The sequence below is a fragment of the Acinonyx jubatus genome, chromosome A1 (genome assembly GCF_027475565.1).
Source record: "Acinonyx jubatus isolate Ajub_Pintada_27869175 chromosome A1, VMU_Ajub_asm_v1.0, whole genome shotgun sequence".
NCBI classification, from domain to species: domain Eukaryota; kingdom Metazoa; phylum Chordata; class Mammalia; order Carnivora; family Felidae; genus Acinonyx; species Acinonyx jubatus.
The window spans coordinates 173119390-173250433 of record NC_069380.1 but is presented as its reverse complement, the minus strand read 5'-3'; the positions used below and the strand labels follow the sequence as shown (position 1 = coordinate 173250433).

The 131044-nt window shown below is 47.9% G+C and overlaps 1 protein-coding gene across 1 annotated transcript; it reads left to right on the top strand.

Annotated features, from left to right (window-relative positions):
* Positions 1-13399: 13399 nt before the first annotated feature.
* NSG2 (neuronal vesicle trafficking associated 2) lies at positions 13400-68335 on the top strand. The gene is made up of 5 exons (XM_027034752.2): positions 13400-13555; positions 14458-14608; positions 30777-30860; positions 66533-66643; positions 67562-68335. Exons 2-5 carry the CDS (start codon positions 14480-14482, stop codon positions 67751-67753), a joined length of 516 nt encoding a protein of 171 aa, XP_026890553.1. The 5' UTR covers positions 13400-13555; positions 14458-14479; the 3' UTR covers positions 67754-68335.
* Positions 68336-131044: the final 62709 nt, after the last annotated feature.

Genomic DNA, 131044 nt, shown 5'->3' with positions numbered 1-131044 from the left:
TTTTGGGGGAGTCAAAAGTTATACGTAGATTTTGGACTGCTTGGGGGATCAGTGCCCCAATCCCTGCATTGTCCGAGGGTCAGCTGTATGTATAATTACACACACATGGAATATTATTCAGTCTTAAAAAGAAGGAAATCCTGTCATTTATAGAAACATGATTAAACCTGGAGGACATTAGGCTAAATGATTAAACCAGGCACAGAAAGCCGAATACTGCATAATCTCATTTATATATGAAATCTAAAGGAGTTGAACTCATAGAAGCCATGAGTAGAATGGTAGTTGCCAGGGGCTGGGAGTGGGGGCAATGGAGAGGTGCTGGTTAAAAGGTATGAAATCTGAGAGATGATACAGTTTGCTGTTATGCAAAATGAATATGTTCTGGAAATCTAATGCATAGCATGGTGACTTTGGTAATAATACTGTACTGTATATTTGAAATTTGCTAAGAGAGTAGATCTTAAATGTCCTCACCACACATACAGAAGAGTGGTAACTATATGATGTGATGGATATGTTAGTCAGTTTGATTGTGGTGATCATGTCACAATGTATACACATATTAACACATTGTGCACCTTAAATATTTACAATACTTATTAGTTACATCTCACTAAAGTTGGAAGAAAAAATAGTAAAAGATATTTACAGTCTATAAATCCTCTCTGGTGTGTCAGAGAGGAATAAAAGGAATTTTCCACGAAGTGTTCCATAATGCCCAGTAAACTTACACTCAACTATTTGATTTCACCATGTTTGCTGACTTACCTTACTAAAAAAAAAAAAAAAAAAAAAAAAATGCTGTTGTTTAGAAAAGTTTGTTTCCTAGAACTCAGTAGAGTTTTCTCTAACAGAAAATTACTCATTTCCCTCCATTGGTTTAGAAATAACATTTATTTTATTTTTATTTTATAATGTTTATTTTTGAGAGAGAGTGCAAGTAGGGGAGGGGCAGAGAGAGAGAGGGGGACAGAGGGTCCGAAGCAGGCTCCACACTGACAGCACAGAGCCTGACGCGGGGCTCAAATTCACAAACCAGGAGATCATGACCTGAGCCGAAGTCCACCGCTTAACTGACTGAGCCACCCAGGTGCCCCTAAATCACATGTTTTGAGAGAGAAGAGCAAAGAAGTGTTGCGATAAGAATGAAAATCCACCAAAATTTCATCCAGAAAAATATCCATAAACATTTTTATATCTTTCAGTCTTTTTTACTGAAATATATTTGACACATAACATTGTGTAAATTTAAGGTGTACAACATGTTAATTTGATACATTTACCTATGGTAATATGATTGCCACTATGGCAATAATTACCACCTCTGTCACATTTCATAATTATTCTTTCTTAATGTTTATTTATTTTTGAAAGGGAGACAGAGACAGAGCATGAGTGGGGGAGGGGCAGAGAGCGACGGAGACAGAGAATCTGAAGCAGGCTCCAGGTTCTGAGCTGTCAGCACAGAGCCCAACACGGGGCTTGAACCCACAAACTGTGAGATCATGACCTGAGCCAAAGTCGGATACTTAACTGACTGAGCCACCCTGGCACCCCATATTCTTTCTTTTTAGTAGTTGGTATTCAGCCTTTATATTTTCACAGAGTCAAAATCATAATGTCTCTATAATTTTGAGTACTCTTTTTATTCAACATTATAAACATTTCCCATGTTACTTAATATTCTATGACATCATTTTAATGACTGCATAACAATATTTCATCATATGATGTGGACCATCTACCTCCTGGTTATTGATATTTAGGTTGGAAGAACTCAATCCCTACTCTCATTAAGCCATATTTACACAAATAATCATAAAAAGTTTTAAGAACAGTAGGTATTTCAACATAAAAAACAGTCTTATGGGAGCCAAGAGGAGTCAAATATGGTCTGAGGTCTCAGGGGAGACTTCTCTGATGAAGTCATATTTAAGTGACTCTGAAGAATTTTAAGAAATTATTACAGGAATGGGAAAGAGCACTCCCTGAAGAGGAAGCCATAGAAGATACATCGCGTGGAAAGTCTCTGGATTGGGAAGGAGTGTGTTTGGGGAGTCAGGGAAGCTGGAGCATAGCTGTAAGGGGAAGAGTGGCAGGGATGAAACTTGTGGAATAGAGGACAAACCATAAAGAGCCTTTCAGGTCAAGTTTGAGATGTTGGACTTTATCTTTAAGGAGGAGGAGGAGAGGGAGGAGTGGGGGGGGAGGAGCAGGAGATGAAGAAGAAAAGCCTCTGAAGCGTTCTAAGTAAGGAAATAAAATTACTAGACTTTCATTTTACAGAAATGACTTGGACTACAGTATAACGAATAGATTGGTGGGGAGGAAAATACAGTTGCCAGAAGACTTGTTAGATGGGGAGACAGGATGGATTCAGGAGTCATGGAAATAGAAGGGTGGACCGGTGTGAGATGTATTTTGGAGGGAGGATGATCAGGAGCCGGTGACTGGATGTAGGAATGAGGAATAAGATGTCAAGAAATCCTCGGTTTTTTGGTCGGATAATGGATGAATGATGGTGCAATTCACCACGAGGCAACACGGGAGGAACACGTTTGAGGGGAGAGATCAGGAGTTTCGTTTTGGACGTGTTGTGGTTCAAGTGCCTGTGAACCATTGAAATGGAAATGTCAAGGAAAAGAGTTGTATGTATGCGTCTGGAGTCCAGAAGAAATCTCTCTGCTTGAGACAAACATTAGGAGTTATTGGTTTATGAAGGATATTTGAAGTCACAGGTTGTGACTGTCGAATGAGGGAGCGCGAGCACAGCCTAGGACAGAGCCTGTGGTGGATGCCATGCTGCGCAGTTAGATCCCCCTTCAGGACTGAGAGTCTTTTGCCCCTCAGGTGTTGGCTGACAGCCTTAGCTTCTAGCCCTCTCCAAGAACTGCCCTTGGCTGAAGAAAGCCACATTGCCCAAGGTCTTGCCCTCTCGGAGAAAGGTGCCCATCTGCATCTGAACTCAGGACAACTGAGAAAGGCCATCATGGGTACTTGTGAGATTGTCTGAGGGCTTTGTTGAGATTGTATCACAGTTCAGGTTCTCCCCCTGGTCCTGCTTCCTTCCCCCTTCCCTTCTTCATTGTGAGAACATTCTCTAAAATGTTTCATGCATTCAGAGCTCTCAGAATTGGATTTTGGGGGAGCCTCTTCTACAACCAAAACTTTCCACTCAACTGTGACTCATTTTACAACATAGACTGAGAAAACTTTTGTTGGAAGGCACAGGTGAATGGATCATTTAACAGGAAAAATTTCCTTGGAATGCATTTTAAAGACGTATACTTCTAGACAAAATTTGAAACTTTTAAAAGGTTGTATTCTTATCAACTTATCTCTAGGTGGATCCCCAGACTTAATTGGAAGGGTTCTTCATAAGTCATCCTGCTTGAGTTAAGCTGATGTCAATTTCCACCCCCAAGACTTGCCTCCTTTATTTAGAAATCCTTCTTCTGCGTCTATTTCTAGCCAATCCGAGAGGAAATGTGGACTGGCCTTTCTGTCATTTGCCTTTCTGCCTCTCTATTGTCCATTTTTCCTTTAAATCAAAAGTAGGCAATGCCCTCTTCCCTTTTTTAAGAAGAAAGAGAATCTCATGCTTTTCATAGCTTTCTGACTGCTGTTGTTTGAAATTTAAATATAGAGCTCCTAGCAATAGTATGAGCATAGCTTCCTTTTATGCTGGCCTCTGGGAGATTCTTAGAACAGATTTCTAAAAAGCTTATATTCCTACCACACCATTAAATTTTGAATAACATTCTTAAACTGACAACTTAACAAGATTTATAATGAGACATTTAAATTGCTTTTATCATCTCTTTCATTGGAGATATATCTTATACATGGAAACAAAACAAAACATTAAATGCTAAGATGTAATGAAAACCTATCACAGAAGCTCACAGATCCTTTGAAACTTATGTATGTAACATAATTATTTTCAGATACAGTCTCATTGAGCCCTTTGGGAAAAGACTCACACTGTATTCACTTTTCTCCCACTCTGAATCTTGACAAGCGTGTCTCAGGAAATGGAAATACAATGGGAAAATGTGCATCAGGGAAAGTAAAGACTTGGGTTTAATATCTGATAAGTGTGGGAGAAATGAGAGGCAGGAAAAGGAGGGAAAAAAAGTGTATGCTAATCATCTCACTTTACATGGGAGGAGATCAAAGGATTTTGTTCTATTCTTGAAGCTGGGAGATGAATGTTGATTCAAATGTTTTTGGTATATTAAAAAATAACCGAAGACATAATTTTAAAACATTATGTGTGCCTTTCAAATTAGTAAAGAAAAAATTGTACGTAGAAAACCATGAAAGAAATAGCAAGGAACCATGAAGATTATGACAAGTATAAGACAATACATGTCTTCATAAGAGTTCATTTTAAGGAGTTAAGTTCCCATATTAAAAAGACGACTTATAATGACCTAGGCAAGAAATAAAGTCCAAGTTCAATCCAAAAACTGGGAAGAACAAATACAAACCATAGAAAGAGGAGTTTGTGTTTGTAGTTTAGATAGAGAGGAATTAAAATCACAAAGCACTAAAAAGGAATAATAGGTCATTTTACATCCATAAAAGCAAAATTTACAAGAAGATGTGACATCATGAAGCTGTATGTCAGATAACATAACTTTACTGCAAGGAGAAATACCACGACAGTGATCAAAATAGCATCACCTATCTCTAATTTCCTGATAGATCAAGCAAGTGAGAAATCAGTTGGGGTACAGAAGATTTAAATGTTTTATGTAACAGATTTGACTTAATAGTTATATATAAAAAAATCTGTATTTGTACAGAAAATGATTTATTTTCTTATGCTCAGAAAATTTTAACAGAAATAGTTCATATGTTAGGCCACAAAGAAAACTTCATACATTCTGCAAATCAGAAAATTTACAGAAAACACTGTTGGACTACAAACCATAAAACTGGAAATGGATCTCAAAATATACAAATTAGCAACAATGAAAAGTAAGCATTTGAAATGGAGCACCTGGGTGGCTCAGTCAGTTGAGCATCTGACTTTTGATTTTGGCTCAGGTCATGATCCCAGGGTTGTGGGATAGAGCCCCAAGTTACACTCTGTGTGAACACGGAGCCTGCTTAAGATTCTCTTTCTCTCTCTCCCTCAAAAATAAAAAAAGAAACGTAAGCATTTATAAATAAAAATAAAGCTATTTACTGAGTGACTCTTGCGTCAGAGAAACAAATCTTTAGTTATGAAATAGTTGAAGAATGATAATGAAAGAACAGCAATAACCAGAGGTAAATTAAAATAATAACATTAATTTCTCATTTTCAAACAGGAAGAAAGCAAACCAATAAACTAGATATTTGTTCCAGGAAGTTCAAAAGAGAAAAATAAAATATACTTAAGGAAATCAAGAAGAAGAAAACATTTAAGAAGTATAAATTAGAAAACTAAAAATAAAACTGATTAATATAGGAGCTAGGTCTAAAACAATGTGTATCTAATTATTGAATAAGTTGAGTAAATACTTACAAGTGTTGTTCTAAGCATCTTACAGATATTAACTCCTTATAGTGACCCTACACAGTAAGTATTAGTAGTGTCCTGTATTTATGATAAGGAAACTGAGGCACAAAGAGGTTAAGAAACTTACCCGAGACCAGAAGTCTAGCAAGTGGCAAGGCTGGGTTTTGACCCCAGACAGTCTGGCTCTAAAGACTGTATCTTTAATTTCCATAACATGCACACAATTATTAAGGAAAATGATTGAAAACTCATAGAAACAATGGATAACAACTTAAAAATTTATAAGTGAAAAAATGCCTGTGACATGCTAAACACATGGGTGATTTAAAAATATTCTTTGTAGGTCATTTATGGTGCAAGCCACCTACAATTGTCAGATAATATTTAAAGAATAATTATTTCTGTTTCATCCAGGAATGCCAATACATTGTCTTAAGAGTATACTATTAGTTAAGGGTGATGTTGATAAAGTTTAAACTTTTCAGCATGCTACTGTGGTATTTATTTATTTATTTATTTAAAGCATTTATTCACCTTTGAGAGACAGAGACAGACAGAGCGCAAGCAAGGGAGGGGCAAAGAGAGAGGGAGACAGAGAATTTGAAGCAGGCTCCAGGTTCCGAGCTGTCAGCACAGAGCTCGACGCGAGGCTCGAACCCGCAAACTGTAAGATCATGACTTGAGCCAAAGTCGGACGCTTAACCGACTGAGCCACCCAGGCACCCCACTGTGGTATTTAGATATCTGTTATTTTGAGTGATCAACCCTCCTTCCCACTTTTTGGAAACACCCCCTTCCTTTTTTTCCAAGAAGCGCTTTTGTCCACTTCAACCATGTGGTTTGAATGGAAGTTGTGATCTTTTTCAAATTTTGTTTCCCTTGTCAAAAGTGGTCACTGGACTCAACTAGGGCCCATCAGAGCCCTTCTCTGGGAATTTTGAACTTAGGACCTGAGAGGGTAAGTCCCAAATTCTTGTTTGGCATGATGGAGAAGCTTGGCAATACTTCTAAACTGAGAACAACTAAAGTTTTGGCTAAAATAGAAACAGCTATTTGAAACAATGAGATACAGCTTTGGATTGGCTGAAATCCAAAACACTAACAACGCTAAATGCTAGTAAGGTGTGGAGCAGCAGGAACTGTCATTCACTGCTATTGGGGCGGCAAAATAATACAAATACTTTGGAAGAGTGTGGCAGTCTTTTACACAACTAAACATACGCTTACCATATGATCTAGCATTCCCTTTTCTTGGTATTTACCCAAATGAGTTGAAAACTTACGTTTACATAAAAACCTGCACACAAATGTTCATTGTAGCCTTATTCATAGTTGCTAAAACTTGGAAGTGATCAAGATGTCTTTCCCTGCGTGAATGGATAAATAAATTGTGGTATATCCAAACAATGGAATACTATTCAGTGGTAAAAACTAATGAGCTATTAAGCCATGAAAGGACATAGAGGACCCTCAAATGCATATTGCTAAGTGAAAGGAGCCAATCTGAAAAGGCGAACGTACTGTATGATTCCAACTATATGGCATTCTGAAAAAGGCAAATTTATAGTCAGTCCTTGCAAGGGGTTTGGGGGGAAGGAGGGAGAGGCGAAAAGGTAGAGTACAAGGGATTTTTAGGGCAGTGAAACTCTTCTGTATGATGCTGTAATGATGAATGTATTATATACATGTAATGGTAGATACATTATACATTTGGCAAAACTCACAGAGTGTACAATACAAAGTAAATCCTAATTTAAACAATGGATTTTAGTTAATAATAATAATGTATCAATATCGGCTCATCCAATTTGAACCAATTTATCAATTGTGATAAACGTTGCACGCTAATGTCAGATGTCAGTAACAGGAGAAACTGGATGTGTGTTTGCACAGGGTGGGTGGTGGCAGGAGAGGGTGTATGTGGGAACTCTGCATACTTCCTGCTCAATTTTTCTGTAAACCTGAACCTACTTTAAAAAAAATAAAGTTTGTTGGAGCACCTGGGTGGCTCATCTGGTTGAGTGTCCAACTTTGGCTCAGGTCGTGATCTCACAGTTTGTGAGTTCAAGCCCCACATCAGGCTCACTGCTGTTAGCCTGTCAGCACAGAGCCCTCTTAGGATCCTCTGTCCCCCTCTCTCTGCATCTCCCCTGCTCACACGGTGGCCCCAATTAAATAAATATTAGAAAAAAAAACTTTGTTAATTAAAACTGAAACAAACAAAACAGCTGTTTGAAGGAGAAGAACCAGTGAAGCAAGGACCTAGGGAGCTAAGGTTCTGAAAAGAAATTAATAGTGGACTGGGGCAAATGCTCAATTCTCACTGCTTTTCCCCTTCACACTGCCAGTGCTTAATGATATGCCTAGAAACTTAGCAGAAAGACGTGGCCAAGAACTTTCATCAGTCTCTTGGGGCTAGAGAGCCAAACTTTGGAATTCATGGCTACCAAGCTATCCAGGACTGGAAGGGACAAGACCCTAGAGAAAAGGGAACTGCTGGAAAGTGAGCCCAAACTTCTCTACCATAGTTTCCCTCAAGGTGTTTTCTGATTTCAACGTCGTCCTTGAAGCTGATAACCCAAATAGGGAATGGATATGAAGAGACTTAAATTGAACCTTTGATGTTTCATGGTGCCACAGAGAAACAACAATTGGAGTTCCGTGTCTGCCATGGAGGAGGAGTTTTGACGAACACCCTGGGTTATCGTTTGAGACCCCCAAGGGACTGTTCAAACCAAAAGTAGATCAGATTTTACAAGAACTGAAACCTGGCCTCTAACTCAATCCCTAATTGGATCCAAATGAATTTGCCCCTATTTAACTACCTGTCAGAATAAAATTAAATGGTCTTTTTAGGAAAATAATAGAATCTAGAGCCTCCATATATTTTTCATACACAGTGTGAAATAATCAATAAAAAATTAATAGGCATGTCAGGGTCAACCAAGGGATAATAAAAAGGTAATAGACCCAGGTCCATATGTGATCTGGATACTAGAATGATCAAACATGGACTTTGAAATATTTGTGAATAGCGCAATTAAGAAAACAGGTGATAAAATGCAAAATGTCAAAGACCTGACATCTACAAAAGGAACTATAAAGACTATCTTTAAATAACTAAAATTAAAACTCAATAGACAATTTGCCAGGAAATTGGGCAAGTTAAACAAAAATCCTATGAGCCAATTAGAAAAGTGGAAGATAGTTCAAACAGAAAATATCTAGATTAAAGCATGAAGAGGAAAAAGAAAAACACATGGACAATAGAGAAAACACATGGACACGTTCCCTGAAGAGATGTTGGGAAAAGGTCTGACATACATGTAATTGGCATCCCAGAAAATAAGAAGAAGGAAAACAGGGCCAATACGTATCTGAAGAGGTAAGTAAAAGGAAATCAATAGAGAAAATCAACAAAACCAAAAGCTGCTTCTTGAAAAGATTAATAAAATTAATAAGCTTCTGACCAGGCTACCTGAAAAGAAAATGAAGGACACAAATTACTAATATCAGAAATAAAAAAGGAGACATCATTACAATTCCATATACCCTAAAAGTATAATAAGACATACTATGAACAGCTCTATGCCCGCAAATTTAATCATGTAGATAAAATGGACCAATTCCTTGAAAGACACACTCTACCAAAATTCACACGAGAAGAAATAGTCTAAGTGATCTATATCTCTTAAAGACATAGAATCAATAATAACCTTTTTTTTTTTAATTTAAATTCAAGTTAGTTAACATATACTGTAGTATTGATTTCAGGAGCAGAATTCAGTGATTCATCACTTACATATTACACCCAGGGCTCATCCCAACAAGTGCCTTCCTTAATGCCCATTGCCCATGTAGCCCATCCCTTTCAAAACAGAAAGCACCAGGCCCAGATGGATTCAATGGTGGTTTCTACCAAACAGTAAAGGAAGAAATTATACCAATTAACTGCAATCTTTTCCAGAAGATAGGAACAGAGAGAATACTTCCTAACTTATTCTGCGAGTCCAACATTGCCCTAATACCAAAATCAGACAAACAGTTTCCAAAAGAAGAAAACTACAGATGAATATCTTTCATGAACATAGATGTAAAAATCCTCAACAAATTATTAGCAGATTGAATCCAATAATGTATAAAAATAATTATACACACAACCAATTATACACACAACCTTTTATCCCAGGTATGCAAAACTGGTTCAACATTTGGAAATCAACAGGCTAAAGAGGAAAAATTGCATGTTCATTTCAATAGATGCAGAAAAAGCATTTGACAAAATCCATCATTCATTTATGATAAAAACTTTTAGAGGGGAGGGAACTTCTTAACTTCATAAAGAACATCATCACAAAAACCTACAGGTAATATCATACCTAATGTTAGAAAACTGCCCACTAAGACCAAGAACAAGGCAAGGATGTCTTATTACTGTGTTTTCAACATCATACTATAAGTCCTATAAAATGCAATAAGGCATGAAAGGCAATAAAAGGTATACAGATTGGGAAGGAAGAAATAAAACTGTATTTATTTATAGATGACTTGATAGTCTCCGTAGAAAACCTGAGAGAATCAGCAACAAAACTCCTAGATCTAATAAGCAGTTATAGCAAAGTTGCAGGATACAAGGTTAGTATACAAAACTCAATTGTTTTCCTATACACCACCAATTAACAAGTAGAATTTGAAATTAAAAACACAATACCAGGGTGCCTGGGTGGCTCAGTTGATTTAGCATCCACCTCTTGGTTTTGGCTCAGGTCATGATCTCACGGTTCATGAGATCGAGCCCCTCATCAGGCTCTGTGCTGACAGCATGAAGCCTAGTCGAGATTCTCTGTCTCTGCCCCTTCCCCACTTGTGCTCTCTCTCTCCCTTTCTTTCTCTCTCTCTCTCAAAATAAACATTTTTAAAGAAACCCACAATATCATTTAGAGTATCACCAAAAAAGGAAATGCTTGGGTATAAACTAACAAAATATATGGAATGTATGAGAAAAATAAATATATAATGAATGAAATCAAAGGAGATCTAAATAAATGGAGAGATATTCCATGTTTATGGATACAAAGACTCAATATTATAAATGTCTCAGTTTTTCCCAAGATGCCAGATTTTCTATTCATCTATAGATTCAATGCAATCTCAATCAAAATCCTAGCAAGTTATTTTCTGGATATCAATGAACTAACTCTTAAGTTTGTGTGGAGAGGCAAAAGATCCAGAATAGCCAATACAATATTGAAAAAGAAGAACAAAGTTGGAAGACTGACACTATATGACTTCAAGACTTACTATAAATCTACAGTAATCTAAACAGTGTTTTACTGGAGAAAGAATAGGCAAATAGACCAATAAAACAAAATAGAGAGCCCAGAAGTAAGCCTAAATAAATATAGTCAACTGATCTTTGATAATGGTGCTGGAACAACTGGATGTCCATATGCAAAATAATTAATCTAGATGAAGACCTTACACACTTCCCAAAGATGAACTCAAAATGGATCACAGACGTAAAACGCAAAACTATAAAATCTCTGGAAGTTAGCATAGGAGAAAATCTAGATGACCTTGGGTTTGGTGGTAATGTCTTAAATACAACACCAAAGGCATGAACCATGGAAGAAATAATTGATAAGATGGACATCAGCAAAACTAAAAAATTCTGCTTTGCAGAAGATACTGTCAAGAGAATGAAAAGATAGGCCACAGACTGGGAGAAAATATTTGCAAAAGACATATTTGATAAGGAACTGTTATCCAATATATACAGGAATTCTCAAAACTCAACAGTAAGAAAACAACAATAAGAAATATAAACAATAAGAATAACAATAGAGTAAGAATGACAATAGAATAAGAATAACAACAGTAAGAAATAAGAAAAGAAAACTCAACAATTAGAAAGCAAAGAAAAAAAACTGAACAATAGGAAAACTCTCATTCATTCCTCCCGGGAATGCACAATGGTACAGACACTTTGGAAGTTAGTTTGGCAGTTGCTTACCAAACTAAACGTACTCTTATCATATGATCCAGGAATTGCACTTGTTGGTTTTTACCTAAAGGAGTTGAAAACTTATGCCCACACAGAAGCGTGTAGAGCAGCCACATTCATAATTGCTAAAATGCGGAGGCAACCATGATGTCCTTTAGTAGGTGAATGGATAAACTGTGGTACACCCAGACAGTGGAATCTTACGCAGTGCCAAAAAAAAAGAAAAAAAAAAAAAAGAAGAAAAAAAAGATGATCTATCTAGCCATGAAAAGACATGGAAGACACATAAATGCATTTCATGATGTGAAAGGACCAATCTAAGTGGTCAACTTATTGATTCCAAGTATATGACATTCTGGAAAGGCAAAATCACGGAGACAGTAAAAAGATCAGTGGTTGCCAAGCATTAGGGGAGAGGGAGGGATAAATAGGTGTAGCACAGAGAATTTTTAGGGCAGTGAAACTATTCTGTATGATAGTTTGATGGCAGATACATGTCATTACACATTTGTCCAAATCCATAGAATATACAACACCAAGATTAAACTCTAAACTGTCAACTCTGGATGACAATGCTAAGTTTGGATTTAAGACTATTATTTCATTATTTGTTTCTTGTTTTCTTTGTTTTTGTTGTTGTTGTTCCTCTTTTTTTCTTTCCTGCCTTTTTTGGGGTTAGTTGAATTTTTTAGTATTCCATTTAAATTTCCTTATTGCAGTTTTGACCTTATCTTTGTATATTTTTGGTAACGCTGGGGATTAAAATAGACATAGTTAACTTCACTGTTTAGTGGGGATCAATACTTTACCACTTAGAGTATAGAAACGTTACCACCATAGTGGTCCCTTTATCCTCCCCTCTTTATGTTGCATTTATCCTATATATTACATCTGTACATATGGAAAACCTCATAAAGATGTCATATTTTTGTTTTCAACTGTCAAACATATTTTTCAGAACTCAATAGGAGAATAATAGTCTATAGACTATTACAGTAATAGTCTATAGTCTATAGACTAATAGAGTTATATTAAAGGGTTTCCTTGAGCACAATCTTGTCTTATTCACAACCACTCTGCAAGGGAGGAATTATTATTCCCACATCCAAGATAAAGAAATGGAGGCGGGGAGTGAATCCAAATGTCCAAGATCCTCACAGTCAGAACTTTAGAGACCTTGAAGTCTAGGACTTTGCCTTCCCTGATTCCAGACACCAACCTGGAAAGTATATGTGTGGACTGCATACAAACATCTGTGGCCATGGATCAGGGCTCAACTTTCAGTTCCTGGTACTATACCAGCTATGCGACCTTAGCTGACCTGTGTGTTTATAGTGGCATTGTGAGTATAGTAGCTTCTCCCATGCAGTGCTCACCATGTTACCTGCTCTGAGCTCCCTTCCTGTTGTTATCACATTCACACCTCATACTAACCCCATCATGTTTTGCAAATGAGGGAAATAGTCTGAAAGAGACTGGAAAAGTGCCCACTGCATGGGAAATACCCAATAAATATTAGTTCCCCTTCACTCCTTACCCCAGGTCAGAGCATAGTGTAGGTCCTGTACCATTTGGGTTTTCAGAATATTGCTCTGGAAGATTTTAAAAGGTGGTCCCTCCTCCTAATGAATATGTCTCCTTTCGTTTTTCTAAAGACTCAAGGATTGCTTGTTATATGGTTATTATTATTATTACTACTATTATTATAGCCAGAATCCCTCCCACTTCTTGAAACCATTTTGTCCCATGCCCTGGTTGTGGCCATGCATGAGAAACAGCAGGTGGTGCCAGATGACAGATGGTGTGGGAGCCCGTTCCCCGGTGGGAGGGGGCGCGAGTGAGGGAGCAGGCAGGCAGCTGCCAGGAGCTCTTCCCCTCTCGCTCGCGCCTCGCTCTCAGAAACTCCCAATCCAGACACAGGCAAGGCGCTGTCCTTTCAGCACCACGAGCTCGGGCTGAGGAGGGAGGACTCCTGGCCGTCCTCCTCCTCTTCAAATTGGCTTGAATCTCCTCTGACCCCCCAAGAGTGCATCACAGTAAGTAGGCATTTGTTTTTGCTATAACCACTGCTCAATATCCTCCGACCCTTTACCATCCCTTTCACCTCCACAACAACCCTATTTTGTCTAATAATGTTCCATCATCAGGATTGACAAGAGAAATTCAGTTGTCTGGGCTTCTAGGGTTGGGGTGGGAGTACCGTTTGACTTCCAAAGGAGCTTGAGAGAAATATATGCGATTTGTTTATTTAGTTGGCAATCTTGCAATGTGGGGGTTGCTAACTTTCCATGGAAGCAAAAAAAAAAAAAAATGGCCCTTCGCTATTGAGGAAATGGAGGCATTCCATGGCTGAATAAGAGATCAGGTTCAAGCCAGTCCTTTTTTGTTTTAGGAAATTATACCTCCTGTACAACCTACATATCATGTGAAAGGGTGCAGTATACATAGAGACATTGAATGTACTTATTGTATTTTAGGGAGATTGCTGAAGCAAAGCCAACATAATAAAATAGCAAGGTGGTAAGGTGTGGTGGTAAGGTGAAATTTATCATACTGCAGAGTGACCCAGAATAATGGGATTTAATTTTGCAGTACAAATAAGCTTTTCACTGAGATTATATGACTGTATTAGCTCTAGTGTCTTGGATTTTTTTTTTTAAAGCTTGTATATTGTTTGTGTAAGTCTGGGATTTTCCTTGAGTTTCCCGAATTTTAAGGCTGTTGAACCCCATGGGTGGGTGGCATATTTTGATGATTAAAGAAGTTTTACTGGATAATGAGAATCATGTCAGGAAATCTAGCAAAAGATAGATAGATGACAGATCTCTATATTGAAAGCCGAGTGGAGCTGTTGAGGACAGCGCTTTTTCTCTGTCGTCAGCCCTCTTTTTCCCTGCCTCACCTCCTACTGTAACTAGAACCCCACTGCTTGCCTTAGGTCTGGGAAGAAAGGTGTAAGGATGGTGAAGCTGAACAGTAACCCCAGTGAGAAGGGAACCAAGCCGCCTTCGGTTGAGGATGGCTTCCAGACCGTCCCTCTCATCACTCCCTTGGAGGTTAACCACTTACAGCTGCCTGCTCCGGAAAAGGTAAAGCAGATACTCCTCTCTCCATCGGTCCCTCATGCTTCCCCCACCTCAGGAAATAAAGCAGCAAAAAAATCCCACCTCTCCAAACCTTTCATTCCCTCAGCCAAATATGTCCCCTTTCTTGTAAAAGGTAGTTATTCCTTTCAGAGACATGACATTTCTCATGTTATTTCAGGTTTATGGTAAGTGTTTACTCATTTTTTGTTCACATATACATACATGGGCAAGAAAATTAATCTTTCTTTTTTAAAGTTTTATCGTAGCAGATGAGTGCTAATAAGCTTGTAGATGGTGACAGAGAAAATTGTCTTGATTATTTGGGGGAGGTGTTTCAAAAATTCACTGGTATAGATTTGAGGACAGAGAATTGGATGCAGTCCAACAAGCATTTAGTTTGCACCTGCTGAGGCCCTATCCCTGCGCTACAAGTTGGTTACGAAAAGACAAATTACAAAATCCCCATCTAGTAAAATACTTAATATAATGCATCAGGGTAAATGCTATACCTGAGAATTTCACAGGTTGTGAGAGCACAGGGGCGGAAACAATTAAATTCTGTTGGGGAGGAAGGGGGCTGGAAGGACAGATTAGGTAAACTGCAGAGGAGAACATTTGAATTTGGCTTGTAAAGGTGAGTAAAAATCTTCCAGATAGACTACAGGAGGAAAAGACATTTAAGACATAGGCAAAGCATGGAGAGCTTTGGAGAAATAGCATGACTAGAGTAGAGCATCTTTGGGGGAGGCGTGGCTGGAAATGAATGACTGGCTGATGGCACATCTCCTGACATGGGAGTAGTCCATGAAGAATGGAGGTGGGCATTTGTACAAAGGTGGGCACTGATACAAAAGTCATTCCGTGGACAGAGGTGGGAGAAACATTATTGTTTAAGATCCAGTTGAGAGAACTTGGGGTTTTGCAATGTGAGCTTTTGCACACTGTGAGAGTTAGATTTGGAGGTAAATGATATAGTTCCCTGGCTGAAGAGCAAACAATGGATCATTCCATCTGTTTGATTTTCTCATTGGCATCTCCAGGAGGGCATTGTGTGTCTTAACCAATTGGCTCTAGCCAATGAACAGAAGAGGAGCCAAAGCTAGATAGAGGGCCTGGCTGATTGGCTGGGGGTTGAGTCATCTGTTTTGAAAGTGCAGAGGTTGTCAATCTGAGAATGTACATGGGGGTGGCAGAGATAAAGGATCCTTGAGCCATCATGAGAGACTGATAAGGCTTTTAAAAATAAAATGTGAACAGGCGCTTAACACGAAAGAAATGTGAAAGAACAGTATTAGCTAGGTATCTGCTACAAGTATAGCAGAGGTTCTCAGTTTTTGACTGCATATTAGAATCATCTGGGTCGGGGGGGGGGCTTTGAAAATCCTGATACCTGGGCTACATACCAGAACAATTATATCAGAAGCTCTGGGCGTGAGACCCAGGCATCAGTATTAATGAAATCTCCCCAAGTGACTCCTGTGTGCAGCCAAAGTTGAGCATCACTGTGGTAGGTGCACATCTCCCCATGGGAGTCAGGGATTATGCACACAAATTTATAGGTGAAAAGGCGAAGGCTCAGAGAAATTTGGTTAGTTATGCAACCTCACAGACAGGAGTAAGCAGCAATGCTGGAATCTGAACCCAGATATAATGGAAATTGGAGAGGGAAAAGGAGATATTTTCTTAAGGTTTTGTGAGGCTTCGGGAAGAATCTTTACCCTTCTGCCAACAGCTATAGCCTGGAAGACCTGTATGTCCCTTAAAGGTGTGCAAGGAAAACGGATTGTGGTGAGGTCAACCCTCCCCCAATGCCTATAAACACCTGCAAATCATCCAGAGATACCATGGCCTCTGTCTCCCTTCACTCCAACACCATTCCATCCTCTCACTTTCAGGGGCTTTCTTCTCTGGTTTAGAGAGGAAAAGGCATAATAACCATTGAGTGTCCAATCCAGATGTACCAAAAGGCTGTCCCAAAGCCTGAAAGACAAATACATTGGGGACCTGAATGCATGGAAAGGGAAAGCAATGCATTCTGGAAGATGCAAATCCCTAGAGGGACACATCCTAACAGGGGCTCGTCACAGACATTCATGACAAAGTTTTCCTACCAGGCACCTCAATTTCCTCCTTTGTGAAGTGAGGAGGATCATCCCTACCTCACAATTGTCAGAACAAAGTTAGATATGGCCTCATATGTAAAGTAGCTGGCCTAAAAGTAACTATACAAGAATAATAATAATCATTTTCAAGTGCTTCCTAAATACTAGGTTCTGTTCTAAGCTGTATGTAAACACACACACACACACACACACACACACACACACACACACACTTTTCTTTCACCCTTTCAATACTTCATAGGACCGAATAAGGGAATTGTTACTTTAATCTAATTTTTGAAGATGACAAAATTCAAGCATGGAGTGGTAAGGTAACTTCCCAAAGCACATAGTTAAGGGAGCATCCTGGCAATGTCTAGAGAACCCAGAACCCAAGCAGTGTTGTTCCAGAAGCTTCCACTTCAGCAGAAACAAGGAGCCAGCTGGCCTGAGAGTCCACCGACTTGGGCTTTGGCTTGAGCTCAGTTGCCAATCTAACAATGTGACTCATGTGACTTTTTTCTCCTTCCTTAGACCTCTGTCTTCTCTTCTCTGAGCAGGAAATTATCGTAGCGGTTTTCCATGCTAGCGCTTTGATTTTATAATATTCGCAGGAGTAAACACATCCCCCCCCCCGATGTGACAACGGATGCGTTAGAAGTGAAATTGCACTTGGGGTCTTCCACGTGCTGAGCTGGCAGCGGAGATGCTGAAGCCCGGCCCTGCCCCACCTTTTACTATTTTGCCCTGGCTGATGTCTTGCAGCAAGTTTCTTAAGCTCCCTCAGCCTCTTCATTGTAAAGTGGGGATACGGGTATCGGGGCTCAAGTCACAGGACTGTAGGGAAGGTGAAGTGAGTCCTGATGGCAGTTTTTAGTTCTTTGGTTAGGGTCCAGTCAGATGGTGAGTGTTCGAAAATGGGCACATCAGAAGGAAGTATATTTAACCCTCATGTTGAATAATGTTGTTGTTGTTTTTTTTTTTTTTTGAAAATGTGAAATGCAGAGTGTGCTTGGTGTGTGATAGTGACAATCGTCTTTAGGTTTGTTCACTAAATGTGCTTTAGTATGAAGACGGAGTTTCAGGGGGAAACCTTTCGGAGGCTAACTGGAGAAATGAGCATGTCTGAAGCCCTGTCTCTGGGCTGGGAATGGGCCTCACAAGGCATTCACATCCATTATTTCAGTTAATCTTCCCAATGGCTCTGTTGGGGGGTGGATAGTGCACCCATTTCACTGATGGGGAAACTGAGGTTCAGGTCAATAGAGTGACTTGCCCAAGCCTCAAAGACAGAGTGGGAGAGCTGGGGTTGGAATCCCAGTGCACCTGAAACCCCGATTTTTCCCTCTGCACTGTGCTGCCCTCAATAACAAGAAGCCTCCCACCCCCAAGAATGCTTCCTCAAACTCTCATCTGTGGCCCTGCTCCTCCTTGTGCTCCCTGGATCAGCAGGTGAGGCCTGGGCACCATCCTCCAGAGAGAACATCCCAGCCTCCAGTGCTCCCTCTCTGCCCAATACTGGAGGGATTGGTGCCTGCCTCAGGAGGGGAGATGGGCCAGCATCCCACCTCCACACTGCACCTGAGGGAGCCTCCCTGGAGATGGGACCGGGCCCTTCTCCCACGGAAACCCTTTTCAGTCATCTGCACAGTCTACAGTCCTCAAATCCTGGCCTTGGCAAATCCTTCTCTGCCCACTGGCTTCCATTGCCACCCCTCCTACTTTGTACTTTGAACACCAGCAGGTCAGACCTACCTAGAGCAGTGGAGGGTGATTTTCCTCTCAGTGGGACATTTGGCAATGTCTGGAGACATTTTTGGTTGTGAAAACTGTAGGTGGGGGTCACTATTGGCATCTAGTGGGTGGAGGCCAAGACTGCTGCTAAGTATCCTACAGTGCATACGATGCACCCCCCAAATGTCAACAGTGGCAGGGTTGAGAAACACTACCCTCGAGTTTTCCACACTCTCCAGAGTGGTTCCTGCTTCCTCCTCCTGGCACAGGCCATTCTTTCTGCCCAGAATGCCCTTCTCACCCCTTTGCCTAATAAGCCAGAACTCATCTTCCTAAACCCAGCTCAGATGGCAGCTCTTCTGGGCACCTTGCCTAGCCACCCATACTTATAGCTATGGTTTTACTTATCAACATGGAAGGTATTCGCTCACTCAGTCACTCCCTCGTCCAGCACATCTTCTTGGGCGCCTTCCATGTGCCAGGCACTGTGCTAAGCTACGCATAGCCAGCCATGAAAAGTCAGGCGGGACCATTGCTTTCACGGAGTTTCCAGTCCAATGGGGCAGACTTCAAGCAAGCCATCATACAAACAGCTGTACAGGGACGCAAGCTGCAGGAAAGGCTCTAAGGAAGGAATATGGGGCTGTGATGTGAGAAAGGATAAGGCGCAAGAGACCTGATTGTGATGCAGGCTGGTCAAGGGAGGTCCTCCTGGGGAAGGTCCCTGCTTGACACCTGGGGGATGGGTGGTAAGGGGAGTAGAGGCAGAGGGTCATGCATGTGGATAGGCACTGAGGGAGTTGGAGGAATAGGCAGGAGGCCAGGTTGGCTGGGCATTCTGAGTGAGGGAGAGAGATTTGAGAGATGAGGTGAGGTGGGCCCAAGTTCATGGGGGGCTCAGTGTATTTTCTGAAGGGGTTTAAAGTAGGAGAATAATAGGATCAGGTTTCTATTTGAGGAAGATTCCTCTGGCTGCTGTGGGCCACCCTAAGGACGAGGGACCCATGCTGGGTCTCCTGGTCTCCTCTTCCTTGTCCCTTCTCATGGATCCCTCTTACAAAACCAGAGTAGTTTTCCCAAGACAGAGGTGACTGGGTTTCCTGCACCATGCCTCTCCCATGAGTGGTGGAAGAAGGGAAGTGAGTGGAAGGTAGGAAGTCAGCTAGAAGACCACTGCCATGTTCATGAGGGAGGTGGTGGTGGCACGCACTAGGGCAGTGGCAGTGGGAATGGGGAGGGGGACGGACTTAGGTTGACTTGGTGTCTGGTTGGCACTGAGGGTATTTGCCCACTAGGGCCTGAGGGCCCTGGTTCTGCCTCATCGTGCAGCCTGGCATGCAACGGGCAGTGGGAAATGCTGGCTGAGTAAGGTCCCCTGTCCCTTGCATAGCCTAAAGCTGGTCTTTAGTTTCTCCACTTGACAGATGTAGGAATAGACTTGAATCCAAGCAGTTGTGTGGCTTCTGCAGCCCATGAGCACAAGCTTTCTAGAGGCTGGAACATCCGTCTGCAGATACCATATTGTAGGACATGCCTTTAGGGCCCTGCTGCCTTTGGTGTATCTAAGTGACCACGGTAACTCGGATGTCCCCACAACCCATCTGTGAGGTTGCAAGCATTATGGCCATTTTACAGATGCAAAAACAGACTCAGAGAGGTGAAATGCTGTCCTAGGACACCCAAAGGATCAATGCACCAAGACCTGCACACAGGTGTGCTAAGAGATGCCAACGAATGGGCAGCAGGTCTGCAGAAAGCGAGCCACAAATGAACACAACTCCACCTTGGCAAAGCCCCAGATGAATCATGTATTTGGCAAGCTAGCAACCAGGCTGTGGGCAAACGTTCCTTTCCTTTCTACTGATTTAGTAATCAGTAGTCTTTATATGTCCTGGACGAGGCTGGCTCACCTGCTTGTGGGAGGAAAGGAATGCAGACTTTTGGAGATCCAGTATTGATGTTTGGTACACTTTGTATTTTGCGTGGTAAACCACAGGTGCTTTGTAGCCCCAGAGGCCTGGGTTTGGGTCTCAGCTAAGCTATTTACTTACTGTGTGGCTTTAGGCAAGTTGCTTAGCATCTCTGGGCTGTGTGTGTGTGTGTGTGTGTGTGTGTGTGTGTGTGTGTGTGTGTCCTACAGTAAAATGAGCATAATACCTACCTAACAGGGCTATTGTGGGGAAAAAGCATGAAAACGGTCTAATGGCACACAGATGGTGCTTTACTGGTATAGCTTCCTACCTTTCACTGGACATCCTGACTGTGTTTCCTGAAGTTCACATTTTTGGACGATGACTATAAAAATAAAAGATGCTGAGAAGGATGGGGTTTTCAAGGTGAGGGTACAGGGGGGCCCAACAGGGTGGACCTGCACGAATGTGGCCAAAGAAAATGCCTCTCCTGTCCCTGAGTCCTGTGTGCTTTCTTGGCCTCTCTTGTGGCTTTATCAGAGGATTCTTCTCTCTGCAACACAGGATCACAGAACCGTCAGCCTTTCCTTAGGGAGCAGCAGAAGTGCACGTCTCTGCAGATTTGAGATTCACAGAGCCCCCTTATTCTATTCTTCAGACACTCTCAAGAAACAGTTTATAAATCGCCCCGAATTGGGGCAAAGGCTCTGACCAGGCAATTCCATCAAATAGATATAAAATGACCACTAAGCATATTTAAAATTACAATTTAAAAATATAATTTTAGGGGCGCCTGGGTGGCTCCGTCGGTTAAGCGGCCGACTTCGGCTCAGGTCATGATCTCACGGTCCGTGGGTTCGAGCCCCGCCTCGGACTCTGTGCTGACGGCTCGGAGCCTGGAGCCTGCCTGGGATTCTCTGTCTCCCTGGCTCTCTGCCCCTCCCCCACTCGTGCTCTGTCTCTCAAAAATAAACATTAAAAAACGAAAAAAATAGAATTTTAAGCAAAATATAACTTTTTACCTATTAGATTGGCAAAAAAGAAAAAAATCCCCAAATGACAACGTTTGGTAACGTCTGGTGCTCTTAGCACGGGGCTAAGCAGAGCTTCTCGGCACACTCTTGTTGGTTACATAATGTGGTGCAGTATTCTGCAGAGGGTGTGTTGACATCGCTTATAAAATTTAAACTATAGATACCACTTGATTGGTATGCTTCTTACCGGAAGGTAGTGACCTTAGGGGTATATTTTTTTCAAGTACGCCAAGGCTTATGTATTAAAAAAAAGGCCTGTGAACAACTGGAATGTTCCACGTGCTTGGACGGGTGGGATGAACTTGTGTGCACGGCTGTGGAAGGCTAAGTGGCTGTTGTGAGAACGAAGCATCCTTGCTTGTGTGATGTGGAAGGAGTGACAGACATCGCTCCGTTAAAACAGCTTTAAGGAGCACGGTATGGAGTCATCCTATATGTGGAAACACATCTGTGTGTATGTTTTGCCCTTAATTTCACAAAACAGGTCTGGAGAGACTCACAAGACACCATTCAATGTTGAGGGAGTAGGGATAGGGGTTGGAAGGTGGCCCGTTTGAAGGCTTTCATTCTCTATTTTTCATACTCTTTTTTTTTTTTTTTACCATGAGCATGTACCAGATTTTCCGCTTCTAAAAAGTCACCCCCATTCTCCCAGATGGTGAGACAGTCTTGGAGCATGGAAGTGACTCGCACACTCACACAAGGAGCAAACCGGTGTCCCAGCATGTGGCGGAAGGCATTATAGCAGTGTGCTTTGAATCTGAACCCTAAGTCTGTCACCTACTTGCTGTGCGACCCTGGGCAAGTTTATTAGCCACTCCGTACCTCTGTTTCCTCGCTGTTAAAAATGAGGACAATCATCTCTTCCCATGAGAACTGTTTTAAGGGCGAAATGAGCCAATGTAAGTCGAACGTTCACCCGGCTGTCCAGCGCGGAGTAAATGCGAATGCAAGGCTATTGTTCTTGTTGCTGTTGCTATTCTTATCATTCTCAGCAGCTGAGTCCCAGAATGAAGATCATCGTGGAGAGCACAGGGCTGGCCTCAGACCACAAGCAGTGCTGAGCGGTGAAGTGGGCTGGGCCTCTGGACCACAGAGGACAGGCTCAGAGGCAGACCTGCGGACCTCTACTCTAAGGATTCTGGCCCAGGCAGCTAGTTTCTGCTCATAACAGGAGCTGGAAGCCTCCCCTTTCCCCGCAGAGGACTGGGTGGAGGGTCCGTCATCTGGCCACGTGCTATGCACTGCCACGGAGTTGGACACACGTAGTCTTATTGGACTACAGCTGGTGCATCTGAGGCCAAAGTGGCCCAGCCTCCATTCTGCCTCTGAGCAAGGAAAGGAGACCTGATCCTGTGGAAAGAGCCCTAGACTGGGAGTGACGAGACCCATACTAGAGTCCTGCTTCTGACCCAATCTTTCTGTGTCAGACGGGGCAGCAAATCCCTTTCCCCACTCTGGGCTCCCATCTCGGACCCTGTGAGAGAGGGGGTTGGACAATACTACCGCTAATGTCCTCTGAGCACTAACATTTTACTCTGTTCTGAGCCCTCGCCAAGCTTTGAGGGCCCAGAGAAAGAGACTCAAACCCCAAAAGACGGAGTATGGGTTAAGAGGTGAGCGGGGGAGCTGGGAAAAGGTTCCCAGCGAAGTACTCAGGCCCCATCTGATCAACTTCACCTTGTCTCTTTAGAGATAGGACTCATTCATTCAACAGTAATTCATGGAGCTCCTAATGTGTGTCAGGTGCCATGAAAACAGAATCGGAAGGTGATCATTCTTGAATGGTGGCGTTCTTAGCGGGTGGTACTTGGAGCTAAGCCAAAAGCTTACATTCAGGGTCTGGCCCTGCTTTTTAGTAGCCGTGTGTGAGGCGGTGAGGTCATTTCTGCTCTCCAGGACTCAGGTCCCTCATCTGTAGAATGGGGATAATCACTCCTACTTCAGACTCACTGAGAGGGTTTCCTGAGAAACAGGCTGTAAAGCTTTTGGCGCAGTGGCAGAGGGTACCCACTTTAAGTCAACAATAGGAAAGAGTACGGGGATCTTGAGTTTGAACCACCAGTTCAGCCACTTACCAGTCATTTGGTCATAGGCAAGTGGCTGACGTCTCTGAGGCTAAATTCTCTCATCTGAAAATACATGGGAACACTAACGATTTTAAAGGGGTTACATGAAGATTGGGGAGAACGTTGTAAGGAAAGTTAGGAGAATTAACCAACTACACATCACTAGGGCCCCTACCAATAGTGCCCGGCACACAGTAGGTGCTCAGCAGATTCATTGCCCTGCTCTGAACTTCTCTCTTAGCTGCAGAGACGAGCTTCAGGGTGCAGCTTCGATCTATTTTCAGCCCGTGCAAGTCCAGCTCATAAAAATACAATCCTGCTCCTTGTCAACACTTCTGCACTTTTATTTATTGTTCTTGCCAATCCTGGGGCCTCTCCATGTGGGAACCTCTTCATTATTGATAATCCCAGGAAGTAGTATTTTAAATTTTTATGATCTGTACTTTGTGCCATCTGAACCACCATGTATTATCTGGCCTTGCCAGTGAAGGGGGAATATATCCAGACGAGGGGTCCTTTCGGGATGAATAATTTATCCCGTTTTCACAATGCCAATTATGTTAAATTATGTTCTTCATATCAGCCGCTGACAGGACAATGGGGACTGATGTAAAATATGAAAAGAAAACAAACTTGTATCAGTGCCCAAATCCACAATGGTATTTGAAAATCTGGAGGTTCATTTTTTCCCAAATATTTGTAAAACCCTACTTTAAATAGTAAGAAAGAATGTGTCCTCTTCTCTCTCCATTTCCCCACCCCCCCTCCCCATTTCTGTTATTAATCAAGGAGCTCAGGGCTCCAGGTTTTTTTTTACCTTTTTTTTTTTTCAACTGCAGAGAATAGAGCCTTTCTTTGCAAATTTATTTTCTCTTCTCTCTTTCTTTGCTTATGTAAGCTGATTCCTCCAAGGTACAATTAATGATTGGCTCACATTTCTTATGCTTTCCCCTTCATAGTACTAAAAAAAAAAAGGCGACTGTTGCCATATCTTCTTTTATAGAAGGGAAGTGTTTCTGGCTTCCCTCCACGGGAACAGAACATCAAATTTCATGACACGCCCAATAGCCAGTTGATTCCAATAACTCTGTAGGGTTGTATTTCTCTTGTTCTCCACATCTTTTTAGTGTATCTCACTGTGGCCAGAGGCTTCTCCATTATTTGTATGATACATCTGGAAAGCCACTCTCTGGTTTATAATCCTTCCTTGGCTTTTCACTGCTTTCAAGTTAATCTTCAAGATGCTTGGTGGCATTCAGAGCTCTGTTTCCCTCTCACTTCACCTGCTCTATGTTCTGGCCACTCAAAACCGCTCATTGTGGCTGCTCCATGTGCCAGCCTCCTGAGTGTTTTCTGAATGTATAGTGGTATCTTCTGTTCCCTCGATCTAGAAAACTCTTTTCCCTAAGTTTGGGGAGGCAAACATGGAAACAAGAAGCTGGCCAGAGAAACCATTCATGGAGAGATGATGATGCTCTGGACTAGGGTGGTGGCAATGTAACTGGACAGGTGGATTGATTTGAGAGAAATGCTTGAGAAACCGGAGCTGGTGCTGAAATGGATTTGGGGAGTGAAGGCAAGGGAGGAGTCATGGGAGAATTCCTGTATTTGGTTTGACATGAGCACTAGCCTGGATAATACTGCCGTTTGGGGGGAGATGAACTTGAGGAAGAAATGTTGAGAGGCAGGTGGATCCACAAAGAGCTTTGCTGTGGACGTGGTACATTTAGGCATGTTGGTCCAAGGGCAAATGTCCAGTAGGGTAAGCTGAGTTCTAGATGAGGTCTGGATTCAGTTATAAGGATAAGGATGGGCTTGGAAGTAATAGGAGAGCAAATACTCAGAGGGGACTTGTAGGAGGGAAGCACGGCCGTGACCTCACCCTGAGAGATTCTAACACTGAGAGGTCAAGCAGAAGGGGAGGGTCTTGAAGAGGGAGCTGAGGAGAACTGGTCAGTGAATGGGAAAAAAACCAAGAGCGATACTGCCATGATCCCAAAAGAGAAGGGCGTTTCAAGGGGGAAGGAGTGAACAAGAAGACTGAGAGGTCAAAGAAGAGAGCAGAGGCCTATTTGTTCTAGGTACATGGGCAAAGACCTGCTTTTGATGTGGATATGGAGTTCTAATGAGCTAACACTTCCTTAGGGGCCAAGGTAAAATATTACACGGTAATCTGGGTTACTTTTAGAGAAAATGTAGCTTAGTTAAAGAGAGGAGATGACCGAGGACCAGCATGGGTCACCAGTGTGACCCTTGGCCTGTGTTTGAACTCAGTGGCTTGAGGAATGGGATTCCAAAACCAAACTAACTGTTTACATTAGCAAGCCACTCAGAGCAGGGGTGCCTGGGTGTCTTAGTCGGTTAAGCATCCAGCTACAGCTCAGGTCATGATCTCACGGTTTGTGAGTTCGAGCCCCGCGTCAGGCTCTGTGCTGACAGCCCAGAGCCTGGAGCCTGCTTCGGATTCTGTGTCTCCCTCTCTCTCTCTGCTCATGCTCTGTCTCTCTCTGTCAAAAATGAACAAACATTTAAAAAATTAAAAACAAAAAAAGAAAGTCATTCAGGGCATAAGTAGCCAGTCATAGAGGTTCAGGGAAAAAGCAGGACACGGTTTTTAAGGAGGCCTATGACCCCCACTCTGTCAAACTCAGCACCTCCCATTGCTGCAAGTGGTAAATGAGATACTTTAAGAAGAAATATGGTATATAATTATAAATACTATTATTATTTATGTATTTATTGTAAATATTATATATAAATTATATAAATAAATAATATATAAATTTTTAATATATATTTTAAACTTGATATACGTGAAATCAATCATATAATATATAGAAAACACTTGTGTCTGATTTCTTTTGTTCAATGTAATGTCTCTAAGATTCACCCACGTGTGTGGCATTCCATTTTATTATGAATAAACCGCACTTTATGCATTCTCCTATTAATGGACATTTAGATTGTTTTCAGTTTGGAGATATTATGAAAAAAGTGGCCATGCACATTTTTACTGTATCTCTTGGTGGACGCATTATATTCTGAGGTGATTTTTTTTGCTGGTGCCCCCCCAAAAAAAACCCTATTGATTTTGTGATGCTTATTTGGCCATCTTGCTAAATTCTAACAGTTTTCAGTTCATTTTTCTTGGAACACATTTTTATCAGATAGAGCTTTTTACCTCAAGTAACAGAAAACCTAACCCACATTGGATTAAGGTCCAAGGAGTATATATTTATCCCTATAACTGCAGAGTCCAAAGTGGACTTCAGACAAGGTATGATCCAGAGGGCAGCATGTGATCAGGGCCCATCTCCGTTTCCCTAGGTTCCTCTGGGCTCTGCCCTCCTTCACTTGCTACCTTTGTCTTCATCTTGGGTCCTCCTCATTGGGACAACAATCTCTACAGAAGTTTCAGAACTCAAGTCCTCAATACACCAACCAGAGGAAGAGCATGCTCTTTGAGGAACACCCATAAAAAGCAAGGAGGCTTCTTTCCCCAAGTCCCTAGTCAATACTGCCTCCTATACTATTGGTCCAAATTGGGTAACATGACCATTTCTGAGCCAATCAAAGTCGATGATCAATAGGATGGTATGCCCTGATTGGCTTAACCTAATTAAGGGACCGTTCCTACCATGAGGGAGGGATCGGCCTGACCAGACCACATGGCTGCCATGCACTGGGGCAAGGGTGAGTTCCCAAAAGGATATCTGGAAACTTTTGATCTAAATGGATGCCAGAGATGCAACCACAAAATGTTTATTATGATAATTAGAATGACAGGGCCTATAATGATTATTCATTATCTCAGTCCAACGGTAATATTTTTAAGGTTCTGTCACCCATCTTGAGGTATCAGAAGACATCTTTCTCAAGATGTCAGCTATGCATAGGGTCTTTTAAATTAATGTGGAATGATGAAAATGGTTTTGGGCTTTTTGAGCTTTGGAAAAGATGTTTGTAGAAATAGTGGGGCAGAAGAAAGGTTGAAGAAGCAAATGCTTCTTCACGTTTGATGTGTGATGTGTAGATGGCCGAGATCTGATGGCTAAAAATCTAGCAGCAAAGGGATCAACCCAAGAGATGGTTGATTGTTGAGATGGACTTGGCCATGTGGGAAGGCACATCAGTTTTCTAGTGTCAGACAACAAATTTTCAAAAAGGAAATGGCTTAAAACAACACCGTTTTATTATCTCACAGTTTTTGTATGTCAGAAGTCCAGGCACAGGTCAGCTGGGCTCTCTGCTTGGGGTCCCACCGGTCTGAAGTCAAGGTGTTTGCCACTCTGCCTTCTTGTCTGGAGTTTGGGATCCCCTTCCAAACCCCCTGAGGTTGCTGGCAGAATTTAGTTACTTGTACTTGTAGGACTGAAGTCCCCATCTTCTTGAATGACCTGGCTGTCTGCCTGGGTCACTTTCAGCATCTAGAATCTGCCCTCAGGTTCCAGCTGCATGGCCTTCCTGTAACATGTCAGCTTACTTCTTCAAGGCCAGCAGGAGAATCTCTCTCCAGTCTGCTGTGATGGAGTTTTATAACAGCAGAATATCACCAGAGGAGTAACTATGCCATCAGAGGCCATCATCCTATCCACACTCTTGAGGGAGGAGACTATCCTGCACACATACACTGGGGTGGGGAGCGGTGGGGTTAGGAAGCTAGAGGGCCATCTGAGAATACTACTTACCAGAAAAGGCAAAGGCATTTATTGCCCCAAGCCCTATGGTTCACATGACACAATGACCAGGAAATTCACTATGTCTAGAAATAGATACCAAGATGCATTATAATACACACACACACACGTATGTATATATACGTACATACAACATAAAAATAGGGAAAAGGCATTATAATTCCCAGCTTGTGAATATTTCTAAAAACGTGGATCAGAATGAGCAGACATCTACGTTTTCCACACCACTTTATAACCTGACAGTTGGTCTAGTGATATCCAAAATATTTTGAATCATTAACATTTGTAGAATAGCCTCTAAGTTCACAAAGCACCTGCACATACCCAGAACATTGAGTTAGGTAATAATAGAAGCACCTAGCATATGAGCTATGCTTTAAGCAGTTGCTTCCTTAGTTACATTAGCTCCCGACTCTCATGTATCCATTGAAGTTCACATGAAAGCAAACAGCAAACTGTGTAGACCACGTGGTATTTCACACTTTTCTTTCTCTGGCCACATGGTTCACTTTGCAGAAAATGTCTTTCCTTGGCTTGCTCACCCAGTAAACTTCTGTTCATCTATCACCCCCTACCTTTTTTTTTTTTTTCTTTTCCAGACAAGGAGGTCAGGAGGAGCATGCTTGAACAGCATTCCTCTTGAGAAGTCCTTGCATTGCTCTTGATGGGCTGGGTAGGGAGGACCTACGGGCTGACAGGTACAGGACAGCTCAATTCCACATCTGCTTCAAACATCTAGGGAAGAAAATTTGTCAGCACTCAGAGGCAGTGTTCAAATAAACATTTGTTATTGAATGGATGGTCTGAGTGCTTATCCTCTACTAACTCATTTAAACCTTATAACAACCTAATGAGGTATTTATGGTCATTGCCCCATTTTATATATGAGAAAACAAAGATACAGAAGGCTTAGCGGAGCTAGTATTCAAAGGGTATTCATACCCTTACACCTCCCTACAATACCGACAGTACCAGTATCTACCCCACAGGATAGAATTGAGATACAGACGTCAAATATTCAGTGCCTGCTATCTGCTATATAGTCAATTTGCAAAGAAGGAGTCCTGCTTTTATTACCTGCAGGCCAAAAGGCATCTGCTTTCCTGTCCTTTGGAATAGGAGGCTGAAAGAAAATAAGAAATTAACAGAACGATCCACTCCATCTCCCCAGTAGCCCTCACCTTTATTTGGCTGCCCCACTTCCCTATCTGAAGGAGCCAGGGCTTGCTTCTGTTGTTTGGAGAGAGGTGAGATACAAGAGGAGAACGGGCATCTGTCAATGGGTTCTTGATGATGGGGAGGGAGAGAGGGGCTAGACGGGCAGGGCCCCGAGCCTCCTTAACTAACATATTGAAGTTATCCACACGGGAGATGTTCAGTAAAGTAGTCCTTTCCCCACCTTTTCCTTTTTGAGCTACATTTAGTCAATGGCATGCCTCACAGACTTAACATGCTTCACAGGAGAAATTTTTGCTCGAGTCAGTACAATTGACTGCTGTCTCCGGGAAAACGTGGTGGGAGTTTTCAGTGAAGATTCAGTTAATCTAAGCTCCGGCGAGAAGTAAGAGTGATCATGGTTAGAAGACAGCTTCCTTGTAGCTGTGTGACCTTGGGCAAGTGACTTAGTATCTCTGAGCTTCAGTTTCCTTGTCAGAAGAATGGAAATAGTAGTGGTATGTAGATAAATGCATATGAAGTGCTCGTTCCAGTTCTGGCACATAATAAATAATTCCAAAAATATTACCCATTATCATCTCATTTAACCCTCAAAACAACCTTGTTCAATAGGGGTGACGATTATGGCTATTGCCCATGTTTTACAGGTGAGGCCCTGAGTCTCGGACAGCTTCGGTGTTCTTCCTGATGCTATGGCACTCAGCCATTGTTATTGATTATCTGTCAGGTTCTTTTTTCTTCCGCTTTGCCTACACAGTGGGACGCAGTTCCATAAATGCCTTGGCAGGTTGACAGCGTATCTTGATAAGACATTAACCACCTCTGCAAAATATTCAGACTTCAGAAAAATATGATCCAAGAGATTCAACGACCTTTATGCTTTTCTCGGTGCAAGCCCTTAAATCAAATTGCAGTGAAGTGTATGTAGAAAGGTTGAGCTTCAGGTTGTTCATCATAACTTATTTACATCACCCAAACTGTGGAAACCACCTAAATGTTCAACAATAGAGACCCATCGGACTAATTGTAGAGTACGCATCCGTGACATATTATGCTGCATCAAAAGGCAAAATACAATTGAGTATTTGTCTACATTAAAAAATGTTAGTATATTGTTGTATGATAAAAGTAGGTTATGATTCACAAAGCATGAACCTGTTACATAAAAAAAGATATGTTTGCATAATAGCACACATATACATCATAGACGCATATAGACATGTATAAATACATCTGGAAAGGTATGACCAAAACTGTCACCTATGGTTGCCTCTGTTGCAATGGGGCAGTACAGATAATTTGAATTTTGTATGCTCTTGTGTGTTTGAGAGGGAAGTTCTTTATTTTTTGTTCTTTGTGCGATGTATAAAAATTCTAGTTACTGAGAAAAAGAAAAGCAGAGAAGTGTTTGAAGTCTCCACCTGTGCTAACACTGGCTGAACATTTCAGGTGATTGTGAAGACAAGAACGGAATATCAGCCTGAACAGAAGAACAAAGGAAAGTTCCGGGTGCCGAAAATCGCTGAATTTACGGTTAGTTTCTTGACGGGGTGACACAAACTGTAAAGGTAAGGCTGGCTTCCGCCAGCTCAGGTTTCTTCGTGCCAGTAGAGTAGCTGCTACTGAAGAGTGGGAAATGGCATAGGCTTTTTCTGGAGGATTTCTCGAGGCCACACTGTCCGGGGGCACAGAGTCTAATCAAATAACAAAAGCTCTGCCTCTCGAACACTACTTACGCTCTCTTCTGCACTGGAATGCTCAGATAATTTGATAATTGATACATGTGTCTCCTTTCCTCTTTCTCCGCCTGTCCCTGTCTCTCTGTCTTTCCATCACAATCCCCGGGAAATATGATGGAAATGTATTTTTACAAAACCCTCAAATTTCAGTCAGTGGATGGTTGCAACAAAATGCAAAAAAGACAAAAGGAAAGAAAAGCTGACTTCTTAGTGGAAAAAAACCAAATGGATGACTTTCTATTTCTTGGTCCTCCTCACTCGGAGGACTGATAAGTATATATCACTGTGATAAGTTGTGTGAAGGAGCCATGAAGCACGCTGTGCAAGGAGGACCTCAGGGAAATAACCTGGAGAAGTCACTTAGGTAGCTGGGACGAGCACAGCTTGTGCAAAGGCCCTGAGGCTGGTCCCAACTCTCGAATAGGAATAAGGGCAACGAGGCGAGACTGTCGGCAGTGGGTAGGGATCAGGCAGATATGAGACAGGAGAAGTGGGCAGAAGGCAGACAGTTCTAGGCCTTGTAGACTATATGCGGGAATTTGGGTTTTATGCTAGAAGCATAAAGGAAGCCTCTGAAGGACTTCAAGGAGGGGAGAGACATGATTTAAGTGGGTTTTAAATAAAGCACGCTGGCTTTTATGTGGCTGATGGACTGCAGCAGGCACGAGGGAGCGTGGGGAGACTATTAGGCTACTGCAATCGTCCGAGTAGAAAGAGACGGTGGCTTGAACAAGGATAGCAAGCAGAGAGAGAGACACGGGGAGACCTAAAAGATATCTAGGAAGCAAAATCAGCCATGATTTTACTAGAACCAGTGGTTCTGACAATGGATATGGGAGCAGTCTGACTGGGTAGGAGCCCTGTCTCCACCTTAGACCAGTCAGGGGGCCGCGCCCAGCCAGCAAACCTCATTTGTCGAATGGAGGTGATACTAGGGTTGCTGGGAGGGTGAAGTACAGAAGACATGCAGAGCCCTTGGATCTGTTCATGGTAAGTACCCAACAAACCGTAGCTATTTAGTGTCAACCGTGACTGGGGATTTTGAAAGTAAAAACAGCTCTTGGTTGGTTATCTGGGACTGGAGTGTGTATATGGTAAACAAGCCGTTCCCCATCTCCCTGCTAAATCTGTGTTAGCGCAGCTGGGTGTGTGAGCCCGGGAGGGAATGCGGTCCCTCTGTATGCATCCCTCGGGAGGGTGAGAATTCCTTGGATGCTGACCACCTCCCCCACCTCTGAGGGCCGGGTTCTCTTACTTTGGGCTGTAGCTTTCCTGTCTGGCTCAGCGTGGGCCCGGTGAATATGGGCGTGGCCTGAACTGCAGACCTTAAAAGAATGAGCACTGAGCTTCCAGGGGAGGCCGGGGCCATCCTGGAGCATAAGGACGCACTGGGCCAGAGAGTGAGCTGACCTGTGCCCCCCCCCCGCAGCGGAGACCATCAGAAATATGCCCAGATTCACGAACCACAATGTGCACTGCAGTGTTATTTATAAAATCAAAATATTTGAAGCAATGCTACATTGTCACCAACTTCCTCAGGATTCTGGAAACAAGCCCCGTGTCCCTATGATGGGCTATTTTGGCAGTTTCTCAAGGTTTCCTTTTTCTGAGAGAGTAGTTAGTTTATTCTGAATTACCCATGAGATATTGTCGTCTTCTTTTGACTTTCCCCTGCTTTCCAAATTTGGTATGAGCATGCATTATTTCAGTAATCAGAAAAGAAGTAGAATTATTATTTATTTATTTATTATTTATTTATTTATTTATTTATTTATCTTTACCAAATAGAGTGTTACAAGCTTCTGGTGGAATTATTCTTTATTTGGCAGTCATTTTAAAATGATGGTGATGAAGACACACAATAATTTGGGCAAATACTTCAGAGAGAAAGTTCAGTGAAAAAAGCAGAGATTAAAATCGTGTGTTTTCCAGGATTGGAACTATGGAAAACACACACACACACACACAAGTAAACAGAGGGGGGGAAAACGTGGAAGGAAATGTATCAACATATGCCGTCTGTGGCCGTGTTATCTGGGGTGGTGCTGGATGATTTTTTTTTCCTCTTCTCTGAGCACTTTTGGTATGTTGCCATTTAATCCTATTTAACATCCACAAGCCCCCGAGAGACTTATGTATCCCTCCGTGTCTCAAAGGGGAACCATGGCTCAGGACAGTGACCGTGACCTGCTCCTCTAGCCAGCAGATAGCAGGGGCCAGGGCTCAGAGCTGGGCCAGACTGGCCTTTCTGTTCAGCCAGGTTGCCCACGGTGGTCACTTCCCGCTCAAACAGAAGTGGGTCAACTAAGAGAAAAGGAGGGGCTCAGTCAGGGTCTGGGCCTGTGGAAGCTCCCCATGCAGCTTGACTCGATTGGTCCTGGGAATCAGGAAGGAAGGTATTGGGTTTGGGGGCACCTGTCCTTCGTCAGCACTGACTGTCGGGTGTGGGCGGGAGCCCCGTTTGTTTACGTAAAGCAGTGAGCATTCACAAGCCTCTCTGCTTTCTCAAAGAGAGCTGCCCCTGGGCGGTGTGGAGGGTATATCTGTAGGGGTGAGGGGGCCTGTATCTCAGGGGCCTGGGAGGAGGCTTTGAAGGCAATTAGGAAGAGTCTAGGGTCTGAGCTGTTGGCTGCAGCAGGGCTCAGGGATCCGGTGGGCTGTTCTGAAGATGGGATTTATAGGACTTTTTCCTGGTAGAACAAAGGGCTATTGGGGACATTCCTTGGTGTCTCGTTTGGCTGGCTGGGCAGGGGCATGCTGTCCACTGGAGCAGGAGCTGGGAGATGTAGGCTGGGGGGATGCCTGGAGTGAGAGGTGCCTGGGGGAGATGGCCAAGGATGGTGGTCTGGTTGCCCTTGGATGTAAATGGCCTGGAACTCAGGATGGAGTTTTGTGCTGGAGAACCAGCACCGGAAGTCAGAGAGTTCCCAGCTAGTCTTAGAGAGTGTGGTGCTGGTAAACAGTGGCTGAGCTGCCTCCCCGCAGTCTTGCTCACCGGCAGGGGTGACTGTGGGGCTGGCCAGGAGACACCTGCCCCTCATTCCAGGACCTTCACAGGGGAGGAACAGCTCACTGCTTCACATTTCAAAACTGACCTGGACAGAGCAGCTGGGAGCAACATGAGAGAATGAGAGGACAGAACCGGGCGGGGGAGATGAACTGAAAAAGACTGGCTGAAAGAATCACCTGGAATGTTTGCCTTTTCTAAAACCAAGAAGGCTCTTGCGAGGGGTCACAGACTTGAGAAACTGTTCATCAGGCTATTTGAGACAACAGGAGCATGCAGAGAGGAGCCCTTCCTTCTTTCTTAGTCCTGGGACCTAGGTGTTCTTCTAAAGCTGATTTTGCCATGAAAGGTGCTATGGAGGGTGCTGGCACCGTGCAAGGTGCTGGTGCTGGGGAGGATGTTGGTGTTGTGGAAAGTGCTGGTGCATCTGGCCATGCTGTCAGACCCGCTTGTCCCCCAGGCTGGTGTGAGAAGGAACTGAGTGTTGCATTTGGAGGCCAGCGTGTCAGGTGAATGAGAGGTGTTCTGGGTCTTTGGGGCTAGGATGACCTGGGCAACTGAGATCACGTCCCTGTCACCTCTTGGCTCCGTGACCTTGGGAAAGTCCCTTCACCTTTCTGAGCTCCTGATTCCTCAGTAATAAACCAGGCCACACAGTTGACATAACAAATAGTGTAAGTCCTTGGTACCCTCTAGATCTTAATGAATGATCATTTTATCTCCTTCCTGTTCAGATCCCCTTTCTTCCTCCTGGGTTCTTAGCTTCCTGCCTAATTAGCCAGCTTTTGTCTGCTGGCTGGAGGCAAATCTGGGCCTCCCCTTCCAGCTTTCCCCCTTGGGGAAGTGCAGGAATTGTTCAAGGAGAAGCCAGTTCAATGTCTGGATTCATGGGCAGTCTCTCTGGCTATCTACAGTGACCTCTGGAACCACCTTTTTGCCTACTGAGGAGTGTAGGCACATTTTTTGGTAGGCTGTTCCTCAATAGATCGGTTATAATAGGAATAATCCTACTATTTGTTAAAATATGCTTTTAATCCACTTTTCAGCCTAATAACAACCAAGAGGTACTCCTATTGTTATCCCCATTTTGCAGATGCGGAAACTGATGGTCAGAGAAGTGAAGTGGCTCCAAAGGCCATTCAGCCCGGATGTGTTAGAACAAAATAAGAACCTAACCCTATCCCACTCCCTCTGCCACACCTTCGTGCCACCCTGGGATTGCCCTTGCCAATTCTGTGGCTGGCTTGCCTTCTTTCCTTCCTTGTTCTTCCTCCCCCCCCCCCCCTTTTTTTTTGTCTTTATCAGTATTTGCTCCGAGCTGGGGCCAAAGGCCCGTTGCCGGGAGACGAAGAGTGCATGAGACAGAATTCTCTCGCTCTGGAAGGAGCTCACAAATGTGGATTAGTCGAGAACATTCTGGCCACCTTCTCAGCTGTATTGTCCCTGTCAGATCAGCAACTCTGGGCTGCTTCCCCTGATCCTCTCAGCTGGGTTTGGTGCCTCCTCTTGGTTCTGCAAGTAACGTGGGGGCCTTGAATGCCGCTGTAGGGTAATTGGCTGCTCTCGCATCCGCAGCCTGGCCCCCAGCCTCTGATCCCTGGAGGGCCTACCCACACGTCTCCAGTTCCCAGCACAGGGCCTGGCATAGACTGGGGGTCTGGTGTGTGGCAACTGGAATCCCAGTCTTTTGGAACTGCCTCAGTATTCGTGTTTGACCACATCCTGATTCAGGGTCTAGAAAGTCTGACTCTGGTGGCCATGGCCTAGGCAAGCACGGATTGGGGGCCGTCCAAGTGCGTGGGGAAAGATCCTGGGGATGTCTGGAGGACACCCAGAGCACGATCAGTGGGAAAAGACGGAATGGGAGGAATGCATTCGTGCAAAGGGACCAGAACTCAACGTTCCTGTCAGACAAATGGACACATTAACAGGAAGTAGGGTGGGGGAGCACTGGGAGTGGGAGGGCTAGTAATTCTTAGAGAACAGGGGCCTGTGGGTTATTACTAAAAGCAAGCAACAACAAAGAAACAACACAAAATAAACAAAAACCCATCCACTGATCCACTCAATTCTTTGACCCACTCAGTTCTCAAGGCTGCTTACAGTGGAAGGGAACTGAGCTACGAGTGAGTAGCTCCCCGGGGACGCTGCTGAGCCAATTTGCCTGCCAGGTTTTCCTTTCCTCCTTCTCCTTCTCTTCTGTGTGACCAAGGGACGGGGTCTCGGCCCTCTGTCTCAGGCCTCTGCTCCGCTCGTGCACCAACATAAGAAAGGACATAGTGCCGTGCCAGAACCAGCCTGCCAGGGTCGGTGGCCACGTCTAAAAGCTGGAAGAGTCCAGGCCTCTTTCCCTCCTGAAAGTCTCCAATAACTGTACTCTCTTCTCCATTCACCCATCCTCTCAAGGCCCGGCCTCGTCCTGGGTCCGCCTGCCTCCTTTCTCAGGCGCCTGTCCTCACCGCCCCAGAGAAGGACTCTTCCGAAGGAGCCCATCCCATGAGGGCTTTGCCACCTTAAAAACCCGTCTGCGGTTCCGCTGCGCCTGTCTCTCCCACAAGCTCCGACTGCCCAAAGCGCTCCCCCCACTGCCTGCCTTCCTGTCTGTTCGTGCTGTCCCTTCCAGCCAGAATGCCTTTGCTGCCTTCACCATTGCACACATTCCCTACTCATCCCTCAACACCCCACCCGAGTGGCCCCTGGCCCGTGTGGTTCTGCCAGCTTGCCCGCACGGTCTAGCCTTCCTTTTGGGTTTCCTGCACCTGCTGTACGAGCCTCTGTTCTAGCACCAGTAACATGGTGTGGACGTCATCGAGTTACCTGCCGCGTCTTGCACTCACTGGGGGGCCGCAATGGTATCTTCTTCATCTTCGGACCCCAAGAGCCTAGCCAGTGTCTGGCCACCTTAGGAACCAAAAGATGGCTTCGATAACTGAGTGAACAGATGAATGAGTAGACCCAAAAAAAAAAAAAAAATCCCCCTGGCTGACGGAGAAATTCTGCCTTTATTAATAACACCAGAGCTCTGCCTGCCTCATCTTCAATATCTTGATTTAAAATCAGGGCCTCATCTTTGCTTCTCAGCTCCTTGACAATGACACGTTCTTATAAATGTCTCTTTTTGACGCCACATTCCGAGGGAGGTGAGACCCCATTTCTACCTTTGCCATTTGCTTCTGCCAATTTTTCATCAAAACCCCAGGGGCTCCTTTCCTCGGGAGGGATTCTAATCTTTGCTGACAGGGGCAAATGGAGATAAGATGCTTTACTTTATTATCTGTTGTCTTGGTTTTTATGGCTCTCCTATTTTTTTATTGTGAGGAATGTCATAGGTGAGTTATTAAAAACATTGCCTGCTGGGTTAAGAGCAGAGTCATTATCTGGCACGGGAAGAATCTGCATATGAGTACCCGGTGGAGAAAGGCCATGATAGTATTTGATGTTTATGCTTGCATTTTTGGCTAGGGTGTTACTGAAAATCAGAATAAGGATGCTGGCCTATGCTTTTGTCTGGGCACTTTCTCTGAGCCCGATGGAATTGTACTGGTAGGGTAGCTTTCAGAAATGCATGTTGTTGTTAATTGATCGTTGAAAACCAATTGTGGCTTTTCTGTTTTGTTTTGTTTTTAACAAAAACATCCATGGTGCTGTCTCAGAAGGAATGTGCTCAGGGTTTCAGGGAGGGCCGGGGCGACTCAGTGACCACTCCATAGTCAAATAACTGAAGCTGCTTTTAGTGCTGGCTTCTCATTCTCGTCGATGCAAACAAGCCTTGGTAAGTAAGTGCTACAAGAAAGCAAGTGACTGGGTGAGTACATCTGATGGCCAAGAAGACTGCTAGAGTGTTGTGAACATTCTTCTTTCCTATGGGACTCCTGCAGGGTGGGCTGGAGCTGGCTCACACCCTGTCCTGAGAGCCAGTTATGAAAAGTCTGCAAACCAGTTGTTAAACTGTTGGAAGCTCGTAACGAAAAATGGAAATGGGCAAACATGACGAATCACGCCCTGTCCCCAAGAGTGTGACGAAAGGCCACACGGAAGAAGGGGGAATACATGGGTTGGGGATTTGTGTGACTAAAGCAGGCCATTTCACCTTTCTGAACCTCTGTTTCCCAATCTGTAACATGGGCTAGTGATGTCCACAATCTAAGCCTGGTGTGAGGACGGAGTTAACGTAAACTAACACCGTACCACGGGCGCCCTTGTAGTTACGCAATAATATATTTCTGGGGAGTCGGTCACGTGACCCGATGGGATGCATCCACCTAGGCTGGGCCTCCAAGGCAAAGCCGTGCCTCGTTCCATCTCGGTTGGCCCTCCGTCTCAACTGACGTTGTCTTGGCACACGTGTCCCTCCTCACTCACCCTGTCCACAGTGCCGGCTTTTTAATTTCTGTCTCCATCTCACCCCCTTCCACCCAGCATGAGCAAAATCGCATCAGATCATTATATCTTGCTTGAGGAATCTTCAGTGGCTCCCTACTTCCTACAGGCCAACAGCATGGCATTGCAGGCTTGTCCAGAGGTGGTCCTTGCTGCTAGTTCCTGTCCCTCTGCCACTGACCTCCTGCACGCCCAGGGCTTCAACTTTCACATGGTTCTGCAAGTCTGCCGTATGCCCGTTCTCACCTCCACGTCTTTGCCCGTGAACTTTTCCCTCGACTCTACCCCACGTGCTCTGCCTTGTGACCCAGCTCAACTGTCACCTCCTCCAGAAACCAGTCCTCGATCCCCCACGTTAATTCTTCACCTGGGAGCCCCACGGTCCCAACGTTTCCCTCGGCCCCTGTGCCCGTCTCTGCTTCGGCAGAGATCTCTTGCTACCTGGCTAGGTTGCTGAACGTGCCACCAAAGGCAGGACTTCATGATGTTTTCTCCAGTCCCACATTGGGGTCATAAGAGGAAGGTGTTCGTGGAAAGTAACACAATATTTAAAAATTATTGTTTGCAATGAATTAATTAATAACAATAACTTCCATTTTATTGAGCTTCTGTATGTGTCAGGTAGTTTGCTAGTCACTTCCCATGCCATCTTCACGATAACTCATGAAGGAGAGATCAATTTTCAACGTACAGAGGAGAAGACTGAGGATCAGAGATGTTAGTTAAGATACTCAAGATCACACAGCCAATAAAGGGTAGAATCAGGCTTTTCTGACCCACTGTGATGTGTGTGTCTATGGATGTTTTCCTTCTTTCTTTCTTTTTTTGTTTTCAGAGAGAGAGAAAGTCGGGGAGGGGCAGAGGGAGGGAGAGAGAGAGAGAGAGAGAGAGAATGAGAATCTTAAGCAGGCTCCACGCCCAATGCAGAACCCAAGTCGGGGCTCAGTCTCACGACCCTGAGATCATGACCTGAGCCAAAATCAAGAGTCAGACGCTTAACTGACTAAGCCACCCAGGCACCCCTCTATGGGTGTTCTTGAGTGTATGTGTGAGTGTCTATATGTGGTCTTTTGTCTATACCCATCTTCCAAATTGGGAAAACCTACACATTTTGGGAATTGGCTAAATTAAACTAAACTGAGAAGTGTTGTTCTGTTAGAATGCTAAATTTTGCTGCCTATCCTTGCTGTTTGCCAAGCATTAGTCTAATTTTGCTTTGGCTCTTTTCTTCTTTTTTTCTTTGAATACACTGTTTGGCCAAGCCCTGAAATGCATTGATCCAAGAAGGAAAAAGAGAAGCAGAAGTTCCCAAGAGAGAAATGCCATTTTCCTCACTGCTTGTCACGTGGCTTTGCCTCTCGGTCCCATCACATGGTGGGAGGGTTCGTCTCCTGACTTTCTTGCTCTCTGGGCCTCCGTTGCCACAATGTGTGATTATATTAAATGTGATTTAAAAAAAATTGTGATGTTTAAGCTCCTGGAACTGTCAGAGGTAGACAGGTCCTAACAAAGTGACTGTATGTGCAGCTCATGTGTCACCACCATGTTCTATAATTATAAGAAAATTAGTTGTCATAGCAACTGCCACACAGGCCTAGCTTCCTCCTGGAGGTGCTGACAAGCCCCTCAGCTCCACGATCTGAGAAACTGGGAGGGAATTCAGTTCTCTGGGAACAGCAACTCTTACTTGGGTGTTAATTGTGAGCTCATTCTAATTCTCCACAACTTGAACTCAGTCGCGTTATGCAATCTGACGGGTGCTGGTTTGAACTTAGTTCTAGAACACTCATTGGCTGTTTGACCTTGGGCAAGTCACCTCACCTCCATGGGCCTCACTTTCCTCTTTTGCAAAATGGGGATACCCATGCCCACTTCCAAGGATTGTTGTAACGTTTACGTTTTTGTTTTTTTTTAATTTTTGTTTTTTTAGTGTTTATTTTGAGGGAGAGAGAGAGACAGGGCACCAGCAGGGGAGGGGCAGAGAGAGAGGAAGACACAGAATCTGAAACAGGCTCTGAGATGTCAGCACAGCGCCCTACGCGGGGCTCGAACTCACAAACCGCGAGATCATGACCTGAGCCGAAGTCGGACGCTCAACCGACTGAGCCACCCAGGCGCCCCTGATTATGTTTGTGATGTGCCTGTCAGAGGCTCTGGCACACAGTAGCCCCTGGTATATATTAGATATCTTCCGCTTACCCTCTTCACTGTGAACAAGGGGAAAACAAACAAACAAAATATGCCGAATTAGAGAGAGTGGATGTTTTACTAATAACATAATTATAATAGGGGCACCTGGGTGGCTCAGTCGGTTGAACGTCTGACTCTTGATTTTGATTCAGGTCGTGATTTCACAGTTCGTGAGTTCGAGCCCCAGGTTGGGTTCTGTACCGACAGCACCAAGACTGCTTGGGATTCTCTCTCTCTCCCCCTCCCCTGCTTGCATTCTCTCGCTGTCTCTTTCCATAAGTAAATAAACAAACTTAAAATTTTTTTAGATAACAACAACAACAACAACAACAATAATAATAATAATAATTTTGGTCGCGTTTGTGGCTAGAAAACCAAATCAGTAAATAGAAATTCTAGGATGAATCATGTATATCAGGGAAAGAAAGAGAGAAGGCAGAGAGAGGAGAGAGAGAAAGTATAAATGAATACACACGTAGATGAAGCTGACTTGAATGAAAATTCTGCCGATTTGTTTTTAACTGCATTTCTTTGAAGCTAAGAGAAAGATCTCTAGTGTCCAAAAAAAATCTCTAACCTGGGTGAGGATGCCTGACTTCTAGGCTCAGTCTCTGGACCTCAGTTTTCCCATCTGTAAAATGAGGAAGTTGGGTAGGATTGTCTCCAAGGGCTCTTCTGTCTTTGATGTTCTTACAGTGGTTCTCAACCAGGGGTGATTTTGCATCCGGGGGACACTTGGCAATGCGAGACATTTATGGCTGTCTCGGCTGTGGCCTGTGCGTGTGTTTGTGTGTGCACCCGTGTGTGTATACTATTGGCACTTAGTAGGTAGAGGCCAGGGATGCTGCTAAACAGCCTGTATCGCACTGGATGACCCCTACAAAGTATTATCCTGCACCAAATGTCATGGGTGCCAAGGAGAAGAAGCATTGGTCTAGGATTTGCCACCATGTTTATTGGTCGAAAAACAGGAATCATACCACTCTTGCCCCACTGAGATGTGTCAGATTTGTTGAGTTATTCAGTTTCTTATCCTAGCCATCTCCTGGAGATTTGAAGCCCTGGAAAAATTAGTTAAGGTAAAGACAAAAGACTTCTCAAGGTCCTAGGGGTTCAATAAAAATGAGATGGCCTTGGGAGCTGGGAAAAATACTGCCCTTTGAATTTTTTTTTCCCTTGGTACTGCATAACTCTAAACAGACCAAATGTGATTGTTTCATGAGCAGAATGCAATTTAAGACCCATAGATAGCTTTCTTATTATTTCTCTATAGAGGCTAAAAATAAGTCTCGTATATATTTCAACTGCACCCTCACTTCCAGCTTCAACCTTTGATTTTGACTTTCCATGTCACAGCCAATGTGTGTGTCTTCTCAAAATCATTGTGATCACTTTTTACTCTCGCTTGAAATCATTTTGGGGCTTTCCCTGGCCTTCACAGTGATATCTGAACTGCTTAGTTCATTGCACGCGGTCCTCATGACCTGTCTTTTGCTCATCTCTTCAATCTCCCCTCCTTCCTGCCTTCAAATTCCTCCCGCCAACCTATATTACTCACAGGATCCTGGGCACACTCTGGCCTATCTCCTCCACTCCTCGGCTTAGCTGTTTCCTGCACCCTGAATACTTTTCTCTCCCCCAGGGTCTAGTGCCCACCTATTTATCTCATTGACCTGGCTCAAACATCACCTCCTGGATGAAGACCACCCTAGTAGCTTGTCCTCCCTTCCCCTCTGTCAGATGTGGAACTGTTTCCTCTGGGATTTTCCTCACTGGAGAGAGCTGGTCAACTTCACCTCCTTTGTGCACCTATTTTCTTAACTGCAATTTTCCAATGCCCTGTGAAAGCCTGGGCTCTTGAAGACAGATGTCACCCCTGCCTGAGTTCTACATCCCCTGTGGCCTTGAAAACAATAGGTGGTCCATAACTTTTCTCTTTAAATAAGAGTAACACATCTACATGTGCAAAGTTCCTACAGTATAAGAAGCATAAACTGAAAAATGTCTCCTTTTCTCTCCCTTCCTAATCCTTCCCACCTCAACTAGCCATTGTCTATGTCTATGCTGTCCAAATTGGAAGCCTCTAGCCAGATGTGGCTATACTCACTGAAATTAATCAAAATGAAATAAAATTCGAAATTTGATTCCTCAGTCACACAAGCTACATTTCAAGTGTTTAATAGCCACAGGAGTCTAGTGGCTACCATATTGGATGGCTCAAATTTATCGGACATTTCCATCATTGCAGAAAGCTCTATTGGATGGTCCAGGAATGGTTTATGTTCCCATCTAGAGACATTTTCTACCTGTCAGCATATATAGATTTACATATGCATATATACATTTGATATCCTTTTTGTTTTCTCAAATGGGACCATTTTATATATATTCTCCGGCACCTTGCTTGATTTCTCTTAATAATATGTCTCAGAGATCTTTCCACATCAGCACATTGAGATCCTTTTTTGTTCTTGTTAATGACTGTCGACTGAGGGTTTTCATAATCTTTCAAAATCAGTGCCCTATTGTTGTTCTAGCTTTCAGTCTTTTGTTGTGAGAAACTCTGCTGCAGTGAACCTCCTAGTGTGCGTATCCACACACACACACACACACACACACACACATCTTTCATATATTTTTCAAGTATATTTGTAGAATATGAGAATCTTTATCTTACAAGCTTTGCCAAAGAGTCTTTGGGTCTTCAATATTAATAGGTTTGGCCAAGTTATCTACTAAAATGTTTCCACCAGTGTGTTCTTCCTTCATCATGCCTGAAAGTGTGTTCTTCCCCACATTGCTGATTTTAACAATCTTTAAAAGCTTTACCAATCTGATACATAGTAAATGGCACCTCACCTTTGTTTAGGTTTGTGTATCTTTCATTATCAGTGGGAGGGAGCCCCTTTCTGTTTACTAATTGACTGTTTGACCTTTGTTTCCTTCCTGGAAAACATCCTATTTGGTTGGACCACTTGCTGTTCCTTCCTACTGATGGGCGTGGCCTCTTCCCAAAGCTGAGAACTTAGTCATTCTCACTTATTTGGTACTTTCTCAGTTGACCTTTGCCTTTTGGTTTTGTGTATGGTGTAACTTATTTATTAAGCCTGCAGGATTTCCTACTTTTGCTTTAACTTAAATTAATCACCAACTCCAGAAGGCATAAGGGAAAATACTGATACATTTGGTTCTATAAAAATCAAGGCCTTCTCCCACCCTGAACTCATGTTTTCTTCTGATACTTTTATGATTTTATTTTCTATGTTAAAATCTTGATCCATCTGGAATTTGCAATGAGTAAGGTAGGAATCCAGCTTTCTCTCTTTGTGAATGGCAGTTTGCCACTTGTTCCACATTCATTAGTTAACCTTTCCTCTCCCGGACTTGTCATGCCACTGTTTTTAGATACTGCATTCCCGTATATATTTGAATTTACTGCTGGGCTCTCTCTTCTTTCATTGATCTTATAATTGTTTGCTATTGAAAATTGAGACCATACCAAGTTGTCTCCATTACATAATTTTATGACACATCTTACAATCTGTGTAAACTGTGCTTCCCTCATTCCTTTGATTTTTCAGAGACACCTTACCCCCTTCTAGTGTGTTTCCTTTTCCAGATAAATACTAATATAATTTTTAGGTTCCAAAAAAACTCATGCTACTTTTTCATATTAGTTACAAGAATTAATAGATTCATTTGAGGAGAAGCTACATCTGTAAAGTATTGGGTCTATGTAGCTACACATTTAACCTTGCATCTGTCAAAGTCTTTTTTAGAGGTTCTAGCTGAACTTTAAAATCATCTTTACAGTTCTGATTAAGTTTATTCCAAAGTATTTTATCTATTTTTTTGTTGATATTGTAAAAGGGAACTTTCCTTCCATTATATTTGCTAACTGGTTGTTATTTACACTTAATAAAAATCCTTTTGAATTTTGTACATTTCTTTGCCCACCGGGTAGTTGTTACTAACTTCTCCTGTTTTTAATACTTTGTTTAAAAATGTAACCCTTTGTGTTCTCTACATATGTAATTGTGCCATCTGCCACTAATGCTACTATTGCTCTCCTGTCTGATATTTAGTCTCCTTGTGCTCTTTCCCCGGTAGTTTGTTTTTAGACTCCTCATGTCATTTTCTTGTCTAATTGCATTGGCCAGTAACTTCAGGTCTGCTATTCCTAACATTTCGCCATTTATATTTTCATGGATTTTTTTTTCTCCCCAAATGCCTTTTCTGCATGTATGGTTTGTCTTCTTTGGCTTGGCATTATGGTAAATTATGCAAACAGATTTTTAAATACTAAGCCATTCTCACATGTCCACATTTGGTCACGGTATACTACTGAATTCTGTCTGATAATATATTATTTGGAAATTTGGCTTTAATAATGTTGTGAGGTTACGTTGAGTGATTTTGTGTGTGTGCTGTCTTTGTCAGGTATGGTATTATTATTATGTTGTCTTTGTAAAGAGAATGAACATGCCTTTTTCTTTCTCAGTGCTCTAGAAAATTTGAAAGAACAGAGAAATCATCTGTTTCTTTGAACTTTTTCAAAAAAGAATTAAAACATAAAGTCATCTGGCTTAGTATTATTAGGAGGGTGTAGGTAGTTTTCAGTAAATATGTGAAAAATTAATAAACAAAATTTATTTGTACCCAGCTACCTCTCTAAAGCTTTTTTTTTCAATATATGAAATTTATTGTCAAATTGGTTTCCGTACAACACCCAGTGCTCATCCCAAAAGGTGCCCTCCTCAATACCCATCACCCACCCTCCCCTCCCTCCCACCCCCCATCAACCCTCAGTTTGTTCTCAGTTTTTAAGAGTCTCTTATGCTTTGGCTCTCTCCCACTCTAACCTCTTTTTTTTTTTTCTACCCCTCCCCCATGGGTTTCTGTTAAGTGTCTCAGGATCCACATAAGAGTGAAACCATATGGTATCTGTCTTTCTCTGTATGGCTTATTTCACTTAGCATAACACTCTCCAGTTCCATTCACGTTGCTACAAAGGGCCATATTCTTTCTCATTGCCACGTAGTACTCCATTGTGTATATAAACCACAATTTCTTTATCCATTCATCAGTTGATGGACATTTAGGCTCTTTCCATAATTTGGCTATTGTTGAAAGTGCTGCTATAAACATTGGGGTACAAGTGCCCCTATGCATCAGTACTCCTGTATCCCTTGGGTAAATTCCTAGCAGTGCTATTGCTGGGTCATAGGGTAGGTCTATTTTTAATTTTTTGAGGAACCTCCACACTGTTTTCCAGAGTGGCTGCACCAATTTGCATTCCCACCAACAGTGCAAGAAGGTTCCCCTTTCTTCACATCCTCTCCAGCATCTATAGTCTCCTGATTTGTTCATTTTGGCCACTCTGACTGGCGTGAGGTGATATCTGAGTGTGGTTTTGTTTTGTATTTCCCCGATGCCTCTCTAAAGCTTTGAAAGCTTTTTTTTTTTTTTGAAATGCACCCATTGTCATTCTCTTAATTGTAACCCCCTTCAGCAATTTTTTTCTAAGTGGCCCCATTCAGTCAATAAGTATTTACCAAATAGCCACCGTGACCCAAGCCTTGGGGTAGGTGGTACGGGTGATTCATGGAAGTACCAGACCTGGCCCACAATCTAATGTTCCGGAGATGATGGCATACAGCTAAAACCTCCATGTGTGTATATTTATTTGATTTTAAAGCAACATCACTTATCATTGAATATTAATAGAGCTCGGGGCTCTGTATTTACAGTTTACCCTTTAGGCACACATGAATTATTTTTGGCTCTAGATTACAGCATCTCAGTCTGAAGAGACAGCAAATTGTCTCTCCTTTCATGTTGGAGCCTGCTGTCATCTCTGACGCTGGTCTGCAGAGTAGGGCCACACTTATTTTCAGCCGTGGAGCTCCCAGTGTGATTCACCTCTCTTTACTTCCCTGAGCTAGGTTTTTTTTTTTTTTTTTTATCTGTAAAATGGAGACACCAACCTTGTTTAGTAATACTTAGATGAGAAAACATTTGTAAAGCATCAAAATGCAGTGGGCACCCAGCAGACCTAGGTTTATTTCCCCAGATACCTAGCTCCGTGCTAGGCCCTGAAGAAGCCACTCGTGGAATATGTGTTCAGGGCTGGACTATTTTTAGAGCCCTTGACTGGTCTTCCCACCTCCCAATTTTACCCCCTCCAATCGAATCTCCATCCAAACTGCCAGAGCAATATTTAATGTTCAAATGGAAGCATGTCAGTGGACACCAGATATTACACACATGTTAGCTCTCCTGTCTTCCCAATAAACTCTAGTCTGACCCCATACTCCTTCTTGAGCTTGCCTCTATTTACCCATCAAGCTTCCTCTTTCACCGTCTGGTAACATCCACATCCCCACGCCTTTACACACGCTGTTCTCTCTGCCCACGTCACTCTTCCCGCTCTCCTTCCAGGCTGGCTTCCTTGCGTGGTGCTGTCTTCCTCACAGCTTTCCTTCTAAAGGGCTCTTTTGACGGTAGAGATCATGTAGCTGTCCACGTCCCTGCGTCCCATGTGCCTGGCCCTGGATCTGCCATGGACTAGGTGTTCCGCCCATATCTGTTGTCAGGTGCATGATTAGTCTTTAGGTTACATGGTAACATATGAATGAGATTTTTCTCCGTTTCAGCTCTCAGAGGAGCCCTGGGGAAATAGTTCTTTAAAACACGAAAAATGAGGCCAGGAAAATCAATTGCATTTCTCGGCTGCAGGAGATGTCGGAAAAGCGTGACTTTCCCGAGCCTCCCAGGGCACGGCACCATAATGGGGAGTTGGAGGCACCTTTCATTTAACGTGGATTTCAAGCAGGGCCCAGGCTGGAACTCACCAAACCATTCAGCCACCCACTGCTCGTGAAATTCAGGAGCAGGCGTGTTTGAAAAGCCCCGAGACGCCTTACACAGCTCCTTTCTTCTTTTTAAGTAATAATGAGCTGGCTGGGCAGCCTTGCCGATGATTTTACAGTTAAACACCCACACTCCAAGATGCCTCCTTCAATAAGTGGATGGGGAAAAAGGCCAGAGAAAATATAGGAGGGCGAATATTGATGGAGTGTCTTCTGGGCTCCAGGCACTGGGCTTGCTGTCTTTATCGTCGCCTGGACCTTCATAACTGCCCCGGTAGTGGGACAGTACTGTAAGCACTGCCTTTGTACAGAGGAAAACACAGAGGGTGAGACAGAGCTGATTTGCCCAAGGCCACACAAGTCAGACGAAAACCATTTGTGCATCTTCCGAGCGGTTTGTTGTTATCTTCTGGACTCTAAGAGATCTCCTTCTTTCTTTGGTCAGGCTGCTATAAACCCTGAGTCGATTTTTGCCCCTCTGCTCCAAGTATGGGCACTGTGATAACACCTGCCTCCCATTTATCCCATCTTTGTTCCTTCCACTTACTTCCTTACTATTTTCCTCATCTGTGAAGTGTGGGTAATCCTAACAATACCTGTCACAAAGGATTGTTATGAAGACACAGTGGAGAAGCCCTGTAAGGGACTCAGGGCAGAACTTGGCACACTGTGAGCCCTCAGTGAATGTTAGTGATTACTGGATCACGTAGCATGTAGGTTGCTTTCGATCACTTCTGGGAAAAGATGGGTGGGGGAGGGGTGCCATAAAAATAAGACGAATGAAACTAGTTAGGTGGCATTTACTTACTCCATACGGATTTATTGAACACCTACTGCAGCCAAGCGCTGGCCAGATACAGGGGCTGCCAAGATGAATCCTCAAGGCTGGGGACTCTCAAGGAGAAGACGGCACAGGCGAATGTCGCACTGACTATCTCAGCCACGGAGCCTGTTGTTAACAACGTTCTACTCTCTGCATCTTTTGCCCTGCTTGATTTCCACGTCTGGGAAGCAGCCCTGACCTGAACCTCACTCCCAACCCTTTGGTTTTCTGCAATCCTGCAAAGAGCGGCGGGTAGGAAAGGACATGACCCTTCACTCTGGGTCACAAGGCCCAACTCATCCTACCGGGAGGGACTGCCGAGAGGGGAAAGCCTGAGGTCACAGCCGAATGAGCACACAAACAGGAGCCCAGACTGCAATCCCTGCAGGGAACTCGGCAGGGGGAAGGTAATTTCATTAGGTTCCAAGCCCTTGCTTTAGTGTGCTGCTGGGGAGAGGTCTCTCTGCGGCCTTGCAGGCTGGCTGTGTGCACTACTTTGTGTGTCTACTGGGTGATGGGCTCGTGTGTGTAGAGTCAGAACAATTTATGAGGGACATGCACTTCCATTATTGGGAGCCAGGGAGAACGGGCGAAGTGCAAGGGCGCGATCCCTGCCCCAAAAACACCGTGCAAAAGTTAATTAAGGCTCTGACTCACCAGACCATTTCTGATGAAATGAAGAGGTACAGCTAAGCGTCGACCATTTCAGTGACAGGAAGTGAAGCAGTTGCTTCTACGGGTGACCGCTTCGGGAATGTATTTCAGTAATAACGACAGTGATGATACTCAGCGTTGTTGGAAGCTTTACCTCCAGTGTCTTTGCGAGTCCTTCCAATGTGGCTGGTAGGTAGCTGGCATGATAATCCCATTTTTGCAGATGGGAGACTGAGGCTCTGAGAGGTGGCGCTCCTTGGTTAAGGTCACACAGCCAGGAGATGGTGGAGCAGAGACCGGATCCCAGGCCAGTCTGGTGCTTGAGCCTACCTCCTTCTCCCACCTCCCACTGCTTCCCTTTTTTAGCCCCTGCTTCCCCGTCTCTGCGAAGCCAACACTGAACTTCCGTGCCACCTGTATGTTGATCCCTTAGAAGCCTTTTGTTTCCTTCACACCAAATTAAAATCATAATCGTGGCAGCAGTAAATAAAGCGCCTGACCTACCTACCTGCTCACACCCCATTTTGCCTACATGTTGGGTCAGATTTGCAGCTACAGTCACTCCTTGTGGAAACAGCAAGGCTTGTGTGACATCTTAATTTACTGAGTTTCACCTTGTGCAAAAGAGCCCTGGCCAGATTTGTGAGCGTCTCCTTGTCTGGACCATATTTACAAAATGCTGGTGAGTGACAAGGTTGCTCCAGGACTCACCTTGCTCAGCAGCCCAGGCAGGAAGAAGGCCCAGCCCAGCACATGTTAGAAAGAAGGCCTTGACCTGGCCTTGCCGTGTGACCCGGGTAAGTCCCCTCACCTCACCTCGGTAAAACAGGGACAGTCATATCTTCATCAAACAGTCGTTGTGTGGACTCAGTGGAGTGATGCGTGCAAAGCCCAGTGCCTGGCTCGTGGCAGATACTCAATAAATGTCAGGTCCTTCTTCTCCACACCCCCACATCCCCTGCATCCACTGTGGTAGAAGGTGCTAGGCCTCTTTGGAGATGTTTTGTGGACACATGCTCCAGAGCCCTTTAATACCACCCCCCTGCCCTGTCCAGTAATTGGTCATACGTGCTCATGGTGCTCATGGTGCCACCTGGGAGCTGGCTTCCCACTCAGCTCCAAACCGCTCACCTTGGACCTCATCCCTTCCCTCCTAGAATCCTTCCAGGGGCCAAGTCCTCGTTTCAACCTTTGTCGCTACCTGACCCTGACCCAATCACTTTTGGAAACTTATTTCCTATAAAGTAGGGCTGCAAAGACCAATTTTATAAGGTCTTTGAAACATTTAAGATGAGTAATGAAAGAAAACATAATTTTGCACCTGCGGCCCCTAATTTGAAAATTGGGATGTTTCACTTGAAGTTCAGAATCTCCGTCTTTTCTTGAAAAAGCAGAAAATCAGCTGTAATAGGTCCTCATTCCTGTCCTTGGTGGCATTTGCCTGGGTCTGAGCTGCTGCTGTCCCCTGTAGATGTGGCCTTTCCCCCCCACCTCAGTTACCCCAGTCCTATTGCCTCACCACCAACCCTCTTTCCTCATTTATGTTGCTTGGCTGTTCTATACTTGCACATAGTAGGTGACCAGGAAATGCTGACTCCTTGCATCTTAATAGGTTGTTTGGATCAAGGATGCACTTGCTTATATCTCTATTCTGTGATTGTGTTTCATTCGTCAACTTAGAAAGGCACAACCTTGTGAAGTAAGCCCTCAGCCTCTCCATCCTGTAACAGCCTCCCTGTCAGAGGTCTTCACGTCCTCTGGCCCAAGTCGAACAATGGTTCGTACTTTGAAATGAAAAATACTTCAGGAGGCCAGAGGTTTGTCTCCCACGTAAGCTGGGCCCCCAGACCCTCATTTCTTCTTTCTCATGATTATGCCAATAGCAAATTAAGCTGAGAAAAGAATTGCTTTGGAATGTTCCAGTTTACATTGTGCTTTTTCTCTTTCAAGGGCTCTACAAACGTTAAGGAATTCCTGGCTCTACTTGGGTCCACACTTCTACACCCCTTCCATAGGGGGTTTCCCTTTCCGGGTTCTGAGAAAGACCCTTGAATTATTGCTCGTATAAAGTTTCAGGCCACAGATGTTTCATTTTCCTTTTCCTTTCAAAAAGCAATTTACTTAGTGGGATTCATTGGGGCCCAGGAGAATAGGCTTTTTTAATGGGTTTTTGGGGGCTTCCATGGGGAGCTGGCCCAAGAGTGTAATACAATCCTTTTGGTTTAGGGATGGAGAAGACCTTTGTATTCCAAACAGCCACTCTAACAGTAGCCATTCCAGAGGAAATAGAATGAGTGGAAGATCCCAGCCTTTGGGATCATACCTGAGTTCAAATTCTGCTTCTCAGTTCATTATTTGAGTTTACTTAGGAGAGTGACTTAATGTCTTTGGGTCTTATGTTCCTCGTGTATTTTATTTAAAAATTTTTTTTAAATGTTTATTTATTTTTGAGAGAGCATGAGAGAGAGACAGAGCATGAGTGGGGGAGGGCCAGAGAGACAGGGAGACACAGAATCCGAAGCAGGCTCCAGGCTCTGAGCTGTCAGCACGGAGCCCGACGCGGGGCTCGAACCCACGGACCGCGAGATCATGACCTGAGCCGAAGTCGGATGCTCAACCGACTGAGCCACCCAGGAGCCCGTTATGTCCCTCATTTATAAATGATAAGACCTACCTTATAGGGTTGGTTTTAAAAGTTACAAATAAGAAATAAGGTTAAAACAACTATACTGTGTTTAATAATTCTCACTGTCCCTCTTAAACCTTTGCAATGCAATCATCTTGGATATGGAAGCACAGCCTATAAACAAAGCCAACTCCTTCTCCAGGAACTGACCCCGGCAGAGGAATTAAACAGAATATGGGTGTGAACAAAACGAAGGCTCACTCTCGAGGCCTATCCCGCCATTTTAGGGTCAGCAGTTCTGTCCAAGAGGTAACGTGACAGAAATCATTCTGCCATTTGCTGAACGCGTACTGCTTCAGAGCAAAGCTAATCCGATCTGGGTCACCTCACGGCACCTTTCAGTGCTTCTGTGGGCTAGGAATCATTGTAACGCCCGTCTTAGAGATGAAGAAACTGAGGCTTAGAGACGTCGCAGAACTTGTCCAAAGTCATGCAAAAAAGCAGGGGGGGGGGGGAGCTGAAAGTAGAGAGCACGTCTGTTCTGAGTCTGCTCTGGCTTCAGACCAGCCCTGGCCTGTAGTGATGGCGGTCTTCAGTCTTGGCCAGGTATTTCATAAGACCCAAACGATTTCTTTCCTTCTGACTAGGCAAACAGACCTACAAAAACATCATGGGTCTTTGTTTTGGTCACTCTGCTTATCTCTCCTTCACAGGTCTGTCCTTCAGTCCAAGGAATCTAAAAATAAGAGAATGAATTCATTAGCGTTCAATGAGTGTAGTTTGTTTGGCATGAAAAACAAACAGACAAACCATCATTCAAAGCATGGGACTGTGGGACAGTCAGAGGAAATAAGATTTTAGATCCTGAGGTATGTTTATTCCTCCCAGATCCTTGGTGAGGACTAAGAATGGGATGGACATCTCTGGGCACTGACTCCGTGACAGGCACTGTACTCAGTATTTTCACATAGTGATCTCATTTTACCCTTACCCCAGGGCTTCAAGGTAGTTATTATGATCCCAATTTCCAGATGAGAAAGCTGAGGCCGGGGACGTGTAAATGGGACCACCATTCCACTTTTCTCTCTTCATCAGGGCAGAACAGACTGATGGAAAGATATTCCACCTGAGGCCACACTGAAACATATCCGGCTGACCTGAGAATATTTGGGCCTTGAGGGAAGGCTCAGCTTCTAGGTTTTACCTGAAGTTGACAATGGTGAGCATCTTGAATGGGCCAAGAGGCTGTGGTGTGGAGTCAGTCCACATACCCACATCTGTAGATTGACCAGAGCTAGGAAGAGTTTTGGGTGCCAGAATCTTTCCATTCTTTCCTTCCGAGGCTCCCTGCCATGGATGTCTGTACATTAGGAGGCAAAGTACTCCTGGTGAACACCCGATAACCTGAGAGACAGCTTCTTCCATGAGCAGAGTGGGCTTGTATCTATTGGTGGGAGGCCTAGAGAGTCACTGGCTTCTCCTCTTGGTTTGCCCACCCTCACCCCGAAGAGGGATCTCGTACTACAGTCGGAGGAAAGGGCAATCGAAAGCATCTGAGGGAAGATGCTTCACCAGAGGGAGGAAACATGAGCTGGAAGATAGGAGAGAGAGAGCACTTGCTCCCAAATCCTAACGTCATTGATCACCCACAGGGAGAGGAGGTATAGACCGGAGAAGAGATGGCTCAGACTCCTCCTGTGCAGGAAGGAGGAGACCCTTACCCTGTCATGATCCACGAAGCAAGAAAAGAAGAGATATTCGTGGGGCCTGAACTCAGAGGGGCAGGGAGGGCAAGATTACGGGCTGGAACCTGGGGCCCGTCTTTGAAGACATAGTGTCCATAGATTTGCCTGCTGGGCTCTGAAAAATAAGATCCACGATGCCTCTCCTTTAGGGGAACCAGAAAGGGGGAGAGTGAGGGGCGCTGTATCAGAAGTCCCCGGGACCACCTCTAGATTCATTTGAAGGGCTCACAGGGCCCAGGGTATGGCTGTATTCGGCACTATGCTTTATTATAGCAAAAGGATACAAAACGCTGTTGGTAAAGGAACGAGGTACATGGGATAAAGCCCAAAGTCCAAAGCCGAGCACGAGCTTCCAGAGTCCTCTCCTCTCGGAGTCACACTGGACACACCCAATTCCCCCAGCAATGAGCTGTGACATGCGTGAGATGGTGTCTACCAGGCAACTCGTTAGAGACTCAGCGCCCAGGGTTTTTCCTAGGAGCTGGTCGCGTCGGCACCCCTCGCCCAGCACGTACCCAAGTTCCAGAGCCCCCGAAGGAAGGCCGGTGTTCAGCACAACCCATGTGATGTGTACAGTTAAGGCACAGTGAGCCACTCTTCTTAGCTCTGGGAATGGTGGGGCCCTCCTGATGCGCAGGCTCCCAGACACCAGCCAAGCGCCAGCCTTGCAAGTAGACCTTTCCAAGGGTGATGGTCTCTGTAAAGATTCCTCCAAGACTCCTCTGGGCCGGATGGGTACATGTGTTATGTGTGGGGGGCGGGAGGGGCGAACAGGTAGAAGATGGGGTACGGATTCCTTCCTCCTTGCGGACCGAGGTGGCAAATGGAGGAGAGGAGCTGAGCTGCTGCCTCCCCCAAGCACAGCTGACCCCCGCCCGAGGACCCTCTGCCGTGTGGCTGTTGTAGCAATGGCAGGCCTGCTTTCGCACCCTTGCAAGATTTATAGGAAGACGTGGGGTAGCTTATGTGGCTTAGAAACGCCCTACTGGCGTTCCCAGCAATGCCACACTTCGGAGCTCGGAGGATGATTTCTAATTTCCCAAACCAGTTTTGCTGACCTGATTCTCTCTCTCCTTTTTTTAAAAATCAACTCTTCCGCCAAGAAAGGGGATTGAGGAATGAAAGTAGCTTAATGGAATGGGCTATTTGGGCTGCAGGGCTGGTGTTTCCATGGAGATACGGCTGCAGGCTGTGTCTAGACGCGGTCGGCTGGGATGCAGGGAGACAGCTGTGTGCATCTGAGGGTGGCCTTGATGTGCACGGAGGGCTTCCTGGGTGGAGGAGACCCGCCCTGCTCTGGGGTCTGGCTCTGGCTGTGGCTGAAGCAAATGGGTGTGAGTCCTTCAAAGCTGACACGTATGTTCTTTGTGGCAGGGCCGGAACAAGAACTGGGCAGGTCACTGAGGCACAGCCCCTGCCCTGGAGAAGCTCATGGTTCCAGTGGGGTGGGTTGTTGGGACAAGAAGTCGTGCAAACACAGAGCAGTAAGTGACTGTGGCCAGGACCCAGCACATGGAGCTTCAGAGAGGCGTCCCTCCGGAGGGATAGGTCCGGGAAGGCTTCCTGGTGTGTGTTGTGAGATACCCTCCAGGGGGAAAGGAGTGGAAAGTCATGCCAGTAGCAGGAAGTCTAAAACTTTCAGGAACTAGGGAGGGAAATGGGGAGGGCGAGAGAGAGGGGGAGAGAGGGAGTGTGTGTGTCCGTGTGTAGGTCTCTGTGAATCTCTGTGTTTGTGTGCATATGTGTGTCTGTGTTGGTGTGTGTGCGTGTTTGCCTGCGTGCGTCAGTGTGTGCATGTGTGTGCGTGCGTGTGTGTGTGTGTGTGTGTGTGTATGAGGGTTCCTGGGGCCGTAGCAGTTGGTGATGTGGGCCAGGAACACAGGGGCCAGGGCAGTGCTGAAGAAAGAAAATGTATTTTGGATCTCAACAGATCCGGCTTCTAGATCTCGCTCCACTACTGATGGGCTGGAAAATTCTGGCAACTTACCCAATGCCTGCAATGCTCAGGCTCATCGTCTGAAAAGCAGGAGCATCAACCATACGTACTCTCTGGGATGCTGGCTGGGACTGAGCGAGCTCGTATGCGTAACGTGTCGAGTACTTGCCAATCGAGGATGTGAGCTTCTTGCTCTCTTCTCCTAGAAGCCGGACAAAGTTTTGGTCTTTGCCTTGCTCTAACTACAGTTTCCAGGCCATCTGCGTCCCAACCTGTTGGACTTGCGTGGAAATGCTGGTTTCTGGGTGTCAGGGCAGATGGAGGGAACCAGAGTCTCTGGGTGTGAGGCCCAGAAGCCTGCAGCCGGTCAGTCTCCTTAGACGGTTCTGTTGCTCAGTAAATCGTAGACGCACTGTGTCGGGACAGGAGGTCAGGCCCGCCGTGGGCTGAGATGGGATCTTCAGCCCACTATAAAATGCGCTGAGGAATAATTTAGGAAGATCCTTTTGGGGGCCAGCAGGGATGGTGGATTGGGAAGGGAAGGCAGGAAAAACCAGAGAAGGGATGCCCCCCATCAGAGGTGCCTTTCTGCCCCATCGACAAGAATCACCAGTAGGACCCTCAGGCCCTTGGAAGCCCAAAGACAGATGCCATTGCCCTGCAGGGTGTGTCAGTCAGGGAGGACGGGCCACAGGTGAGGGCAGCACAGGGGAACACCCGATGGTCCTCACGTCGAGGAAACACCCGGACCGAAATCAGCTCTAATCCTGCACGATTATAATAGCAACAGTGACAGCCACAAGGAGCGTTAGCATTTACATGGTGCTTTTGCCTTTTGCATTATTCATCTTGGTTGTACCTCGTGACGGTTTTGTGTGGATTAGGGTAATGACTCAGAGCCCTTCGGCAGGTGATACAGTGGAGGTCTGCCTTGGGCAAGGAGGAGTCAGACTCGGTATGTGAGGATGCTTTCTATGTGATCACAGGAAGTTGGATGGGCCACAAATGGGTAAAATGGGAAAAAGTGGAAGGAATCGAGATTTATGCGGGGATGCGTGTTGATAAGAATAAATAGCAAGTGTGTAAAAACAGACTTGAGATGATGGCGCGATTGTAATGGGTGTTTTCCTCTTGGATTTCCAATGTTGTTCTTATTATAATGGTGCCATGCGCTTTGAATAAAAATAAACTGTAACAAAGTTATAGATTTATCAGCAGTATAACATATGGTAAGGCAGCTGTGTTTCTGAGTTAGGCAGACCTGAGTTTAAAACTCTTCCCTCTGCCTTCACATATGTAAAGTTATTGCCATCTGTGAAATGGGCACATTGATAATACCTTCCCCACCGAGTTTTGAGGACATGAAATGTACGTGCTCCATGGGTGCTAACTAAGGTCGTTATCACAGGCGGGGCCCATCCCGAAGGCTTCATGCATTACCACAGGCTGTCTTACAATAGCCAGTATGAGGTAGCCATCAGTATCACCCCCATTTTAGAGAGAAGTAGGTCAGGGATTCCCGAGGGCAAGCAACTTGCCCAGGGTCACACGGCAAGTTAGTGACAGAGCTGGGCTTTCGGTCCAGACAATCGGCTCTAAAGCTCTACTCCAGTTAAGAGCTTGGTGCTAGGGAGAGGACTAGGGGAACCAGAACGTCACCGGGGCAGAATTTATGGAAGCTACCATCCCCTCGCACTTTCCACTCAAGGCCTATTGTCAGGATCTTTGGGACCGAGCCAGGAGCAAGGCACCGGGTGGCCTAATTCCGTCTCTGGAGGTTCCAGCTGTCACACGCAAAAAGATGAATGTGCGTCGGGCAGCTCCGTTTTTATGTCCCCACAAAGTTTAATTTCCCCGATGTGAGTGGTTGGATTGCTTTGAGGTTTCCAGGGTTTGCATTTTTCATAAAAAGGGCGGTTTATTGGGCATTGTGATGCCGCGAGGCTCTAGTACATGAATGTTAATGAAATTCATGGTTCCTGCCATAATGAGGATCTTAGATCCTTGGCAGTCGGTGGAAGGGTTCTGTTTTTCTCCTCTGTCTTCCTAACTCCTGGGATTTCCACGTCTAGGTGACATACCCCTAGCAAGTTTAGAGTCCGCGCTGTCTTGTTTCGTTGCACTATTCCAAGCCTAGACAGCAGCAGGACAGAAACATGTTTACCAAAAGGCAGTGGTTAGGGCGGGGGGGGGGGGGGGGGGGGGAACTGCAGGATCAAATATTCCAGGCTTCCAATCCGGCTCTGCTACTCAATAACCAGGTGGCCTGGGGCCGGCTGCATTGTGCCTCTGTGCCTTTGCACAGCTGTCAAGTGTGGGTAATAATTGGGCTTGTAGGCTTACCGTGAAAGATTTTAAAAGATAATACACAAAAAGTGCTCGACACAGTACCCAGCACAGTACTGCACAGGCGGTAAGTGATTGCTGTTGTTGGTTAAGCTCCCCCCTTCCCTGCCCTCCCCTCGTACCAGGACAGCCCCAGGCAACGTTACAGGCGTCATCTCATTTAATCCTCCCAGGGGTCCTGTGGGCTGGGATTTTTGCCCCCATTTAACAAATGAGGAAACGGGCTCAGAGAGGTGAAGTGTTTGCCCCAGATCACACAGCTCACCAGAGACAGACGCAGGGTGAGAACCCTATTGGGTTGGGGTCCCCCACCCCCTCCAAAGAACTTCGTGGACACTGCCCAGAATGGCGGGTCTGTCCTCCCAGCCATCTGAAGGAAGCCTCTCATCTTTGACCGGCACAGCAGACAGACAAGGAAATCACTTCAGGGGCAACCAAGAATTCTTCCAGCAGCAGGCAAACGACTGCAGACGACCTCATGCAGTGATTGTATCCGGTCACCCTGCAAGGCTGCGGAACAGTTAAGAAGGGCCCTGGAAATTCGCTGCTGGCAGTGCTTTGTGCCAAAAAATGAGAAAGGGGGTGTGGGGTAGGGAATGTGGGATATGCATTTGCATCCACCTGGCCCCCTACCCCGTGCCAGCTCGTGAGCTGGAAGCTGGGGCCAAAGAGACAAACAAGAGCAGGTCCCTGCCCCCGTGACACACACTCAAGAGAACAGACAACCGTGGTACGGTACGGGAGCTAAGCGCTAAGTGGTGCAGGAAAAAAAAATGTAGTGAGGGCACAAGTAGGCAAGGGAAGGCTTGCCAGCAAAGGCAACGTGCTGTGAGTTGGGTTTTGAAGCATGACTAGTAGTTCACTAAAGGGGGAAGGGCTGAGAAAGCGCACCAGAGCCACACACGTTGACAAAAGTGACGGTCTGCCAGAGTGATCGGAGCTTCTGAAGAACACGCCGAGGAACGTGGCAGGTGACAGGGAAAAATCAAGGAGCTCTCCCAGGTGCAGCATGGCCGGCCACTGTGGGAGGGCACTACAGTGGCCGTGGCAGAACACATTACCGCAAACCGCAAACCGTGTGGCTTAATGCAACAGAAGTTTAGGCTCACGGTTCTGGAGACCGGAAGTCCAAAATCAAGGCAGGCTTGCGCACCCTCTGAAGGGTCTTTCCCTGCCTCTTCTGGATTCAGGTGGCTTCAGCTGTCCCTCGGCTCACCAGGGTATCATTCCAGTTTCTGCCTCTGTATTCAAATGACCCCTCTTCTCCTTGGGTGTTCGTCTTCCTCTGTGTGTCCCATAGAAGGGCACTTACTCTTGGATTTAGAGCCGGCCCGCATAGTCCAGGATGATTTCATCTTAAGATCTTTGACTTAATTGTACCTACAAAGACTTCATTTCCGAATAAGGTCACATTTACAGGTTCCAGAGATTAGGACATGCACGTATCTCTTGGGGGGGCCACTGCTCAACTCACTCCAAGGCTTCACGTTATCTGATGTAATCCTCCAGACTCTGAGAGGCAGAGACTATTGTTGTTCCCCTTTTACGCAAGAGGAAACTCGCTAAAAGGGTAACCTTTATGAGAGCAGGGACCTCCCCTGTCCTTGGCGTTGGATGCCCAATGTGTAGAATTATTTTTGGCACATTGTAGGTGCTCAGCTGATATTTAGCGAATAAATGCCTTATGGGGAATATCGCATGGGCTGAAGAGCCCGGGCCAATACTTTATTGAGTTAGACTCCAGACTGTATTGTTTAATTAACTGTATGAGTCCGACAATGAGGTAGCCTCTCTGTGCCTTAGTTTCCTCATCCAAAAAAATGAAGATGTATCTACCTCATAGGGCTGTTGGGCGGCTTACAAGGATAAATCCATATCCAGTGCCCAAAACAGTGCCTGGCACATAACCAGTGCTTAGTAAATAGAAATGTGAAGTGTTATTCCACACTGCCGCTCAAGAGGGGAAGCAGACCAGGGGTGGTTAATTATGGCGCACTGAGAAAAGTGCCAGGGAGCTGTGAGCAGCCAGGGGAGGGGCTAAGAAGACTTTTGGGGAAGACTTTGGGGAAGAGGAGCTACCTGATCCGGGTCATACAGGGCCAGCAGGTGCAAGAACGTAGAGGTGGGGGAGTCAGGGTGCATCAGGCAGTGGGAGGAAGGGGCTGAGCCCCAGGGGGGGATGTTGAAGACAAATCAGGAAAGGCCTTGTCTTCTGACTGAGGTGGAAGATACCGGGCTGGTTCTGGAATGGAGAGGTCAAGGTGCCGTTTAGGCGCCTCAGTGTATTGTCTGCACCTAGCTGCTACCAACTGTGGGAACTCGGGCAAGTCACTTAACCTCTCAGAGCCTCAGTTTATCCGTTGGCTAAGTGGGGATAATAATGCTACCTGTTGCCTACAATTGTGCCAATATTCACATACAGTGAGTTCCCAACAACTCTTAGCACCTATGATTAGTATTGCTATTCGTACCACTGTTACTGTCATTGTATGGACATATGGCTCATGGTGGGTGGTCGTTATGGCCCCTGTCTTGGCACGGCTTTGCCAGAACTGCAAGCTGCATACCCCGTGTTGAGTTCTTTGTCTTCTCTCTCTCTGACCTACACTGGAAAGTTTGAGGAGAAATCTCAGGCAGGTGTTAGCGGATTCCAACCCAAATCCTGATCCTTTTCAAGGTTAAGGTGCTTTCGTTTGAGCGCGTGTTGGGGGGCTGTAGTGGATGGGATTGAGAATAGGGGATGGAAAAGGCCAGAAGCCCAAGTGCAGGTAATTCAGCGCTCCATCCAGGATACACGCAACGTGGTTTGGACCAGGTTGCACGTCTGTCTGCTTGTGTATGTCTGGGGAAGAGTGTGTGTGTGTGTGCATGTGTGTGCGTGCGTGCACGTGTGCATTGCACCGTCTTCATTCGATTCAGCATTCCAGTTCAGGAGATGTTTACTCGTCCCCCTGGGTAGGAGTCATGGTGCTGGGCACAGAGGAAAAGATGAGATATACTCACTGCCTGAAGCGTTCCCTGGGAAACGGAGGGTTCAGAGGTATGAAGAGGTCATGATGACAGAGTAAGCACCCTCAGAGCAGCCTCGGAAGACCCTGTCCAGAGCCGGGCAGAGAGGGGACAGTGGAGCTGGACGGAAAGGCTGAGGAGCCATTCTCCCTGACGAGGAAGGACACACGGGAGTTCCGGGCTGAGAAGCACAAGGACAGGAGAACTCTGTGGGGCTGGGCATGGCTGGAGGGGACCGTGTGGAGCCAGGGAGTGGTGGCCGGAGCTGGAGGCTGGCAGAGACGGGCCAGACTGGCCCTGGGAGGCGAGGCTGAGCAGGTTGTTAGCTGAAAGCACGGGGATGGATGTCGTGGGAAGTGCCTCTCCTGGACAGGACAAGGGTGACCTTGGTCTCAAAGCCCTGTGGTGCCTCATCTCAGCGGCCTCTCCTCTTGTCCCCTGTCTCAGCTACACTGCTCCTTCCAGGCCCACTGGGACCCTAGACTCTCTCTGTGGGTCTTTGGGCTGGCACCTCATCCTGGGCCACTCTCTTAGGTGGAGCCCCTTCTGCCACCCTGGCCCACCCTATCCCTGGTCCGCACAGTTCCGGGTCCTGCTCAGGGCTCGTTTCATAATTATTTCTTTGCGATTCGCTTGTTCAGCATCTGATCCCGTCTCCGCCATAAGCTCTGGAGGCGATGACCGTATGGCAGCAGCTGGCCCGCTGTGGGCCCTGCATCAATGTGTGTTGAGCGGATGCTCGGATGAACGTGCGAGGGGCGGGCCCGGAGACGGGGAGCAGCGGGTATTCCCAGCGGTGAGGATGCCATTTCTGCAGAAACCCAAATCTAGCCTGGATTTATTTCTAGTCCCAGGTTGTTGCATCGAGAAGTGGGGCCGAGGGCTTTGGGGCCTCTCTGAGGCTAGATGATCGAGTCAGTGACTCCTGGCGTGTAGTTAGGTTTTCACATTCCGAGGTGCTCGTGGGGAGGTGGGAGCTTCTCTCTGGGGTCCTCTCTGGGGATCCCCCTCTGTGCTGGGAGTTTTACTGTAGGGACCAAAGCACTAACGAATCTGCCAGAAAGGGATAGGCCAGCTGAGGACGGCCGGCTCCCCCGGATGCCCCGTGGAGACCCCTCCTCAGGGAGTAGCTCATCCAGGTACCACAACGGGAACCTTGGTCTACTCCTACTCCCCATTTCCCTTCCGACAACCAATGCTGCTCAGCTCACAAGAATCCAGACCAGCCCTAATGTCACCCTTCGTCCCCAGAGTCCCCTCCCTCCTTCCCTTTCACCTCACTCTGCTTACCTCCCAGGAGCTTCTCAAAACATTCACCCCTCCACCCTCACGGCCCCAAGCCTGGTCTCAGCGCTGGGGGCATGGCCTCACGCATCAGCTCTCGCTGGCCTCTCTGCCTCCAGCCCCTGCAAACCTGCCTCCGTGTTGCTCACAGAGGCATCGTTCCAAAACATAATTTGTATCCTGTCACTTCCCTCCTTAAGACCTTCAGGGGCTCCCTGTTCCCCTGGAGATAAAGCCCAAGTTGTAGCCTGGCCCTTCCTTATCTGTTCTCTTGCCGCCATCCTGTTGAGCCAGACCCCTCTCTCCCTCATTTGCATCCTCTGGGCCAGCCACGGTGAACCATGCGATGCTTCCAGAACAGTCCCAGCTTCCACCCCGTGGCAGATACGACTTCTCTGCTCAGAACCTTCTTCCTTCCCTATCCTGGCGTTCCTCCCTGGAGTCACTTCCAACGTTGCCTCCTCCAGGAGGCCTTCCCTGATCCTCTCCCTGGCCCCCCACTTCCAGACTGGTTAGGCCCAGAAGTCCCCTGTGCTGCTGCCCTCACGGTGCCAGCCCTTGTGTTGCACGCGCCCGCCCCCATCTGTCCACCTCTCCCTCACCCAGTAGGCTGTGAGGCTCCGAGGGAGGGCCTGTGCTTCATTCACAGCCCTGTGTTCCCTGACAGGCTTTTAGGAAATGACCGGCTTCCAGCTGCAGAAGTTACCAAGATTCAGGACAGGGACACACACTCTTCTTTGGTTCAAATGGCCTCTTCTCACGCTAGTTCTGGGGCTACGGAACATGTGGAAGGAGTTAGACTCGCTCAGCAAAGCCCCTCGGGTGGGTGGCACTTCTGGCGTCCTTCTCAGCGCCAGACCCTTGTCTCTGGCAGTGACATAGGGCACCCTGCCCAGCGCCTACGTGCCACACTCTTCCCTACACTTCTTGTGCACGACAGCCACCTTGGGGCTTGGACTCGACCATCAGAGACGCTGGGGTGATTGGTCTGGGGCAGGTCCAGAGCATCAGCATTATTTCAAACACTGCCCAGGTGATTCTAAGAATGGGTAGCCAGCTTGAGAACCACTCACACCTAGTCATGCTACGGTGGCGGTCCTTGTCCCTGGTTGTGCGTTACAATCACCCAGAGAGTTCATAAGATTGCCCATGTCCTGGACCCACCGTCCCTGACCCAAAACATCAGAATCCTGGCCTCAGCACTGATTCCTACAGGACCTTCCCTCCCGCCCTCCTCCCCTCCCTCCTTCTCTCTTCTTATTCCAGAAACACTTGTTGTGCTTAGCCGGTCCAGCTCTGGGACCGCTATGGTAAATCACACCCTGCCCCTCCTAGATGGGGGCTGTTCACTCAGGGACATTAGGAAGGGAAGGGCCTCTGTCCCCTTAAGGGGAACGTGTCCCATGGGCAGGTGTGCTGAGCCCTGCTCCAGCTCCCGGTGCTTCCTCCTCCTCACCGACCTGCTGCTGACTTGGGGACGCGCATGCTGGGCTAGGCAAAGAGACTGTCTCTGCCCAGTCAGGGCTTGGGATCGCACATGGTCACATTAGGATGGGGGCTTTCTGGGGGCTCCCCAAGACCCCGCATCAGGTCAGCAGTGGTGGCGGGCGGGGGGGGCTGCACCTTGCTACGCATGAGATCTACAGCTGCCCTTTGTGGGTGGCTGTGTCTGCAAGCATGTCTGGGTCTGTCTCACGCGCAGCTCTGGTGAGGGGATGCTAGCAGGACCTTAAGGTCCTTTTGAGGGACAGAATCAACCTGAACTCTGGGCACGTGTCTTTCAATCGGGGTAAAATTCGCATACAATATTAACTGAAGCAAAGAACTCGGGGCCATTCAACGCATTCACAGTATTGGGCAAACTACCACCTCTCCCTAGTTCCAAAACATTTTCGTCACCCCAGAAGGAAACTCGGTTCCCATGAGCTGTCACTTGCCACTCCCCTTACCCCCAGGCCCTGGCAACCACCGATCTGCATTCCATCTCTATGCGTATGGACAGACGATGTGCTTCTTCATCCATCACTTGATGGACATTGGGGCTGTTTCTGCCTTTGGCTATTGGGAAATCTGGGCGTTGAAAATTCTTTCCGTCTACTTCACACATCCGCTGACCAGGTATTCCTAGGTCCTTAACATTAGCTAGTGGCCTTGTACTCATCAAGTACTATCTTCAGAGTGGGTAAGGGGGTGTATGCGGATTTGGGGCATCTCTCCCTTGCTCCAGGTTCCAGCCTCTGCTGGTATCTCCAGCTCTCTCCACATCTTACCCGAGTGCTTCTGGTCTGATCTCTGCGCTCCCCCACGCCAACCTTGGGCAGGAGGCTGCTGAGGGTTCAGCATGCACCCGGAGGGGGTGCACAATGCACCGTGCTGACGAGAGTTTAGAAGTGACTTTCACACGTCACCATCTAGAGCTACCTTTTCCTCCATCCTTTCACCACCTCTGACATCAGATGTGCGGTGGTGTTCCCATACCAAGTAATCCTCCAATTCTCGCTGGATGCTGAGTAGACGTCCTAGAATTTAGCTGGACTCTGACGCTGGCCGCTGGAGTTAGTGCAGACCCCCCCCCCCCCCAAGGTTAAGGGCTCAGTCCCACAAGCCTGCCCCAGTTCAGATGCGGGTCCCAAGTCCCAGGTTGCATCTGTACTCCTCACCGACTCGCCGTTCACTGGGGGCTCCTACAACCTCCTCTCCGGTTTTGATAATTTGCTTGAACGACTTACAGAACTCAGTAAAGTGCTTTACTTAGTATTACTGATTTGTTACGAAGGATACAAACGAACAGCCCCCAGAGGAGATACACAGGGCAAAGTCTGGAAGGGTCCTGAGCACAGGGCATCTGTCCCCGCGTGGAGTACAGGATGAGTCGCACTCCCCCCATATGGACGCGTTCTTGTTCACCAACATGGACGTTCTCTGAATCTCTTCAGTTGAGACTTTTATAGAGGTATCGTTACATAGGCGTTATTGATGAAATCACTGGCCATCAGCGATTGAACTCAATCTCTCCCCTCCCCCGGGGGGCGAGGGGATGGGGTCGAAAGTTCCAACCCTCTAATCACTTGGTTGACTCCCTGGCAACTGACCCCTATCCGTCGGGATTTTCCAAAAGTCCCGTCATTAACATAAACTCAGGTGTGGTCGAAAGGGACTTGTTATGAATCCTAAAAAACACTCCTTTCATCTTTATGGATCTGGGCTATTTCAGGAACTGGGCACAAAACCCAAATATTAGAACAAAAGATGCTTCTAGTACTCTATCATTTAGGAAATTACAAGGGTTTTAGGAGTTCTGTGCCAGGAACTGGGAACAAGACCCAACTATATATTTTTCTTACATCAACATAGCACACTGTCCTAAAACTTTATATACACATGCAGCCACATAGACTTCCATCCCCTCTGTCCTTCCTGGTTTGGGAAGGAGATAGGCTTGGGGACCCCTTAGGCTGATTTGATTTTTATCCCGAATCAAAGAAATCTTCTCTCCGTGAGAGGAATTCTGCCCTATTTCTGGGCCAACTGACTCAAACGGCCACCAGCTTTTAAAAATAACACGAAAAAACATTCTGCTTGTGACCCGAGGCACCCAATGTCGTGGGGGTTACCCTACCACTTTGTACACGGAGCGGGACGCGGTCAGCGCAAGCCTGGAGGGAACCCTGAAAGTAGACATTTACTCCTTTCTGATAAATCCTCATGGTGCCCTCAGTCTGTTTAGCGTTGTGTTATTTTTTTAAAGCTTGCTTGTAGATAATGGTTAGGAGCTGGGCTTTCAGTGTGAATCATTTAGAGACGGTTAGATGCTTCTGAGCCGAGAAGGGACGTGCCCTGACTTAGATTTTGAAAGGACCTCTCAGGTTGCTGTGCGTGACTGTGTTGCCTGGGTCGAGGAGGCTGCTAGTCAGGGGCTGCTTTGGAATTGCACACAAGAGAATTGTTGCTGGCTTGGCCGGGTTGGAGATGGCCGGGGTGGTAAGAAGCTGTCGGAAGGGAGAAACAGTAAGTTCTGCTGTAGATCGGATGTCGAATATGAGAAAAGGAGTCAAGGATGACTCCCAGAGTTTTGGCCTGAGTGGAGCTGGGGAGAAAGGCAGGAGGAGCAGGGGGTTCGTTTGGTAACGCGTCCACGGTGTGTCTGCGGTGCCTATGGCATGTCCAAGTGGAGGTGGAAGAGGCCGTTGTGTCTGAGATGGGAATTCAGTAGTGGTAGGGAGGGTGGTGGTGGTGGTGGAAGGCGGGAGCACCGGAAGGGACAGGTGGCTTAAGGATCACCACCCCCCTACCCTCCCTACCACACAATTAACAGGAAAAGTAAACGGGGAGAATCACGCTTGGGCCGAGAAGGGGCTTCGGAGAGTATCTAGCAGACGGGGGAAACTGAGGCCCAAAGAGTACAGGCGCTTTTCTCCAGGTCACCCTGCAGGTTAGTGACGGAGCGAGACAGAGCGCGTTCGCTGGGCCCCAGGCCCCTGCTCTTTCTGACGCGCCACGTGGCCTACAGCTCCGGAATTCGAAGGCGGCTGTGCGCCGGACGGAAGGCAGGGTGGGCTGAGGCTGGATGACTCCCAGTTTTGTGTTCCTCCAGGTCACCATTCTCGTCAGCCTGGCCCTCGCTTTCCTCGCCTGCATCGTGTTCCTGGTGGTTTACAAAGCCTTCACCTATGACCACAGCTGCCCAGAGGGATTTGTCTATAAGGTAAGGGGATTCTGGCAGGTGAGTGGCCCCCAGGTGACTGCCAGCTTCAGTCAGAGGGTTAATCAAGCTCACCCAGATTCAGGCAACCTCCCTGCAGACTGATTAAAATGGAAGATGCGTCACACAAGGAGTTTCACGAAGGACTTGGCTTCCTTCCGGCAGGCCGTAGAGTTCTTCCTCCCAGATAGTGCTCCCCAGAGTCGGGAGTCCGGAGGTGGTCCCACTTTGGGGTGCAGGCCGGCAGTCAGGGAGAGCTCACTCTTGCTTGAGATAGGCTGGTCCCTCTACAGAAAGCTCAGCCCTGGCACCAGTCTTCCCAGTTTGATGTCTGATTCCCAGGTCCTGTGGTGGCCCCGTAGAGATGCGAGCACAGGGGGTGGGTGCTTTTGAGGTCTCCCTGAGTCCTACTGGTGGGCCCCTTGCCCTGCACCCCGCTCTGGGCTCCTTCCCTTGAAAAATCGAACCAGCTACGTGGCTTTAGGGCATCTCCTCGCCCCTCTGAGCCTCAGTTCTCTTGCCTGCAAAATGGGCTCCGGGAATACCTGCCCCCAGGATTTTTGTGAGGCCTTAAAGGAGAGAATTTAGGTAAAACCAGTTAGCAAAGGACCTGTTAGATGATGGGCTCTCGACAAATATTAGTTGCACTAAAGACAGAATCTGCTTTACGGCAAAATCAGGTGATAGAAATATTTATAAATTGCCATTTACCGAGTCCCTATTATAAGTCACACCCTTTCTTAGCTATTTGCATAAACATTACCTGAGTTGTAATGTGGCCTGGCCCAGGCCAGGTGACATCGCCTGGCCTCTGGCTGAGAACCCTATGTGGCGATGGCCCCCAGATGGCGGGGCCCCGGCGTAAGTTGGGTTGGAAGCAGTCTGCTGAGCTCCCCCTGACTCTGTGTCTCTCGTCCTCAGCACAAGCGCTGTATCCCGGCCTCTCTGGATGCTTACTACTCATCCCAGGACCCCAATTCCAGAAGCCGCTTCTACACGGTCATCAGCCACTACAGTGTGGCCAAGCAGAGCACTGCTCGGGCCATCGGGCCGTGGCTGTCGGCGGCTGCTGTCATCCATGAGCCCAAGCCGCCCAAGACCCAGGGCCATTAGAGGCCCACCCCCAGCCAGAATGGGGGGTGCGGAGGGGGACCCCCCATTGGCTAAGCCAAGCTCCAGTTACAAGACACCACTGTACTCCTGGGATATGGGGGTGGGGGCGGGGCCGGGGTGGGTAGGGGGAGGGAACTCACCGAAAATATCGTGCACTGGAGTTGTCTGAATCGATATTTCTTTTTGTCTTTTGGTATTGTTGATTCGTCCCCAAGTCAGGATTATGTACAAAGGCATGTTTCGTGTTGATTGTTCCCATGTAAGATATTTTCGAAGCCACTGCTTATTACTTGTTAGGAAAATTTAAAAACAGGAAGGGAAACAAAACGAACAGAAAAAGAGTCAACTGGTTGGATCTGGAAGACGCTGACGGGCCGTAAAGAGCACAGCCTCTTCTTAGCAGAGAAACTGTAGTTTCAGCATGGGGTTTGGAAGGTACCGAAAATGTGAGTGATGCAGGCTGGGGCTGTGTGGCTGGCCTCTGGTCTGCAGGAGAGGACTATGGGAAGTTAGGACCGGCCTAGCTGGAGAGAAGGGCTGCTTTCGGCATTGGTAAGCCCGGAACACACACGACCCAAAGTGAGGTGTGTTTGGCCAAATTAGCACAAATTGTCCATATGGGAATCTAAGCTAGGGCTCGGGCTGACCCAGGGAGCCCGGGGATGGATACAAGCAAACTCTGAGCAGCAGGCAGACGTTCTCTGTCTTTTTCTAGTGTTTCTGGATCTACACGTGGGTACTGCCTATGTTTCAGAGACAGCAAGGGTGGAGAGGAGAGGAGAGGAGAGGAGAGGAGAGGCGAGGCGAGGCTGCGGGAAGAAAGAAGGCACAGGACAGGCAGATATAACATTCGGCCAACCTAGACCACATTTTAAAATTTGTGTTTGTTCTTCTTATGATAAGGGTCATAACCAGGAGCCTCAGGTGACAGCCAGGGAGACGTAAAGATGGGGGCTGCAGCAATGCCAAATCGGTCCTCAGAGAAGCTGAAAAATGTGGACCGTCTTTTGCCCACCTGTTGCACTGACAGCCGTTGGGCGAGCACCCAAAGTCCCCAATCTAGTTTCAGAAGCTCCTGGCTAGGGGGGCAGCATCTGGCATTGGCCGGGCCTCCTGCTGCCTGGGACCACATCAGCCTGTGCCCACTCCCACCCAGCTCTCCTGCAAAGGGTTCCGGGAGGCCCATGCTGTGGCAGGTGGCTCCAGGGCCAGAACTGGCTGGGAGAGTTGGTTATTCGAGATGCAGTACCGTCTCCCCATGAAGCGGTGACAGGCCGTTTAACAGGCATTTTCTCCTGGCTTGCTATGTTGCCGAAATCTTCGTACCCAACAGCCGGGTAATAACACTGGCATAGCTCAAACTATCCTGCCAAACGCGATCATCTGACGTTCCTCCTCCCACCACATCCCCTCCAGTCACCTGTAAGTTCATTTGTCATCAAAGCGGAATAACAAATTGTCCCTAGCAACACCGCTGAGCGCTTTATAATTTTGTGGTGTATTTTTGTCAGTAGGCAGCAGAGGCTGAAGTATTTTTCGGTGTAACTCTTGAACTTTTCTGACAGGAAACAAATAAAGATAGATGTGTCTGGAAAGTCTTGACCTCCCTTTGCCACTTTCTTTGTCTTCTGGCTCGGTGAGCCTGGTGGGGGAGGGAAGATGCTGGGGCCAGAGTGGGCTCTGGGGGCAGAGTATCCTGTTAAGCTGGGGCTGGAAATGGGCTGTGGGGGGAAATCTCGGGCAGGCGGGCCCAGAAATGATGCTATGGTCAGAAGCTGGGGCTAAGAGATACACCTGGTCCCTTGTCTTACAGTGCAGTGTCCTTCACCCCTTCAGTATCAGCTGAGCACCCGTGGAGGGCCAGGCTGTGCCGGGCACGGGGCATTCAATGATGAATGATGCATAGTCACCGCCCTGACGTCTGGAGACAGACCCGGATATGGGCACAGATATGGCACAAGGCAAGTTTGAGGATGCCACTGAGATAATACCATTGGCTGTGAGCCAACAGCTTGAGGAAGGAGGTGATGCGTGATCACTGGGGTCCTTTGCCTAATTGGCTGTAGGGTTTATTATAACCACGGCAGGGAGGAGCTGGTGACCCCCATTTTACAGAGAAGGCGACTGAGGCTCGCTCAGAGGGATAAAGACCCTAGGGCCATAGCAGATGAGCTGGGATCCGAACCCAGGTGCGTGTGATTCCTTTGTCCCCCCCCCAGCCCGTTTTTGTAAGACCTCGAGCAGCCCTGTCAAGGTTATAGTTCATCCCCCCCAAAGTCAAGTCACAGCTATCACAAAAGCAAACCGGCTCATTCTCCGCTGGGGCTTGGCATCAGTGGGTAAGGTTAAGAACAGCCAACACGTGGGGCGCCCGGCTGGTTCACCTGGTAGAACAGGCAAATCTTGACGTCAGGGCTGCCAGTTGGAGCCCCACGTAGGGTGTCGAGATTACTTAAAAGCAAAAAATCTTAAGGAAAAACAAAAGAATAGCCAGCACATGGATGCCCCTTGCTGCGTGCCGGGTGCTAAGCATGTCATATAACCCTCCACCAGCTCCATGAGGTAAGGACCCCCCCATCGTTGACGTCACTGTCGCCATGCTGACATCGTCCTCCCCACTTTGGGATGGAGGAATGTGGAGGCACGGAGCCGTGCAGCACCCTGTACCAGGCCATGGGGTTAAGAAATGGCCGGGCCACGATTCTGACCCACAGGTTTTGGTACTGGGGTCTTAACCACGGTGCCCCTCGGCAGTAACTGCTCATCCCTGTACTTTGCTTGGTGGTTCGTGGTTTGTGTTCACGGCTCTTCTCAAACTTGGATGACCAGATATTGGAGGGAGAGACCGGGATTGACTCTGGGCAGAGTTGGAAGCTGAGGCTCCAAGCCCATTGCTAACACTGGGGATTGGGGCCATTCATGCATGCCTGGTGGGAAGGAGAAGGAAGATAGCAGGCCTCCTGCCTTTGGGGCTGCACAGGCTGCTGAGCTCTGGCCTTAGACAACCCTACCCACACCCACAGAGCCCTGGAATTCAGCCTCTGTTCAGGGCACCGTGAAGCCAGGGCAGGGATCTGGGCTGGCATCCCCCTCATCGAGTCAGGCTGACCATATGGCCAACGTGTAAACACCCGCTATTCTTTTCAATTACACAAAGTCAACTGAAGACTTAATGAACACATGTTCAAACATTCTGTCATAAATGGATTTGCCACTCCATCGCCTCAAAAAATAAGCCAAAGTCATCTTTTCTCTGGAATGAAGAGACTGTGAGTGTGTGACCGGAAAGAAGGGAGAAGATAGAGATAGGAGATGGGGGAAAGGCACTTCTGGTTTTAGGGGCAACCCTGGGGCCATGTGCTATTCTTGGTGGAGTCACAGCTTTCCCAGCAGAACAAAAAGGAGGCTACCTAACTCCTCCCACAATACCTAAGGAATGGGGAGATTAGTTCTAGAACAGTTAACCAGAGGGGTTTGTCAGGGAAAAGCAGCTCTGGGTTTTGGAGGATGGGGTTTTGAGCACTGCTAGCTGATGGAGAGTTACGGGAAGACAGGAAGTCATGATAAAACAGCACCTTGGTTCACAGAATAGGCTCCGTTTGTGGCTTTTGCACACTTTTTAACCTACTCACCGACATTGGGAACCGCTCCCTGGGGAGGCACACAGTGGACAGGGAGATAAGACAGAAGGGAAGGTGTGAAGGAAAGGTGGAGGGGAGAACGTGACAGTGTGGGTGTCAGTCAGGGGTCCTTGGGGGAACTGGCTTTAGAAGTAAGCCTTGAAGGACGAGTTGCATTTTGTGAGAATTTATGAGGGTGGAGAGAAGACACCACTGAGCAGAGTGCTCCCCAGTAGCAGGAAGAGCACCACAGAGGTGTAGGGGAGAGATAGCTCTGGGCTGCTCCTCACAAATGCTCCTGGGATGTCTCCTCCTTGCCTGTGCCGGATGCAAAGATTAAACACGCACAGGAAGTAGGGGCTGCTCCCCTGGGGCTCCCGACCCAAGCTGGGGGTGGAGAGCAGAAGGGACAGGCATGAAGAGACAATTGCTGCACCTTGGGGAGAGGCAGTGATGGCACCAGGATATTCCCAGCTGTCAGTCACTTCAGGAGACATTTAGGGAGACATACATTTTTCTGGAAAATCAAAAGACTACCTGTCAGAACTGCTGTTGATCAACTTATCCTGCTCCCCTCGCCCCTACATTGTGTTCTGATCTGACTGGGGCATCACGTGGAAGGAAAAGGAGGAGGAGGGGGAGGAAGAGAAGGAGGAGGAGGAGGGGGAGGAGGAGGAAGAGAGGAAAAAGAAGAAGAAGAAGAAGAAGAAGAAGAAGAAGAAGAAGGAGAAAGGGAAGGAGAAGAAGAAGAAGAAAGAAATCCCTGACAATTTTTCCAAGAAGCACACATCACCATCTCTTTAGAAAAATAGAGCTCCTGAACAGTTGAGGCGGAAAAAAAAAAAAAAAAAAAAAAAAGACTGGTTTCCATGGCAACATCAGTGTTGTTCCCCATAGATCAGACTCAAATCTGGCACAGCCGGGTGTTTATCTGATTCTGCCCTTTTGTCAGAAATGGTCTGTTTCTGCGAATCCGGACCCAGAGTTCATTAGTCAAAGTTGCCCTCAAAGATGGCCACCCCCTCTCCAGACACTCTCTACCTCTCTCTCTCTTCTCTCTTTGTCTTTCTCTGTCTCTGCCTCTCTGTCTCCTTCCAAGGGAAGGATGTCCAGAGGCTGTGGACTGAATTGCTGTAATTTATATTTCAACGCAAGGTCCCTGGTGAGTGCTGTGTTGGGTGTGGGTGGGCATGTGGCAGAGGGGAAATGGAGTCCCTGGGAGGGGCGCTGCCCTTCCTGGATCTGTGGCCTTCCTCCCTCTCAGCTTCAGCCTCCCCGTCTTTAAAATGGAGACAATAATGGTACCTAACTTACTTTGCCATAACTCAATGAAATAGTTAAAGATTTACCTATTTGCATTCAACAAATTATAGCTACTTTATCTGGAATAACCTCCCCACTCAGCCTCAGTTCCCTCATTTGTAAATTGGAAATATTTATAAATAACCCCTCCCCCTAATAAGATTGCTATGGCTTAAAATAAGGCAGTTCTGTAAAGTGCTCATAACACAGAAATTGGTTACCTCCCACCTGCCCTTAGGAAGTTCATGGGCACCGCCCCCTCCTTCCAGGCATCCTTTACATGATCACCCCAGATGCCTTAACACAGACCACATGTCCTCATTTTCCTCATGTCTTCCAATAATTTTTTTATTAAAATGATTTTTAATGTTTATTTTATTTTTGAGAGAGAGGGAGAGAGAGAGAGAGAGAGAGAGAGAGCAAGTGGGGGAGGAGCAGAGAGAAAGGGAGACACAGAATCCAAAACAGGCTCCAGGCTCTAAAATGTCAGCACAGAGCCTGATGCAGGGCTTGAACTCATGAACCGTGAGACCATGACCTGAGCTGATGCTAAACCGACTGAGCCACCCAGGTGCCCCTCTGATAACTTTTAATTTATAAATTCAGTTACACAAATATATCATTTTAATGATAACATTAATTTAGGCAATTTTGATCAAACTCTTTACATGTATCAAAAAAAAATAACCATCCTACAGATTTTATTCAGATTCCACAAGTTTTCTATTAAAATTCTTTTTCTGTGCCAGGATATGTTCCAGGACCCCATGTGGTATTTAGTTGTACCTTAGCCTCCGTCGATTTGTGACAGTTCCTCGGTCTTACTGTCTTTCACAACCTTGATACTTTGAAGACTGCGGGTCAGGTATTTTGTAGATTGTCCTTCAGTTTGGGTTTGTCTGATGTTTTCCATGGTTACATGGAGAATATGGATTTGGGGGAAGGATGACACAGACGAAATCTCCTGTTTTCAGAGCATCACCTCAGGGGATGGGTGATAGTGATCTTACTCCTGGTGATGTTAACCTTGATCTTCAAGTTTAGGTGGTATTTGTTGGGCAGGTTTCTCCATTGTGATGTTACTATTTTTCTCTTTAATTAGTAAAAATTTGGGGAAGGTACTTGGAGAATATACAAATACCCTGTATCTCCTTAAACTTGCACGAACTATTTTTAGCATTCATCAGTAGATCCTGCCTGCAGCAATTGCTACTGGAGTGTTCTAATAGTCATTTTTTATTTCCCTCATTTCTTCTACATTTATGCATTGGGATTCTTCTGTAAGAAAGGGTTGTTGTCCCTTCTTCTCATTGATTTGCTGATTCAATCATTTATTTATATTATTATGGACTCAGATATTTATTTATACTTTGGGTTATCATCAAATACTATCATTATTTATTTCACTGCTCAAATTGTTTCAGATTTGTCTTTGGGAGTGCTTTCAGGTTACCTCCCATGTTCTTTAAATACATTTTTTTTTTTTTTGGTACTTCCTTATTTTCTGGCACCACGGATGCTCCAGGCCCATTGTGTGTTTTCCCTTTCCCAGATCTGGAATCAACCATGTTTCGAAGGAGCCCTGGTTCCCTCTTTGAGGAGTGGTATTTAGAAGCCAAGACCTGGGTATTGTGTGAGCTTATTGCTAGAGGGGTGTCATTGTTTCCAGACCTTCTCAGCAGGCAGGGTTTGGAAATCATAAATGTATCATAAATCATGTATACACCTCTGTCTCTCTTTTTGTCTATCTATCGTCTACCATTTATCCATCTATAAAAATCAAACACGCATAAATTTATTTTGCTAACTCTGCTTCTAATGCAGAACCAAAGGGTTCATTCTAGCATCCCCCCCCGCTTGCTTGCTCGCTATCTCTGACAGTGGAAAATATGATGTCATTATCTACTATGTATTTACTTACTTATTTGTCTCTAGTATACAGGTAAATTCATTTTAGATACATGCATTTTTTTGACACTTAGCATTTCTAACATCACTAGAGAGTTTTTGAATCGTTAACTTTGTGTTTGAGAGTCTGTCACTTTCCTTTGTGTTTAATTGTAGAGACTCACAGATAGAGCCATTTGTTTTCTGAACGTTAACACTTTTGGAGGTCAATGCCTTGTGTTATAGTGAAGCTCGGTTTCCCAAGGCCTCACCAGTGAGAGTAATGATGGGATCTTATTAACAACAATACCTTAAATGTCCTGAACACATGCCTCCATCTGCTCATGGAGGATTCCAGCTCCTCTTAAAGACCTTCCTCCCTGGCCCAGGTGGAGTCTCACATGTGCTTGAGACCAGATGTGAACCTGCTGGGTTCTGCTGGTCTGCTGAGCCCCACGGATGCCCCAGATGTTCTTAGACACTGCTGGACAATGTCACAAATACCTTGGAGTCCATGTGGTTTCGTTTCCTCAGGCTCTGGTGAGATAAGGGAAGACAGTGCTCCTTTGAATTTCTCTCTATTACCAGGGGCCAAGCGCACGACTGCTTGTGCCTCTAGAGCCCTATAGAGCTTTCTTTATTCCTTTATTGTACCCTCAGCATTCCTACCTCCTCTGTGCCTTACATGGGACCACTGTGTGAATCCACAGGGATTGCACTGAAAGACAAATGGGAGTAACATGCTTGGGTGGGAAGGAGATGACCGCCACCCTAACTCCTCCTATCTGCACCTATGGCAGGCTGTCAATCAATTGCATCTCTCTTTCTCCCTGGGCCCTGTTGCAGCCAAGGAATCTCTCCTTATACCAGTTTTCCATACTTCCTCTATTGCTCAATTTGGTATTGCTGGTGACGGACATTGCTGGCTCTCTAAAACATGCCCTGACTCCATTGTAGAGCGTGGAGTTATCCCTAAGAGGGCCCTGACGGACTGATGAGGGCCCACCTTGTTTCCAAGCTTGATGGCAGACTAGTGTTCACCATTCAAATGTGAGTGAAAGCGATGTGTGCCACTTCTAGGTTGGCACGTAGAAGCAGGTGATGGGGCTTCTCTACTCTCTTCCCTCCCGTTCCCCCCTCCTCTGCAACATCTTGAAACCAAGGACTCTCGGGCTTTGGAATAATGGAAGGAGCCTGGATTCCTGAATCGCCATGGGGAGGAGAGCCACCTGCCTATACCGGGTTATTACATGAACGAAAAACAACTTTTATGATGTTATTAATGGAATTTTAGGTTTCATTATAGACAGCATTGTCCAGACCAATACGCAAAAGTCCATTTTCCATCCGGACACCATCTCTTGTTTCAGGTTGATTGTAACAGTGGTGAGGCCTTACACGGGGCTGGGCTCATGACCAGCTCCGTGATCCTTCAGATGAGCAGTCTCCAGAAAACTCCTCAGCCTCCGACCTCTCTCACCCATCATGCGCATTCTAGCTCATGCTTCAGGATGCAGTTCAGGCATCACTTGTTCTGTGAAGTCTTCCCATCTCTCCCAAACTGGGTTGAATCCTCCCCTGCATCACAGAGGTACACAATCTATTTTTATGATCAAATGACTTGTCTGTGAACTCCTGGGCGGATGATTAAATCAATGGATGAAAAAAGTCTCTGTGTCAAGAACTCCTCTAAGTGTCCGTCCCCGGTGCACATCTTCTCCCTGAGAATCACACTCACATACACCTCTTCCTGCTGATCTCTAACTGAATACCCTTGCCTGCACCTCAAACTCAGTATATCCCTCAAAACCTTCATTGTATTTTACCCAGATACGCTTCACTTTTCACAGCCCTTAAACTGGGTGATGACTTCATCAACTGCTTAGCTTTCCAGACTGGAAACCGAGGTATCACGTTAGATGCGTCCTCCCCACCCCGTCTCCGCCGCCGCCCAAATCAACCAACATTTGGTCAGCTGCTAAGTTCTGCCCATTCCACTTTCCAAGTATGATTCGAGTATGCCCCTTCACCTGCCAGAACCTGAGATCATGACCTCCTCACCTCTTGTCGCACAGCCTCACTGTCTCCCTCCACCCTCTCAAGGGCTTGCATTGACCCTATCATTCACCTGCCTCCAGTCTCTTTTGGGCTCTTCCTGGCCCTCAGGATCAAATCCAGGCTCCGAAAGCCCATTGCAGTCTTGACCCTGGTTCCTCCTACCCCCTCGTGTCTTCTGTGGATGACCCGCCCTTCCTACCCACACTCAATCCCACCAAACTGGCCCTTCATGGATGGCACCCACAGCCTCAAATGCCCTTTCATCTGGGATAATGTTTTGATTTGATTTTTTCCCCTTTGTCCATCCTCCTCACCACGCCTGAGTGAAATAGGCAAATGTCTTTGTGTTCATTGTGTGGGAAAGGGATATGGCAGGGAGTAAAGCAGAAAGTGCCTTCCTGACCTTCTTGCTTTTGTTTCCAAAATCTATACCACCGAGGGGAGATAGTTCCTGCATACAGATGAAGTGTCTTGAAGAAACATGGAGAAAGATTTGTCTTAGTCCAGAAAAAAGGATCCTCTGAGCTGAAGGGAGCAGACGATAGAAGAGATAGTTCTGTGGGTCATGGAGAGGAGGGAGCCCTGCATACCGCTTACCCCCACCAAGGGTGACCCTCTCCCAGAGGAATGGCTATGGTGGCATGTCCGAGAGGATGGATGGGCCTTCAAAGACTGGAGGCAGCTCAGAAGATGCCTGAAAGAGGCCATGGAGACAGGCACACTTGTTGCTAAGAGATGCCTAAGATTCCAGAACCAAATGCCTCAAAGGACTGAGGTTATGTCTCTTGCTAGCCTAGCAGACTGGGGGCTCAGATAAGAATGTAACTGAGTTTGGGGGAAAAAAAGAGGGAGATCTTGTCCACTTGAATTTACAGAGTGAGGTTCACACTCTTTTTAAACAATTTTTAAAAATATTTATTGATTTATTTTGAAAGACAGCAAGCAGGAAAGACAAAGAGAGAGAGAGAGAGAGAGAGAGAGAGAGAGAGAGAGAATCTCAAGCAGGCCCCATGCTGCCAGCACAGAGCCCAGTGTGGGGCTTGTACCCATGAACCATGAGATCTTGACCTGAGCCGAAATCAGGAGCCAGACGCTAAACCAGCTGAGCCACTCAGGTGCCCCAAGGTTCGCGCTCCTTCTGCCCTTCTCACCATTTCCATCTCTTCAGTGTTTATGTGCTCACTCTGCAGGAGATTTTCTCCGAGTTAGCCCGTCTCCTGGGCCCTCACTGCATCTCGTCTATCCTTCTAGTGTATTACTTATTTTAGAACTGTTGATTCCCTCCGTAGAATATGTGCTAGGTGTTATCATTATCATTTCAGTTTACGGATGAAGAAATGGAGGCTCAGAGAGGTAAAGATGGGGTTTGAACCTGCCCTGCTGCTCCAGCTCCTGGGTTCAGACCTTTGAACCCCTGTGTGCTGTCGTTTGTGTCTGCCCTCGCCATCCGCCGTCCTCCCCCCTCCTCACAGCCTCTGCCCTCTGGCTTGGAGGCTCCCGGTTCCTCCTCTCCTGCAGGACAGAGAGCATCCACTGACTGTCTGTGGGGCTGAGCTTTTCCCCTGGCAGCTTTTTTTATTTTTTATTTTTATGTTTTTAAATAGACGTCACGTCCAGCTCGGAGCGCAACACGGGGTTTGACCTCGCGACTGTGAGATCAAGACCTGAGCTGAGACCGGGAATCAGACACTTAACGGACTGAGCCAACCAGGCATCCCTCCCCCTGCAGCTTTAAACAAACACATGTGATTAGGAGGATGTATCTCTTCATGTTGGCAATTTATTCCGTTCTATGCAAATTGTCCAACTAATTGATAAAGAAAAAACAACGCAATTCGGACCAGTGAGCTTTTGAAAGAGAAAATGAAGGAGCTGTCAGCAAATCAGTGGCATCCAAATAGTCCCGGGCTTGAGTCTGAATCCCAGCTCCACTGGCTTCTGCTCTTGGGACCTCGGGCAGGTCATATTGCCAGTCTGAGTCTCACTTTCCTCGTCTATGAAGGGAGCGTGCTGGTCCCTACTTCACAGGGCTGCTGGGAAGGTCATTTAAGAAAGTATCCAAATGGTTTGGGAACTCCAAGATGCTATGGAAGGAGCAGTATGGGAGGGAAAAGTTCTTGACATGCAATTGCAGAAAAGCCCGTCAGGGGTCTTTGCATTCTCTTCAAGTCTGTAGAGTATACGGTCAACACCGCCGGAAACTCAGGGAGTCGTGACGGTACTCAGGTCTCGTAGACTCTGTTGCGGCTGAAGTGTGTCCGCCACCAAAAAGGTATGCTGAAATCTCAGCCCTTGGCACCTCAGGATGCCTTATTAGGAAATAGGGTCCGTACAGAGGTAATCAAGTTCAAATGAGGTCATTAGGGGGCGCCTGGGTGGCTCCGTCGGTTAAGCTTTTGACTTCAGCTCAGGTCATGATCTCGCGGTCTGTGAGTTCGAGCCCCGTGTCGGGCTCTGTGCTGACAGCTCCGAGCCTGGAACCTGCTTTGGATTCTGTGTCTCCCTCGCTCTCTTCGCCTCCCCCCACTCATGCTCTGTCTCTGTCTCTGTCTCTGTCTCAAAAATAAATAAATATTAAAAAAAGAAAAAAAGTGGGCCCTGATCCTGTATGACTGGTGTCCTTCTAAAAAGGGGGAAATTTAGATGCAGAAACATGGGCGCAGGGAAAACACCTGGTGAAGACAGAGGAACAGAGTCATGCATCTGGAAACCAAAGCTGCCCGCAAAGCGGCAGAAGCCAGAGAGAGGCCTGGGCACCTTCTCTCTCATGGCCCTCAGAAGGCAACGACCTCGCCAGCTCCTTGACCTTAGACTTCTAGCTCCAGAGCGGTGATTTTCAGCCCCTCGGCCTGCGGTTTGGGTCAACAGCGGCCCTGGCCGACTCATCGAAGCCCCGGAGGCTGTGCTCTTTCTCTAAGCTGCACGCCACAACCGTTCGCTGTGTGCTTGTTCTAATAAATGAACACGGGTTTGAGTAAATCTATCCGATTCAGCATCAGTCCCCTGAGCCATGTGCCAGGTCTCTGCTAGGAACTGGGGAGCCAGTGACTCCCGAAATGCAGACCCCCACCACCTTCAAGGTGATGGCGACGGATGCCAAGCACAGATCCAAAGCGATGCCCTCCATTCTTTTAAATTTCCCACAACCACTGGGGCAGTGCCCAGGCCTGGAGCAGCTGCTGGGGACTTGCAGAGGGGAGCCCCCGGCCTCCGCCACAGCCTCTGGTGTCAGGCGTTTCACAGCGTGGTGGTGGGGACAAGCACCCCCAGATACTAACAACCTCCTCGCGTCCACAGGCACACATCCACGGCCGCCAGCCCTGAACTGGCCAGGAGAGAGAACATAGGAGCGAAACGAAACTTCATTTGGACTGGATGAGCTGGAAACAAACTCTCTCGCTCACGTCTTTGCTGTTAGCTCTCCAACGTCTTTGCAATCAGGAGCTAGATAGAATAGCATCAGCAATTTGGGCTTGGCATCAGCAATTTGGGCTTGGCATCAGCAAAGGTACTTGGCACGTAATTGCCTTTGGAAGGAACACGGAAGGAAAGCTTTTAAAGTCATTGTTGTGCTTTTAAAGTCATTGTTGTCATTTTCTCCCGAGTGAGAGGTGGTGCTTTTCATTAGTTGTTCTCTGACCCCTTTCCTCAGCAACCCCGGGGGAAGCCCGGTGGGGCTCGGTTCAGGCCAGCCCTAGGCAGGGCCGGTCTCCTCCGCCCTTGCCCGGCGATGCCCGGCTGGCTGCTGCCGTACGGGGAGAGCAGGCCTTCCAAGGGAAGGATGACAAGGGCCCTGGCTGCTGCCGTAGGGGGAGAGCAGGCCTTCCAAGGGAAGGACGACAAGGGCGTTGGGGACTCAGCATTTGCCATTGGCTTGGGCTTCGGCCTGCAGCACCTTCTTACAACTCTGGGAAGAAAGCCTCTTTCAACTGAGGCCTGGAAGTTATGTATGCCCAAGAGGTGGGCCTGAGAGTCTGCTCCTCTGTGATAGGTCTGTCTTTGATCCAGGACTATTAGACAGCTTTACTGTGGCCGATTGAATCTTTTGCAAATACATTTCTTTTTCCCAAAGTGAAGGGACAGTTTTGTTAGTTTTATTTCATTTTTTTCCCCTGCAACAATGAAGCAGGGAGAAGTCAACACGCCAGATTTCCTTCTCAGAAGGGCACAGTGTTTATGTGGAAGAAACACCTTGAGAAAGCAGCTTGGATGGATGACAGGTGACATTCCAAGACACAGGGCTTCAAAATATTTCACTCCAAGTCCCCTGAAAACAATAATAATTTAAAAAGTTTCGTTTCCCCTGTACCTTTTCAGGTTGATATGTAAATCACAAGTTTAAATAGTCGTAAAAGATGCTGCTTACTATTTATTGTATGCTAAGTATCTGCTTTAAATATATTTCCTTTGGAACGTTGAAGCTGCACATTTAAGCTTTTTCAGTTTTGAAAACCCGTCTGCTGCCTTGTCTAAATGGCAAGGCCATTTATTTAAACTATCAGCCAAATCAAACTGTCAGGAAGCATCTGACTTCACCGCTTCGTTAAAAAAACTGAACCCTGACACGATCGCCCTTCTGAACTCCAGTTCTAAGTTGGACAGACAAACACACAGAGAGAAAGACAGACAGGTAGATATACAGATGGAAATAGACCAATAAACAGTTGAATAAAGTCAGAAGGAAGCCCCGTAAGGAATTTCTTCACTGAAGGTCTTTGCTTTGCCAGGAGACTCTCCCCCTAGAGCTGTTCGTCTCAAATCTTTCCCTTTATTTGGGCCTGGCAACCTTGGCCCCCTGTGGCAAAGCCTTACAGTACTAATTATGATGGAAGGGAAGCAAGCCTTTCTTCTGTTAGGTGCAGGACAGGGTTTTGTAAAAGGGGAGGTGGGAAAGTAGAACAGAGGCCCTACAAGCTGGTGGGGAGCCCATTTTGGAAGGTTGTGCTTTTGCAAGCTGAAAATCTGGCAACCGGTTCCCTAAAGCACATCCAAGTCTTTGTGCACTCCCAGGGCTCCGCTCCCCCAGTTGGAAGATTCCCAGATAGTATAAGGAGAAAAAGGGATTGATGACAATTTGCGAAGAGGTCCACAGACGCATGGAGAGGGCTGGAGACCCCAACTCCGGGCTGAGATCCCTGGCCAGCGCTCAAAACCATGTTGAAGGGAGTCCCGATAAGGAGGCCAAATGCAAGGACTCCATTCATGGCAACAGCTGTAGGGCAGGGAAGGAACGGAGAAGCAGTGATGTAAGAGTCTCCTCTCTCAGCCCGTACTTTCCCCCCCACCCCCCACCTGGTATGAAAGAGTTCAGACATTTTCAGAGTTAAGAAAAGAATGCACTGGCATGAATGTTAAAATAGTCCACGTTTGTAAGTCTTTTTGGTTCCAAGAAATGACTGTCTAAAGAATGGAGCCCTCTCTCTCTGAGCTCCGTCTTGTGTCCTGGTCAGAGTTTCGGGTTATTCGAGACAGACACGGAGGATCAAGGTTAGGCTGCATTATAATTTTTCTTAGAAGAGACATGTTTGTGATTTGGGAGTACTTGTCCAGCCTCTGTCGCCCTGCCCCAGAATATTGCAAAGTCCTCCCAGTCAGTCACCTGCCTCCCGGTCGGTCTCATTTTCTTCTTCCAGCCCGTCTTCCTCAGAGGCCACCAGAGCGATCTTCCTTTTTCGGAATCTTAAGAAATTGTTGGTGGGAATATACACTGATGCAGCTACTTTGGAGAAAGTTATGGAAGTTTTTTTTTTTTTTTTTTAATGACACGAAACATAACCCTACTGCACGGTCAGCAATGGCACTCTTCAATATGAAGGCACATGTCTACACAAAGACTCGTGTAAGACTCTCCATAGCAGCATTTTCCACAATGGCCAAAACACGGGAAAGAGCCCAGGTGTGCGTCAGTGGGAGACTGGGTAGCGGAACCGTGACGTCTCCACATGAGGGAACACCACTAGGAAACCAAAGGAAGGAACACTGGTCTATACAATAACGTCGATGAAAACCAGAAGCATGATAGTGTGTGAAAGTAGCTTGCCTCTGAGAGTACAGGCTATATGGGGCACCTGGGTGGCTCAGTCAGTTAAGTGTCCCGCTCTTGATTTTGGCGCAAGTCATGATCTCACAGTTTGTGAGTTCCAACACCATTAGCACATAGCCTGCTTGGGATTCTCGCTCTCTCTGCCCGTCCCCCCACTCACCTGTTCCCTCTCTCTCCCTCAAAAAAAAAGAGTGCAGACTATCAGATTCATTTACATAAAGTTTTTCAACAGCCCAAACTAATCTGTAACGATAGAAGTTAAGACAGTGGGGGGGGGGGGGGGGGGAGAAAAGAAAAGAAAAAAAACCCTTTACAGCACTCATAGAAATAAACACATGATTTTTCTATTTATATCAATTAATGGGAAATATATTAATAAATATATAAATAGTGAAAAAACAAAACAAAACAAAAAGACAGTGGCTGCCCCTGAGGGTGGGTGGGTGTGGAGATCGAGGGGCAAGGGGCACGAGGAAGGTTCTGGGGTGATGTGAGTGTTCTGTCTTGACGCCTGCTTGCGTTTCACAGGGGCGTCATTTGTCAAAACCCGTCAGCAGGTACTTGGAAGATTTGTGCATTTCGCCATATGAAATTCTACCTCACAATACATAAAAGAACTGTAAATGGATATTGAACACTGGTTGATGACACGCATCCTGAAACGTTTAGGAGGGAGTGTACTTTGAAATGCATGAAAGCTAAGGTAGGATAGGGACCGGATGAACGGTGGAGAGATACGTGCTTAAGGAAACGCGGCCAAGCGCTGGTTATGTCTGGGTGGTGGGCGTGGCTCCTCCCCGTATGGGTCCTTTAAGGTAGGCTTGTCTCAAACGTCACTTTCTATGCCCAGGGCTCAGCACAGCGCCTGCTTTGAGCGGCTTCTCAGGCATTTTGCTCATTGGGTCACCATAACAATCTGATGAGGCATGGGTCACCAGAGGTTACAGATGAGAAAACAAAGTTTCACCTGTCAAGTCAGATAGTTGGTTAGAGGTAAGCCTGGGTTGCAGCCCGGGGCTCTGCCCCCAGCATGCATATTCTAATCATCTCCCCGAGCCCATTCTTTCAGAGGGCAGTAGCTATTTTAAGTTCCGCTGGCCACGTCCAAAAGTGTTTCCTGTTCTTCAGCCACAGACCACGAGGACTTCACAGAGGCTGGCTGACTTTGGTGTAGTATGCTTTGCGCCCTGACCTGTCACCTGCTCTTTCTCTCCTAAACATTTTGACTTTCAGACAGTGACTCTAACGGATTGACTCGTGTCCCCCACGAGTTCATGGGTTTAAGTCCTAACGCTTAGAATCTCAGAATGGGACCTTATTCGGAAATAGGGTCTTTACCAATGACCAACTTACAAGGAGGTCATTAAGGTGGGCTCTAATCCAAGGTGACTGGTTTCCCAGTAAAAGTGGGAAATGCGGACACAGAGACAGACATGGCCACAGGAAGATCGCCACGTGAACGTGCAACAGAGATCAGAAAGATGCGCCTACAAGTCTAGGAATGCCAAAGATTACCGGCAAATCGCCCAGAAGCTGGGAGAGAGGCGGGGAATACGTTCTTCCTCAGAGTCAACAGAGGGAACCCACCCGCCTTGACCTCAGACTTCTGGCCTCCGGAACTACAAGACAATAAATTTCTGTGGTTTAAGCCACCCTTCTGTGGTATGCGGTTACAGCAGCCTTAGCAAACTCACATCGCATTCTTAGTCCCAGGCCATTTTATTCTGTGACTTGTTTTGAGAGCCATCTCTCACACGCACTCCAGGGTGCAATACTGTACGTTTAGCTGAGTCCTTAAAGACGATATGGCTTAGGGGCACCTGGGTGGCTCAGTCGGTTAGGCGGCCGACTTCGGCTCAGGTCATGATCTCACGGTCCATGAGTTCGAGCCCCGCGTCGGGCTCTGTGCTGACAGCTCAGAGCCTGGAGCCCGTTTCAGATTCTGTGTCTCCCTCTCTCTGCCCCTCCCCTGTTCATGCTCTGTCTCTCCCTATCTCAAAAATAAATAAACGTTAAAAAAATTAAAAAAAAAAAAAGATGATATGGCTTTAGAAATATGCTCCCGGAGAAACTTGACTGATAGCATAATGAGGGCCAAGGGAAGACCAGATTTCATTTATAGAGATGTATTTTCCAGGTGACCTTTCAGGGATCCATCTGTATATGATGTCCTCCCAGAAAGTTGCTGGGACGGAAAATGAAACTGCTTAATAAAACTACAAAAGTATCTCTACATTATGCTACATATCAACATGTCTGTGGAAAAAGTAGTTCATGCTCATTTAAAACAGTGAGGCTTAAAGGGTGAATGGCATTTTTTCCCCCCACCTAAAGTGAAAGGATAAGTCACATTCTTTTCCTCTGTCCTCTTTTGCTTCCTTCTTTCCCTTCCTCAGCCCAGCTCCTATAACATGTCCAGCCCTGTGCTAGCTGCTCGGGACGGTATATGGAAGACTGTCCACACAAGATTCATGTATCCATTCCCTGGTGCAAGAAAGCAGGCATTGAGCTCTGGACTACATTTCCCAGACCCCCTTGTTTCTAGGAAGGGTTCATATCATTGAGTTCTGGACAACAGAATATGGGAGGAAGTGATGTATGCCAATTTCCTGTGAGCTCGGTTCTAATTTTATTTTATTTTATTTTATTTTATTTTATTTAAATTTAAGTTAGTGAATATGTGGTGTAGTATTGGTTTCAGGAGTAGAGTTTAGTGATCCATCACTTACAAAAACACCCAGAGCTTATCCCACCAAGTAACCTCCTTAACACCCATCACCCATTTAGCCCATCCCCCCACCCGCCTCCCTACCAGCAACATTGTTTGTTCTCTGTATTGAAGAGTCTCTTATGGTTTGCCTCCCTCTCTGGTTTTGTCCTATTTTTCTTCCCTTTCCCTATGTCCATCAGTGTAAGCTCAGTTCTTAATAAATTAGAACAACTGTCCCTTAACTTGCAGATACTTCACTTTGTTATGATGCTTTTAGTTGCAATGATCGGAAACCTATTATCAGACGTAGATGAAGGGGAAAGAAAATAAAAAGCCTATCAGGGGACAGAGAAGGGATTCATTAGAACTCTGGCTTTTAAAAATACCGCTGATACAGGGAGGTGTTTTAGGAGATTGGAGAAAAAGTATTAAATAACATTGAATCACACTAAGAAAAGGTTACTGTTTTTGTATATCTCTATAAATCCTGATTACATTAATAAGGAATTCTTGGGGTGCCTGGGTGGCTCTGTCGGTTGAGTGTCTGACTTCGGTTCAGGTTATCATCTTATGGTTCATGAGTTCGAGCCCCTCATTGGGCTCTGTGCTGACATCTCAGAGCCTGGAGCCTGCTTTGAGTTCTGTATTTCCCTCTCTCTCTCTGCCCTTCCCGCTTGTACTCTGTCTGTCTGTCTCTCTCTCTCTCTTAAAAATCAATAAAACATTAAAAAACAAACAATAAAAAAAAAACAAACGACAGGCTGAGTAAAGATTTTTTGCCGTATTCCATTTCAACCAATCACTGGAACATGTGCTATGTAAAGAAATCCTACAAACCAATTAAAGAAAATACAGAACTCAGGATATAGGGCAACGAGATGAACATTTCCTTCATAGACGGGGAATCCCAATGGCTGAGCCATATGTGAAGAAGGGCTCAGTCTCACCATCAGTGGGGGAAACGGAAGTGAGAACAACACTATGACCATCAATTTGTATGAATTAGTGCGGCAAACATCGGTAAGCGAATAATTCCAAGCGCTGGTGAGGATGTGGGCGACCAGAGCGCATGGGCTTAGAAACAAGAGCCCAGCTTGGGCGGAGTCCTGGAGAGTGATCTGTAGCACGTAGCAAAGTTAAGGATGCATGTGCCATGTGTTGGCAGTTAGTACGTCGCTGGGTATATAGCTCAGCTTGGTTCTTTCCAACGTCTGCAGGGGAAACATGTACTAGGATAGTCATTGCTAGGATCTGTGTGGAAGGGGAGGCGAGGATCTAAGGCAACCTGGGTGCCCATTAGGGGCAAACACAAGTCAGAAGTGCGGTGGGTGCACACTGTGAAATACTACACAGGAGCCAGGTGCTGCAAGACAGGTGCATATCCCGCTGCATGGAAAGATCTCCCTGCAATGAAACAGAGAGAGAAGGGAAACCCGATGGGGTTCACAGCACAATACTATTTTTTTTAACGTTTATTTATTTTTGAGACAGAGAGAGACAGAGCATGAACGGGGGAGGGTCAGAGAGAGGGAGACACAGAATCTGAAACAGGCTCCAGGCTCCGAGCTGTCAGCACAGAGCCCGACGCGGGGCTCCACCTCATGGACCGCGAGATCATGACCTGAGCCGAGGTCAGCCGCTTAACCGACTGAGCCACCCAGGCGCCCCAGCACAATACTATTAATTTAAGTTGAAACACGTTCCCTCCAAAGCAACGTGACTTGGCTGGCAAGAATCAATGCAGTTAAGGCCATATGAGACACATCAGACTGGGGGCCAAGAGGAGTAATGTTAACAAAGAATCGGGAGGAAAGAGAGAAATGTAAAATAAAGAAAAAGTAAACAATCAGCAAGGTGTCTGACTACTGGCCTGGGTGGTGTTTAAGTTAGGTGGTGTATGGGACACGGCTGGGACAGAGGACCCAGTTAGGGCACCATGATAATAGTCCAGATGAAGGAAAAGAAGCCTTGAACTAAGTAAATAGTAAGGCTGGAGCGATGGCAACTGACTTTTTATGAATATAATTTATTGTGAAGTTGGCTTCCATACAACACCCAGTGCTCATCCCAACAAGTGCCCTCCTCAATGCCCATCCCCCACTTTCCCCTCTCCCCCACCCCCCATCCACCCTCAGTTCTCTGTATTTAAGAGTCTCCTATGGTTTGCCTTCCTCCCTCTCTGTTTGTAACTATTTTTCCCTCTTCCCCTCCCCCATGGTCTTCTGTTAAGTTTCTCAAGATCCACACAGGAGTGAAAACATATGGTATCTGTCCTTCTCTGGCTGACTTATTTCACTCAGCATAACACTCTCCAGTTCCATCCACGTTGTTGCAAGTGGCATGATTTCATTCTTTCTCATTTATGGCAACTGATTTAAGAGAGATATGGGAGGAGGCAGAAATGATGGGGCATGTGACAAATTGGACGTGGGGGATGAGAGAGAGGGAAGAGTCTAGAATAGTTCTTTGTTTCCAGACACCTAAGTGAACTACCCTGGCCTTACTAGGACAGGGAAACCAGAAGGAGAACCAGGTTTGGAGTGAAAATAACGAGTTCCTTTCTGGTTGTCAATACATGATGGCCCACGACCAAGTGTCTAAATGTTTTATTATGGCTAAACATTTGGGCAGCACCTTTGAACAGATTCCCTGCCTAATGCTACACATGTTGCCGTACTAAATTAGCCTTAAAAAAAAAATGTTTAGGATGACTTAGTAAAACAAATTTCTGGACTCAAGAAGAAAGAAAATAATATTTATACTCCGGTGAAGGTTGGAAATTGGACAGGCCCAGACCGAATAAGAGATTTTCATTTGAAGTTGAAACCAAAATGCCAGGGCTCATTTTTAAATCTTAGGGTTTGAGACTTGTGCACAATATTTTATTCCCCGCGGACTCCAAATCGTGAAGAACAATATTTTAGAGCTTTCATAGTGTAATGCCTGAGTTTACTGAAGGAAATAAATGCTCATGCCGGTGATCAAAAGTTCAGTTCCCAAATTCCCAAGCCATGCGGAAGTTGGCAACAGCTGGGGATGAGGGCTCGGGAGGGGGACATGAATTTGACCGTTTGCAAGGAATCCCCCCTGCAAGAATGGCTTTGAGGAGGATTCATCCTTGGGTGATATCCTGGACTCCACAAGGGTCTTGCTAGATGTTGGCGGGTAGCAGAGAGGAAGTTGCGTGAGAAGCAGGGGAAGGGGGCTGAGCTCGCTGCTAAGAGGCCCAGGTTCCAGTTCTGCCACAAACCCCCGGGGGGGCCTGGGGCCAGGCACCTCCCACCTACTGTCCCTGAGTCTCATGTTGCCTCATATACGGGATGAGCCTGTTCAACACTTGACTCCAGCCCTTTCTGCTGTACCCCAATCTTCTGCATGCTACAGCTGTGTCCAAAATTCACTCCCATGTACGCCGTCCTTTACGAAGACTTTCCTTGTCACGACCTCCTTGGATTCCTCGTCACGTATCCGTAAGGCAGAGCGTATAGGGCTACGGCTCACTTTCTAAGGGAAGAAAGTGTAAGGCACCCATCTTGCATTCTGGTGGGGGAAGACGGGCAGTGAGTATACAAACAAATGAATGAGGAAACGCGTGCTAGGGGTGAGTGCTAGGCTAGAAATCAAAAAAAAAAAGTCTAGTATGGTGGCAAGTGGTCAGGAAGGGGTGACTCAGATAGTGGCTCAGGAAAGGGTTTTTAGACAAGGCTCAGAAAAGGGAAACCACGCCCCCAGCGCGACACAGCTACGAAGCAGGATGGCCAACTGCCTCTGTCTGACCAGGACTGTTCCAGTTGAAACTCTGTCATCCTCGCCACAGCCCAGGGAGGCAGGTGCTGTTACCATTTTCGGCTTGTGGATTCAGAAACCGAGCCGTGCAGAGGCCATGGGACTTGCCTAGGGCCACTCGATTAATGAGAAGCAGGGTTGACTTTTGAACCCGGACAGTTGGGTTCCAGAGCCCATGCTCGCAGCTACTGAGCTGTGTTTGCAAAGGTGTAACAAGCTGTCTGGGACCTGTCTCAAGCCCCCAGCCCCCTCTGTGGGGGCCCTTTCTCCACGTACCAGGGGAAGCCCTCTGGCTGTATTGGCTATTCCTGCCTGGGCATGTGACAGGACAGGACAGGTCAATGGAGACCATCACACAAGCATCTCTGGTCCACACCCTCCAAGCCACTGCTGGGGTGGGTGAAAGGAGTCAGGCTCCAGCAGGGCTCACGTCGTGAATTCTCTGGATGTTTGGAGAAGAGAATTTTCAGCCTCTCTTGCACCCAGCTGTCTCCAATTCATGAAATTTATGAAGTTCCAAGATCTCACCAAACATACCTGTTTGTTCTGTCAGTCATTCATTCATTCACTCATCCGCTAAGTCACTCGCTCGTCGATCGGTTATTTATTGAGCACTTACTGTGTACCGGCCGTCATACAGAGGGCTTTGGAGACGTCATCTCGTGCAGTCCTCACAGCCCGCTTGTAGGCATCGGTATCTCCATTTACAGGTGCAGACGCGAGGGTCCGGGGGCTTAGAAGCTCATCCAGGGGGGTGGAGGTGGGGTTCCAATCCAGGTCTGCTTGACATGAGCACTTTCAATGAATGGGCCCTTGAGATAAACGGTGACCTGGCCCCAGCCCTCTGAGGATGGGACAGCAGGGAGAGGCAGTACCGCAGGCACAGCTACATATTTGCACAGCGGGGGTGATTCCCAGTGTGCTCGAAGAACTCTGCTGGGGCGGGGGTGATCTGGGGGGGGGGTGCAGGAGAGGGTTCAAGAGATCCTGACCATGAGCTTCCCTAAGCAGAGTGAGGCAGAGGATGTCTCTGATGGTCTCTGTGCTCCTCCCTGCCACGGGTTCCGGCAACCCCCCTCCGGCTTTGCCTGTGACATGTCTTCTGTCTGGAATGCTCTTTTTCTCCCTTCCTCCCTTCCAGCCTGAGCCTCTTTCAATTTCAGTTACTTAATTCGCTCACACGCTCATACAGGCATTTGTTCAATAAAGATCTACCGAGCACCTCTGCTGTGTCAAGGTTCACCCACGTTTGGGCATGCAGCCATGAACAAGACAGACTGGGTTCCTGCCCTCAGGGAGCTTACATTCTAGCAGAGGGAAAGGGGACTCGACTTTTGGAGGAGGTATTAGAGGGTGCCTGGAGCTGGAGGAGGAGGGACCAGCCATGTGAAGAGCTAAGGGCAGGGCGTCTCAGACAGGGGAACCACAGGTTTGGAGGTCCCCAACAAGAAGAGGCAGAGAGGGTTCTGGTAGCTGCAGAAGGCAGAATTCATTGACCCCCCCCTCCCCCCCGCCCCCAGCCGAAAGGGAATTAACCAGCTCTCCATCTGTGTTCCCACAGCATTGTGCTTGCTTCGGTTTGAGTTTGTGCCATATGGTAATTATTGACTCAGGTCTCTTTCGTGTCTCTGTCCGCTCCCCCCACCCTCCCGCCCCACGGCCCTCGGAGTGCCTCTAGGTCAGGGACCATCTGTAACATGTGCTTGGTAATAGTTGCAAGCCTTACAAACCACACAGGGTCGTTGGGGAGATTAAGGATATCATCCATATGAAGCCTGTAGCACAGTGTCTGGAACTCGTAAATGCTCAATAAAAGTTAGTTGTTATTATGGATGGTAACCAAGTGTCTGCCCGCCCAGGTGCGACACAGACAAAGGATGAAATGCCGTTTAAGAATGCCCAGGAACGAAGGAAGCAGGCAAGCTGGGCCAGCAGTAAAGCCATTGAAAGGTCACCTCCGACGAGCGGGGGTTTCTGCTTTCAGGACAGTGTGCCTACTGTGAATCCCAGTCCACAAACCTGGTGCAAAAAAATACAGCCTTGCTTTGTCGTTTGTATCAATCCTATTTTAAGACTCCTTTCTAGAGTGGTAGGTGCAATCTTCCTTCACGTTTTCCTAGGGCGGTACCTAAGATCTGGAGAACTCAGATATTGCACAAGGATAAAGGAGATACTCCTCTGGTCTTTGCTAACAGCCATCAGGACTCAGGATTCCCCTCAATGGACCCTTGGTTAGCTGCCAACATGGGAAATTTATTTATTCAATAAATATCCAGCCATCATACGTGAAATGTCAGGTGCTGTCCTAAGTACTGGAGATACAGACATGAAAGAAACAAAGTCATGCTCTCACATCAGGTACTCAGGTAGTGTTGGAGCTGGAATGAATGAAAGGAGTAGGTCCCATGTCAGCTGGAAACCTTCCCAGTCATGAGCAAAGGCTTTGAGGTGGCCTGTGAGGTCGGAGGAACAGCCAGAAGGAGACGATGGGGGGGATGAGGTCCAAGAGGGGCACAGGTAAGACCTTGCAGGTCACAGAGGGAATCTGCATTCGGCACCAGGTGAACTGAGCACTTGCTTTAGGATTGTGAGCAGAAGTGGACTGTGTTTTTAAGGGATCACCCTGGCCGCCGTGGGCAGAAAGAACTATGGTGGGGTAAGGATGGAAGTCAGTTAGGAGACTATTGTAGTAGGTCAGGTAAGAGATGGGGGTGGTTGGATCCAGGGTATGAAGAGGGTGAGAGAAGTAACAGAAATAGGAATCCTGGTGAGACAATCCCTTTCGTACTCACGTTTTGAAAGATCAATGCAAGATTTGCTGATGGGGCGTGTGTGTGTGTGTGTGTGTGTGTGTGTGTGTAAGAGAGAGAGAGAGAGAGAGGAAGGGAGAGATAAGGGAGGCAGAAAGAGGGAGTTAAGGCTGCTTTCTTTCAGTTGTGATGAATCTGCCGGACCCCTCATTTGGTGTCTCCTCATCGGATGCCTAAAAATTATTTCATTGCTTCCGCAGCCCCCAGTTCACCAGCACGTCTGTGTGAGGCTGTCCACAGCCTTGTTTCCAGGACACAGGCATCCCTTTCCTGGGCTCCCTGTTGGAAGCCAGGGGTGGGTGTTCTCTCTCTGGGATCCACAAACCTCTTAGGGATTTTGTCATCCTTATGGGGGGAGGGGGGCGGGCTCAGCCTGCCGAGAGATCAGGGCTCTTTCTTTAGGACCCAGCCAAGGTATCTTGTTCCTCCTCTCAGATCCTCTCTCCAGGGAGACACATGCCCAGTCTGAAGAAATCGGTTCTAATCCGAGGGGTAGCAAGCTGCAAAGGAAGGGGAGACCTTGTTCCTGCAGCCTCATGTTTCCTCCTAAATATTTCGTCGGTGGGTGACACTTCCTTCTCCTGAGGGTTTAGGTTGTCAAAAGTTGGAAGCTAAAAACCAGCAGAAAGCCCCTTTTCTCTGCTTTAGGCACCCTGTTCTGTTCTTGAGGCAGGGGAGGGGAGGGGAGGGCCGGGAGCAGGGAAAGTGACAGGGGTGGGGGATGGAGGGGGCTGGGGGTGGAGGGGCGGATATCAGCTACAGAGTTTCCAAAGCTTATCCAGCTCAGAAGCAAGAGGAGGAGTCTGGTTTGGATCTGAGCACGCAGGTTCTGAAGCGGCTATGCTCATCCACTTGGTTATTGGATAAAATACCCTCCAGCGTTTTGCCACGAGGCTGTTGTGCTTTTCTGTTTTGGAAGAAAATAGACTGTTCGTGCCGCTGCCTGGAGGAAGAGGTTGAAAAGGGCAGGAATCAAATGGTGAGGCGGCTGTAGACAGAGGTCTACAGGGCTGAGGATTGAGAGCTTATTTAGGGTGAAGGCAGGCAGGCTGGTTCATTGTCCCTCGTATCTTTCCTTTTTTGGAGTATCCGAATTCCTGCGGGAAGAATGATACTCTGTAAAGTGAAAAGGCTGTAGTAGTAATAATATATAATTGATGAAAACAATGGTAAATAAGTAAAATGGATGATCTGAGAACAGGCTTTTTGAGGGAAGAAAACTTAACAGACGAGCCTCCGTATCTTCCTCCGTTTGGAGCCTTTTAATACCTCCCTTGACCTTGACTTCCACACCCCGGCCGCCTTCCCTCTGTGCTTGGGGAACAGGCAGAGGCACCAGAGGCTTAGCTGTCTCTCCTTTCTCTGCCCCCAATCTCGGTCCATAAACTCTGCACCAAGCTTCCTGCAAGGGCCACCCGGTTGGTTCCCCGGAGCCTATTTTGGGAGTCAGACAAGTGCATGCCAGCTGTGTCCTCCTCTACAATCCCGATTCCCCTGGAGCAACGTGGAGGCGTCTCCCTGTCTAGGGGAGGGTCAGTAGAGGCCCGAGTCTGTGCTACCCCCAAATGACCATTTAGACATGTCACTCTGATCCTAGCGTACCTGCTGCCTGCACACCGCCAGCCGGTGACCCCTTCCCCTTCTTTCCAAAGGAGATTTCTGGGGAACGTGAGCTTCCTTTAGTCAACCAGGGCCAAGTTGGCTTGGCCGGAGGAAGGGGAGATTCTGTGGGGGAGTTGGAAAACAGACTAACCTAGCCCTGCCACATGCTAGTCACTCTGTCTCTATGAGCCTCTGTATTCTCACCTATAAAATGGGGTAAAACTCTCTCCTTGAAAAGTCAGCTGTGAGCGTATAATGAGCCAATGCTTGCAAACCTTTGTAATTGGAAGGTGCCATTCAAAGGTGAGTTGTTGCTCCTGAGAACGGATTGATTAGTTTGATGTGTTCATTTGTTTGCTTCTCCTGGATCAACCAATTACTTTAGAGGCTGAGCAGTGACCTCATGGGCATGGTGACCACTGCAGCTTCACCTTACCCCTTCCCTGTGTCTGACCGGTGGTCCAGACCTTTTCAATCTGCTGGGGAGTTCCTGGGAAGTATATTTTCCACAGTAAGAAGGAGGCATGTGGCGGTAAACTCTTTGCTTCCTCCCACCGCTGCTCTCTGCCCTCTGTCTATGAACGTGGTCAAGTGAGGCCATGATGCCTGGTGCTGTGGCAGCCATCTTGCAACCATGAGAAGGACAAGAGAGTCAAAGAAGGACAGGAGAGTGAGGTAGCTCGCTCACGTTGCGGAGTAGATACACCAACCCTGAGCCACTTACCTCCTGACCTCTTCCAATGCGACAGAAATAAATGGTCTTTGTGTGGGAGTCACAGCCAATGGGCTTTTCTGTCACTTCGGCTGAAGGCCACCCAGTTGCACGCTTGTTGTGAGTGATCTTGAGTGTCATCATCTTCAACTTCTCATTAGGCTCAAGTTCTTCTCTGTCCTTATAGCCAGCCCATCCTTCCAAGGTCCAAGAAGGAAGCAAAGAGAAACCTGCTGGTTTTTCTCTTTTCTGCCTCTGTATGACCCTCACAAAAGCCTCGTCAGGTAAAAAAAATCACGTCTACATGGCAGACTCCGGCCACACTTTCCTTCTTGTTGTACCTCAGACATCTTGCTAATGTCTGCCTCAAGATCTTTGTCCCTGTCGCCCTCTCGTCCAGTCACATGACCCTGCCTCGGTGCAAATAGAATCTCCGTATGTGCCCGGGGAGGGTCTGGTGAGCATACGAGCCTGTCTTCTTCATGGTGGCCTTATGCCAACCCACCTTCACAGCGTTGACCCTCTGTGTCCTGCTGGGTGGGGACAACTCTGTTTTCTGGGTATATTTTTGAATGCAAGCATGGGACTCACTGTGAGGGCATGATTGGTCAACAAACTGAGACGGAACAAACATGAGGTAATCAGACACTAAACTTGGAATGAAAATACAAGTCTAGAAGTTGATGTCACAGTGAACAGGATCCCATCTACCAACATGCGTCTTGCGAACATTTGTTGAGTATCCATGCTGTGCCCAGTGATGAAGAAATGGCCACGGGCCACCCACATGGTGGCATGAGCCCAAACGATGGATACAATAAGCTCAGTCTTCACTTCCTAGCGTGACGCTTGTGTGAAAACGTCCCCTCTGACTCTCAGCTCTCTCATCTGTAAAATGAAGATAATCATACGTCACGATTCAGCAATCTGGCACACAAAGGCCCCTAGAGTAGTAGCTGTCTCTTGGGTGTTCAGTTACTGGGTTTTCCCTTTCATTTAAGAGTTTAGACTATCTGCTCTGGAATTCTCGTTTGAAATCCCAAGGTTTTGCAGAAAACCACAAGAGAGGGAGCAAAGCGGGTCAGAGTTTAGGTGTCCACAAACTCACTTTGCATTCACAAAAAGGGAAACAGTGTCTAAACCTAGGACTGAAGAAGGATTTAAGATCTTTGATGTTACCATAATCAGTATGGAAGAAAAAGGACGACTTGTTCTCTTTACTATTGACATTTAGGCAAAATTGGATTTGGCCATGAGAAAGAAGAACCCCAGAACGTGAGCTCCAAGCTTGGTCCTTCTGAGCTGCACTACCGAAATATCACTAAGTGGGGGTGGCTTATTAGCAATAGTGACTTACTACTGACAATTCTGAAGGCTAGAAGGCCAAGTTCAAGGTGCTGGTATAGTCACTTTTTGGCAAAGGTGCAGAGCGTGTGCCTTCTTGTTATGTTCTCATGCGGTGGAAGAGACAGGGATCTTTCGGGAGCTTTTATAAGGCACCCGTCTCGTTCCTGAGGGCTCCACCCACTTGACATAGGCAAAAGGCCTCACTTTCTAATGCTATCGTTTTGGGGGGTCAGGAATTCAACGTATGAATTTGGGGGAACACATTCAGACCACAGCAGGCAGCATGATTTTGCCCTTTGCTATTTTCTGCTCTTCCCCTCCTCTCAGTACCTGTTCCCCTTGAGACTTCTGGGAGGTCGGTGATATAAGGCAAGGAAATTGGCTTTTGATGTCAGAAGGACCGGGATTGATTCCTGGCTTTGCCTTACATGTGCAAACTTCTATAGATGTTTCACAGAAGTGGCCTGCCTGCCATCTGACCCCTTCACACTTCTGCCCAGAAGCTCTCAGAGCTCCCCACTGCTCTGACAATGAAATACATGGGTCCTGACCTGATTTCAGATACCGCTCCCCCTCCCCAGCCCCACCTGCCTCTCCCGGTGGAACCCCGGGAACCCTGTGCTCTAGAACGTATCCTACTACAAAGGCAACCTGTCATTCAACACTCGGGTCCTTTGTACCCACAGCTTCCTCATCCACCTGGCTAACTCCTACTCATCCCTCAAAGCCCATTTCAAATCTCTCCCGAGGGAAGCCTTCCTCCACACCACTGAAGCAGCATTTTTACCTCCTCTTGTTTTGTCCTTACTATTCCTGTTCACCTGTTGTCATGGCACTGAGAGCACTGAACTGGGACCATGCCCAGACTTGTCTGTTGTTCCCCACCAATAGGAAGCTGCACGCGGGGTGCCTGGGTGGCTCAGTCGGTTGAGCGTCCGACTTCGGCTCAGGTCGTGATCTCGCAGTCCGTGAGTTCGAGCCCCGCGTCGGGCTCCGTGCTGACAGCTCAGAGCCTGGAGCCTGCTTCCGATTCTGTGTCTCCCTCTCTCTCGGCCCCTCCCCTGTTCATGCTCTGTCTCTCTCTGTCTCAGAAATAAGTAAACATTAAAAAAAAATTAAAAAATAAATAAATAAGAAGCTGCACTTACTCACCATTTATTTATAAATTCAGTCAATAGACGTGTATTCAATCTCTCATAGCCCAGGCCCCAGGCTGGCACCGAGAAGCGGGTGGGAACAAGACAGACAAGGTGCCCGTTCTAGCAGGAAAGGACGGATAGCAGACAGATGGGTGAGTGAGAAGCGTCTGATGGTGATAAGCACTGGAGAAAGAAATATTTCGGCAGGAGACAGAGTAGAGGGTTGGGGTGTGTTGAGAGATCTGGTTGTTTCTCAGTATCCCTCATAGAAGGCACTGGAATGCTTGTTGACAGACACAAGGAGGATGGGGAGGGAGGATGGGAGCACGTCCCTCTTTCTGATGCACGGGGCCTCGTGACTAGTGGCAAGTTCCTTAGTGGGGAGTCATGGACTCCAAGTGCGTTCCTGCTCAATATTTTTCCAGAATGAAAATTCTCAGGTTGGACCTGAGTCGTAATAAAGCTGACGGAACCTTCTCTTTCTCACCATAACCACTGTGATTAACCCCCGGGTGGGAAGACCGAGGCACAGGTGCTGGAGGGGAGCAAATGTGGGCTCAATTTCAGAGAAAGCTCCGGAACGGTTAGCGTGACATCCTCATCATAATGGCAATTATGATAAAAATAACCCTCACCATCCACATGCAGCTTGCCATTTCAAAATTACATCCACAGCCGATATCATATTTGGATCCCTCCACAGACCTGTGAGATCACAAGCCCTATTTATGGAAAAGGAAGCTGAAACCCAGAGGAGGGAAGCAGCCTTCCCAGGGTCATATGCTGAACTGGATGTCCAACCCAGGGCTCTAATCCCAAAATCTGGGTTCCAGAAAGGGCCGTCTTGGGAAGTGGTAAGCTCTCCGTCAGGAGAGGTATGCAAAGAGAGGCTGAGCTCCTCGGCGAGGAGACAGAAGAGGTGGGACATGTGGCTTCTTGTGCCCCTGCTCAGATGCCGATCTTTTCAGCCTAAGACAGCACCGAGAATGTATCACCAGGCACTCAAAGCATAGCCCCCCTTCCTTGCCTCCTGGAGATCAACCAAAAAGCAAGCCTGCCCTGAGGGGTACTTGAGCCTTCTGTGGGGTTAGGAGGAACGTCTGTGAAAAGTAGCCCACATTTTGGCAGCTGAACCCAAAGCCTTTGAATTTTCCAGTTTGATGTGCCTCACACAGATAATGGAATGTTAGTCTAGCACCTTCTGGCATCCTTGCACTGATAAGACCCAGGACAAAGGGCCAGAAGAGACGGGTGTCTTGGTACCCATTTGAGAGGCCACCATTTGGGTCCCAGCCACAGACAGCCACCTCTTGGGACATCTGGAATGGTGTTGACGCAGGAACTGGTCAAACAGACGTGTCCAAGGAGGGTGTTGGGGGCAGTACTTTGAATCGGGAGAGCAGAGCCACGGAGGCGGCCCCTCTTGGGCTTCCCAGTACCGCGGACCATCGTGACATCTCAGTGAGGTGACATCTCAGCGAGGTGGGCACCAGTGCCCCCCGAGATAACTGAGTGGCACTTTCTCTCACTCCAGGGTCTTTGACCTTGCTCTGATCGGGAGGCCTTACCACAAATACAGGGCAGTGGACGGTGTGGGGATCGGGGAGCTTGTCAGCCGCCCCATGTGCTAGCATCCCACAGCAAAACGGGACCCCTGGCTTCTGGGGGATCCTTGAGTCCCCATGTCCCTGAAGTGCAGGTAGGAGAGTGTTCTCAAGATGTCCAAAAGGAGTGCCTCTGACTTTAGGGCAGGCGTTCAGCTCCTGCCACAGCCAGCATTCCCCCTTCTGGAAGCTTCTGAGGTGGGAGGTGGGAGGTGGGAGGAGGGTGTCCACTCTCAAAGCTCCTCGTCGCAGCGGCTGTTACGTCAGACAGAGCAGGTTTGTGTCCTGGCCCCACTGCTGGCTCGCTGGGGACCTTGGCCATAGCACTCTGCCCTCTGGGCTTTGGTTCCTTATCTGTCACCAGACCCAGCATTCCTACATGTGAGGATCTGTGTACGTTAGGCACTCAGCAGAATAAGAGCTTGGTCCTGAGAGTGGCTGCCTGTTATTATTACTGACGTTCTTTATGATTATTGTGATTCCGGACCGTATCACTTGGAAGGAAAAGGCCGGGAATCACTAGGCTGAAACGCCTCCCTAACAAAGCAATGGCATTGACTTTCAGTGATCCCAGCATCCAGCTTCTTGTGGCGTAATCAGCCGGGTACGGGGCAAGCCTTTGATGTTTGGGTCTCACTTCAAGGTTTTGGAAATGAAAAAGAAACCTTTTATGAGAAATAAAAATAAAAATAATAATAATAATAATAAATAGCTGCTATGTACTGAATGCTTAGTACATGCCAGGCCTTGTGCTAAACACTTTTTAATCATGAACTCATTTCATCTTTTCAACAACACCATGCACCTGTTGGTATCGAACCATCTTCTAGCTGAGGAAATGGCGGCAGAGTGAGGTGAAGAGATTGACTCCAGGATACTGGATTGGTTATCCATCGCTGTGTGACAAATTGCCTCCCCTTGTCCCGACTTGATGGCTGAAAACAAATGTCTACTATCTCAGTGTCTGTGGGGCAGGAAGCCCAGACTGGATTAGCTGGCTGGTTCTAGGTCGGGTCTCTCCCGAGGCCATGAGGTGTTGGCAGGTGCTTCCAGCATCTGAGGGAACGGCGGAGCAGGGGACCCACTTCCACGATGGCTCATAAACATGGCTGCTGGTAGGTGGCCTCATTGCCTCGTCACAGGACCTGTGTTAGGACACTCGAGCATCCTCATCACGTGACAGCGGTCTTTCTCCAGAATGAGTGACCCAAGACAGAGGACAAGGCAAAGCTGGGACACCTTTTAGGACCTGGTCTCAGAAGCCACGCCTTGTCATTTCCCCTTTATTTTTATTCCCCTATTGCTTAGAGCAAGTCACCAGGTCCCGCCCACGTGCTGGAAGAGGGGCATTTGGTTCCAGCTTGAGAGGGACCGTCAAAGAATTTGTGCCCATGCCTTAAAACCACCGCAGTCACAGCACTGGCTAAGTTGCTTCACTGGGACGCGAGCCTAAGTCATCACGGTCCGCAAGCCTGGGGTCCTTCTTCCTCTCCGGGTCACGTCCACCCCTTCAGGACTAACGTGACGCTGGTGGTCGGTGTCACTGGGGTAATTGAGGATTGAGTGATCTGAATGTGACTGGAGGGTCCAGAATCAGGGAAGGGCTGCCCCTGACCTACAACCCAGGACGTGTTTTTCCTGGAAGACTGCTGGGTTGCAGTCACTAAGGTGCCCAGCTGTGCTCGGCTCATCTGTCACCAGCGAGAGGGGAGAAGCTCCGTCACCCACAGTCAAGAGGGAAGGGTGTGGCTGTGTGCGTGCATGTGTCTTTGGGGGTGAGGGTGTAGTGTGTGTGTGTGTGTGCGTGTGCGTGTGATGAGCAGCAAACACGGGGACTAGATTGTGTGAGGCCTTGCAGGCCCTGGCTGAGTTTGGGCTTGGGCTTTGGTAGGTGGAGCCATATAGGGGTCAAAGCCAAGAGTGCCATGCCGAGGTCCCATGGGGCCTTTGGAAGGAACTGCGTGGGGGAGTGTCGGCTATGCTGGGACGAGGAAGCCATGGCCAGGACTGGGCTGGACAGAAGAGTTGGGAGGACAGCAAGGGAAGGGAAAGGTTGCTGGGATTTTGTGACCCGTTGGCCTGGAGGTCGGGGGGCGGGGTGATGGGAAGGGCCCAGGATGGCAGGTACTTTATTAGACACTGCCTGGGGGCATCTGTGTCATCACTGAGAAGAAGGCCCAGGAGGAAAAAGAGCTGGATGAGAGAGAATGAGGAGGCCAGCCCTGATCATCCCGAGGGAGGGGCCCACAGCTCACGTACGGGTGGGCCAGGAACGCTTGCCCATTTGGCTCTGGAGCCCTGTGGAAAGGTGAGGGTGGCGAGCAGGATCTAGGAGTCCCTCTGTGACATAGTCAAGGGCACAATCTTGAGGACACAGACTTGAACTTTGGATGGTAGTCCTCTCGGGGCCTCTGTGTCCTCAGCCGTGAGTGAGGGACAAACATTGCTCTCCAGACTGTGAACACGCATCGCACGGCAGAGTGTTCTGGCATACGGTTGGCACACAGCCAACTTCAAGTCCCCTCCTTGCTCCGGAAGGCCCCGGGGGGATTGTGAGGGGGCAGGTCTCCGCGGAGAGAAGGAGGGAGCTAGAATTGGGGGCTGGGCCCCGCCTAGAGCCAGATTCTGGGCGTATCTGTTGCAATGCAATGATGCAGATGCTGATGCTGTTGCTAGGCAACTGAGCTGCGGCACAAATCCTCTGAGGCCGCTGTGCCCCTCACCCCTCAACCCAGAGCTGCTAACGGTGGCTAATTTGCAACTGGCTGTAAGAACGGGGAGGAGCTCACCCGCAAGTCCAAGGGTATGTCAGGGCATTGGGTGTTTATGTGCACGGTAGGGACAAAAAAGGCAGCGACGGGAAACAGTTTCCGTTTATCGAATGCTTGTCCTACGCTTGCCTCTGTCCACGAATTAGCTCATTTAATTTGTATAACAGCCCCAGGATGCAGGTTCTAACCAGTCCCACTTTACAGATGAGAAACCCAAAAGTTAGAGAGGGAGAGCAGCTTGCTCGAATCCACCCAAATGCTCAGCGGCGGGGCTGAGATTTGAACCCGGGTCCGTCTGATTCCAGGGCTCAAGAGAAGACGTGAGATTCAGCTTTGATTTCTCACCTGACTTATTTTCAGCACTCCCTGCTTCATCCACCGTCCCTGCAATTGCTTCTCTGCAAAGCAGCCAGAAATCACAAGTGCTCCTGCTACGGTCCCCCCGTGCTGCCCAGGGCCCCCAACACACTCCTGACATGAAATAGTATTGCTGTGTGTGGCCTCACGTGGCCCAGCCCTCCCACGGCATTGCTTCCCCTGCCCACTCATGCCTCCTGCTCCTTCTTCTTTGTGCGTGCCTCTTCTCGAAGCTTCATGTTCTGTTGCCTCAGAGCAGGTGACATCCCCCCTCCAGACCTCGGGAGTTCTTCCTCCTTCGGGTGTTAGCTTGAACCCTCTCCCCTCCCCAGCGGCCTTCCCCACGGCCAAGTGCAGGGCCCTTTTGCTCCCAGGTCACCCTGCTTACCCCTCTCTGCCACTCGCATGACTCTTCGCCAGCAGGCCCTGGGATTTCCTAGCTTCCTCCCCACTTTGTCGACTCTAACACCTGACTCGACTACGTAGGTTCCGAATGAATGAACGTCTGAAAGGTAGACGTTTGGATCTGTGAAACGACATTCCTGGGGTCTTTGGTCTCACGATCATTTGGGGAAAAGCAGAGCATTGACGTTAATCTGCCTCTGTTTTGCGCCAGACTCCGTCCCTAGGTAAACACTCACGCCTCGCGAGTGGCCCATTTTGCAGATAAGGAACCAGAGGCTCAGAGACAGGAAGCAACTTGCCCAAGACAGCACAGCTTGTAACTCACAGCGCCGGGATCCCAGCTCGAGTCGATCTGGTCTCACAGCTCTGCTGTGAGGTTCCGGGTCTCTGAAGAGCGTTTGTAAAGAAGTGGCACAGAAAGATGAGCCCTGACGTTTCCACACATCCATGGTGCTCGTGGACATCTTCCGTTCGGAGACGACACCTGCCAGAGAATGAAAAGGCCAACGGAGGGTGGGAGCAGAGGAGCGTGGAGAATAGCAGGGTGAGGGCCTACGGGCAAAACACAGCGAGGGCAGCCTTGCCCCGCATCCGGCCCGGCCCTCCCCGGGGACACTGGGAACACCCTGCGCCTCCCACCCACCGTGCTCAGCGGGATCCCAACCAAAATGCGCTGCGCAACGATGAGTTAATGGGCCTGGTGCCGCTGTCCTTGCCTCTGCACCCTCAGCGGCTCCGGGCACTCCGACCCTGCCACCCTAGCAGCGGGGCAGGGCCTCCCCAGCCGAGAAGGGGCCTCAGCCAGCCCTGGGCTGCAGCAGGCATTCTCAGAATGTGGAGCAGGAGCTGCCTGGAGCCTGGCGAAGCATCCGGAAGGCTCTGAGACAGAGCACTTAGAGGAGCTGTCTGTCCATGATGGTTTGCCTTCCAGCTACTTCTTGGCACACTCATGACTGCCCCAGGGCCCTTGCTTTTGGATTCTTCCTGTAACACCCCATCCAGTCTTTGCACAGCTGACATTCATGCCTCAGCGCATGTCATGGTAGCCGTGAGGACTTTCCTCTTCTAGTAACTGTTACATCACCCAATTTATTGGAATCTTACTTATTGTCTTTACTGTCCCCCCTCCCAACTATGATATAAGCTCTCTGAGAGTAGGAATAGGTCCTGGTTACAGCACCTAGGACAACGTCAGGCACTATGCTGGCAGGGCTGATGTACTCTATAACCTCAGGGAGCATGAGTCCCATCACAGTCTATAGGAAGGATGCTCTGGAATAGTGCAGTGCACAACTTAGGCAATTGTATTTGGCAGCCCTGGGGATATATGCTAGTGAACAAGAAAGAAATAGTTCCCCATCTCAAAGACCCTCCAATTTAAGGGGCCGATTTCAACAAGCAGAGCCTTTTATAATAGTAAGTGCCGGTCACAAAGAGACAGTTCACATTTATAAACCACATTTTTCTTAACAGAAGCCACTGCCTTACAGATTAAGAAACTGAGGCTCAGAGAAGTCAGATGGTCCGCTTTAAGGTCACCTATCACTCATATGTGGAACTTGGGAAACTTAACAGGAGACCGTGGGGGAGGGGAAAGGGAAAAAATAGTCACAAACAGAGAGGGAGGGAGGCAAACCATAAGAGACGCTTAAATACGGAGAACAAACTGAGGGTTGGTCAGGGGTGGGGGAGAGGGGACCAGGGGTGACGGGCATTGAGGGGGGCGCTTGTCGGGATGAGCACTGGGTGTTGTCTGTAAGCGATGAGCCACGGAAATCTACCCCAAAAACCAAGAGCACGCTTTACACACTGTATGTTAGCCAACTTGACAATAAATTATATTTAAATAAATACATAAATAAATAAAGGATTAAAAAAAAAAAAAAAGACCGCCTGTCTAATAAAGGACAGAGCCAGGACACGAACAGACTTCAATCTGGTGGCAGTCCTGGTCCTTCGAAATGCACAAGCTAGAGGGTCACTGTCCTCACAGAGCTCGCCATCGTCTCGGGGGAGGGGGGCGGCTAATCTTGACTGTGGAGTTTGCACGTGCCCATCATGATGACAAGCGGCAGCGGATGTGCATTTTTCTTCTCATGCTTGAAACCTCACGGCACTGGGGACAGAGACCCAAAGAGGGAAGGGGACTTGCCCAAGGTCATGCATAGTGAGCGGTAGCATTAGGAAAGGGAGCCCCAGATTGTCTGATCTCCTACTTCCTCCTCCTTTGTGGGGCTGACCGGAAGTGAGCACAATTAACTGTGGCAGTTGCTGTAACCGAGGAACGAGCTGAGGAGCAACGAGGAAAATGTCCACCTCTGCTCAGAGTAGGACAAGAGTGGCAGAAAATGGCCTCAAAACGAGCAGAGCCTCCAGGTGAGCTGGTGGCCCTCCAGGGGACGGGCCTGGAGAAGTTAGCTCCGGGGTAGTGACCATCATTAGAAGTGACCATCATTAGACGTCCAGGCCGGCCGTTTGCTTCCCCCAGGACCCCGGGTGCTTTAAATATGCATCTCCCCACCCTCCTGGGCCCTCATCAGACATCAGCGGGGATCAAAAGGAGGGTGATTTTCCAGCGATTTGAACCCTGCTGAGGGTTCTCATAAGCCCTGTTTCCATTTCTTTCCAGGGGTTTCCACCATTTACATAAGGGTCCTCCAAAGGTAAGAGCGGGCACCTAAGAGAAAGAGGACAGTTACGTGACTCCGCCTCCAAAGGCTTCAAGTACTCGTGAAGTTCTCTCTGCGGTGAGATTGTCGGCACTGATGCTAGGCTCCTGCTTTCAGGGGACTTCTAATCATCCCCTCCCTCCATGACGTCCCAGCTGCCTTCTTCCATCTCATCTGAGCAAATGGCGGCATCGTGCACCTTGGCAGAGAGCAGAGAGCTGGGAGCATTCACGCCTCCTTCCTCCAGCGTCCCGCGTCTACTCCGTCTCCATATTCTGGGCATTCTGCCTCCCAGTAAAGCCCAGCCCTTCGCATGGCCCCTGTCCTGCAGGCCTTTCCCTCCAAAGTTCCTTCGAGGGGGTGAGCCAGCTGTGACTCCAGGAGGAGCTGCTGGGAGGGGGCCCGTGGGCATGAGGAGAGACTGACTAGCTCTTTCTGGGGTGGGACAAAGGGGTGACATTTGAGCCTCACCTGGAAGACTGGGTGAGGAGGTGGTCACCGACGACAAAGGAGCTGCTGCCTGAAGGCCCCAGAAAGTTCTGGAACCAAGCATCCGCTACCCCAACCCCACCGCCCCTGCCCCAGGGAGGCAGAGAAGGCACAGGACAAGGTTCTACGTGTGGAAAGAGGGGATGCCCTCACCCCAGTTTCCTTGTCTGCGCAGTTGGGGGGCTCATATCTGCTGCCTGTGGGAGGGTTGAGGGGGTCATGGCTGACCGTATCCTGTGGGAGGCGAGGAGACTTGGGTGGTCGTGGGGGGAGAGCCCGGGGTTGGGGGTGTGCACCTGGAGGGGGGACCTGGGAGCCCAGCTGCAGGGTTTGAATCCCCTCCACCACTGCCCAGTGAGTGGCCTCAAATGAGCAAACTACCTCTTCCCACCGTTTCCATAGCAAGGCCACGCAGAGAAAGCTCCGATGTGTCTGTCATCCTGGAGAGGACAGATGAGTTTGCGCCCGGTCACGGACTCGGGCTATCGCCAGCACTGAGGGCGTGTGGGTGCCGTCTCGGCACACCCTGACCCCACCTGGGCCACTTGGTGGGAAGTATGACATAGCTCTCGGAGCCCCGGACTCCTCACCTGTGCACGGGGACATTGACAAAAACAGCATCGCCTCCCGCAGTAGTAGTGAGGGTACAACGAGAAAAGTCTATGCAGCGCGCTCCGGCCACTGGACGGCTTCAACGCCCGTCCCCTCTTCTCGTCCCTTCGCTCCCCTTGCTCCGCGGCTGGGATGGGTCCGTTCCCTGGCCCTGCTCTGCCTTAAGTGGGCTTCTGATGGCCCCCAAGAGTCTCCTCACAAGTGGCCCAGCCCCTCTGCCTCAGGGAACGACAGGAGTGGCTTGTGGTCTACGCATCCAGCCCTGGTGAGTCTGGCGGATTCCAGCCCAGGCAGCTGCAGGTGTCCTCACCAGCTCGTGCCTCTGGTCTTGCCAAGCTGAGGCAAGGCCTCTGACCTGTGCATACACGTGTGCACACACACACATGGGGGTGTGGGGGGGATTCGGAGGGGGGCTTGTCTGGAGCAGAGGTTGCTGGATCCTCGGGTTAAGATTCGATCCTCATCTGGGCTGCTTCAACTCTTCCCCGTGCTCCCACGGGGTTGGGCGGGTACTTGGTTGGTTCCAGTTACACACGGAACCTGGGACCCCCCCCCCTTCCCTGGCTCCCTGCATTTCTAGCCTTTTCCCCTCACTTCCTGGTGGCTGTGGCCACCCTGGGTTCTTCCCTCTCATTCCTCAGGCCTTGAAGACGGTGTTTTTTGTTTGTTTGCTTGCTTCTTTGAATCAGAGCTATGGTTACCTCAGACCACTCCAAGTTCACAGCCCGTCTTCAGACCAAAGCTGCAGACGTGAGGATTTCACGGGGTGCTAGTCCTTTCTACGGTTTGGCTCCCTCCCAAACTGGCTGCCTTGACCCCCCCCTCCACCGCCCCACCTCCAGAGTCCTGGGGGGGGCTTTACCTTCAGCAGAGAGTCCCTTTTGTCTTGTGTCCCTTGTCTGTGCTTATTGTTTCTTTTCTTTTTAATTTTTTTTAAACCTTTTTTTTTTTAATTTTTTTTTCAACGTTTTTATTTATTTTTGGGACAGAGAGAGACAGAGCATGAACGGGGGACGGGCAGAGAGAGAGGGAGACACAGAATCGGAAACAGGCTCCAGGCTCTGAGCCATCAGCCCAGAGCCCGACGAGGGGCTCGAACTCGGACCGCGAGATCGTGACCTGAGCTAAAGTCGGACACTTAACTGACTGCGCCACCCAGGCGCCCCGTTCTTTATTTATTTTTTAGACAGAGAGAGACAGAGTGTGAGCGGGGGGAGGAACAGAGAGAGGGAGACACAGAACCCGCAGCAGGCTCCAGGCTCTGAGCTGTCAGCACAGAGCCTGACGTGGGGCTCGAACTCCTGAACTGCAAGTTCCTGACCTGAGCCGAAGTTGGACGCTCAACCGACTGAGCCAGAGGACTGATGTCTGCTAGCAATTAACTCACCATACTCTAAACAGACTAATGAGCTGCATTTTAAAGGGAAAGAAAAAGTTCCTTATGGACAAGTAGAGGGAAAGGACATCGAAGGGAAAAGCATCCGCAGGTACAAAGGAACGGAGGTAGCAAATGTGACGGGCTCAGGTCTCCCCTACAACGGCTTTCCTTGGATCCACATACAAGAGAAAAGGCTCCCAAGCAGATACAGCTAGGTTTTGGCATCACTACAGCCTGCTTTTCCCCTAGAGAGAAGAATTGAGATAATGAATGCATTAAATTCTTCCGCATTCCATCGCACGCACGCTCTTGGGCACAGTCCGTTAGCCGGGGGCCCTGCAGGGTAATGACACGTTCCGGGCCCATCGCTTGAGACAAGGTCCAGAAATTTATTTCTGGCACCCGGATACTATCAAAAGGAATACATCGTTTTCTGTCTCTTTAAAATTCCTTGCAGACTTCCGTGACATATACACGCGTTTATCCAGAAACAGGATGGCGGCAAGCTCAAAGTCAATGATTGAGATGAAAATGCGGCCCTCTTTGGACCACCCCCCCTCTCCCACATCTCTCCACCCACCCCAACCTGGCACCCGCCTCAGGAAAGCGGTCTCCCCCATAATCGATGCCGTGGGCTGGAAATGTGACCAGAGGCTGTTATATTTCATCCCCAGAAAGCTCGCCAACGTGCCACGGCAGAGTGAAAAGCAGAAATAAAAAAACCAGTTAATTTCACCTGACTCATGCATTTCTGACCTTCGTGAAAATACTTCTGAAGGCTAAATTTTTAATGGGTAAGAAAAAAAAATGGGTTACTCTTTCTGCTCATTTTTTTTAAAGTAAAGGAAGAAGTAAACCTAGCGGGTTGTTTCCACTCCACACACATCCGCCTGTAGTATCGGGGACGAGTGAAGTCAGAATGGCTTCACAGAAGACGAACGTGATGTTTTATTTATGGAAGTGTTGGCTCACTTTGCTTTTACCAGTTAGGATTTACTAGGAGATGAGTGGGGTGTGCGTGTGTGTGTGTGTGTGTGTGTGTCTCCTTTCCCTCCTTAACCTCTTCCTGTGACAGCTGGTGCTAAGACTGCAGAGACCTACGTAGGTTGCGTGCCTGGCTCCTGGCCTCTCTCTCTCAACAGGAGCCCAGCATGTGGCCTTCGGCCCTGAAGGCAGGGTACACAGGGTACTCCGTGGGCTTCCGTGGAGGCTGCTCCCCTCTGAGCACCCTGTGGGCAGTGGAGGGATGGGCATGGAGGTGTTGGGGCCACGTGCCGTTCCTGGCTGTGTCCATTTCAGCCAGCGTGTCCCCGGGTCTGTGAGGTGGATGCGGCATTGTTTAGTGGTAACACTCTGGGCTGTGAAGGTCAGGCTCATCTCTGACCCTTCTTGGCCACGCAAGTACCCAAGCATGCTTCTACCTCAGGACATTTGCACATGCTGTTTCCACTGCCTTGGATTAGGAGTCTCATCCTCTCATCTCATCTCTCCAGTGTCAGCTCTTCATGGAGGCCCTCTCCTGACTACTTTCTCCCTCCTTCCCAGTTTTGTTTCGCCTTCCAAGCACTTGTCAACCTGTGACCTATTTTATTTTTATTTGGTCATTGTATGTCTCTCCCCACAAGAACGTTAGCTCCACGAGGGCAGGGGCTTTGTCTGGCTCACTGCTGTATTGTCCTTTGAACAATGCCTGGTACGTGTAGGTGACATTGAGAAAAATACCTCAGTATTGGAGGCCCTGTCCACTCTCCCTACCCACTGTGCCCTCCTGTCTGGGGACATTCAACAAGTCCTTGAAAATGTGAAGCATCACCTCTCTGGCTGAGCTTCCCATGACCTCCCCAAATCAAGCAGCTTCCTCTCTCCTTGGACCCTCCACAGAAAGGCAGCACCCAGGAGTGCCAGCTTGGGAGTCAGATGTGTTTGCCTTCAATTCTTGGCCCCCTGCTTGGTCACCGCCCTGTGGTCCCACCCATCAGAGCCTCGTTTTGTACGGCTGAACACGCACAAACGCCTCCTTCTCGGGGCTGTTGGGAAAGAAATGAAATAAGTTGGGCAAAATTTCTGGCACACGGTAGGTGCTCCCTATATAATGGACCAGTCCTCGTTATTACGATCGCCTCCTTTGTGCTCCTTCTTCTCACAGTGTGTTACCACCTTCGGTCTTCACGTCCACACCCGGGCCCCCATGAGGGTACCTGGGTCTTCTGCATCGTGGCCCAATGTCCGGAGCAGGAGGGAACACTCTCCAGCCTGCCTCCGGTTTCTACAAATAAAGTTTCACCAGAACACGGCCACCCCCGTTTGTGCATGTGTTGTCTCTGCCACAACGGCAGCATTGAGTAGTTGCAGCAGAAACCGAACGACCCACAAAGCCTTAAATATTATTCACGGTCTTGCCGTTTACGGGAAAAGTTTGCTGACTTCTGTCCCAGAACAATGCTAACACCTAATAGCTAGGTGCTCGTAAATACTTTTCAAGAATGAATAAATGGGGGTGCCTGGGTGGCTCAGTTGGCTGGGCGTCCTACTTTTTGGCTCAGGTCATGATCTCGCATTCCGTGGGTTCAAGCCCAGCGTCGGGCTCTGCGCTGACGGCTCAGAGCCTGGAGCCTGCTTCGGATTCTGTGTCTCCCTCTCTCTTCTCCTCTCTCCCCACTTCCCCCTCTCTCTCTCTCTCCCAAAAATAAAAATAAACATAAAAAATATTAAAAAAAAGAATGAATGGGGGCGCCTGGGTGGCTCAGTCGGTTGAGCATCCGACATCGGCTCAGGTCACGATCTCGCGGTCCGTGAGTTCGAGCCCCGTGTCGGGCTCTGGGCTGACAGCTCAGAGCCTACAGCCTGCTTCTGAATCTGTGTCTCCCTCTCTCTCTGCCTCTCCACCACTCATGCTCTGTCTGTCTCTGTCTCAGAAATAAATAAACATTAAAAAAAATTTAAAAAAAGAATGAATGAATGAATGAATGAATGCAATATAACCATATCCTATAGCTTGGGCACCATGGACTGTGGTAATGGGTTAGCTTAACCGGAATTTTCCTCTTGTTAAGTTTTTGGATTTTTTTTTTTTTTCTGGCAAGTAGGCTCTCTCCCTTGAGTTAACTGGTATTTAAAGCTGACACCCTGATTATTAACTTCATCAGAATGTGGCTGCCTGTGTGGGTGGCGATCCCTGGAGAGAAGAAAATAAGAGGGGAATAAACGAGGAAAAGAGAAGTGGAGAGGCACAGAAATGGCCCATTCCCCCCCCTCCTTCTCTCCTGCTCTGGCCTCGGTCAGGCCCTGTTTACATCAAGCCTGGACTGGTGCAGTAGCCCAGCCCACGGCCTGGCCCAGGGGAAGCTCTCAGCAGACTTTTATTGGGTGAATGAATGCGATGGCTCAATGTGGAACATTGGAACGAGCACCGGAGTGGAACCAGAGACTCCAGCCTTCTCTGGCCGAATGACCTCACATAGGCCAGTTTCTCTCTCTGCTCCAGTGGGAACACAGATCCTTCCCCTGCTTCCCTCCTAGAAGTGCACAGTGCATGGCTTAGTGGGGACCGGAAGGGAGAAAATTCATTTATGGAACAGTTACCATGTGCTGGGCAGCGAGGAGGACATTTCATATACTTTCCTCAACAGGCACGACAAACCAGTGAGGTAGAGACGACCGGCCAATTTTACGGATGGAAAACTGAGGCCCGGGAGCCTAGGCTGATGGTCTTTTCATATCTCTTTGAGCTTTCTGATCTGGGCTTCTCCCGGGCAAGGGGAGTGACTTCCAGGCCTGAGGGGGTGACCTTCCTATCTGGACAATGAGCGAGAACACATGGAGAGGAGTTGACAATGGACTAAGAGCATGCATAATTTATCATCTTAATTTGATGAAATAATACAAATACAAAGGCATGAAATTGAAATCATGCTACCATTTAGTGACTGTCTATATTTTGTGCCAGACTCTCTGGGACCTGCTTTGCCGTGCATTTTTATTTTGTTGTTGTCGTCAACCTCATCGGATGGTGGGAGGGAAGCCATTTTCATCCCCATTCTACAGACGAGGAAACTGAGACTCAGCTGTTAGGTGACTTGTCCGAGGGCACAAAGCTAGTCAGGACAGGACTGGACTGGGACTGTCATCTGGGTGACCCAGACCGCTAGGCTGCTGCCTCTCGTTCTGCAACATTATTTGTGGCTGAGAAAGAGTTTGCTTTGTTTTCTTCCAGAAAGAGGTCCCTCCCCACTTAGTGCTTCGAGAGTATTGATTATGATAATTATAATATTGTACAAGTTAAGTTTTCAGGGCAGTCAAGTCCGACACCACAAACACAGCCCAAGCAGCCCCACTTTTTGAAAGAGCTGATAATTACGTTGCTGTAATTACACACCCTGTTTTCACGGAGATACAAAGGGGAAAAAAAATGGGCCTCTTAGGCTGAGGGAAAGCCCTTTACCCATTGTCAGAAACAACTATTTTAACCAAACTGGGGAGATGCAAAATGTGAAAATATGCCTTCGAGGGCTGGAGTACTGGGAACGTGTGGCTAATGATTTTACATCTAGAAGGTTGTTTTCTTTGTGGTTGCTGGGGTTTTTTTTTGTTTGTTTTTTTTCACGTTTAGTGACTATAACTGAAACACAAAAAGGGTTAGGCGAGGCTTAATTTTAGATTGGATTTCACCGAATCCAGTTTGGTGCTAAAGGCAGGCGTTGGGTTACACTGTGGCTCGGGGTACACTGGGCTGTGGACCCGGGTGCTGCTCTCCCCAGCAGGTGCCCCACCTTCTTCAGGTAATAGAGCTTCGTGTGGGGGCACACCCCTCCCCTACTCAAAGTTCTTTGCGTGTGAAGAGTCTGGGACATAGCAGGTGATCTGGGCAAGCAAGCTGGCCTCAGGTTCTGAATCCGTGCAGTGGGCAAGGTGATCATGCCCGCACAGCAGAACTACTGGGAGGGCTAAGAATGATAAAACTCGTCAACGTCCGGCATGCAGCAAATGCTCAGAAATGGTAGCTATGATCATGATTATTACCGCTCATCACGGTTTATGAAATTAAGGCCTATTCGTGAAACTGTTAGACGCACGTAGGTTCTTACGAACCCCTCTGAAGATTTCAGCCATCAGTGCTCCTTGCCTGGGGGCTGGGTGCATGCCTCAGCCTCCTCATTCTGTCCTCTAATCGTAGCGCCTGGCCTTCTTCTCTGTGTCCGTTTTCCTTCAGCCTCTCACAAGTTGGGCTAAAGGGCCAGTGGCTTTTCCAGCGTCCTCCTCTCGTGCTGACAGTCCCATGAAGGGCACTCACCATTTGGGGAAACAATGTCCATGCAAGCCGGCCAGCAGGTGGGGTGCTGGGGGGTGTGTAGGGCAAGGGAGGTACTTGACAAGGTGTCCTTACAGGTGAATATTCCTCTGTTGAGCTCCTGCTCTGAGCCGTGGCTGGGGCATCTGCGAAACGCTCTCCTTGGGGCTTAGCCCTCATGCCTGGACGCCCGGAGGGCTCCCCTTTTTCTCCTGTACCATCCTCCTGGCTGGGCCCAGCTTCTCCCTGTGCCGCTCCTTCAGTCACACTTTTAGGGTGACCAACTGCCCTGGCTTACAGCCCCTCTGGGGCTCACAGGACCTCATTTCCCTTCTCCCTCTTCCTGGTGTGATGCTGACTCCCTTCCCAGACCCTTTCATACTGCATGTGCAAGGGTCCTGTATCTCTCTCCCTTCCTTCCCTCCCTGCCTTTCTCCCCTGCTCCTCCCCAGCACCCCAGGAAGCCCCAACCCTAAAGAGAGACAGGATCAGAGCCTCTCCTGGAATTGGGACTGGCTCACATCTGCTGTCCCTCACCACGGTCCAGTCCCGTGCAGCCTGCGCTGTTTCATCCTGTTCCACCCTGTGCGGGAGGGACGGACATCACTGCCATCCTACAGACATGGAAGACTGAGATCTAGGAGATCTATTTCTAGGAAGACATAGCCAGGGTCGCCCAGCAGGTGACTTTGAAACTGTCCTGCCCCCAGCACACATCCACCTGCTTACCCATGCACCCTGCCTCCCGGCTGGGAAGGAATCTAGGGCCACAGTCACAGCCACAGCGAATCAAGACATGGGAACCGCTGTCCATAGTGACTCAACCGTTTTCCATTCCCTTTCATCTCCGGCAGCTCCACCGGATGTCAGCTGCATCGCACTTCATTATTCCCTGATTAGCTGGTTGTAAAATTCAAAAAGCATTTTCGGAGTGTCGGCGACACGCCTGGCACAATACTAAATGTTTTACCTACCTCATTTAACGTCTGCTTTAGGGGGCACCTGGGTGGCTCAGTTGGTTAAGCGGCCGACCTCAGCTCAGGTCATGGTCTCGCGGTCCGTGAGTTCGAGCCCCGCGTTGGGCTCTGTGCTGACAGCTCAGAGCCTGGAGCCTGTTTCAGATTCTGTGTCTCCCTCTCTCTGACCCTCCCCCGTTCATGCTGTCTCTCTCTGTCTCAAAAAAAAAAACAAAAAAAAAACCGTTAAAAAAATGTCTGCTTTTGTAAAATCCCACAACAACCTCAGAAGGTAGATGTTAAAGAGCCAATTGTACAGATACAGAAGGAGGCTCCGCGGCGCTAAGGGTCCACGTGGCACAGCTGGTGGCCGTGGGCCTGGGTGCTGGTCTCCCCTGGTCTCTGTCCCCAGGGCTTTGGCCTGAAAGCCAAACTGGGGCCTCGACTGGGGCGTCCATCTCCAGCAAATATTCCCCTTTTTAAATCATCAGGCAAATGATACTCTCCCAAGCACGTCTTTATCATCCCCAAGCTGCTTTGACCTAGTACTAAGCACAAAACCCATGCTCAAAACGAGCCTTTGCATTGATGTTTCCACACAATTACCAAAAACTGTCGGCGAAGCTTGTTTCCTTAGTGGAGGGATTAGTTACAGGGTTCTAGAAGTCCAGAGGGAAAGGACGGTTGATGGGCACCCGGGCTCTGCTGGGCATGCTGGCTCATGTCTCCTCACCATCCCAGAACTGCAGCCGCAGGGCGTGGTTATGGCCATTTCAAAGATGAGGAGACCGAGGCCCGGAAAAGTTAGTTCTTGTTCCCTGGATCCCACCGATCACGCAGGGACTGCTTTTCTTTTCTTCTTCTTACACACACTTTGTTTTCCATGCTTCAAAGCCGCCTTGACCAGAGTTGTCACCTCAGTGCAAAGGGGGCCAATTAATCAGTCTCCCTCCTGGGCGACTGTATTTGGTCAGATCCTGTGACAAAGTTCTCCTAAATTCCTGCTGGGACACAGAATGACAGTGACTCAGGTTGGCAGGAGAGTTTCTCATTAGCACCCTTGGGAAGGCTGGAGCAACCGTGGCTTTTCCTCAAGAAATCAAAATCAATACTTTTGGTGAGACCAAACCCCGGGGAAGAAACTCCCTGAGCCCTGGAACTCTGCAGGAAATTAGAAATTCTCCTTGAGTTTGGTTGTGGAACGGAGATAGAGAAAATCTTTAGTCTGACGAATCTTCAGCCAAGGGTGTGCAGGGGGAATTTATGAGATCAAGCTTGCGGAAAAAAATGCAAATTCCGTGACTGCTGTCCCAGAAGCCACAAACGGTGCTGGCGGAAGAGGCCTGACTTGTCCTTGACATGGCAATTGGCGGATTACATTATTCAGGAAATGCCAACTGAGGGCCCAGAGGAGAAAAATGGCCCAAGGCCCACCAGCAAGGTGGTTGAATTGTTGAAAACTTCCGGGCAGAAGAAATGAGACTTGTCTCACAGGAGGGAGAAGGGAGTCTGCCCCTGACCCTGGGAGGTCACAAATCAGAAGGAAGTGTCCACAATTGCCATCTTGCCAGGAATAGTCATCCGGTGACTACTGAGTGCCTGTGGGGCCAGGCAGGCTTCTCGGTGCTGTGGACAGGACCGACAGGGAACAAAGTGTGGTCCTTGCCCTCCCCCATTCCAGCAGCAGACAGAGAGTTTGATGTATAAAATAACGCCATAAGAACCGAGGAGCGGGAAGGACACAGTAAATGGGTGCTCAGAGCTTGCTGTGTGCCTTTTTGCTTTTCCTTGGGGGGGGGGGTGGTGCCTGAGGTTCAGTGGCCTCGGTATGCACTTTGCACACACTTTAGATGGGGGGGGTGTTCTGATTCCCCAGTTGGGCTGGATGAATCAGGAGCAGTGGTAAATACAGCTAAGGAATATCAGAAGACTAGAGCCCAGAGGTGAAGGCTATCCCAGAGATGGGGGTCATCGGAGTGAGGACCAAGTTCAAGGGGGCCAGACAGAGACTTGGAACTGTCTCCTGAGGGAGTGGACTGTGCCCGGGGACAACAGACAGGCAGGGGTGGGGACAGCTTGTTTAACTCCCCATAGCTCCACATCTATTTTGCTGGCATCCAAGGTCTTTTCTATGGTGGACGATGGAATTCTTCTTTTTTTTTCCTGACCAATTATTATTGAATGCATAAAATCAAGAAATGCACAAACACATTTTCAGCATGAAAGATGAAAGTAATCTAGAATACAGAACAAAATGGGAAATTTTCTCACCCGCCCTCCCCGTTCTAATTTCCTCCCCTGGAGTTTCCACTGTGAACAGGCTCACATCCATCTTCTGAACCCTGCTGTGCCTTTATGTTCCAAAATGTCCTGCACCTTAAATCAGAAATGGAATTACACTAGGCATATTGTTCCATGACTTACCTTGTTTCACTTTACAATATGTATCGGAAATCTTCCATGTTTGTGAGTATGTTTTTCGTTATTTTTTTTTATTTATTTATTATTTTTTAAATTTATTTTATTTTTGGGACAGAGAGAGACAGAGCATGAACGGGGAAGGGGCAGAGAGAGAGGGAGACACAGAATCGGAAACAGGCTCCAGGCTCTGAGCCATCAGCCCAGAGCCTGACGCGGGGCTCAAACTCCCGGACCGCGAGATCGTGACCTGGCTGAAGTCGGATGCTTAACCGACTGCGCCACCCAGGCGCCCCAGTCTTTCATTATTTTTTAATGATTACCTCCCATAAGTTTTTAAATACCATCCTCCCTTTCACCTACGGAGAAAGACCTCTTGTTTATTGAGTCGTCCACGTGTTATCATGAAATAAATTCTAGAGGCTCTATTGGTTGGTTTTCATATTCTCTATTTTGTTGTAGTAATGGGTTGTCTATTCCAGAGGTGCCGAACTCATTGTTTTAACTACTGTAGCTTTACAGTATATTTTAATATGTGGTTTGGCAAAAGATCTATCTCATTGTTCTTTTTGAAAGGTTCCTTAGAATTCTTATGACAGTTTTGATGTCAAGTTCAGAATCTACTTCCCAAGTTTCATTAAACATCAGGCTGAATTTATGATTGAGATTACATTACATCCGAAGATTATGTGGAGAGAAAAGACATCTTATCATTTGTCTGCCGTCCAGGATTATGGCATGAATCTCCATCATATAGGACATTTCGCAGTTGCTAGCATTCATTTAAGTAGGGTTAATAATTTTCTTCATGTAGGTTTTGCACAGTCTTGTCAGGTTTATTCTTGGATGTTGTATGTATATTTTTTTTGGTTTTTTGTTACGAATGGAAACCTTAGTTACATTTTAGAGTTGATTTTTATGTAAGTAAAGGAAATTCTTAATTTTTAAGTGTTGCCTAATCTCTACCTACTCCCCCTTCATTGATGCGTCTTGTTAGTTCTCTCATTTTGTTAGCTAATTTTCTAGGGAGATAATAATATTGCCTACAAATAATGACAATTTTCTTTGTTTAGAATTTTGATGTTTGTTAAATATCAACTGTTCCGTTATTGTTTTATTTCAGCAGAAACAGGTATTTAATTTTGTCATGCTTTTGGGGCACCTATTAAAATAGTCATATATGCTTTTCTTCTCTTATCTGTTAAACTGGTAAAATATATTAACAGATTTTTCTAGCATTGAGTAAGTATCAAACAGTAAAAGTATCCTTGGAATTATGATACTAATATACTAGATTTGATTTGTTAATATTTCATTCAGCACGTCTATATGTATTCAGCATGGCCTACAATTTCTTTTTTTAATATTGTCAGGATTTGCTCAGAGACTAAGGAGAAATAATTTCTATCTTAGTCTATGTTTTGGAACAGTTTATATATCATAGATAATTTTTGTTTTTTTGAAAATTTGGCAATACTCATCATAAACCACTTGAGTTTATCTTCTTTTTAAGGGACAGATCTTTGGTTACATTAAAATTTTCTTCTGTTGATTGATCTATTTACGGTTTCTAACTCTTCTTGAATCAATTTTAATAATCTATATTTTCCTAAAAAGTCATTCACTTCATGGAGATACTTACCTTCATTGCCATGAAATTTTCCTAGTATTCATTTTTTTTAATGTTTATTTTTGAAAGAGAGAGAGAGAGAGAGAGCATGAGTGGGGCAGAGGCAGAGAGAGGGAGACACAGAATCTGAAGCAGGCTCCAGGCTCTGAGCTGTCAGCCCAGAGCCCGACGCGGGGCTTGAACTCATGAATCATGAATCGTGACCCGAGCCGAAGTCAGACACTCAACCAAATGAGCCACCCGAGCTCCCCTTCCTAGCATTCTTAAATGCATTTTTATGATCACTCTCATTTACAGTTCTTTGACTTCTTTCATTTCCAAAGATATTTTGTAATATCTTCTCTCCGATTTTCTCGATAAGAGTTGCCAGAAATTTGTCTACTATATTGGTCTTTTCAAAAGATGGTGTTGGGTTGTATTGATCAAATCTACTGAGCTTGTTTTGCTTGTATTGTATTTTATTAATTTCTGCTGTCATCTTTCTTAATTGCTTTATCCAGTTTAGAGAGTGGGTTATTTTGTTCTTTTCTGCCTTTTTTAGATGCAAGCTTTTCTTGTCAACATTTGTGGTTCTTTTTTTTTTTTAATATATTTTTTTAACGTTTTATTCATTTTTGAGACAGAGAGAGACAGAGCATGAACGGGGGAGGGGCAGAGAGAGAGGGAGACACAGAATCGGAAGCAGGCTCCAGGCTCTGAGCCATCAGCCCAGAGCCCGACGCGGGGCTCGAACTCCCGGACCGCGAGATCGTGACCTGAGCCGAAGTCGGCCGCCCAACCGACGGAGCCACCCAGGCGCCCCATCATTTGTGGCTCTTAATAACAGTGCTTTAGCCATAGATTTTTCTTTAAGTGGGTGGACTGGCCAGAGATGTCAATGATCCCAAACAAGATAAGACTAATCCTGCTAATTTTTGAGCCTGACTGGATAACCATGCCAGGAGCCTGGCCATTGGTCCAACATTAGATCAGACTTGTTTATGTCACGCAAATTGTGTCCCGACAACTGCAAAGAGAGTTTCATACGGGAAAGTAGCTCATTCCAGGACCGCCTCTTGCTGGTTTAGTTCAAAACACGTTTTAGTCACATCTGCACACTCGCCTCTTTCTACCGTCCGTCTGTGTGTTTGTGTGTGCACGAGCCAGTGAGCCACTTAAAAATCCCTGAGCAGGTCCCGCGTGCTGAGATCACAGTCACGCACCGGCTGTAGTCCCTGTCCTCGAAGTGTTCACAGTCCAGGGGGAAGGGGGTAGATATCTGAGTAGGTAATCTCAGCAAACGAAGAAAGTGCTAGAAGTCTAAATATTTTAAGGGCTCAGTGGGGGGGGGGTGGGGGGGGGGTGGGGGATGGACTTCAGTCTGCATGGAGGTGGAGGAGACCAGAAATTAGGAAAGACCTTCCGGGGGGAGATGACACAGGCTGAAACTGCATATTCAAACAGGAGTTCATGCGGTTCACAGGGAAGGGTACTGTTCCAGGCAGAGGAGTCAACGTACGTAGGGGAAAAGAGGTCAAAAGGAACAGGGACTGTTTGGTCAGCCAGACGGAGTCAGTCTGGCTGGAGCATTGGGCTCATTTCGGAGGGCTGATACTGGACCCACAGGCTGACGCTAAGGAGATTGGATTTCATCTTGTGCTGTCCGGGCAGAGGTGGGAGGACAAGGCCCGAGCGTGTTTGCATAGATTCTGAGGCCTCGGGGAAGGGGGGATCGGGATGAAGAGGCGGAAGTTAGGTTGACCAAAGCACTCAAGTGGCCCAGCTGGAAGAGGGCAGGAAAGTGGACTCCAGAGACATCTGGAATCTGGGCTAATGCCAGGTTTGCATCAGCACCCCTGGGGGTGGAGAGCAAAGAAGGCATCCTCCAACACTTCCCTTCCGCCACAGCCCCCTGGCTCCTAAAACAGATGCTGATGACATAATCGCTGTTGCCCAGGAGGGCTTGTTCCGGCGAGTCGTCTAGTGCTGAGCAGGGCCCCTCCCCAGACGGGGACTGCATCCCTGCCCCTCCCCTTATGGGGCTGTTTGCTTGTCTTGAGCTCAGTTTCCCCATCTGCCAAGAGGCGGTTCGGTGGGTTGAACGTGAAATCCTTACTGTTACTGCCTGTCGTTGTGGTTCGAGCATCGGTATACATTTTCCAATTCTCCGCCTAGGCCGTGAGGGACGTTTTATTAGTTTTGTTGCCCTTTCCCCTTAGAAAAGCAAAGCCTTCGTGGATTTGATGTCATGAAACGGTGTGTGTGTTTTATTTGCGAGGGAAGAAAACGCCCCTGTTACACAAAGGGCTTGTGCTCAGCAGCAGGGCCCTCGCAGACTCAGTGGAAGCCTGACATGTCTCCCTTTGTTTGCTGCTCCCCCTCGCAGCCTAATCGCATTCCTGAGGGTGGCAAAGGAGAGCTTCGGGTTGCCATGGGAACCGGGTGCCAGCGAGAACCCGAGAATTCCAGCCCTTGAAGGCTGCACATTTATCCCTGTTGCCCAGGAAGCAGGGCTGGCTGCGAAGATTGGGGGTGGGGGCGGTGGAGATGATGCTTTAGGTCTTTCCACGGGGCCCCCGGGGGGCAGAGGAGGTACTAGGAGGCCCAAGCTGTAGTGTGGGAGGACCCAAGACCCTCTTCGGAGCCATCTCGGCTCCCCTTCCTTTGAATCACATCCAAACCCAAATATAAGCAGGAGATGGGGGAGGAGCAGGGAGGAGGGGAGGAAGGAGGGAATTCTCTGTACAGCCTCTGGCAGCCTGCACCCACACCCGGCATCCTGAGCAGACCTGGATTGGTCTAGGCTCCCAGCTCTCCACGGGGACTTTGCCAGGGGCTTGTCTGAGATGCCAACATCCCCACGATCGCCGATTATCTCATCACCACCTAAGTGTCTTCGCAGTTGACAAAGCCCTTTCAAATGTGTAATTCATCAGCTTTTCAAAACAGCCCCGCAAAGGGAGGGTTGAGTCGTGCGCCCATTGCACAGATACAGACGGGAAGGCTTAGAGAAGCCTTGCTCAGGAACGCAGAGGTGAGCCCTTAGTCCCCGTCGCTCAGGGATCCATCAGTCTCCAGGGTAGGGAGGTGGGGGCCACAGGGAGAGCGGAGAGAGGCTTATAAGGTAGCAAATAACGCAGCAGCCTCCACAGTGAGAGGTTCAGAAGGAGGCAAATTGCCTCGAGTATTTGACCAGAAGTTGCCAGGGGAGATGAAGTAAAGCCCAGAACGCTCCGCCACCTGAAATGAGCGATTATGCTTTGCATCTAGGATGCGAGTCCCGTGCCGGGAAGTCTCCACATGTCACCTTGAAAGGCCTCACAAAACCACCTGGCAGGGATGGGTTTTCTTTCTTTTCTTTTTTTTTTTTTTTTTAACGTTTATTTTTGAGACAGAGAGAGACAGAGCATGAACGGGGGAGGGGCAGAGAGAGAAGGGGACACAGAATCCGAAGCAGGCTCCAGGCTCTGAGCTGTCAGCCCAGAGCCCGACGCGGGGCTCGAACTTGCGGACCGCGAGATCATGACCTGAGCCGAAGTCGGACGCTTAACCGACTGAGCCACCCAGGAGCCCCAGGGATGGGTTTTCCATACCCACTTTACAGGGGTGGGAACTGAGGCCCAGAGAAGCAATTTGGCTCATGGAACCTGGGAGCAGGAGCAGTCCGGATGTGACTGAGGGTTCTGTCTGACTCTACACCCTGGGTTAGGCCTCCACCCGAGGGGCAAAGAGGGGAGACCCGAGGCTGACACCCTGTGACCGGAGGGGACCCCTGCATGCCAGCACTCCGTCTCTCACGCACATTCTCATACACTCTCACACTCTCTCATGCGCGTGCACGCACACACACACGTTCATACGTGTGCCCTCCTACACGCTCGCATACAACTCTCACAGTGCTCTTGCACATACATACTCACGCTCATGCACACCTCGCTCACCCACTCACACACGCAGCCCTGTTTGGGTTTGCCCGTGGTGCTGACGGTGGCACTGAGGCCTCCCGGCCACTCTTGAGGTTCGTATGCGCCCACACCCCCCGGACACCCTCCTTTCTCCGTGCCCCTCTGGCTCTAACTCCCAGCCCCTCTGAAGACCCTCCTCTCCAAATAAGCCGTCCAAGCATCAGCCAGCAAGGCCCCCACCCTGGTCTGGGACTCACTCCTCAGTGCTCCGCCAAGCCCTTGGAAAAAGCTAGTGCCGTCTCCTGTACTTGGGTTCCTGCCAATCCCCAAGCACCCATCTGCTTATGGGATCTCACCCGCCATCCCACCTGCTATAACCACTGCCCTGTGCAGAGCCCCCCTGGCCTGGGCCGCTGCCCTCTGCTGCGATGCTGGCTGCCCTGCCCTCCCTCTCCTGCTCCGTCCTCTCAACGGCCCCCTCTCTGGCTCTGAATGGCATGCCCTGCAGCAGAGATGTTCAAGTTCTAGGTCACAACCCAACAGTTACCATGAAATCCATTTAGCATAAGAGATCAGCAGTTTATTTTTATGTTTTTAAATGTTTATTCATTTTTGAAAGAGAGAGAGAGACAGAGCGTGAGCAGGGGAGGGGCAGAGACAGAGGGAGACACAGAATCCGAAGCAGGCTCCCGGCTCCCAGCTGTCAGCACAGAGTCTGCCACGGGGCTGGAATCCACGAACCGGGAGATCATGACCTGAGCCGAAGTAGGACGCCCAACCGATTGAGCCACCCGGGTGTCCTGAGATCCACATTTAAAAATACGTAGTATGGGATAGAATCCAAAGTACAAGATATTTTGGGGGCGCCTGGGTGGCTCAGTCGGTTAAGCACCTGACTTCAGCTCAGGTCGTGACCTCGCGGTTCACGAGCTCGAGCCCCGCATCGGGCTCTGTGCTGACAGCTCGGAGCCTGAACCTGCTTCGGATTCGGTGTCTCCCTCGCTCTCTGTCCCTTCCCCACTCACGCTCTGTCTGTCTCTCTCTCTCTCTCTCAAAAATAAACATTAAAAAATTAAAAGAAGAAGAAGAAGAAGAAGGAAGAGCCTGGAAGTCCAAGGCCAAGGGGCTGCCATGTTGGGTCTTCCTCAGGCTCTGATGGAGGATGTCTTCCATGCCCCTGTCCATGTTCCATGATTTGTGGGCCACAGCTCCTGTTTCCTAGCTTCTGGTGGTTCACCGGCATCCTTGACATTGCCTTCCCTGTGGAAGCACCACCCAGTCCCTGCCCTCATCTCTATGTGGCCTTCTCCCCAAGTGTGATGTGTCCAAATTTCCCCTTTTCATAAGGACACCTGTCAGATCGGATTAGGGACCCACCCTACTTCAGTCTGACTTCATCATTTTAACTACTTACATCGGTAAGGACCCTATTTCCTTAAAAAAAATTTTTTTTAATGTTTATTTCATTTTAAGAGAGAGAGAGAAAGAGAGAGACGCCACATGAAAGGGGGAGGGGCAGAGACAGAGGGAGACACAGAATCCAAAACAGGCTCCAGGCCCTGAGCCGTCAGCACAGCACCCGACGTGGGGCTCGAACTCACAAACCACGAGATCATGACCTGAGCTGAAATCAGACGTTCAACCGACTGAGCCACCCAGGCGCCCCTGTAAAGACCCTATTTCCAAATAAGGTCACACTCCGAGATACTGGGAGTTAAGACTTCCACATATGAATTTTTTTGGGATGCAGTTCAGCACTTAGCACAAAGTAATACCTAATTGCAAAGGAGGCTGGGAAATGTGGTTCAGTTGTGTGCCCGCAAAACCAAGAAACTGGCTTGGTTCACAGTCAGCTGCCTCCATTACACCCTGGGAGGTTTCAAGCAGAGGAGTGACCAGATCTGACCTGCCCCCCTCCCCCCAGAACTGGTCACTCCTCAAGGGCAGGCTTGTTGAGAGACGCCCCTGAAATTGCCTGTGCCACCCAGAGACCACGTTTGGATAGGTGCTCGGAGTGTCCATTGAACTCAGCTGGACTCAGAGCTTACTTGTGGGTGGGAAGGGAGCAGGTGGTACAGAGTTAAGAGGAGGGGACACTTATAAGCAGAGTGGTTAAAACGATCCAGCAGCTAAAGCCGTATATGTGTATGCTCGTGCGTGATAACTGCTCTACGATTCTGGCCCAGAAACCCAAGGCGATTCTGCCAACTCCGACGGAAGCCAAAAGGAAACAGCTATAGGATGAAAAGAAAACGCGTTCTGCGAATTTACTTTCGGTAGCTCCCTGGCGCAGGCATCCCCGGATGAGGACGAGGGATTCGGGTTTAGGGTAGACAAGGCTTTCACTTGAACTGCTTACATCTGACAGACCCAGCTCCTCGCCAGCTGTCCGTCCTGCAAGCACGAAGTCAGGAGGAAAGAAAGACCTTTCACGGCTGACAGACGATCCCCGCGCGGCAGAGGATCTATCTAACGTCCTTCCAAGGCTGTAAAAGATCGGGGTGGCTCTTAGTGAAAGATCTGAAAGCCGACTTCCTACCTGGGAAGGAAGGACTTACTTAAGTCACACAGGCTGAATGGCTACATTCTCACGATGTGTGACGGCGGCTGCCCTTTTCTGGGGGTGTCCTGTGTTCCAGAAACGGGACTAGGTGCGCCCTGACTGGCTGAATCTCTCAAACAGCATTGACAGCATTTTCCCATCTCTTAGAGGAGACAACAGACAGGCAGGGGTGGGGACAGCTTGTTTAACTCCCCATAGCTCCACATCTATTTTGCTGGCATCCAAGGTCTTTTCTATGGTGGACGATGGAATTCTTCTTTTTTTTTCCTGACCAATTATTATTGAATGCATAAAATCAAGAAATGCACAAACACATCAGAGAGGTGCAGAGAGGTGCAGTGACTGGCTCGAGGCCCCACCCCGGGGACGCAAACACAGATCTGCTGACATCAGAGCCACACTGCTGCTCTTCTGCAGGCCTCCCAGGACTATTCCGGTCTCCTCTGGCTTAGGCCTTGGTCCTGGGAGTCTGTCAAATGTGGTGGCTGAGAGCACCCCCCCACCCCTTTAACCAGACATCCTAGGTTTGAATCCTGGTCCCTCTGCTTCCCGGTGGGCAAGTCCAGTCACTTCACTTCTTTAAGCCTCAGTTTCCTTACCTGTCCAATGGGCTTAATGATAGCAGTCACTTCCTAGGGCTGTTATAAGCATGAATTTAACCTGACACAGAACCGAGCAGCACTTAGTCAAGTGAAAACACCGGTTTCGAGTTTCTCTGGAAAACTGGAACACCCTGGCGACGCTGGAAGTACTTTTGCACGTGGCGATAAGGTGATGCCAAAGGGCAGCCGCGCCCTTTAGGGAGGCCTGGGCTCAGTACTTCACCAGAGGCCCCACTCTGCCCTACCGTCTCACACCCAACAAGCTTCACTGTTCCCTTCTCCACGTGGTCGCCGCGGAAACTGGAATTTGTGACTCCTGCTTTAGGGCTTAAATCGCAACGACAATAAGAAACGTATTTTGAAATTGACATATTAAGTGGGCAGAGCTGGCCACATACAGCAGCTCCTTGGAAGGTTAAAGCCACACTGACCGATAACTATTTGGTCAGAAACAAACCTTGTGCGGGGGGCCTGGGGGAAGTGTCTGACTTCAGCTCAGGTCATGATCTTGCGGTTCATGGGTTTGAGCCCCACGTCGGGCTCTGTGCTGACAGCTCGGAGCCTGGAGCCGGCTTCGGATTCCATGTCTCCCTCTCTCTCTGCCCCTCCCCTGCTTGTGCTCTGCCTCCCTCTGTCTCTCAAAAATAAATAAATCTTAAAATAAAATAAAAGACAAAAGAAACAAACTCTGTGCAAATTATTGGTGATTTTTTTTTTTCTTACCAGATATGCATCAGTCCCCATGGGATGGACCATCCAGGACTTCGGGCTTCCAGAAACAGTACTCCATGGGCTGTCAGAGAAATGTGAACACCGTGCAGAGGTAGGTGGGAGGCCCAGGGTATCAGAGGAAATCACCTCAGTCATTTGTCCCATTCTGTTTACGGTCTGAGTGATTTTGTGCAGAGCGTTGCAAGGAAGATTTAAAAGAACTGAGCAAAAATGTTCTTGCACCATAAAATGCCTTTCCTGTCCTGGCGGCAAGAGGAATGAGGCCATAAAAATGCTGTTCCGGACAGACTAAGTCTGCAGGTAAATTTCAGACCCTGAATAAACATCCCTTCCTTCCTCAGGGACAATGGTGAAAGAGGAACTCTCTTCGAAGAGCTGTGAAGGCACTCGGTGCTCGTCTCTTTTTAGAGCAACCCTTGGAGGTGGCGGCTCTGATTCCCATTTTGCAGAGGAGGAAACTGAGACTCACAGAGGGGAAGTGACTTGTCCAGAATCATACAGCTGGGAGGACACCACACAGTAGGACCAGAATTGAGATGTGCTCACTAGTGGGAGGGCTGGAGCCTGAGGACAGGGTACCCCCGGGTTCCTCTCTCGATCCTGTCTTCTTCAGTCTGCCAGTGACGTGGGATGGGGGAGGGGTCATGAGAACACGTTTATGTCATTGGTCTCCCGGGACTGTCTCCATGGCCCTTGACCTTCCTTCCTGGGTCCAGCTGTTCTCCAGCTACCCATCCCACGACTAGCCTGACAGTCTGACTCCCAGACTCTTAGCCCTGCCGGCGGGTGGGGGTGGGGGGTACGGAGATCACCGTCTTTGCTGCATGATTGTACCTGACTTCCTGATGTCTGAAAAACCTCATTGTGTTTCCTGTAAATAACTCCAAACCTGCGGTCTCTCTGTTTCCTCTTTCCAGCCCATCAGTTGTCAGATGTATGGATATGTTTTTCTTTACAATCTTACAATCAAATGCTTTAAGGTAACATTCCAGGCCTCTACAATGAGGTCACTGCCCGTCTCTCAGATCTCTTCTCCCGCCTGGTCCCTAGGTGAGCTCCAGCCTCCAGTCCATTTGGACTCCATGCTGTTTTCTAAAACATCTCTCAGTGGCCCTGCTTCTGAGCTTGGCTTATGTTGCTCCCTCTGCTTAGATCTCCCTTCCTACTCAGTCTTGGCCTAATAGGACCACGTTCATTCTTTATGACCAGCCTTTAAAGTCCATCTTTTAAAGGCTCTTCCTCCCGGGGCGCCTGGGTGGCGCAGTCGGTGAAGCATCCGACTTCGGCTCAGGTCTCGATCTCGCGCTCCGTGAGTTCGAGCCCCGCGTCGGGCTCTGGGCTGATGGCTCGGAGCCTGGGGCCTGTTTCCGATCCTGTGTCTCCCTCTCTCTCTGCCCCTCCCCCGTTCATGCTCTGTCTCTCTCTGTCCCAAAAATAAATAAACGTTGAAAAAAAAAAATTAAAAAAATAAATAAATAAAGGCTCTTCCTCCCTAATCCATGGAAGCCTGCATTGGAAAGAGGAAGAGTGCAGGATTTGAAGCTCTGCTTTGCAGCCTGGCTCTGGAAATCACTTTCCTGAGCCTCAGTCCCTCCATCGGTAATGTTGGGATGATAATTTCTCACTCCTAGGGTTTGGGAAAGGTGAGAGGGTAGTTTTCTTCTCCCTAGTCTTCTTAAACCTCTGAAACACTACAAGCTGCTCAATAGCTAAGTCAGGGTGAGGAGAAGGTGCATTCATCAGAAGGTTCTTGGCAGTAAGTGATAGCAGCTCAATGCCAACGGATGTAGCAAAGAAGAAATGTATTGACTTATGCAATGAAAAGCACAGGGGTAGGGCTAGCTTCAGGCACAGCTGGATCCAGGGACTCAAAGGCTATCACCAAGTTGTTTCCTTTCTCCTACTTGTCCTTTCTCTTCTTGTCTCCCTATTGTTTTTCTTCTGTCTTAACTTTTTTTGGTTTCCCATTTACATTCTTTCCATATGGGGACCCTGCACATCTCCTGCTCACATCCTGTTGGCTTAGCAACCCTAAGAGAGCCTGTTTTTTAAAACTCCAAGCCAAAAGCCCCAGGACTGACTTTCACTGCACTGGCTGGATCACATACCTGTCTTTGACCCAATCACTGTCAAGGTCCACTCTTAGAGCAGAGAGGTGTGGTCAGTGTCACAAGAACCACACGGACTGAGGACGGGGCAGGGCTGGTTTCCAAAGTGAAATCAGGGCCCTGGGACTGGAGGAGAAGGGAGTGGACACTGGACAGGCAGAGACAGACGTTCACACAGTGCATGGAAGCAGAATTGGTGCAGTTAGTTACACGTGTAGACAATTGTGCAAGGACATTCTGGTGTGTACTTTCTCCCACTGAGGATGTGAGGGAAGAGCCCACCTTCCAAGCTTGGGTCCTACATGATCCCCTGAACCATGCCTGTGGGACCAAGGTCACCTCTCCTCCCCAGTCTCTTGCGACAGCCTCGCTGTTTCCCATTGCCCCTCACACCCTACCTCCCTACTGTCCCTACTTCTTGGTGTCTTTCCCTGAGCAACACAGTCCTGGGTTCAAGTTCTTTGGGGCACTCACCCACCTTCAGCAAACTTCTGGACCTTTCTGAAGTACTGCTTTCCTTATCTACATGTTGAGAGCTCCGATAAGAGAACAGCCAGTTATCCAACACTCTAGAAGGAAATCATAACAACAGTGGTTAACACTTACTCGATGCTCACTTGGGGTAAGGCACCTGTCACGTGCTCAAATCCTCTCACCAATTCTGGGGGGAAAGGACTGTTATTACAACTGCCCCTGTTCTATAGATGGGAAAGCTGAGCCCAGAGAGGCTAAGCATGCTGACCCTCGCCAGGCAACTAGTAAACGCTTTGGCTAGAACTTGAACCCCGCCTGTCACTAGAGCCTACATTCTTTATCCCTGCGGCCATTTATTCAATCAGCATGTGTTAAGCTTCTACTACGTATCAGGTGCTGTTTTAAGTGCTAGGGGAATATGGCAGCGAACAAAACCAACACAAATCTTTGCCCCCACAGAATCTGTGTCCTGGGAGTTGGGGGGAGTGGGTAGCATTCATGAGTGAGTTTGACAATGTTTATGTTCGTGTTGTGAGAGCGTCTGTGCAGGGTCACGTGGCAAGGATGTGAGAATGGCCCCTAGGAGCTGAGAGCAGCCTCCAGCCAATGGCCAGCAAGGAAATGGGGACCTTGGTCCCACGGTCACAAGGAAATGAATTGCCTTAACAGCCACAGGCCTCTGATCAGACCCCAGCTTACACGGAGACCCTGAGCAGAATCTCCAGCTGGGCTGGGCCCGACCTCTGCCCTACAGACTTGTAAATAATTTGGGATGTAGCAGTGGACAGCTAATGCAGTCATGGTAGCTACCTCTTGAGGTTGTTAGGGGAACAATCTGCACACAGAGTACTCCCTAAAGGGGCTAGAAATATACATGATATTTGTCATGAAATATACATGATATGTGTGTGTCTATATATTGCCAATAAGTGCCAAGAAGAAAGCTAAAGCAGGAAAGGCAGTGATAGAGAGTTCTTGGGAGCAAGTGCATGCTTGTGTGTGCGTGTGTGTGTGTGTGTGTGAGTGAAGGGGGTGTCCATTTTTTTGGTGGGGGGGTGTTCATTTTTGAATAGGGTGGTCATTTTACCGAGAAGGGAACATTTGCGTCATGATCTGAAAGAGAAGGAGAGTAGAGGAAGTGGAGCAGGAGGAATGAAGGGGAGAAGGAGGAGGAGGAAGGGAGGGAAAAAGAATGAGAAGGGGAAGGAATGGGGAGGATGGGGAATGAGGAAGGAGAGGGGGAGGAGAGGAGGAGGAAGTGTATGGATTTCTGGGAGGGAATGGTCTGGGGGCAGAGAGAACAGTAAGCTGAGAAACAGTAGCGTAGCCAGGTTTGACAGATTGGATTGGAATCTTCCCCGGACCCTCCTGCACCATCTCCAAGCCCCCGGGGCTACATCCAGCCCCAGCATCCTGGGTAATTTCCTTCGCAAGCTCAGTGGCTGCTTGGGCCCCCAGCCAGCCTGTGGGCCCTGGCAGGTGCAGAGAGCAGCACAGCGAGCTGGTGAAGGGGGCAGTGGACCTGCACGGTGGGAGCAAGGGTGGACAACAGCAGGTAGGTGGGGGATCGGGGTAGCATTGCATTATCACCCTGCTTCCGGCTTTGCCATCATGACCCCGCCAAGTAACTCCCAGGCATCTCTTTGCGGACATTCATGCTCAAAGAGGCTGAGGTTATCCTGACACCCTCAGAGGATCCAGGGGGACTCTCCCCACTGGTAGTCTCCTCCACCCACAGAAGCCAAGGCTAGCCCAGGCCTTTGACCCAAGGGCAGATCAGGAGGCTGAACCCTCATTCTCTCTGCCCATTATGCACCATTAAGATGCTAAGGAAGACATCGTTTGCCTTGAGGGGAATCTGGCCCGAGCCCTCCTCCCCATTCCTGCCCACTGCCTACTTCGTCCTCTGTCCAGAGTCTTCCTTTGGAAAGAGGGGACAGCTGGGGAGGGGGGAGGCACCCTCTCTTTAAAGCATTCAGGCGGCATCCTGCAAGGAAGCTACCAGAGAAGTCATTGTAGCCCCTGAGAACCCCACACCCCACGACACGCCCAGCGCACTTACAGGCTGACTGTGGTTTGTTTCTGAGGCGAACATGAGAAAAAGCAGAATTTCTGAGTCTGAAAGAAATCTGAGACTCTAAGAGAATCACAGTTTTCGTTGGCCTTGGCTGGGTCCCTTCTGGAATTATGCCCAGCATGGCTTAATTACGCCGTTCAGCTGTTGAAGTGCAGTGGGCCCGGGGGTGGCTAATCCACCCACAGAAGAGATGACAGGATTCCGGGAAGGAGGAGACCAGGGTCCCCTGTTCCGGGAGCGTTTCTGAACAGTTTGCTCATTCAGAAACCCAGCCTCCCCTTTTGAACGTTCTTAGATGAGAATTTACTGCCCCCAGAATAAAGTTCAAACTCTGGGGTGGCATTCCAAGCCTTTGTGAGGGGGCTCCAGATCCCCTCTCTGCCCTTCCCCATGCTACCCTCTCGTTCTGTGGTCCAGCAACACTGGGCCTGCCTGATCCCATGACCATAATGTTGTGCATACTATTCCCATCACCTAGAGCTCTGCCCAAGAACGCCTACCCTTCCTTCAAGTTCCATCTCAAATGTCCCCTCTTCAAGAGACTTTCCCTGGCCACCAAATGGTGAACCTTGGTGCTGTGTGTCCCTACTGCATGGGATGGTAATGATTCACACATCTTGTATTCGCCAGGATTCTTTCAGTTGCCAGCATCAGAAGCCCAGCTCTGACTGGCCTTAACAAGAAAGTTGTACCTTCAGGCATGGCTCGATCCAGGTACTGATGGGAAACGGATGAGAAATCGCTTCATCGTGTTGGGCCCATTCTCACATAACCATCAGTGACCTTAAGCTTATATTTCATCAGATAAGCAGTGCCTTTGGGAAAAGAAAACTCTTTTTCCTAAACCTTCCAGAAAATTCCCAAGCACTGTGTCCTTGCCGTCCTGGCTTGGGTCAGGTGCCTCAGCGGACTCAGTCACCATGCCTGGAACCGGCCAGGCAAAGGACACATGCCTACCCCAGGGAGATTTCTCAACGGGAAATCGAGGGCAGAGACCAAAGGAAGGAGGGTGGGTTTGCTAGAACAGAACGGAACACCAGTAGCAACCGTGACAACGAGGTGCCCCTCAGAGTTCGCTTCCCCCGTCCAGCCGTGAATACCACAGGGCAGTGCCTGAGTCTAGACACCCAGCACAGGATTTGGTTCCACCGAATGTGGAAGGACCAAGGGAGTGTGTTAATAAGAAAAGTTTTGCGGAACAAAAGACCGATATCAGTGTTCTTAGAGACAGGGGCCCGGAGTAGGGTATTTACATAGTT

Bases quoted from the DNA above. Each gene is read 5' to 3' on its own strand.
- NSG2 (XM_027034752.2), top strand. From the start codon at position 14,480: ATGGTGAAGCTGAACAGTAACCCCAGTGAGAAGGGAACCAAGCCGCCT. The intron at 14,609-30,776 runs GTAAAGCAGATA...TGAACATTTCAG, and splicing joins AGCTGCCTGCTCCGGAAAAG to GTGATTGTGAAGACAAGAAC. The intron at 30,861-66,532 runs GTTAGTTTCTTG...GTGTTCCTCCAG, and splicing joins CGAAAATCGCTGAATTTACG to GTCACCATTCTCGTCAGCCT.